The 144,179-nt window shown below is 44.9% G+C and overlaps 1 protein-coding gene and 1 pseudogene across 2 annotated transcripts; one reads left to right on the top strand and one right to left on the bottom strand.

Annotated features, from left to right (window-relative positions):
* Window positions 1-35,673: 35,673 nt before the first annotated feature.
* Window positions 35,674-112,617, bottom strand: LOC143936147 (opsin-5-like). Of its 2 annotated transcripts, none has more exons than XM_077460519.1 (6): window positions 112,461-112,617; window positions 58,726-58,813; window positions 55,296-55,458; window positions 53,620-53,747; window positions 45,996-46,330; window positions 35,674-36,329 (listed from the first exon to the last, which is right to left on the bottom strand). In XM_077460519.1, exons 2-6 carry the CDS (start codon window positions 58,811-58,813, stop codon window positions 35,781-35,783), a joined length of 1,263 nt encoding a protein of 420 aa, XP_077316645.1. In that variant the 5' UTR covers window positions 112,461-112,617; the 3' UTR covers window positions 35,674-35,780. The 2 variants fall into 2 exon arrangements, with proteins under 2 accessions (XP_077316645.1, XP_077316646.1); XM_077460520.1 differs by lacking the exon at window positions 112,461-112,617 and adding an exon at window positions 70,368-70,513.
* A 23,482-nt stretch (window positions 112,618-136,099) lies between these two features.
* Window positions 136,100-139,934, top strand: LOC143934816 (ras-specific guanine nucleotide-releasing factor RalGPS1 pseudogene; annotated as a pseudogene).
* Window positions 139,935-144,179: the final 4,245 nt, after the last annotated feature.

The following is a 144,179-nucleotide window of genomic DNA, read 5'->3' as shown; positions in this document are numbered from 1 at the left end:
CATCTCGTAGTTGAATCGGAGCATGCATGAGTTTTTGCGCATCCGAATTGCATACACACGATCGGAATTTCCGATAGATTTTTCCATGGGAAAAATTGAGAACCTGCTCTCAGTCTTTTGCTGGTGGAAATTCGGCCAGCAAAATTCCGATGGAGCATACACACAGTTCCGACAGAAAGCTCTCATCGGTCTTTTGCTGGCCGAAATTCCGACCGTGTGTACGCAGCATAAGAACGAAAAGTTACAATGTTTTTAGTTATCTACCACCACTGACAACGTTGTAAAAAACTTGACAGGCTGCCCAGGTTTTTTTCTTTTGGTAGCTGAGTGAGCAGAGAACTAAATTCTGCACTTGTTACATGAATGAATGTAGGAATCAGGAAATTCTGCATAGAGATCGTGAGGGGGTTGAATCGAGATCACGATTTTTTTTAAATGATTAATCGTGTAACCGTGCAGTTCTAGTGGGTACAGCTGTCTGCTCATTCTATCCATTGGATGTTGCCCAAATGCTGCAAGTGCTGATGATATCTGGCAGACATCAGCAATAGTTCTTGTGTATAATTAATTCATAGTCACCCACAATCTGGTCTACACGATGAAGGAACACCCATGTTTCTAACCGGGAAGAGAAGCCGCGCGCCGCTATTTTTAGAGCTCAATCAGACTTCGCCCTTTTCAGGCTCTTGGCAGGCGATTCTGACCTCTGTCAAGCGCCCTGCAGACACTGGACTCATACTGTTTGATCAAGCTGCATGGCTCAGTTCAAACTTTACTTATGTGAGGGGGGCTGATCACTATCTGCAGTGCGTAGACCACGGCGTTATATTATTTTCAAGGTCCACGGCTGAGCACGTCCATAATGACCCATACCTGAGGACTGCAGTTATTGCGTCACTGGAAAGCCATGGTCCTATAACAACAGCCAAGACCCAATCAGTGTAATTCCTGGTCATGTGATTACTGGAACAGCTGAGCACAGCGGCTCTATTAACCACTTGACTTCCAGAAGATTTTCCCCTGTTCCTGACCAGGCCGTTTTTTTTTTTGCGATACGGCACTGCATTACTTTAACTGGCCATGTGCGACACTGTACTCAAATAAAATTTGTTTTCCCCAAATAGAGCTTTATTTTGTTGTTATTTCATCACCACTGCGTTTTTTTTATTTTTCATGCTATGAACAAAAGAAAAAAAAAAGACAGACAATTTTGAAAAATAAATAAAAAATGTACTTTTGCTATAGGAAAAACATGAGACCCCCTTTATGGGTGGGACTTTGAAAGTGACCAAGAACAATACTTGTATCATATGAAACAGAAGTTTATTACAAAATGATCTATTCAATAAAACGACTTGAGTCATAAAGGACAAAAGTATACATTAACATTTGTATGGATTATGATACATATACAGACACATGTAGGCTTATTAGATGAACCCAATCCAACAAGCCTACTACATGTGTGAACCTTATCATCCAATAAGCCTACGTGTGTCTGTATATGTATCGTATTCCATACAAATGTTAACCCTTTAATGTTCTGCTCCACCGTTTGGTAGCGCACATTTTGAGTCATGCTAACTCATTGAAAAATGTGGACTTTAAAGGGTTAATGTATACCAGGGTTGCCAACCTCCCGCAGCATTTTTTACTGACAAAACATAGAAAATTTACTGGCGGAGCACATTTTTTACTGGCAACCTGAGAAATTACAGAACTCCTATTGAAAACTATATTTGAACAGTATAAGCATGATATGGAAACACTGCCAATACCTATAACATAGTAATTTTCTTGATTTACACTTAAAAAGTCAACACAGCATGAAATTATTGAACCCTGATATTTACTGGCAGTTGTAAAAAAGTCACAGATTTGCAAGCACCTGAATGGGATGATAAGGGACTATATACAAGACTTTAGGAATGAAAACGGTATAATTAGCAGTAATCAGCATGGATTCATGAAGAATCATTCTTGCCAAACCAATCTACTAACCTTCTATGAGGAGGCGAGTTGCCATCTAGATAAAGGAAGACCTGTAGACGTGGTGTATCTGGATTTTGCAAAAGCAATTGACACAGTTCCCCATAAACGTTTACTGTACAAAATAAGGTCCGTTGGCATGGACCATAGGGTGAGTACACGAATTGAAAACTGGCTAGAAGGGCGAGTTCAGAGGGTGGTGATAAATGAGGAGTACTCGGAATGGTCAGGGCCGGGTGGGTAGTGGGGTCCTCAGGGTTCTGTGCTGGGACCAATTTTATTTAATTTGTTCATAAACGACCTGGAGGATGGGATAAACAGTTCAATCTCTGTATTTGCGATTGATACTAAGCTAAGGAGGGCAATAACTTCTCCGCAGGATGTGGAAACCTTGCAAAAAGATCTGAACAAATTAATGGGGTGGGCAGCTACATGGCAAATGAGGCTTAATGTATAAAAATGTAAAATAATGCATTTGGGTGGCAAAAATATGAATACGATCTATGCACTGGGGGGGGGGGGGGAGAACCTCTGGGGGAATCTAGAATGGAAAAGGACCTGAGGGTCCTAGTAGATAAGAAATGGCATGCATTGCCAAGCTGCTACTAACAAAGCAAACAGAATATTGGCATGCATTAAAAAGGGCATCAACTCCAGAGATAAAATGGCAATTCTCCCACTCTACAAGACTCTGGTCTGGTCGCACCTAGAGTATGCTGTCCAGTTCTGGGCACTAGTCTTCAGGAAGAATGTACTGGAAATGGTGTGAGTACAAAGAAGGGCAATAAAGCTAATAAAGGGTCTGGAGGATATTGGTTATGAGGAAAGGTTGCGAGCACTGAACTTATTCTCTCTGGAGAAGAGATGCTTGAGAGGGGATATGATTTCAATTTACAAACACCGTACTGGTGACCCCACAGTAGGGATAAAACATTCTTTGGTGTAAGAGAGTTTAACACTCATGGCCACTCAAAATTAGAAGAAAAGAGATTTAACCTTAAACTACGTAGAGGGTTCTTTACTGTAAGAGCGGCAAGGATGTGGAATTTCCTTCCACAGGCGGTGGTCTCAGCGGGGAGCATCGATAGTTTCAAGAAACTATTAGATAAGCACCTGAATGACCACAACATACAGGGATATACAATGTAATGCTGACATATAATCACACACATAGGGTGGACTTAATGGACTTGTGTCTTTTTTCAACCTCACCTACTATGTAACTATGATGGTCACTGATAGGCACTGATGAGGTTGCACTGATGGGCACTTATATTCTGCACTGATGTGCACTGATGAAGCAGCACTGATGAGGCTGCACTGATGGCCACTGATATGCTGGACTGATGGTCACTAATACGCTGCACTGATGAGGCAGTACTGATGGACACTAAGAGGCAGCACTGATGTCCATTGATAGGCAACACTGATGGGCACAGTTGGGGCTGCACTGATCATCAGGACACTGATGATCAGTGCCCTGATTATCAGTGTAGAGATGTCCCCTGTCACACTTGCCGGTTACTGACTCTCCACTCCTTATGCTGTGATAGTGCGTGAGGATAGGAATGTTGATAACCAGCAAGTGTGTTTACATCGTGATCAGCTGTGATTGGACACAGCTGTTCACATGGTAAAGGGCCGCTGTAATTGGCCTGATTACCCTGATCTGTGATCAGCCGTGCCCGAAGGACACATCGATCACAGCGCACACCACAGGGGGAACGCAGGGGGTGTAGTTCTGGCAGAACATCCATGGATGCCCTCGTAGAACTGGTCGACTGTGCTGTAGCCATCTTTTGGCTATAGCACGGTCGAGAAGAGGTTAAAGTGACATTATACCTTCAGATTTTTAAGCAATTTCAGCAGCTAATTCAATTACTTGCTGAGTATGCAGCTTCTCTTTTAGGGCCAGTCCACACTGGGCATTCCTATCCAGTGCATTTTGACAGTCCATTCATTTGAAAAAGCACCAGACCACGCACAAAGTAATGCTTGCACTACTTTTAAAAATGCACCCCACCAAGCTTTAGTGCCTTCAAACACACTGCATTCATAATCTGCATTTGGGGTGCTGCTACCAATTCATTGGCATCCAAGTGCAGTGTTTTAAAATGCAGTTGGGTAGACACACATGGAATACACCTTTCCTGCACCACAATCTGATGTGAACTGGTTCATGCCTATGATCCCATGTTAGCTGGTGCTATAATCACGTCTCCAGGTTTCCAGTTTCAGAGTGGCTCCTTTTTCTTGCCGCGTCCCATGGAGCTGGCATAGTGGTCTGGGCATCAGGAAACTGCACAGCCAAGATGTTGCAAAACATCAGGTTAGTGAGCAAGTATTGTTCATCGAAGGTGCATGATCCACTAACCAATAAAAATTGACCTGGGCCACCCTGTAACACCACACCCTTCCCACACTCCCGCCACCGCTACACTTACCTTCCAAGAAGGTAAGTGTAGCGGTGGCGGGGAGCTGTGGGGAGGATGTTGTCAGTTATTTTACCTTTTCATATTTTGAGGACCAGAAATTCAGGGAAGCAGCACTGAGAAAGCAGGAGCCAGCAGCATTGTAAACTGCGGTAAGAATTTCAACATATAGTTTATTGGGGAATGTTTATTTTATCATGCTAAACTGACAATTGAAAGTGGGCAGGATCCTCTCTCATTCTCTGAAATCATATGACGTCGCCCAACTCATCGCGTTCACGCGCCCACGGGCAGACTGTTTCCCTGGGACACGGCGCAAACCCGATCTCGATGATGCGGCTCTTTACCCATGTGATCACCTGTGTCCAATCACAGCCGATCACATGTAAACCTGGACATGCTGGTAATTGGCTCTCCTCGCCTCACACTGAGAATATGAGGAGAGGAAAGCCGATTAGCGGCATCTCCACACAGGGGAGACTGTACAGGTAATCTGGGCACTGATAATTAGTGCAGCCCCAACAATGCCCAGCAGCGCTGCCTTCAGTGCCCAGCAGTGCTGACTATCAGCACCCAGAATTGATGCCAATCTGTGCCCCAAATTAATGCCAATCTGTACCCAGAAGTGATGCCAATCTGTACCCAGAAGTGATGCCAATCTGTGCCCATTAGTCATGCCAACATGGGCTTCCTTTTAGTGCCTGTCAGTGCCTGCTCACCAGTGCTGCCCATCAGTGCCACCTATCAGTGCTGCCTATCATTGCCCATAAGTGTCCCCTATCAGTGCCCATCAGTTCCACCTGGAAGTGCTCATAAGTGCCGCATGTCAATGCCTCCTAATTAGTGCTACCTCGTCAATGCCGCCCCATCAGTGCCCAGCAGTGCAGCCTATCAGTGCCACCTCATCAGTGCCTATCAGTGCAGCCTCATCAGTGTACATCAGTGCAGCCTCATCAGTGTACATCAGTGCAGCCTCATCAGTGTACATCAGTGCAGCGTCATCAGTGTACATCAGTGGAGAGGAAAAATTACGAAACTAAGAAAACCTTTTTTTCCAAATTTGCTATCTTTTTTTTTTTTATTTGTTTAGCAAAAAATGAAAAACCCAGCTGTGATTAAATACCACCAAAAGAAAGCTCTATTTGTGTGAAAAAAAAAGATAAAAATGTCATATGGTTACAGTGTTGCATGGCAGCACAATTGTCATTCAAAGTGCAACAGCGCCAAAAGCCGAAAATTGGCCTGGGCAGGAAGGGGGTGAAAGTCCTGGTATTGAAGGTATCCCGGTATCTCTCTGGTCTGTCTGTTTGTAACATTTTAACATTTATGGCTGACCTTGGCTTGTTTATTGACATTTCCTTCACCATGTTTCTTTTTCTCATGGCTGCAGGTTTCATCAGTACTTACATGGAAGACAGCAACACAGATATGATCTCTCCAGAGCTAAAGGTAGGTCTTATTGTTGATTTTGGATGGGATTGCATTGTGTGTAAGGGCTAGCTGATATCCAAGAAACATAAATGAGGAGCTTAGTCAGAGAACGGTGCAGTTCCTATCACTTTTTCAGGTGGTGCATCTGAAAACTAAAACCAGGAGCAGATAAATAGTTTTCCACGTTGCGTATTTACTATTGCATTTATGTCTATGGCTTTCCTTTATGTGCTGGAGATTTGGGAATTGTAATTGAAATATTTATACTGAATGCACGACCAGACTTGTCACAATTCTCAAGAAAACCAATCTGTACCGGCATTGCTCCCAACATTTTGAAATGGAAATGAGGGACACCTACTAGAAAACGTATGTAGGCATAGGACATGCCCCCTGCCATACCCCCTTAACCACTTGCCGACCGCCGCACGCCGATGTACGTCGGCAGAATGGCACGGGCAGGCATAAGCACATACATGTACGTGATTTGCCTCCCGCGGGTCGGGGGCCCGATCGGGCCCCCGCCCGGTGCCTGCGGCGGTCGGTTTTCGTTCGGGAGCGATCCCGGACGAGGGGACGGCCATTCATTCATGGCCACCCCCTCGCGATCGCTCCCGACGAATGGAAATCCCCGGTGACATCACTTCCTCTCCTGTAATGTAAACACAGGAGAGGAAGTGATGTATTCTCTCCTCCGTGTCGGTATTTTTCGTTCCGACACGGAGGAGAGCGGATCAGTGAGTTGCACCAACACATCCCACACACAGTAGAACATGCCAGGCACACTCACACCCCCCCTTTACCCCCCGATCACCCCCCCAATTACCCCTGCCCCCCAGTCACAGTGACACCAATGTCATTTTTTTTTTTTTTTTTTTTTTTTTGCATTGGTGTCATTTGTGACTGTAATAACTGTTAGGGCAGTTAGGGTTAGCCCCCTTTAGTTCTAATGTACCCCCCTAACCCCCCCAATAAAGGTTTAACCCCGTGATCACCCCCCGTCGCCAGTGTCACTAAGGCTGGGTTCACATTGCAGCGGTTTATGAGAACGAATGTGATTCGCACCGCACTGCAGTGCAAATCACATCCGATCTCTGTGCGATTCGAGTTCAGCCATTCGCCGCACCCGCCGCACCCGCCGCACCCGCCGCAAATTCGCACGGGACCCTTTTTTTGGCCCGCAGCAGAATCGGATCGCATGGGTGTTCACACCATGCGATCCGAGTTTGCAGATCGCACTGCGATATGCGAACTGATCTGGGGGTGTCAGTAACATTTCACTGACACTCCCAGCAGTTCGCATAGGGCAGTGTGAACTGCCGCCGGGAGGCATGCGATGCGGGAACCCGCCGCGGATTCGCGGCGTTTCCGCATCGCTCCAGTGTGAACCCAGCCTAATAAGCGATCATTTTTCTGATCGCCGTATTAGTGTCACAGGTGACGCTAGTTAGGCAGGTAGGTATTTAGGTTCGCCGCAGCTTTTTATAGCGCTAGGGACCCCCATATACTACCGCATAAAGCCCCCTGATTGCCCCCTAGTTAACCCTTTCACCAGTGATCACCATATAACTGTTACAGGTGACGCTGGTTGGTTAGTTATTTTTTTATAGTTTCAGGGCACCCGCCATTTATTACCTAATAAAGGTTTAACCCCCTGATCACCCGGCAGGTGTCATTTGTGACTAATAACTGTTAGGGCAGTTAGGGTTAGCCCCCTTTAGTTCTAAGGTACCCCCCTAACCCCCCCAATAAAGGTTTAACCCCGTGATCACCCCCCGTCGCCAGTGTCACTAAGGCTGGGTTCACATTGCAGCGGTTTATGAGAACGGATGTGATTCGCACCGCACTGCAGTGCAAATCACATCCGATCTCTGTGCGATTCGAGTTCAGCTATACAGATAGTATGGCTGAATTCGTGTCGCACCCGCCGCACCCGCCGCAAACTCGCACGGGACCCTTTTTTTGGTCCGCAGCAGAATCGGATCGCATGGGTGTTCACACCATGCGATCCAAGTTTTCAGATCGCACTGCGATATGCGAACTGATCTGGGGGTGTCATTAACATTTCACTGACACTCCCAGCAGTTCGCATAGGGCAGTGTGAACTGCCGCCGGGAGGCATGCGATGCGGGAACCCGCCGCGCATTCGTGGCGTTCCCGCATCGCTCCAGTGTGAACCCAGCCTAATAAGCGATCGTTTTTCTGATCGCTGTATTAGTGTCACAGGTGACGCTAGTTAGGCAGGTAGGTATTTAGGTTCGCCGCAGCTTTTTATAGCGCCAGGGACCCCCATATACTACCGCATAAAGCCCCCTGATTGCCCCCTAGTTAACCCTTTCACCAGTGATCACCATATAACTGTTACAGGTGACGCTGGTTGGTTAGTTATTTTTTTATAGTTTCAGGGCACCCGCCATTTATTACCTAGTCTCACTAGTGTACCCCTAAATTTAGGGGTGTCTACTTTCTAAAATGGGGTCATTTGGGGGGGGGGGTTTGTGCCATCTTGGCATTTTATGGCCTTCAAAACTGTAACGCCCTTAGAAAGCCTGAAGGCGGTGCTTGGTTTTTGGGGCCCCGTACGCGGCTAGGCTCCCAAAAAGTCCCACATATGTGGTATCCCCGTACTCAGGAGAAGCAGCAGAATTTATTTTGGGGTGTCATTTCACATATGCCCATGGCATGCGTGAGCAATATATCATTTAGTGACAACTTTGTGAAAAAAAAAAAAAGTTTGTAATTTTCCCGCAACTTGTGGCAAAATATAAAATATTCCATGGACTCAACATGCCTCTCAGCAAATAGCTTGGGGTGTCTACTTTCTAAAATGGGGTCATTTGTGGGGGTTTTGTGCCATCTTGGCATTTTATGGCCTTCAAAACTGTAATAGGTAGTGAGAAGTGAACTCAAAAAATTACGCCCTTAGAAAGCCTGAAGGCGGTGCTTGGTTTTCGGGGCCCCGTACGCGGCTAGGCTCCCAAAAAGTCCCACATATGTGGTATCCCCGTACTCAGGAGAAGCAGCAGAATTTATTTTGGGGTGTCATTTCACATATGCCCATGGCATGCATGAGCAATATATCATTTAGTGACAACTTTGTGAAAAAAAAAAAAAAAAAAAAAAAGTTTGTAATTTTCCCGCAACTTGTGGCAAAATATAAAATATTCCATGGACTCAACATGCCTCTCAGCAAATAGCTTGGGGTGTCTACTTTCTAAAATGGGGTCATTTGTGGGGGTTTTGTGCCATCTTGGCATTTTATGGCCTTCAAAACTGTAATAGGTAGTGAGGCGTGAAATCAAAAATTTACGCCCTTAGAAAGCCTGAAGGCGGTGCTTGGTTTTCGGGGCCCTGTACGCGGCTAGGCTCCCAAAAAGTCCCACATATGTGGTATCCCCGTACTCAGGAGAAGCAGCAGAATTTATTTTGGGGTGTCATTTCACATACGCCCATAGCATGTGTGAGCAATATATCATTTAGTGACAACTTTGTGTAAAAAAAAAAAAAAAATTTTTTTTTTGTCATTATTCAATCGCTTGAGGCAAAAAAATAAAATATTCAATGGGCTCAACATGCCTCTTATCAATTTCCTTAGGGGGTCTACTTTCCAAAATGGGGTCATTTGGGGGGGTTTTGTACTGCCCTGTCATTTTAGCACCTCAAGAAATGAGATAGGCAGTCGTAAACTAAAAGCTGCGTAAATTCCAGAAAACGTACCTTAGTTTGTAGATGTGACAACTTTTGCGCAAACCAATAAATATACAATTATTGACTTTTTTTTTACCAAAGACATGTGGCTGAATACATTTTGGCCTAAATGTATGACTAAAATTGAGTTTATTGGATTTTTCTAATAACAAAAAGTAGAAAATATCATTTTTTTTCAAAATTTGCGGTCTTTTTACGTTTATATCGCAAAAAATAAAAATCGCAGAGGCAATCAAATACCATCAAAAGAAAGCTCTATTTGTGGGAAGAAAAGGACGCAAATTTTGTTTGGGTACAACATTGCATGACCGCGCAATTACCAGTTAAAGCAGCGCAGTGCCAAAGTGTAAAAAGACCTCTGGTCATTTACCAGCAAAATGGTCCGGTCTGAAAGTGGTTAAGAGAGAATTAACCAAAAAAAATTTTTTTAAAATCCACAAGTGCTTTTTTTAACCACTACTATTCCTGTATATTAAAAAAGAAGTAAAAAATCTGCGCTTAGTAAAAACAAATAAGTCAGCAGCTTAACACTGTAACCAGGATACTGGGCACAACGAAAACAAAAGAAATAAAGTGCAGCGCTTGGCCACTAGATATGAATGTGGCTTAATAAAAATAAAACAAACAAACTTGTGAAATCAAAATATAAATGTTGTGAAAAACAATGGATTCACAGTTTGTTTTTGATTCTATTGGACACTTGATTTTCATAAATATTTTTGATTCTATTGGACACTTGAGTTTCAGAAGTATCTTAGACTAATGTTTTTCACAATATTTATATTAATGTTTTTCACATTTATATTTTGATTTCACAAGTTTGTTTGTTTTATTTTTATTAAGCCACATTCATATCTAGTGGCCAAGTGCTTATTTCTTCTATTCCTGTATATTGGCTTTAAAAATTTACAAATGCAGTAGTTTAGAATTTGGATGAAAGGTTTAGCCCTGGGAAACACTTCTCGAAAGATAAAAAGTGCATTTTATATACAACTATATAGATCAGACCAAAATGAAGGACAAATGAGGAGGAATGAGGGAAAGAGGGACAGTCCCTCAAAATCAGGAACAGTTGGGAGCTATGAGTACCGGATCATCCAGCGCCCAGGGCAAGGATGCAGCATTCCTACCCCTCCCCCATTATTAATACATGCCGTAGAATGGGCGCACCACCATGCATCCATTTTTTGTCCCCTTTGCTTCACTGCGCCCAGGGCAACCGTCCCTCCTGCCCACTTGCCCCAGCCCTGTGTACAGTCTAATCATTAATACATTATGCATCATGAGGAGGTCATTTTATATTGAAACTTCCACCTCCCTTCATCTATCAGGGAGATGTTCTGCGACCCGAGCCCAGGTTCACACTAGTGCGAACACAGACATCACATGTGATTCGCACCCACACTGCGGTGCCGATCGCATTTGATTTCTGTGCAATGCAAGTTCTCGCATTGGATTCGCACAAAAATAGTGCAGGGACTTTTTTTGTCTCTCATTGGAATCGGATCGCATTGGTGTACTCACCTATGAGATCTGATTCCTGTGTGAGTTCATAGTTCGCACTGCGATCTGTGAATCGTTCTGGGGGTGTCATGTATTGACAATGTATTGACATCCGCAGTGGTTCACAGAGGGCAGTGTGAACTGCCTGCGGGAGAAGTGCAATGTGGGAACTGGCGCTGTAATCGCGCTGGTTCCCGAAATCGCACATATGTGAACGTAGGCTGAGAGAACTGAGCACAATAGTAACTGATAACTCTCAGCACAGGGAAGTATCAGATCGCATGACTTCCAATTTTTTCCCCCATAAGATTCTTATTAGAGAATTAGGGCTCATGCACACTGGATGTTTTTACAGCTGCTGTTAGGGGGCGTCAGCTTTTTAAAATATTTTTTTGTTTTACTGCCTCTAAACGCCCCTCCATGTTAGCCTATGTGTCCATGCACACATAAACTTTCAGGAGCGTTTAGGAGCAGTAGAAAAAAAACGCCAGCCTGTCCAGGAGCAGCAGAGGCTATTGAGCTGTAAAAATGCAAAACGCCCAAAAAAATTCAGCTAAACGCTGTAACAAGCTTTTAGCCGCTTTTGGTGTTTTTAGGGGTTTTTACATTATAGGGAGTGTTTTTACTGAGTGTTTTTACACTAATGGCAAAAAACGTGCATAAACGCTAGTCAAAAATGCGTCTAAAAGCGCATTTTTACAGCTGCTTTTTCCTGGCAGCAGCAACGTTTTTTAAACATCCTGTGTGCATGAGCCCTTAGGCTCGGTTCACACAGGGGGCGACACGAGGCGACACGACTTGCCGTGCCGCGACCTGACAAGTCGCCCCCGTTCTGTACTACGGAACCGTTCTAAGAGGAGCGACTCGAGTCGCTCCGACTTAGAAAAAAGGTTCCTGTACTACTTTTGGGGCGACCTCGGGCGAGTTGCATTGACTTCTATACAGAAGTCATTTGCAAGTCGCCGCTGAGGTCTCGCGGCAGGTCGCGGCGCGGCAAGTCGTGACGCCTCGTGTCGCCCCCTGTGTGAACCGAGCCTTAGTACAAAAATGAAAAATACAAACTTAACAGAGAAACAAAACAAAAGCCCTTCCTAATACCTTCAAAGGCAGAAGAGTCCTCAAGACTGTCAATGGGCCGTCACCAGCCAACCAAGTCCAGGCATTATAGAGAGGTCCAAACTGTTACATGTGCTTAGTAATAACAGTACAGAACCCAAATTAGCTAACATAATACAAAGTAATAACAGAGACCACCTCAGGATCATGAATAGGATAAGCAATTGAATATAAATTGCTGGAGCACTCACTGGGCAATTTTATGGGCAATTTTACGACCCCCCATCCTGACTGTCCACCTAAATTCTACAATCACAGTGGCACAGGGCTGTACACATGCCATGGATGCTGCAATTTTAACTGGACTAGCAGAGTTTGACAGGTGGCAAAATGGGAGTGCTTGGCTTGCACTTACAGTGCGTTTTTTATAAATACAAAAATTGCTTGGTAGCCACTGCTATACCATCCTCTGAAAAGCAAGCCACCACTGATAGCTTTTCAGAGGGTAGTAGTAGGCACTTCCGCCCATGTAAAAGAGTCCCAAGAACAAATACTGTAAAAAAAAAAAAAATGCTTTCAATCAGTGGTGGCCCATCCATTAGGGCTGCAGGGGCGCCGTTCCCCCTAATCCATGCACCCAGCCCCTGATCTACATGCAGGGCGCCAGACGCATGGATTCCAATGTTTTTTGTTTTTGTTTTTTTTTAGCACATGATTAAGGCCTGAGGCTATAATTGGCTTCAAAAAAGGGTGGGCTCAGGGCGCCCTGAACCCACTGAGTTGTGTAATAATAGCGAATTAATATTCGCTATTGTCTTCCTGTTTCTTGTCCCGGCCATTCAGGAAGTGGGTCCTTCGACACGATTGGCCGGGAGACTTAGAGCAGACCAGGGAGATGAGGATGGCTATGAGCAGAGAAAGAACCACAGGAGCAAGTTCGGCAGCGAGAAGCCCAAGGAGCAGAGGTCCCTGAGGCTGAGCATCAATGCCCGAGAGAGGAGGAGGATACACAACAAATGATGCCTTGGGCGGCCTCCGGTCCGTCTTCCCCATGCCCACAGCCCATCCATCTGGAAAAGATCCAAGATTGCTACCGGCCTGTTCAGCCGGGAGGAGAATCCCCGGCTCTTCTGCTGGAGCAGCTAGAGCGAAGGAGCCTCCTTATGGTAAGGCCTCTGATCGCCGCCACCGGGGGGCAGTGGGTGGTAGCGGCAGTGCAAGTAAGGGGGGAGGTTTGTTTGCCGCCCCCCCAAATATTGAGCACCAGCCGCCACTGCTTTTAATAGTACATCATTGAGGTTATTTACAGAGGTGCCTTGACACAGCAGTGTGACCTCAAATGTATTTTCTGATGTATGAAACAAAAATCAGTTTTTGCCTAAAATGCAGATCGGTTTATTTATGTCTTTGTGTTGAGCTGGCTCAATTTTTGGGAAATATTTGTATTATCCATCACTGAGTTCTCCCAGGAATAGTTCCCAACTCCATCCTTCTTTGTCCCCGTACACACGGTCGGACATTTCGACAACCAAATCCGTCGGATTTTGTCCGTCGGATTTTGTCCGTTTGATCTTGTCCGAAACTGTTGCATACACACGGTCGGACAAAGTTGACGAAAAATCCGATCTTTCAGAACGCGATGATGTAATTTCGTTACGATGGGACTACGTTCAGGCTAGTAGCCAATAGCTTTGATGTAGGAATTTGATCTGAGCATGCGTGGCACTTTGTCCAATCGGAATTCTCTACACATGATCGGAGTATTTCCTATCGGACCAGTTTGTCGGAAAATATTTCCAGCAAGTTTGAAAATTTGGTCCGATGGATATTCCGACGGAAACAGTCCGATGCATACCACACACAGTTGGATTATCCAACAACACGGTCCGATAGGACACATTCCGACGGATTCTCCGACCGTGTGTACAAGGGCTATGAGTTTTCAATAAGTCTGACAGCTTTGAGGTGTTCATGGGCCTCTGGTTAGAGATAAATGGACTCAATGAATCCTTTAGAATCCTTTGTAACTTGTTAATTGTAACGTGTGAGGCACAGGACGATGTAGACACTTTCTTTGTAAGTTGCTTTTGATTTTCTGATAGGTTGTACTTTTGCAATTCAGGTAAGAAGAGATTTTGAAACATTGTTACTGTGAATTATTTGTCAAACACAGAAAACCACAAACACTGGAGGCCGTTACTTCTTTTGTTCATGACATTTTTTATTGTAAATTAATAGCCATACACAGTGGTGTAACTAGAACCTTCAGGGCCCCGATGCAAGAAACCATGAAGGGCCCCCCTGAACCCCAGCCAGGGCCCTTCCCTCCGAGTATGGTGGTGGAACTTCAGGGCGTGGTCACAGGTATGACCTTTGTGAGCCCTGTAGTTCCACCACTGGTATCAGTAGTTTTTTTTTATAATTTTTTTTTTAGTCGATCTGTGAAGTGAGTAAATGTCTAATTTGAAGTTATGACCAGAAAGCATTGATAGCTTCTCGTGAAGGCAATTTCCCCTTGTGAAAAAAATGCTGGGCCTGGACATCGCGGTTTGGCCAACCTAATCGTAAAAAGGAATGCGACATACCTGGGGGGGCAGGGTTGAAGCGAAGGGGTGTAAGTGGACCCCTCCTCACCCCTCCGTGTGGGTGCTTACACCAACGATGAAATGCTTGGATTGGGAACCCGATGAGTGGGTGTGACTTAACATTAGTGGGTACCTCCTCTGGCTGAAGCCAAGGGTAAAGAGGTTTGGGAACTTTCAAGAGCCACCACAGCTTTGATGGACTCATGAACTTTATCCTGGCTAAGAGACTGGTCCTAGAGTAACCCTGAAGGTCCAGGAAACCAAATTCTCCTTTGTGTTTTGGAGCATTTAGACATGTATATTTAATTCTGGGGGGCAATGAATTGTGTACATTCCTTCTTGTATAAAGAAAAAAATGTTGGAGGGACCCGAAAAGGAACAGTTTGCAAGATATAGAGGATACGAGGGAAGAGCGACATATTAATTAAAGCAGTCCTTCTGAACCACAATATATTTAAAGACTGCCACAATCGCATCAAGTCAGGGACCCAACCAGCGTAAGGGACGCTTGCAGAGCAGCCTTGTGTGTCAAGCCAGGTCCCGAGCCGGTTAGCAGGGGTGAAGCTTGAGGTGTATCTGGAGTGCCAAGCTAGGGACCCAGAAGATAAGTGGGGGGGTGACGCTTGAGGGGATACCAACGCAAACCTTGGAGGAGCTCAAGAGATTCATAGTCAGTGAATCAGTGGGTTTAGTGAGACACCAGGAGCTCAGGATTGAAGAATTACAAGGAGCAGTTGCAGTGGAGCTGAAAGAACTGATACGTTTGCGTTAATAACTGTCAAAGGACTGTTAACATAGGAGGCAGCAATCCTGCGCGGGCAGAAGTGGTGCCTTGCTGGGGCCTTTCCCTGTACGGCTGTTCTCCTATTGAAGTCTTGGAGTCTGCCAATTGAGTTTGCAACTATCTAAGGGTGTCCTGGCCCTAACCCTCTTTCCCCCAAAATATATAAAAAGGACTGTCAAAAGAAGTAAAACCTTTTTTACATCCAAGAAGTGTCTGGCGCCCAATGACTTTCACCATCTTTGCACCCTGTATGCCTCACAACCCACCACATATTGAAGGATGTCAGCTATCCTTGGCCTTGAAGGTTCTCATTAGACCAAAAGAGGTAAAAGACCTTGCTACAAGAGTAATTGTAAGGGTAGCGCTAGGGTAGGATGCTAGGGTAGGATGCTAGGGTAGGATGCTAGATAAATGTTGTTTTTTGCTTCTTCTGTTATCAGTGATTGTTTGTACTGGTTTTCTCATGGTTTCAAAGGCTGGAAGTTCGATTGTTTCCCCCTGCCTCTGGGAGAAGCTTTCAGAGCTTGGAGTGAAAAATAAAAAAAAACTGACTTGAGTACTATGCCCTGGCCAATCCCTAGGGAGGTGCACCCAGAAGGTGTTCTGGGAGGTGGTAAATAGCCTGGAGCCCAGAGGACTATTCTTTTCCTGACTGGAAATTTGTGGGAGCTTCAGGTTGGCTGCTTGACTCTAAAGCACCTATGGACTGAGTTGCTGTTATGCTGCATCTCGACTTTGGCAGGTCTGGAGACCTGGGACTAACCTGGAGCTGAATGTATAATTCTTTACAAGGGGTTAGGTCTGGAAGGAGAGTTTTACTCACTGAACTGTGTCTGGAGGAAACTGGAAAGAGGCATCTGTCCTGGGGTCTTGTAAATGACGACCCTGATTGACCCCCTTTTGACTGTGCAGCATTCTAGAATTCCACTGGTCACCTTTTGATGCATAGTTGTGCAGGGTAACCAGATGCCTCATGGTCCCTAGCTATGTGTCCTTAGACTGTTCTGAAGCCACCCCATGGTCCCCAGCTGTGATGCATTAGACTGCTCTGAAGCCACATCATAATCCCCAGCTGTGAGGCCTTAGACTGTTCTGATGCCATTTCATGGTTTCCAGCTGTTAGGCCTTGGACTGTTCTGAAACAACCTCTTGGTTCCCAGCTATGAGGCTTTAGACTGTTCTGAAGTCACCCCATAGTCCCCATCTGTGAGGCTTTAGACTGTTCTGAAGCCACCTCATGGTCCTCAGCTGTGAGTCCTTAGACTGTTCTGATGCCATTTCATGGTTTCCAGCTGTGAGACCTTGGACTGTTCTGAATCCACTTCATGGTCCCCAGCTGTGAGGCCTTAGATTGTTCTGAATCCACCTCATGGTCCCCAGCTGTGAATGTTCAGACTGTGCTACCTGTAGAAGGAGGAGTGTCCTCTGACTAATGTTTCTGAATGGTTTGGAGTATCACATGCCCCAATCCCTATCATATTACAAATTCTGCAAGCAATAAATTACATAAAGACAAACCCCGTAGAGCAGCCTTTTTTCAACCTTTTTCCCAAAAGAAACCCATGCAATAATTTTCAGGCCTCAGGAAGCCCATGCTAAGAGTAGTCCCTTGGTGGTCATAGGTAAAATGTCCTTTCCATTAGTGGTGGCCAGTGGAAAGAATGCTGCTTACATTGGGGGTCAGAATGCCACCCTTATAATGATGGCTCTAGCTCTGCCGGACCTGCAGCTATGCAGACACCATTACATGGGAGGTCAGCCCACTGCAGCTCAACGAACCCCTAGACATCTCTGGAAGAATCCTAGTGTTTCACAGAACCCTGGTTGAGAATGACTACCCTAAACTGTTTATTGGAACTGGAATGAATGGACTGTTGCTTGGGAGACGGGGGGCCTCTGTACTGTTTGAGAAATAACCAGTACATTGAATGTGTAGTTGCCCCCACACTGAAAGTTGTCTGCTCTCTCTGAAATCGAAGTGGAAGAGTTTACTTGATAAATAAATTAACTACTTTATTAGGGAACATAGTTATGTATAACATATATGTTCAATGTTTTTCTTTCAGAACCTTTGGATGTTTTCCTACCAGGGATTTACTATGTTTGACAAATGTTCTTTTCACAGAAGTCTAATCACAATCCTCCAATTATAAGCCACACATAGACACTTTCCGCATGCTGAAATAACGTTATATATACTTGACTTTTATTGCTTTACAATCACACAATAAATTGTAAGGCCTCCCGTTACCCCTTCACCGGGGTGTTTGTTTCAAATATAATAACACCGTATATTTTATAGCTCAGTCTGAGGTCTCTTATGTAATCTATCTGGTGTTCCTTCAGACATTACACACTTTTCCAGTGAACATGTTACACTGAGGTGAAAACGATTTTATGATTAACAGGAATAAATGTCCCAACTTCAGGTAAAAACTTCTCAACTGCCTTCTGCACTGTTTGTGTTCTGAATAAGTCTAGTTGTGTCAGGACGTTTTTGTTTTTTTGCGCAGCCAAAGTTTGGTCAACTTTATGCTGAGCTCTTTTCGGTAACAGGTCCACTTGTACGCATTTAATACAGAGGAGTGAACAAAGGCTGCATGATTCCAGATTAAAGTGGTTGTAAACCTCTGAAATGAAAAATGAACAAAGTATGTCCCACTATAGCATGTACTTGCCTTGAATCAAAGCACTTAGTATAATTTCTGTCTGCTCTTTCCTTCTTCTACAACCTGCGTACATCACTTATGACATTTCACGCTGACAACACACAATCCCGAGACACCCCCCCCCCCCAACAGGTGATTGACAGCCTCAGCCATGCATGTTTCTTTATGAGCGTTGGGACCCTTGTTCGAACCTACGAATGCTGCTGTGTCTGGCGATATCTCTTCCTGCTGTAGACTACTGGGATCCTGGACAGCTCCCTGGACAATTCCTTGAATCATCTTGCCTTGTCTCAAGCTAATATCTTGCTTTTGCCTCTCCTGCTGCCATCCGTATCTTCACTACCACTCATTACTGACCTTGGCTTGTTCCTCGACTACGCTTCTGCTAAATCCCAACCTGCGACCATTTATTACTGACATTTGGCTTGATCCTCAACTACACTTTTGCTTGATCCCAACCTGGAACCACTTATTACCAACCTTTGGCTTGTTTACGTGACTATGCTTTTGCTTATCCCTACCTGCTATATCTGCTACTGGACCCCGGCTTGCTTACCTCCTGGTGGGGTGATCCTGAGGACTGTGACCTGGTAGTAACATGTAGCAAAGCCCATCATCAGGAGCTCTGGTGAACACAGGTTAGTACCAGGAGCATAATCTACCAGGAAGCAAACAAGGCGTTTGCCTTGGGTGGCATTTTTCAGGGGGGGCAGCACCGCCCCCAGGCAGAAGAGCAAAGGCGGCTCTTTAATTAGGCCTCATAGCTTACTAGCCGCTCAATTGCTATTACAAGCATTGAGAGGGGTGTACCCCCTGCGTTCTGTGGATCTTGGCGTTTTGAATGCTTTTAAGGGCAGAGGAGGGTCTTATAAATCCCAGATCTCTCTATAAAGAGTACCAGTTACATGCCTATTGCTGTCACAAAGATGTTTACATTCCTTGTGACAGCAATAAAAGTGATAAAAAAAAAAAAGGAACAGTGTAAAAATAAAATAAATTTAAAATGTAAAATGTATGTGGTTTGTCGCTGTTTCATGGGCGTGCATAATTTTAGGCTGGGTTCACACTGATGCCGGCTGCGGCTCAAAGCAGGGGTCTGGTATGTCCCTGTTCTCCATTTCAGGGGTGAACCAGGGCCTCATTTTTGCCTAAATTTGGTCCTGAAACTGAGCTAAAGATGCACAGGACTCCTGCGCAAGCCGCTCTGCAGCCGCCATGGAGATATGTGAACCAGTTCCATAGGCAGGCAGTCACAACTCCCGCCCGGAGAAAAGTCCGCTCATTTTGAGTGTGGCTCCAGGTAGCCAGGACCAGCGAAGGAGGCGTCGCTGGCCCTGTCACCTGGTATGGACTTAAAGGGGAGTCCCTACGCCGAAAAAACGGCGTGGGGTCCCCCCTAGATCCATATCAGACCCTTATCCAAGCACGCTACCCGGCCGGCCAGGAAAGGGGGTGGGGATGAGCGCCCCCCCCTACTGAGCCGTACCAGGCTGCGTGCCCTCAACATGGGGGGTGCCTTGGGGAAGGGGGGGCCAAAGCACCTTGTCCCCATGTTGATGAGGACAAGGGCCTCTTCCCGACAACCCTGGCTGCCCCCGCCCATTATGATGTCACAGTCCCAGCATCCTCTGGGACTATGACATCATAATAGGCAGGGACATCATTCCTCCGTGTGTGTGTGGGCGAGTCCGTTCATTTCAAAAGTACTGCGGATAGTCCGGTGGACTTAGTCCACCGAACCTAGTCTGCCGCAAAAGTACCGTGTGTGGGCAGGTAGATCGTTCGGACAGTCTGCCAGACTAAGTCTGCCGGATAGTCTGATACGTGTGTACGCGGCATAAGGAGGGGCTGGCCAATGTAACACACATTATGTATGCATTCAGCTCTCAATGAAGTGGAGAGGGTTACCTGTCCAAAACATCTCCTCCCCCCCAAACATAAAAAATTTTCACTGGGTCATCAGAGGGGAGGGGGAATCGGATAAGTGTACCCCTTATACTTTTGTCTTTAAACACTACTTAAAATAAATGTTTTTTTTTTTTGTTTAATTTGTGTTTATTAAAGAATGAAGTATAAGGAGATAGTGACAGACAGCGTATTGCATACAATATACCATACATAGTGACACCAGAGTTACAGAAGACATAGGACGGGACTTGTAACAGTAAGTCGCTAACAACGCAATACTAAGAGGAAACTTCTGAGGATAAGTGAAGCCCGCCCATGCTGTACGGCAGAAATATTCCCCAACCAAAGATTGGGATAGCAAATGCATAACCATGCAACCCCTGATGTACCATCCAAAGCGCAGTAAACCAAGTCACTAAGAAAAAGAAGAGAGAAGGAAAAGGAAAAAGAAAAAGACTACAGTAAAAGAGGGTAGAGAGGGGGAAGTCAAAGAGAGAAAAGGGAGAAGGGGAGGGAGGAAGGAGGAGAAAAGATAGGGATCTGCCCGGTCCTGTCTCCGACCAAAAAATAAATAACACACAGAAAATCACATGAACTTAACCAGTTTGTGCCATAATTTCCGCATAATCTGAGGTATATTTAAAGGCTACCCAGCAGGACCAAATCCGTTTCCCCAAGTCTGCCTTTCTCCGGAGGGAGTACGTAAGGTCCTCCAGTTGATATGTGCGGTCAACCTCCACAAGCCATTGACGTAGAGATGGGATCGTGGGTTGCTTCCAATGACGTGGAATAAGCGCTTTTGCAGCGTTAAGCAAGTGTGGGGTCACAGACTTTTTATAGGGTCCTGCTGGGGAGCCTGTGCAGTGAAACAGTATGACCCATGGATCATTTGGAATCTCATAACCCAGAATAATTTTCAACCAATATAAAATTGTTAACCAGTAAGGCCTGATAAAGGGGCAGTACCACCAAATATGGGCGTGTGAGGCACATTCTCCACATCCTCTCCAACAGAGAGGTGATGTTTGCGGGAAGAGTTTATGTAGGATAACCGGGGTATAATGCCATCTCGTCAACAACTTATAGTTCACTTCTGCCGTCCTAGAAGCCGTAGAAGATAAGTGAGCCATGGACAATATAGTAGATTTTTGTGCCTCCAAAACCGTGCTGTGCAGATCTTGCTCCCAATTGGACAAAAAGGTGGGGTTGCCTTTAATCAAAAGAAGCTGTAGGGTGTGATAAAAAAAGGACAAGGGCCGCTCCATCGGTTGGTCTTTTAGAAAAGCAGATTCAATTGGTGTTAGGTCAGCTAGGGAGCGAAGAGGCTTCGGGAGGGAGTGTACAAAGTCCACCAGTTGCCGGTAAGTCCAGTGATCCATGGGAGTCACCTGCAAAGGGGGTATAAGGTGAGACAAGGGTGAAATGCCAGCTTGATTGGCGACATGGTGTAACAGGGGTGAATTGTCCAGTTTCCAAGAATATATTCTAGGGTCAATGTTTCCCGGAGGGAAGTAATTATGGCCGGTCAAAGGCATGATGGGGGAGTTGGAAAGCCACTTGTGTTTTTTACATATCAAGTCCCAGTTCTGTAGGGTAGAGTGGGTGAGGAGGGAGGTGTTGGGTGCCCGCGACCTATATTTCCGAGGGATCCAAATTTGGGTGTATAGATCTGTGCCGCTGAGTGCCTGGTCAAGGGCAACCCAAAGTTTTGAGTGTTTGTGGTATTTCCAATCCGATATCCTGCATAGGACAGCTGCCAAAAAATACAGTTTAATGTTCGGTAGAGCCAAACCCCCCAGCCGTTTGGGCCTAAATAAGAGGGCTCTGGACAATCTCGGACGCCTTCTGTTCCAAACGTATTTGACAATCAGGGACTCCATAAGCGCGAAAAAACTCGCCGGGATACCCACTGGGACCATCTGGAGGAGGAACAACACCCTGGGCAGGACATTCATCTTAATCACCCCGATCTTACCTAGCCACAAATGAGCAACCTGGGACCAGCGTCGTAGATCTGATCTAATGGCGTTAATAAGGGGAAGGTAATTAGCACTAAAAAGGGCCTGGGGCTTGGATGTGAGATATATGCCTAAATACTTCATTTTGTGGGCTTGCCATTTAAATGGGAAGGAGGCTTTGAGAAGATGAACAATTTCCACGGGGACGGTGACATTTAAAATTTCCGATTTGGACATGTTAATTTTAAAATTAGATATAAGGCCGAATTGTGAGAAGGCAGACATCAAATTAGGGAGGGTAATCAGGGGTTGTTGGATGTAAAACAGAATGTCATCTGCTACTTAAAATAAATGTTATACTTATGTTAGCCAAGAATGTTTGTGTCTAATTTGCTTGCAATGTTTATGTGCAAAAGTCTAAGCCCTTGTACACACGGTCGGACATTCCGACAACCAAATCCGTCGGATTTTGTCCATCGGATTTTGGCCGACGGATTTTGTCCGAAACTGTTGTATACACACGGTCGGACGAAGCTGTCGGAAAATCCGATCGTTCATAACATGATGACGTTATTTCGTTACGACGGGACTACGTTCAGGCTAGTAGCCAACAGCTTTGATGTAGGAATTTGTAGCATGCGTGGCACTTTGTCCGATCGGAATTCTCTACACATGATCGGAGTATGTCCAATCATAGCATTTTGTCAGAAAATTTTACCAACAAGTTGGAAAACTTGGTCCGTCGGATACTCCGACGGAAACAGTCCGATGGAGACCACACACAGTCGGAATATCCGACAAAACGGTCCGATCAGACAAATTCCGTCGGAATCTCCGACCATGTGTACAAGGGCATAGGCATGTCTCAAACCATAACATACACAACTCATGAACTTACAAAGTTCAACGTTGAAAAAGTGAAGGCAATATCAGACATTAGTATGTCAAAACAGTGTTGATATTGCCTTCATCAGATGGGGTGATATCACCCCTGTAAAAGCCAAGTTTTGAAGATGCACACAAATTGGGAGTCAAAATGTGGATTTCCCTCCTGATCCCATGCCGAATGTCAATATATGCTAGCTCCCATCATGGTGGATCTATCAACGTATTTCGGGTGCAAACCCTTCCTCTCATCTACTTTAGTTTGTGAGGAAGGAATTGCACCCCCAAAACACGTACCTTGATATCCCATGATGTCAGATAGCACATGTTGACACACTGTGTGCATCTTCAAAATTTGGCTTTTAAATTACGTTAAAACTTGAACTAAAAGAAAAAAAGTCTACGACAAAACGGTACAATTTTTGTGTGTTTTAGATTCTGCCTAAAACATCAATGATGTTCTTCATTTTTTTGTTGAACATCATTGTTGTTTTCCTTTTTTCATTGATTGCACACCATGATCTCCCCGATGAGGACGTGTGCAATGACACTTGTGAAATGATATTCTTCTTCCACAACATCCACATTACCTAAAAAAAAAAAAAAAAAAAAAACTTGTTTTATAAATATGCAGGCATACAACTATTACCTGAAGCTGTGGTCTCAGACACTCAACTGTTGTGGTCACTATTTCAACCACGTCATGAACCTCTCCTCCCTCCACATCCTCAGGTTGTGGTGTGGTGACTTCCCCTTCTTTAGGAGGTTGGGGGTCCCTGAAGTCCTCTGATGTCCCGAGTCTTTTCTCCCCTATGTGAATAAAAAAAAAAAGGTATACTTAGCACACAGATATTTGAGGCAAGAAATAGGAATATGAAACATTGCTTGAAGTGTCGTACAAATGTTTGTTTTGGCAAAGTTCCAAGCTGAAGACATGCTTTTTTCCCTTTCTTCAAGTTGGAATACTTACCTTTTTTGGTAAAGGAGGCACCCCTAGTATCCACTGGAGCACCTGTGTGTTCTTGTATCCAACACTAGTGCTCCTGCGTCCAGATATGTAAACAGCTGCTGAGTGTCCTCTCCTTACATTGAATAATCAAGTTTGCATTTCATTCTGGTTACAAACCCATCTAGACAACAAACTTTTTTAATACAAATAGGCCTGAACAAATGTAGTTAACCTGCACCTGCAAAAAACATAGTATTAGTGAGCAAACAAACAATGTTTACTACGAGCAATTACTATGCCCATGAACCTGAAACTTGCCATTTTAAACTGTACAACAGTAAAGAAAATCACATGGAGCAGCACAAAAGTAATAATAATAACAGGAACACACAACAAAATACTTACTTTTTTGCAGCACTATCTTGATTCTTCTGTACCGATCCTGCTCCCTCAATTTGAGGTCTGACCATCGTTTCCTCAGTTGCTCCTTGGATTGCCGTATCCCAAAATTCTTCTGCAGACTTTTCACAACTTTAGTCATGATTTTGCCCTTTCTCACATTTGGCTTTCTGTACTGTCCATATTTCCCGTCATAGTTGGCCCTCCTCAAGATGTCCACCATCTCACTAAAGGACATAGTTGATGCCTTAAATCTCCTGGATCATGACGTTTGTGGCTCCGGGCTTTCATCGTTGCTGCTCTCCTCTGCATGCACCTGCTCTCTGTCTCTGCCATGAGGTCTCCCACTGCGCTGAAAGAGAAGGGGCGGGGAATATACTAGAAAGAAGGTCAGGGGCGGGCTGAGTTTCACGCATGAGCAGTGTATATAAAGCGTAACATGCGTGCATCGTACATACGATCTGTGAGTAGAGGATGGAGTAGTGGAAGCGCCGATCGTGCTAACGAAGGTACAATTTTAACTTGGGGCATCAGTGGCCTATACTGCTTATAGATTGAGGCCTATAATGGGACAAGATTAGGAGAGTTTAGACATTAAGGTTTGTCTTGTGTTGTGACTTGCAGAGAAAATGGATAGATTCAATGATCATTACTTTATTGATAAATAGAGAGCTGCCCTGTCTGTGGCAGGTGAAACACCCTTTTTATAATAATAAAATAAAGAGGAAGGCAGCGCTGGATCAATTGCGGGAATTGATGAAGCCGATGATTCCCACGGCAACCCCCTATTTGAAGTGCAAAATTGATGACCTGAGGAGCACATATAATAGGGAGCGCAAGAAGGTACAGGATCATGAGATCAGGAGCAGTAGCAGATGACCTTTATGCCCCCAGGCTGTGGTACTACGACAGACTGCGGTTTTTGTCAGACCAGACTGAAATCAGGCCATCACTCTAAACCCTTCTTTCCACTCTTTCTTCCACCTCAGATGAGGCTCCAGAAGTCCAACCTGGGCCTTCCAGAAAGGCCCAGGAAGATGTGGAGGAGCCCAGCTTGAGCCAGGTATAGCATTGTTCAACATATTGCTTGCCAAAAAAAGAATGATGTTAACTAGATGTTATCATTGATCACTAATTTCAGAATTAACAAAGTGGTTAACATATCAATAGACAGTAGTAGCCAAAAATTAGTGGGACAAGAATGACAAATGCTGGGGTCAGAAGGATAGTCTTTTCTATTTGTTAACATTCAATTTGCAACAGTCATGAGCTCTAAATTGTGTGTGATTGATGACCAAAAACCTAAAACTCATACTTGCCAAAAGTCCAGATTTTCCCGGGACAATCCCGATTTTGGGACCCTCGCCGCGATTGCAGATCGTCCCGATTAAATTCCCGGGATTTTGCTTTTTGTCCTGGGAAAATCGGGAATGTTTTAGCAAAAACAGCCAGTGGGCTACAAAAAGATGGCCACCGTTGCTGCCATGAGGACTAATTCCCTTGTGTTTAGTGGAGAGGAGAGGGGCCTCCCCTCTCCACTGAACACATGAGAAACCTATGCAGAAGCTCACTGTGCAGCTCCGTCACTCATACAGCTGTTGGCTGGGCTTTACCGCACATGCACGACTTCACTGCCCGTAATCTCGCATGCACGGGAGCTATACGCAGTCCAGGAAAATGATGGTCTTAGGCAGGCGGGCAGAGGCGGGGAGATGGTTAGAATGTCAGCACCAGCCCACAAACCATGTCCATGGTCAAGAACAATTATGGACTTGAGCGGGTGGGCAGAGGCGGAGAGTTGGTGGGAGGGGCTGCATTTGATGGGCAAAGTGGCAGATGGGCACAGTGGCTGCATTTGATGGGAAAAGTGGCAGATGGGCACAGTGGATGCATTTGATGGGCAACGTAGCAGATGGGTACAGTGGCTGCGTTTGATGGGCAAAGTGGCAGATGGGCACAGAGGCTGCATTTGATGGGAAAAGTGGCAGATGGGCACAGTGGATGTGTTTGATGGGCAATGTGGCAGATGGGCACAGTGGCTGCGTTTAATGGGCAAAGTGGCAGATGGGCACAGTGAATGCATTTGATGGGCACATTGGCTGCGTTTGATGGGCACAGTGGCTGTGTTTGATGGGCACAGTGGATGCGTTTGATGGCAGAAGAATGTACATAGACAGTGCTAAGGAGGACTGATGGGGACGCCACATGTAAGGAGGAGTGATGGGAACACTACATGTAAGGAGGACTGATGGGGAAACCACATTTAAGGAGGACTGATGGGGACACCAGATGAAGGGAGGACTGATGGGGACGCCACATGTAAGGAGGGCTGATGGGAACACCACATGTAAGGAGGACTGATGGGGACACCAGATGAAAGGAGGACTGATGGGGACACCACATGTAAGAAGGACTGATGGGGACACCACATGTAAGAAGGACTGATGAGGAAACCACATGTAAGGAGGACTGATGGGGACACAGATGTAAGGAGGACTGATGGGGACACCACATGTATGGAGGACTGATGGGGAGACAGATGTAAGGAGGACTGATGGGGACACCAGATGTAAGGAGGACTCTGCTGATGGGGACACAGATGTAAGGAGGGCTCCGCTGATGGGGACAACAGATGTAAGGAGGGACTCCGATGATGGGAAACACAGATGTAAGGAGGGCTCCGCCGATGGGGACACCAGATGCAAGGAGGGGCTCCGCTGCTGGGGACACAGATGTAAGGAGGGGCTCTGCTGATGGGGACAGAGATGTAAGGAGGACTCTGCTGCTGGGAACACAGATGTAAGGAGGGGCTCTGCTGCTGGGGACACAGATGTGAGGAAGGCTCCACTGATGGGGACACCAGATGTAAGGAGGACTGATGGGGACACCACGGGCATTTAAGGAAGACTGATGGGGACAACAGATGTAAGGAGGACTGATGGGGACACCATATGTAAGGAGGACTGATGGGGACACCACATGTACGGAGGACTGATGGAGATACCACATGTAAGGAGGACTGATGGGGACACCAGATGTAAGGAGGTCTGATGGGGACACCAGATGTAAGGGGGACTCTGCTGATGGGGACACCTGATATAAGGAGGACTCTGCTGATGGGGACACAGATGTAAAGAGGGCTCCGCTGATGGGGACACCAGATGTAAGGAGGGACTCCTCTGATGGGAACACAAATGTAAGGAGGACTCCGCCGATGGGGACACCAGATGTATGGAGGAACTCCGCTGCTAGGGACACAGCTGTAAGGAGGGGCTCTGCCGATGAGAACACAGATGTAAGGAGGGCTCCGCTGATGGAGACACCAGATGTAAGGATGGACTCCGCTGCTGGTGACACAGATGTAAGGAGGGGCTCTGCTGATGGAGACATAGATGTAAGGAGGACTCCACTGCTGGGAACACAGATGTAAGGAGGGGCTTCGCTGCTGGGGACACAGATGTGAGGAAGGCTCCACTGATGGGGGCACCTGATGCAAGAATGGACTCTGCTGGGGGAACCTGATGTAAGGACGGACTCTGCTGGGGGCAACTGATGTAAGGACGGACTCTGCTGGGGGCACCTGATGTAAGGCCGGACTCTGCTGGGGGCATCAGATGTAAGGCTGGACTCTGCTGGGGGCACCTGATGTAAGGCCGGACTCTGCTGGGGGCACCAGATGTAAGGCCGGACTCTGCTGGGGGCACCAGATGTAAGGCCGGACTCTGCTGGGGGCACCAGATGTAAGGCCGGACTCTGCTGGGGGCACCTGATGTAAGGCCAGACTCTGCTGGGGGCACCTGATGTAAGGCCGGACTCTGCTGGGGGCACCTGATGTAAGGCCGGACTCTGCTGAGGCACCTGATGTAAGGACAGACTCTGCTGGGGCACCTGATGTAAGGACAGACTCCGCTGAGGCCACCTGATGTAAGGACAGACTCCGCTGAGGCCACCTGATGTAAGGACGGACTCTGCTGGGGGCACCTGATGGCATTTGGTGACAGGCAACGGTGGCAGGTGACACGCTCAGGGCTCCCACTGATTCTACATTATGGTGAGTTGAATGATTTAATTTTATATTACAATGTAATAATAGAAATAATGTGCTTCACTTCTATCATCCTGACACCATAACAACCATGGTGTGGGGATTGAATTGCTAACATCACTAGCCTGACCGACCGTATTGTGCTTCCTATTAAATGGACTCCTCAGGATACCAATTTTACCTGTCAAATAATTGATGTCTGCCCTGGGGTACAAAGGCTTTGCCAATTTCAACAGTTTATCCACCATTGCCTTCCTCTTTATTTTGTTATGACCCCTAATAAATGTCTAGATTTTTTCACAAATACTTGGCTATGTGTCTTAGTTCAAAAGGGACAGTTTGTTTGTAAGTAGGCAGGTACATTTTAAAAAGACAATGTCAAATTAACAAGGGACACCAACACCAACCAATCTCCTTGAGCTTAAAAAATATAAGATAATAATGGTGTTGTGGTAACTTGACACACAAAACGAAAAAAAATATTATGGAGATCACTATACAAAAAAAGGAAAAAAAAAAGGAGATCACTACAAAAAAAAATAGAAACATTATTCTGGCAAAAAAAAACAATTAAACGTTATTCAGGAGATCACAAGAAATAATAAAGAAATCATTTTGTCAGAACTCTGCGTGAATATCAGCAGCAAAACAACTTCATTATTCTAGCATTCTAAAGAAGAAGGGAATGCGCTGCATTAAAAGATTAAAAAATGTGCAGCTTGATGAATGTGCTATCTCCATTATGAACACTAGTTTTACCAGACCGAGCGCTTCCATCTTGTAACTGATCCAGAGCATGCGTGGAATTTGTTGTGTCGGAATTGTCTACACGCACTCGGAATTTACGACAACGGATTTTGTTGTTAGAAAATTTGAGATCCAGCTCTCAAATATCTGTTGTCGGAAATTCCGACTGGAAATGTCCGATGGAGCCTACACACAGTCGGAACTTCCAAGAATAAGCTCACATCGAACATTTGTTTTCGGAAATTCCGTTCGTGTGTACGTGGCATAATATCCCTTTCACACTAAGCCACAGGCAGCGTTAGCGGTAAAACGCTACTAGTTTTAGCAGCGCTTTACCAACGTTTTAGCAGCGCTATTCAGACACTAGTGGGACACTTTTAATCCCCACTAGCATCCGAAGAAAGGGTTAAATGCGCCCGTGTAGCGCCGCTGCTGAAATGATTTACAGGCGCTTCGGCAGTGGTGTCCATTTATTTCAATTGGCAGGGGCGCCAAAGATGCTGCTTGCAGGACTTTTTTTTAACATCCTGCCCCAGGCTTTCAAACTGCGGCTGCAGGGGAGGCATTTTTCAGGAGCTTTACAGGCACTATTTTTATCCCTTTTAGAGCCTGAAAAGCGACTAAAGCACAATCACTAGGCAGCATAAAGCATGGCCTGCCTATGATACAAGCAAATACAGCTTCCCCAAGGACATATATCATTACAAACTACACATGCACATATGGCTATGTGATCATATATCCAAAACAACATGTTCAAGAGAACCAGTCATGACTTAGCTTATGCAACATTAAAAATATTCATTTTTAAACATTTATTACTGTACAGGCTTACCTAAAAAGATTTATATTTGTCCCCTTTTCGGCATGACACAGAGGTCAGTGTGTCTTTTCACACATTCGCACAGCCAGTTCAGAAGAGGGGCCCGGGCACCCGCTGAGCAGAAGATCAGGCTGTACTGTCTTGTTGCAGACACTGATCCTCTTCTGCCTCACCTTGCAGCACTGCCAGCTTCTCCTCTTCTTTCTCCGTCTGTCTGCACTGCATGGGTATTGGTTCCAGCACATGCGCCCCATCCATCTGCTGTCCGGTCCCTTCTGTGTGCCCCTTTCCCACGTAGCGCTGCCAGCTTCCCTCCTCTCCTCTTCTGCTAGCAGCTGCCGTGGGCACACAGGAGGGTGTTTCAGGATGGAGAGTGGTGAAAGGCCAGTAATAATTTAATACCGGCCCCTTCCATTTCTTGATAGTCACCAATCACTCATGTGTCCATTCTTTATTGAAGCATAGTAAACTGTGTTTACTATGTTTCAGTTTGTGAATGCGCAAGGAAGCCTCGGAGTGCTTACTATTCATTCATCTGTGCAGCTGAGGCTACAGAGAATGGGACTGATAAATCTATGTCCTCGGTCACTTTTGGCCAGGGGAAGGGGGCCCTGACAGGTAGGCTGTAGGGAGCCCTGTGATTTCTAACAGCAGCCCTGCTCACTGGTACTGAGTGTACCTAACCATATCAAATCACACAGCCCTTTAGAAGGTTATAAACAACTCATGCACTCCTAATATACAGTATGTATTTTTTGCAATTTAGCCTCAGAGTGCATCTTATCTTAACACATTTGAACAGAAAGGGGTTGATTTACTAAAACTGGAGTGCAAACTCTGGTGCAGTTGTACATAGAAACCAATCAGCTTCCAGTGGGTGAAAGCTTAAATTGAACAAGCTGAAGTTAGAAGCCGATTGGTTACCATGCACAGCTGCGCTAGTGTTTATGTTGCCTACAAGAGACATACAGATTAAATTATTAAACACTCTTGCGTGATCTTAATCCCATCATGTAAATGCAAAAAACACATATACGATATTACCAAAATTCTGGAAGAATGGTCAAACATTCCCATAGACACACTGCTAAACCTTGTGAACAGCCTTCCCAGAATAGTTGAAGCTGTTATAGCTGCAAAGGGTGGGCCAACTCAATATTGAACCCTACGGACTAAGACTGGGATGTCATTAAAGTTCATGTGCGATGTAAAGGAATGGCGTCCCAATACTTTTGATAATATAGCGCGTGCAGTGTTCCGTTTCTTAATCTGCGCTGCCATCTTGTGGACAATTTGGAAAATCGCAAGCACTTTTTTTTTTATCCCCTTCCTTATTCATTTCTGTTTGATGTTTCTCTCTCGCCTACATGCAATGACTAATGCCTCAGCTAAATACAATTTTAATTGCTGCCTAGGAAAAGATTTCACTCTAGGTTGACAAACTACTTAATTTTCAATATACTAATTGCAATGAAGGTCATATTGACATTTTTTTTATATAGACACACATTCAAGACAAAAGTACAGTTGATAAAACTTAATAAAGTATGAAATGGGGTAAACTCAGGGGGAGATTTACTAAAATTGGTGCACACAGAACCTGGTGTAGCTGTGCATAGTAACCAATCAGCTTTCAGATTTTTTTGTCAGAGGTTAATTGAACAAGCTGAAGTTAGAAGCTGATTGGGTATTAGGCATGGTCAGAATCTGAGTGCTCTGGTTTTAGTAAATCCCCCCCCCCCCCCCCCCCCCCCTTGGTGCTATCCTCAGGCTCAGTGATGAGCATCTATAAACATCAAGATTGCTTCTTATTGCTGGCAGTGGATGTACAATGGTTTATTGTGCAATCTGCAACAGAACCAAGTGGCAATCATTTGTTTAACATCATGTGTTCACCACTTCAGACTCTTAGCTGAATCATAGAACAGCAGCAGTAGTTTTCACAATGATACTTGGCATTTAGAACAAGTTAGGAAACAAAAACTTTCCTAAAACATGTTAAAAAAAATGAAAAAGAACCCTCCAGATTAAAGCACAATGTTATATCTGTAAAAGTATAAACACACAAAAAACTGTGTGCAGCAACCCATGTTCTGGACACAAGGAAATACAAAAATAATCAATCAAAAAGGTGTGCATAACCGATATCTTTGTAGTGATCAATACAAAGTTATATCTGTACAAAAAAATAAAAATTATTCATATTAAACCTTAATAAGCATTCTCCATCACATAAATGGTGAAACAACAATTGCATACAGGCATACCCCACTTTTAAGTACACAATGGGGTTTATTTACTAAAGCTAGAAAGTGCAAAATCAGGCTCACTTCTGCATAGAAATCAATCAGCTTCTAACCCCAGCTTGTTGAATTAAGCTTTGGTAATAAAACATGGAAGCTCATTGGTTTCTGTACAGGCGTGAGCCTGATTTTGCACTTTCTAGCTTTAGTAAATAAACCCCATTGCGTACTTAAAAGTGGGGTATGCCTGTAATAGATTTGTTCATAACAAAAAGCGTTAGCTTCAAAGAAAAATATATAAAGGTCCAAATGTGCAATTTTAAAAATTATGAGAATCTACGTGTAAGAATCTCAAAAAACACCTCACAGACAAGTGTGCCAGTTCCCTCACCAAACGGTAATGATTTCCAAATGATAAGAGATCAACAGCGCAGAAATCAGCCCAATGGAGGGGGGGGGGGCGCACCCCTCAGGGAACCATCTCCTCCACAGTCCTTCACTGGGGATCTAAAAGCAGCACCTCAGAGAAATAATGGGGAGGAGAAAGAACAAGGGACCAGAGAGTAGTAAGCTAAAACCACATTTATTAAAAGCACAGGTAAAACACCCCACACCAGGGATCAACCGCAGATCAGAGGAGACATCTTCAGGGGATGTCTTTATCCCCTGAAGACATCTGTTGCAGCAGATAAAACAAGTGTAGGCGAGGCCAGTGGCTTATGATGCTGTAAACCCGCTGTAGATCCCTGGTGTGGGGGGTTTGTTTTGTGTGTGTTACTCTGTAACATTTGTCAGTATATCTCCTTTTAATGAATATGGTTTTAGCATACTACTTTATGGTCCTTTGTTCTTTCTCCTGCCCATTATTTCTCTGAGGTGCTGCCTTTGGATAACCAGTGAAAGACCATGGGAGGTGGTGGAGTCTGTGGTACCCTGAGTGGTGGGATGTGTGGTGGTGTCACAAGTGATGGCTCCAACGGATCATTTTTCTGAAATGTTACCCATTTTTATATGCACAGATCTATTATGTGATTGTTGTTTCACCACTAAAGTGATACACATTGTTTATTAAGGTTTAATAAGATTTTTTTTTTTTTTTTTAACATATATAACTTATAACTTGTATATACTTATGTATTGATCACTACAGAGATATTGGTTCTGTGCACCTTTTATATTACTTTAATCTGTAGCGATTCAAACAGAGATATTGGTTCTGTGCATATTTTATATTACTTTAATCTGTAGCGATTCAACAATCTGTAACAAGCACTTCAATGACTATTCCTTTCAGGCCCGCTATTTCTTTCAGAAGATATTAAGAAACCAAAGTAAGAGGAGAGTGGCCTGGATTGTGCATGAAGGTGTTTTAATACAAAAATATAAAAACAGCAAATGCTTTTTATACTAAAGATAAAGGAAGCCAGCCTCGGGTGCAGTGAGTGGATAAGCAGATGACTGGCTACCCAGTGTGCTGAATAAAGCTGCAGTGAATCTAATCCTGGCCATACACTATACGAAAAATCGGGCGAAATTCGGTCATTAGACCGTTCGTTCGTTCGTTTTTTTCGGCCAGTTAATGGGCACAAAATCGATAATCGTTTGGACGTTTTTGAGCCGAAAAAATGAAGGACAAGTTTGGAAATGTTCTGCCGAACGAACGATAAATTGAAAGGTTAATGTTTCCCGTCCGACCTGTCAGCACTAGGTATATGTAAAAAAACAAACATAAAATGTATTTATTTATGTCCACTGAAGGATTTATCAGTCATTACATGATGGCACCATCGTTTGCGCTCGCAGCCAAACGTACACTTTTCAAAATCGGGTTCGCCCGATTTTTTGTATAGTGTATGGCCAGCATTAGCCCAACAGCACTAGATCCCGGTAAGTATCCAGCCTCAACCTGGGGAGACAACCTCACACCTGGATTAGGTTAATGAAGAGGAAACTGCCAGAATTAAAGTGTATCTACAGACAAAATGTTATTATTCTCACTTTTTTTTATTGGATAGAGAAGCCTTAGAAACTCTGTCAGGTTTTTGTTGGCGCCTTTGTCCAAGCTGACTTGAATTGTCACCTGAACAGAAACAGGGGGAAATATTACAATGTGGACAGTTGTTCTGGTGACAACTGTCTTCCAAGAGAGCTCTCACTTCCTGTTGTGATTTGAAAGAAGATGTAAAGGAAAAACTCACCGGGGGGGGGGGGGGGGGGGTATAATTTCCTATGTTTTTGGCTTTAGTAGTACTTTAAAGTATAATTAAAGTTCTTTTTCCAGTTTTGGACAGAGTGGAGAGGGATTAAAACACCTATTAGATTTGTATTGCTGTCTGTGCCCCCCGTTAGGGAGATTCAAAAAAATTAATTACCAATTACTTACAAAGACTAAGATATGACAAGCTTTCATCAGTGAAAAAGCTGGAATCAAATGAACAACTTTCTGATTCTGGGATGTGTGGTGACATCACAAGTGATAGCTCCAACGTACGCGTTTCGTCACAACTGAACAGGAATGGGGGAAATATTACAATGTGGACAGTAGTTCTGGTGAGAGGGATTAAAACACCTGTTGTTGCTGTCTGTGCTCCCCGTTAAGGAGATTCACCCTCTCTATTTGTCCTGTTTACCATTATCGTTGAAAAGTAAAGTAAAAGAAAATCCCAAATTTTGGGTTGTCCCCAGAAAAGATATAGAGGGGAAATTTTCCAATGGGGACGCTCGTTCTGGTGACCTGGGGGTCCCCAAGATATTCCTTGCAGGGATTTCTTCTCACTTCCTGTTTGGCTTTGGGACAGGAAGTGAAGGGAAATCAATGGGAAAAATCTGGCAGAGGTTATAAACCTCCCTTACTCTGTCCAAAATTTAAAAAAAAAATTTGCTATTAGTTTTACTTTTAAAAAAACACTTGCGGAAATAGAGGGGAAAACATCCCAAAGGGGACACTATTTCTGGTGACCTGGGTGGGGGGGGGGGCAATGGATTCCTATTATTTGAAGTGATTTCTTCTCACTTCCTGCTTTGCTGTGGGACAGGAAGTGAAGGGACACAGGTGTCAAGAAAATAAATCTGACAGGGGTTATAACCCTCCCTTACTCTATCCAAAAATGGAAAAAACACGTTTTGCCTATAACTCTCCAATGAAGGGATGGAAATCTGAAATACATCCCCAGTAAATACTTACCATTAGGTTGGGTTACTGTGAAACTGCAGCTTTGTTTAGCAGTGAGAGCTCCGTGGGTGGCAGATACCTATTTATCCACATGCAATCTATGCATCTATGTTGGCATCATCTTCAGGGGCTATGTGATATCCAGTGCACTCTTCTCCTGGTTCTGGTATCTCTGACTATCATTCTGCAGTACTCCCTTTATGCCATGTCAAAAACATCTTCCCCAAAACCAAGCAGGCCTGTTGCCTGAAAAACTCCCTGAACCCAACAGCAGACCCCAAGAATAACCAATCCAAAACACAATACAGTTCCCCTGTAAACATTCCCTGGTGGCCTCACGCTGTCATCGGGTGAAGGGACCATGGAAGAAGAATTTTTCATCACAACTTCTATAACGTTTGAATTGTTTTTAATGACTCAACACCAAAACAAACAGGCCTGATCCTGGAAGGCCAGAAACATCAGAAAGGTGTCATGTGACCAGTGTCAGCAAATCACAAAAAGCCTTTCATACAATCTGGTGGCAGAGACTCTGTTGTGATCTCCACAGTTTCCTGGGTGGATTTAGTTCTGGAGGAATGTACCACGAGATGGACTGAGGAAGCTGATACGGCATTAGCTGGTTGAGTCTTGCCCTCAGTGAGGCTGGCCTGGTGGCTCATGTCCATCTGTCCCAAACTGCAGCATTGTGGGTAATTACCAAAGCACTCAATTGTTTTATCGCAGCAGCGGCTCTCCATGAAGGGGCTCCTGACATCCTGGTGTATACATGGCGCCTTCTTCACTGGGGTTCGGCAGATGCCACAGACCATGGTGCACACGGCTTGAAACACGGACAGGTCTTTAGTTACGACATTCAAAAAGTTTGGCTTCAGTAGCAGATACACTATGGGGTTGTAAAGGGTAGAAGACTTGGCGAACACAGCAGCGAGGGCAAATGCTATCACCGGGACCCGCCTGGCATCACCAAAGGTCGCCCACATTGCCACAATAGCGTAAGGAGTCCATGCGAGGAGAAAGCCGATACAGACTGCCACACTGAGCTGAAAAATACAAAAAGAGATTACTTATACTGATTACAAAGTTGTTGTTTTTTCAAATTTTATAAATTTTTATTGAAAACTGTGGCATGTACTAGAAGTATACTTGCTTTGTTCTTTTTTATAACATGTTTTCAATTTGATTCTTTTGTAAACATTTTGTAAAACGCTAATAAAGACGAAATGCAAAAAAAATAAATAAATACAATCTCATAATCACAATGCTGCGGCAAAAGCGGTATATAGTGTATATTAGCAATATTTGCCAGCAAGAATAGCAAATCCTAGTCATTAAAAATATGAAACAGTGATAAGCTTCATACACACGATCAGACTTTGTACAAAAGTCCACGGGAAAGTTTGTATAAACGGCGGTGGCCCTGGACTTGTTAAGCATACACACTATAGGACTTTTTGTGCCAACTTTCACCAAATCACGTGGTTTTTCTGCTCTTTACCACCACCTTTGATCAACTTCTGTATTGTTGTCTGATCTTTTGCATTGGTTCTGAGCATGCGTATTTTTAAAATCCGATGGTTTTCTGTACACACGATCGGACTTTGCTCCATCGGACTTATGTTGTCGAAAAGTTTGTCCGTTCGCACAGCCAACAAAATTCCAATGAAAACCGAAAAAGTTTGTCCGATGGAGCATACACACAGCCGGGTGTTGCCTTAAAACAGCTAGTTTTCATGTATGTTGTCAAAAAGTCAGATCGTGTGTACGGGCCTATAGAGAAACACAATAGGAACATTCACCAATGACAGGCTCAACAGGCTCAAGAGTCCACTTGATTGGCAATACCGATCACCATGTTATATTATATTTGTGGATGAAAGGAATGGTCCATCCAAACCTACAATTAAAAATGATGTATGGGAAGCAGATATTATCTATGGATCAACAATTCATTTTCCTAGGCAAACCAATTGGTTCTATGGACTGGTAAAGGGTCCTCTAGACACTCCTTAATCCAATGAACACCCCATTCTGTGAATGCTTGTGATCCCTCTTTTTATAGAAGCAGGGGGCCCAGGAGATGAGAGCATGAGACTTCCATCATCTTGTGATGTAACACCCCCCATATGGAAGTACTATACTGTACGTTTAACAAGAGAATATAATGGGCACACTCAGAATCTGGTGCAGCTGTGCATGGTAGCCAATCAGCTTCTAAATTAAATTTTTTCAATTAACCACTTTGTATCTGGGCCAATTCTGACACTTCTCTCGTACAATAAAAAATCTACCTTTTTTTTGCTTTTAAAATTGCGTCTGCCCATGGAATGGCGACAAATGACGGTGCTTAAAATTGTCCATTGGTAAACACCTTTACAGGTTACCAGTTTAGAGTTGCACAGGAGGTCTGGTGCTAGAATTATTGCTTTCACTCTGATGTTAGCGACAATACCTCACATTTGTGGTGCGATCGCCGTTTACATATGCGTTCGGGAGTAATGTATGCGTTCGCATTAGTGCGTAAGCACGGTGGGATGGGGGCACTTTAAAAAAAAAATTTATTTATCGTATATATTTTTTTCTTTTTACAATTTTTTTGTTTTTGGATTAACTGGGATGCCTCCTGGATGTATACACAGTTGCAGATGGAAAGTCCAGCTGACCAGTGGTAGGAAGCACTGTCTCTGATCAAGGAAGGAGAGCCGCGCAAATAGAAGTGACATCAGAATGGTAAGGGACATATTTGGGGGTATGCCCAGTCGCTCTTTCTTCAAGAGCGACTGGGCAGGGAGCGACGAAAGAGGAGGAACCCCCTAGGGGTGGGACTTTAAAGGCACTACCAGGGAGCGACTGGGCATCCCCCGAAACACATCCCACCCGCTCTGATGTCTCTTCCGGTTGGCAAAGTTCCACGCTGTCCTTCCTGCTCTCCTTCCTGGATCAGAGACACAGTGCTTTCCACCGCTGGCCAGCTGGACTTTCCATCTGCAGTTGTCTATACATCCAGGAGGCACCCTGCTAGACACTATGCACTTATTGATATGCTTGCTTTTCACATCCATCTTATAAAGTTAGCCCTTCTTCTCACTAAAATGTTTGAATTACTGCACTTAGAAGAGCCTTCTTCTCTGCCAAAATCTGACTTGTATCCTAGTGCCGACTTCTGGGAAAATTAGTGAGCCAATCACCAAGACCAGGTTGCGGCCTTGCGGATTTGAGCCATGGAAGCTTGGTGATGCACTGCCCATGAAGCACTAACAGCCCTGGTGCACTTTGACCTGAAAAGGTGGAACCTTCCTCTTCAAACCATAAGCTTGAATAAATTACCTGCTGAATCCATTTGGCAATGGATTTTGATGCTGCCTGTCCTTTCCTAGGACCTTCTGGCAACACGAACAAAACATCTGTTTTTCTAATCTGAGCAGTCGCCTTCAAATAGAACTTGACCTCACTACATCCAAAGAGTGTAGTGTCTTTTCTTCCTTAGAAAAAGGTTCCGGAAAAAATTAAGGTAAAACAATATCCTGGTTTAGGGTGAAAACCTGAAACCACCTTTGGCAGTAAGCTAGGATGAGGACGCAATACCACTCTATCCTTGTGAACGATTAAATATGGCTCTTTATAAGAAAGAGCCACCAGCTCCGATACCCTTCTTGCCGAAGAAATGGCTACCAGAAAAACTTTTCCTTGTTAAAAGGACCAAAGGAACCTGTCGTATCGGCTTAAAAAGCTGTTTCTGTAACTAAATTCAAGTTCCAAGGGTTCAGGGGTGCTTTAACCGGAGGATTAAGCCACATTACCCCCTGTATAAAGCTTCTGATCAAAGAATGTGGAAACAACACTGACAAGGCCGAGAACTGGCCCTTGATAGTACTCAAGGCCAGCTTCATCTCTAGCCCCATTTGCAGAAAGGCAGGAATTCTACCTTTGACATACTTCCTAGGATGCCAACCCCTATTTTCACACCAAGAAACATATTTCTTCCAGACTCTATAATAAATTACTCTGGAAGCTAGCTTCCTTGCATTAATCAAGGTAACTATCACTGAGCCTGAAAGCTCATGATTCTTTAGAATGTAGGATTCAATAGCCAAACCATTAAATTTAGCGTTTGTAAAGTAGGATGGAAGACCGGTCTGGATGTGGTGGTAGGGTCCATGGGTTTCCTACCGCCAACTTTACTATTTCTGCATACCAAGATCTTCTGGGCCACCCTGGGGCCACAAGAACTACTGACTTTCTTTCCTGCTTGATCCTGCGAAGAAGTCGAGGTAGCAGCAGAATAGGAGGGAGCGCATAAATCAGTGAGAACTGGCCCCACAAAGTCACCAACACATCTGTTCCACATGCAAGTGGATCCCTTGTTCTTGACACAAAGTTGTCGACTTTGTTGTTGAACCTGGATGCAAACAGATCTACATCCGGGATCCCCCATTGTTGGCATATAGCCAAGAAGATGTCAGGGTGAAGTGACCATTCCCCCGGGAACAACTTCTGGCGACTTAGGTAGTCTTACAATTCAACACTGCCACAAATTTGTGGCAAGTTATCCTCACTATCTGGGTACTGGAATTATTGTTTATATTTTTTTATATTACTAATGGCAGTGATTCTGAAACTTATAATGATACTGAGATAGTGTGGCGGACACTAACTGCCACTGGGGGGGGGGGGCTGACTAACTGCCACTGACATCTCCAGTGACACTAATATCAGTGCTAATACCTTTACACTGTCACTGTACTAATGACACTGGCTTGAAAGGGTTTAAATGTGAGCGTAACTGTGTACAGTGTGCTGCTTTTACAAATAGATCCCTAAGTGTCTCTTCCTTGCTTTGCAGGGATAAGAAACAGAGAGAGATCGTTCTTTCTGTAGCTCTCTGTTGATTGTCAATGCAGAGCTCTGGGCGATGATTGGATACAGCGATCAGCGGGTCTCAGGCGTGAATCAATGGCCAAGACTTGCCAACAGGCTCCAGCTGAGAACAATCAGGTGCTGGTGGGAGGGCGCCCTAAACCCAGAAGCAGACAACAACGTACGGATATGTCGCTTTGCCCATGCGGGCCACCTATCCGCAGTACATTGCTGGAGGTCTTGCAAATGGTTAAAACTGATTTACTTAAAAACAAAACCTCTTGCCTCCAGTTCTGTCTGTGCAACGGAAATCTGTACTCCATTATAGGACAGGTAAGGCCATAACGGGGAAGTCCATAAAAGATACAAATCTCTCCAAACCATCGCTCGGTATTATAACATACGTATGGGTGATGGAAAACTGCTGGAAAACACAGAGATACCAGCAGTCAATTTCAGGTGAATGTGCTACTTTAAATAGAAGGAATAACATTAAAATAAAATGTAATTTGTGGAAACACGACAGACACAAGCGACTGCTCACTGCAACAAATTAAATTAAATTGTTTTGTTGTGGCGGCGAACAGCGCAAAACGAAGATAGTTTGTCTTTTCACATTATCTTTTGCTGAAATGCTGTAAATTTAATGAGAGGGCCGTATTACACCAAACAGTTATAAAAAGACAGTTCCCACTATTGAATCCTCAGTGTGGATTTCATAAATAGACATGAAAGGGTCCCTTTTTTATTCGGCTGCGAATGCGTCAGATAGGAAAGAAGAAACAGATAAACCACTTAGATCGTGTAAAGCCGCCAATTTATTTTTTCTAGAATAGAACGCTGATATAGGGGGTGGAGTACTTGGTATGAACTCAGCATTTTGATTAGCGTAGTAAACTATAGAAAGGGAAATCAATTTTAGTGCAATGCACCGGAACGAGGCCAGATAATTATTACCAGCCGTCTGCACACTGTTACAGGTTTATAATATAACAGGGGTCAAACTTTCTAAACAAAGGGCCAGTTTACTGTCCTTCAGACTTTAGGGGGGCTGTGGCCATTGGGAGTAGAAAATTTCTCAGCATCAGTGGGAGTAAACAAAGCCCCATCAATGGTGTCATTGGGAGGAATTGTGCGCCATCAATGGTGTCATTGGGAGGAATTGTGCCCCAACATTGGTGTCATTGGGCCCCATTGTTGGTGTCACTGGGAGGAATTGTGCCTTATCATTGGAGTCATTGGGAGGAATTGTGCCCCATCATTGGTGTCATTGGGCCCCATTGTTGGGGTCACTGGGAAGAATTGTGTCCCATGAATGATGTCATTGAGAGGAATTGTGCCCAAGCATTGGTGTCATTTGGCCCCATTGTTGGTATCACTGGGAGGCATTGTGTCCCATCATTGGTGTCATTGGGCTCCATTGTTGGTGTCACTAGGAAGAATTGTGCCCCATCATTATGTGCCCCACATTAATGCGGAGGTAACTTCTGGACATTTAAAATGTATCTCACTGTCAGGACCCAAGTCTCAACCTGCAACCTCTGCTGTATCTAGCTACGTTTCTTGATGCTGAGCCACCTGGACAGCTCCCTGGACAATCCCTCAGATAAACTTGCATTGTCCCTCGTTTTCTCGTGAACCTTGAACTATTTGTTCCTCCCATGAAATTCCTATTGAAGCCATGCCTTTGCACTTCCTGTTTGCCAGATTATTGTGCTCTCTCCAGCCAATAGCTAGCCCTTGTCACTCCTGTTGCTGTTCGTATATTCGCTACCATTCATTACTGACCTTTGGCTCGTTCCTCCACTACTCTTCTGTCTGAATAAACAAAACAAAAGTGTACTATAACAGTATAACAGTAAACCTAGGTCAGACTTTGAAGGCATAGGAAACAACAAAGAGGTATGAAAATAAACACTATTTATTGAAAAATACACAACATGAATAGATCGGAACAGCCAAATTAAAAATCATGTATATTGATACATAATGTGCAGTGAGCCCTTGTGTATCTACGCATTTCACCATTAGGCTTCTTCAAGATACAGTCAAGGTTCTACAGATAGCAAATAAAGAGAATTGACCCCACTGTCTTACAAAAAAGATAAGTCTCACTTATAAGTATCCGGAAACTGGTTCAGAGGGTACCATCCCACTGGAAACTGGTTCTACTACACCATTGTCAGGATCTATGCACAGGTAGGTCAGGCCAGCCCAATCTGCTAGTAAGAGAAGAGTATAAAAAGCCAGACGGTTCCAGGGACAGGGGCAGAATAATGCACAAAGAGTGGACTCAGTGCCAAAAAGGGGAACCGAATATCATATATATAAAATCAATGTTGACAACCACCGGGAAAATAGTCCAGATATGAGACTGAGAGATTGTCCACAATGTTTAGCAAAGTTTTAATATTAAGACAATTATGTGTGGCCCCTGGGAGACAGCCTTATGCTAGTCACTCTTCTGTATGATGCCCTTCAGATGCTACTCGGTACTGACCCTTGGCTTGTACATTGACTATGCTTCTGCTTGTTCCTAATCTTCTTCATCCGCTACCCGCCTCCTGCTTGCTATCTACTTGCTTCGGCAATCCTGAGCACCACAACCTGGCATTGGCACACAGCAAAGCCCATCTCCACCATCAGGAGCTCTGGTGAAGACCGGCTGGTGCTTAAAACCTCACGCCTTGGGTGAGCATATATCATCTGCTAGGTAATCTGTTTGTGTGTTCATCTAGCTGGATGATGGTGAATCTCCAAACTGCCACAGCCACTGGCCACCTAGCCTGACTCTAGACCGTGATATTCGCTGTTCAGATATGTTTTGCTTCACCAATGGCTGAGCAATGCCCAAATCTGTCACCATACACTGTTATATTATTTTGCTGGAATTGCATGTTCTGCTAAAAGCAGATAATTTACCTTTGGAATGCAGCGAACTGCATTCTTTTGCTTTCTATATATTGAGGGGACTGTCCCAGTTTCTTGCACCTACTATACAACATCCCCTCCTCCTTTACAACATTGTGTTTACTACTGAATGTAAAGTGTTTTCCATCGTTGGGTGGTTTATAACTAATTTTTCGACCACCCCATAGCAGATATACTGCTACAGGGTGTCATTCAGTGCGTAATCATGTATTTATATATATATATATATATATAAATGCTATGCTGTGATTACTTACAGCAGATGCTGATTCGTGGATGCCGGAAATGGATGTCCAGCGGCACCCGCAAAGCAGGGAATAAAATCTATCACATCCCTTAGTAGCAGCAACAAACATAGTACACACACAAAACTGGCTAGGCACAACCCTTTGATTGCTTTAGAAGTTTAACCCCTTCCTAGACAGTGCCATTAGTATTGCAGTGCATATTTTTAGCACAGATCACTGTATTAGTGTCACTGGTTCCCAAAAAGTGTCAGCAAGTGTCAGATTGTCCGCCGGAATATTGCAGTCCCCCTATAAGTCCCTGATCGCCACCATTACTAGTATGAAAAAAAAATTACAGTATATATCACATAGTTTGTAGACACAATAAATGCTTATTGGGATATTGTTTACTAAAGATATGTAGCAGAATACATATCGGGGTTGATTTACTAAAGGCAAATAGACTGTGCACTGTGCAAGTGCAGAGTAAATGAGCAAAAGTTTTGCTGACTTCCATCATCCAATCATGTGCCAGCAAAAATGTGGATTTTTTTTATTTTCCTTACACATGATTGAGTAGTCTTTGCAAAGTGCAGCTTTACCTCATTTACTAAGCTGTGGAACAACTGCACTTTGAAAAGCACACAGGCCTTTTGACTTTAGTAAATCAACCATATTGTCCTAAATTTATGAAGAAATTAGATTTTGTTTTAATTTTTTTCTTGGATATGTTTTATAGCAGAAAGTGAAAAAATATAGTTTTTTTCCCCAAATTGTCGGCCTATTTTTGTTTACATCGCAAAAAATAAAAAATACAGAGGTGATCAAATACCATCAAAAGAAAGCTCTATTTGTGTGGGGGAAAAATGACATAAATTTGATTTGGGTACAGCGTTGCATGACCGTGCAATTGTTAGTTAACCACTTGGGATCCGCGCTATTGCAAAATGACGGCAATAGCGCGGACCCACATTTTCGGGACTACGTCTATTGACGTAGTCCCGGTTACGAGCGGCCTGCGCGCCCCCTGAGGGGCGCGCGCGGCGCGCTCTGTGATCGGCGAGTCCGTGAGACTCGCCTGATCACCGATCCGTGTAAGGGGTCGATCCCGACCCCTTATCACGTGATCAGCTGTCAGCCAATGACAGCTGATCATGTGATAAAACGGAGCCGGTAATCGGCTAGTATTCCTCCTCGCGCTGACAGCGCGAGGAGAAAAAAAAAAAGCCGATCGCCGGCGGCCGTGTTCGGGACATCAGTCCCGATCACGGCCAGCAATTTAAACGGACACCTGCCCCCTGCCAGTGCCCACCTGCCACCCGCAGTGCCATCCTGAAATAAAGTAAGTGCCCCCCTGTCAGTGCCACCCAGCAGTGCCCATAGTGCCCACAGTGCCACCTAGCAGTGCCCACAGTGCCACCCACAGTGCCACCCAGCAGTGCCACCCACAGTGCCACCCACAGTGCCACCCACAGTGCCACCCAAAATCTGCCTCAGGTGCTGCACCCCAGTGCCGCCCATCAGTGCCCAGCAGTGCCGCCCATCAGTGCCCAGCAGTGCCGCCCATCAGTGCCCAGCAGTGCCACCTATCAGAGCCACCTATCAGTGCCACCTATCAGTGCCCATCAGTCCCATCTATGTGGTACCTATCAGTGCCCATCCGTGCCACCCATCCGTGCCACTTATCCGTGCCACCCATCCGTGCCATCTTATCTGTGCCCATCTTTGCCCATCAGTGCCGCCTTATCTGTGCCCATCGGTGCCGCCTTATCTGTGCCTATTAGTGCCGCCTTAACTATGCCTATCAGTGCCCACCAGTGCAGCCTATCAGTGCCCACCAATGCAGCCCATCAGTGCCCACCAATGCAGCCCATCAGTGCCCACCAATGCAGCCTATCAGTGCCGCCTAATCAGCGCACTTCAATGAAGGAGAAAAATGACCCGTTTGCAAAATTTTATAACAAACTATTAAAACATGATTTTTTTTTTTTTTTTTTTGCATCTTTTTTTGTTTGTTTAGCAAAAAATAAAACTCCGAGCTGTGACTAAATACCACCAAAAGAAAGCTCTATTTGTGGGAAAAAAATGATAAAAATTTCATTTGGGTACAGTGTTGTATGCCCGCGCAATTGTCACTCAAAGTGCATCAGCGCTGAAAGCTGAAAATTGGTCTGGGACTGAGGGGGGTTTAAGTGCCCAGTAAGCAAGTGGTTAAAGTAACGCAGTGCTGTATGGCAAAAAAATGGCCTGGTCATGAAGAGGGGGGTAATTCTTCCAGAGGTTACGTGGATAACCTGTGACATTTTACATGCCCAACTGCAGCCTTCACTAAATCCATTGGGGTTGATTTACTAAAGGCAAATTGCAGTTTGCAGTTGGTCCAGAGCTTAGTAAATAAGGTAAGGCTTCACTTTGCCAAGACTACCCAATTACATGCAAGGAAAATAAAAATAAAAACATAAATTTTGCTTGCACGTGATTGGATGGGGTTCTGCTCATTTACTATGTTTTGGAGCAACTGCTCTATGCAAAGTTCACAGTCTATTTGCCTTTAGTAAACCAACCCCATTATGTCTACGTCTGTTTCTACTCCTCCGGGATGAAATCACCGTAACTTGGAGAGCTTTACATAATTATTTTACATGTATATAAAGTGAATAACACCCCAGGTGTTTGTGTCCCAGGCAATCTCACCTTTATGATAAGGCTGTGAACATTGCTCCCTTTGTTCTGCGGTGACAGGTGCTGTTTCACGGCTCTCCTCGCCCCTTTCACAGTGAGCAGGATGAGGGTGTAGGAGATGAGGATCAGTGTGCAGGGTAGGATATAGCATAAGACGAACAGGGACACCACATAGGACATGGCTCGGTGCTCCCGGTTGGAGGCCTTCCAGTCTATACAGCAGGCAGTACCATAGGGCTCCGGCCCGTAACTCCCCCACTCTGCCAATGGGGCCGTGGCGAATACAAAGGCATACACCCAGACGCACAGCAGCAAAATCCGTGAGTGGGTAGAAGAAAATTTATTTCCTGCAAAGCAATTATAGATCAGCCATAAACATAAACGATTTAGCCTCCATCTCAGTTACGCTTTCTAAAACTTGGTATGAATGGGACATTGGTGAACACTGACTATATGGAGGAAGGGAAGCATAGTAGACATGTGCAATTTGTTTAGTCCCGAATTTGTTTTTTAATGAATTTTGACAATTCGTTAATTCCGAAATTTCTGAATTTTTCAATTTATGAAATTTAGAATTTCAGAATTTCAATTTTCCAAACTTTTGAAAATTCAAAATTTAGAAAATTCAAAATTTCGGAAATTGGAAAATTCAAAATTTCAGAAATTTGAAAATAGGAAAAATCGAATATTGGAAATTTCAGAAATTTGAAAATTCAAAAATTTGGAAATTTGAAAATCCAAAAATAAGAACGAAAATCTGAAAATTCAAAAGAATGAAAATCTGAAAAGTCAAAATTCCAAAAATCTGAAATAATAACTAACTAATGATAAATATTAAATGATAGGTATTGGAATTTCATTTCAAATTTGGCTGTTAGTGAATGTTGCGAATACAAATTTTATCCAAAGTTACAAATTATCTAAAATAACAAATGCCGTATCTAAACGAATGGAAGGTAACGATCTAATAATAATAAATAACAATAATAATAAAACCTTGTTATTATTATTTATTATTAATTTGTTCCATTCCATTTGTTTAGATGCGGCATTCGTTATTTCGGATAATTCGTAACTTCAGATAAATTAGTATTTTGTTACATTCACAAACAGCCAAATTTGAAAGCAAATTCCAATACCTATAATTTAATAGTTACGGTAGTTATGAATACAAAAAAAGAAACAGCACTCAATGCCTCATCCGTAAATTTGTGAAGAAATAAAGGAAAATAATTTCAAAAAAGGAAAACCTGTGGTCGGACTTTAAAGGCACAACAAACAGTAGAAACATACAAAAATATTAGCATTTATTGAAATATATATATAATACAAACAACAGGGACATGAAAGAGACAAATCGGTAAAAATCATATATACAAAAAACAATCTATAATGTTTGTATTTTATATATATAGTTCAATAAATGCTAATATTTTTGTATATATCTACTGTTTGTTGTGCCTTTAAAGTCCGACCACAGGTTTTCCTTTTTTAGAATGAATTTTCTTTATTTCTTAATAGTCAGTTATTATTAGTTATAATTTCAAATTATTATTATTATTAAAAAAATTATTTTTTTCAGATTTTCGAATCTTCCGATTTTCAAATTTTTGAATTTTGAAATTCGGAAATTCAAAAAATTTGGAAATTCGAAATTCAGAAATTTGAGAATTTGGAAATCCAAAATTTTGAAAAAAAATGAATGAAATGTAACTAAAATGAACACATTTTTGTCAGTGCACATGTCTAAAGCATAGCACTACAGGATCACAAACTGACCTATCTGATATGAAAAGCCTGGGTCCACTGAATCCAACACATACAAGCATTAAACCTACCGAAGTAGCTGTAAAAGGAGGATCGGGTTATGAAAAGTACTGCTTTGTATGCCTTAAAAGGTACAGTCCAGGCAGAAAGAAAAGGATATCAAACTTTGCAAGAAAAATTACAACATAGCAGGATAATCTGCCTTGTCCATTCAGCTAAAATTTGTAGACTCATTTCCTCTACTATGGGGTTGATTTAAGGCAAATAGAAATAGACTGAGCAATTTGCATTTGCAGTTGCTGCAGAGCTTAGTAATATATAACAAGCATGTTATACTTACCTTGCTCTGTGTAATGGTTTTGTACAGAGCGGCCCCAGTCATCCTTTTCTTGGGTCCCTCTTCAGTGCTGCTGGTTTCTCCTGCTGAGTGCCTCCCACGGGGGGCACCCGAGCTGAGCTGCAGCTCTGTGTGTTATTTCAGACACAGCTAGGTCCCGGCCCCTCTATCTCCTCGCAGCCAGTGAGATAATGAGGAGACAGAAGGCGGTGGAACAAGCACGCCCCAGTGCCCCCAGAGCAAGCAGCTTGCTATTGGGGGCACTGGCTGAAGTGGAGGAGCCAGGAGCCCCAGCAGGGGGACCTGAAAAGAGGAGGATCGGGGCTGATCTGTGCAAAGCCATTACAAAGCAGGTATAACATGTTTGTTATTAAAAAAAAAATGACCCTTTAGGCTTCATGTACATGGGACGTTTTTACAACTTCTCCTGAACGATTTAACTTGACAAATCGTAACCCAGGTTTAAAACGTCTGTTTTGCCGCGTTTACATGCCACGTTTAGCAGTGTTTTGCCGCGTTTGCTTTTAGAAGTTTTTAAATATATATATATATATATATATATATATATATATATATATATATATATATATATATATATATATATATATATATATATATATATATATATATATATTTATATTTATTTTTTTTAATAGCCAAAAATGAAAAACGCCTGTAAATGAAACCTGGCTAAACGCGAGTTACAAGCTGTTACAGGCATTTGGCATTTTAAATGCCTCTGAACATCCGTCTTGTACGCATTTTTTTTGCATTCCAAAAAATGCCTCTAAACTCCACTGCCTAGAAATGACTATAAATGGCCCTGTGTACATAGAAGAGAGTTCAAGGGCAACTGAAGAAAATGCCCAACTACTCCTAAACGTCCGTTTACCAGCAGTGTACATGAGGCCTAAATGTCTCTTGAAAGGCAGATTGTTATTTTTTTTTTAAATAACAAACTTACCTGCTCTGTGCAGTGGTTTGGCACAGAGCAGCCCTGATCCTCCTCTTCTTGGGTGCCCCACCGATGCTCCTGGCCCCTCCGTCTTGCCAAGTTACAGCAAGCAGCTAGCTACAGGCACCTGAACAGGCTCACTCCCAAACCGATGCTCTGTGTGTCCATCCACACATGGAATGCTGCTCAGCTCTTCCCCAGCTCTCTCCTCATTGGGTCTCTGGCTGTGATTGACAGTAGTGTGAGCCAATGGCTCCTGCTGTTGTCTAAGCTAATGAGGAGGAAGAGACCTGGGAGAGCCGAGGCTATCGTGCACAGAGCTGGATTGAGATGGGGATCAGTTAAGCATGGGGGGGGGGGGGGGGGGGGTGCTGCACACACAAGGTTTTTTACCTTCATGCATTCTATGGATGAAGGTAAAAACTTTGAGTCTTTACAACCATTTTATATGAAGCTTCACTTTGCAAAGAATACCCAATCACATACAAGGAAAAAAAAAACAGCATTTTTGCTTGCACATGATTGGATGATGGAGGTCAGCAGAGTTTCCCCTTATTTACTAAGCTCTGAAGCAACTGCCCTTTGTCTAAATCAGTCCCAATGTGTTGGTGTAAAGGAGTCTGACTCCAATCATCACATATTCTGGACTGCAGCTTGGCATGAAGCAACCTGCAATCTTCTGCTTTTTTATATATATTGAGGGGACTGTTGGGTAAGTTGCAGTTTCTTGCACCTACTAAACAACATGCTGAACTGATGTGACAGCCTAGACTTTGCTGACCTGTGGACAATTTGAGGTCAAGAATCAATACCCTGGCTGCTCACAAGTCTCTCTCTGAAGTCTAACAAAATCTAAAAAGGCTGAGAGGGAAATGATAAAAGTAGGAAGTAAGCTTTGTCAATGCTCCACATTACAGTACTCTCTCCACAGGGAACGCTGACCACACTTCTACAACCCTGCAAAAAAACAACTAGCAAGTTAAAGTATAATTCATTATTTAAAACTGAAGCCGCGTACACACGTGGCGGACTGTCTGGCCAACTTAGTCCGTCAGACAATCCGACGGACAGTCCGTCATACTTTCGAATGAACGGACTTGCCCACACACGGCAATTTTGGAGCGGACTAATACGGCGGACTAAGTCCGCCATACTATCCGCCCTACTTTTGAAATGAACGGACTCGCCCACACACGCGGAGGAAAGTCCGCTCATTTCGAACGCGTGTCCATGTAGGCGGGGCCCGCGAAGGAGACGTCGCTGGCCCCGCCGCCTGGTATGGACTTAAAGGGGAACCCCAACGCCGAATAAAATCGGCGTGGGGGTCCCCCCAAGTCCACAACAGACCCTTGTCCGAGCACGCTACCCGGCCGGCCAGGAAAGGGGGGCGAGCGAGTGCCCCCCCCTCCTGAGCCGTGCCAGGCCGCGTGCCCTCAACATGGGGGGATGCCTTGGGGAAGGGGGGCCGCGCGGCCCCCCCACCCCAAAGCACCTTGTCCCCATGTTGATGAGGACAAGGGCCTCTTCCCGACAACCCTGGCCGTTGGTTGTCCGGGTCTGCGGGCAGGGGGCTTATCGGAATCCGGCCCCCCACCCTATGTGAATAAGTATGGGGTACAATGTACCCCTACCCATTCACCTGTGAAAAAAAGTACAAAAAAAACACAACACAGGGTTAAAATATTTTATTGCACAGCTCCTGGGGTCTTCCGTCTTCGGGGGTCTTCTCGCCGGACTCCTCCGCTATCTTCTTGTAGCTCTTTTGCTAGCGGAGGAGTCCGGCTTTCTTCCTCGCCGCCGGCCTCTTCTCCCGACTTCGGGGGTCTTGTCCCCCCCTCCGGTCTTCTGTCGCTGCCGCCGCCTTCCGTTCTTCTTCTTCTTCTTCTTCTTCTCCAGGAGATGTTGCCTCGACGATCTCTCTGGCCGGAATGCCAGGGAAGCGCTCCGCTGCCACTTATATAGGGACAATGGGGCGGTGTCACATGGCTTTATGTCACATGGGTTGGTCACATGGTGACCCCGCCCCCTTACGATGTCATAGTCCCCATGTGACATCAACCCATGTGACATAAAGCCATGTGACACCGCCCCATTGTCCCTATATAAGTGGCCGCGCAGTGCGTCCCTGGCATTCCGAGGCAACATCTCCTGGAGAAGAAGAAGAAGAAGAAGAAGAACGGAAGGCGACGACGACGGCGGCGACAGAAGACCGGGCCACCGCCTGTAAAAGAGCTATAAGAAGGCGCGGTGGCCCGGCAGAAGAACCGAAGAGGGGGACAAGACCCCCGAAGTCGGGAGAAGAGGCCGGCGGCGAGGAAGAAAGCCGGACTCCTCCGCTAGCAAAAGAGCTACAAGAAGATAGCGGAGGAGTCCGGCGAGAAGACCCCCGAAGACGGAAGACCCCCGGAGCTGTGCAATAAAATATTTTAACCCTGTGTTGTGTTTTTTTTGTACTTTAATTTCACAGGTGAATGGGTAGGGGTACATTGTACCCCATACTCATTCACATAGGGTGGGGGGCCGGTATCCGGGGGCCCCCTTATTAAAGGGGGCTCCCGGATTCCGATAAGCCCCCCGCCCGCAGACCCCGACAACCAACGGCCAGGGTTGTCGGGAAGAGGCCCTTGTCCTCATCAACATGGGGATAAGGTGCTTTGGGGTGGGGGGGGCCGCGCGGCCCCCTCTTCCCCAAGGCACCCCCCATGTTGAGGGCACGCGGCCTGGTACGGCTCAGGAGGGGGGGCGCTCGCTCGCCCCCCTTTCCTGGCCGGCCGGGTAGCGTGCTCGGACAAGGGTCTGTTGTGGACTTGGGGGGGACCCCCACGCCGATTTTTTTCGGCGTTGGGGTTCCCCTTTAAGTCCATACCAGGCGGCGGGGCCAGCGACGTCTCCTTCGCGGGCCCCGCCTACCTGGATACCCGCTCGAAATGAGCGGACTTTTCCCCCGGGCGTAAAAAGTCCGCTCATTTTAAAAGTACGGCGGACTGGCACACACACGGGCGGATTGTCCGCCGAAATGCGAGTCCAGTGGACAGTATTTCCAACATTCCGAAATACTTAGTCCGCCAGACTGCACGCTGAAAAAGTCCGCTGAAGCCCACACACGAGCGGACTGTCCGCTGAAATGTGTTTCGGCGGACTAAGTAGGCCAGACAGTCCGCCCGTGTGTACGCGGCTTAACAAAAACACATTAACAACTATCAATATTAGATATAATGGGTGAAAGGAATTGTACACCTTAAAGACCACCCTGGTTTATGCAGGAAGACCACCGGGACCCTTGGATCCGTGAGAGACCAAATGAGACACGGGAAACAGGTTTGAGTGTGTGTTCATATGATCTCTGACTTCTATTGAATACAACGGTAGTATATATACCAGTAAAGATACATGTCTAAGGGTTATTCAAACTCAGTACTTATTTATCAAGAGTTAAGCCTTGTACGCACGGTCGGAGAATCCGTCGGAATGCGTCTTATCGGACCGCGTCGTCGGATAATCCGACTGTGTGTGGTATGCATCGGACTGATTCCGTCCGAATCTCCGTCGGACCCAATTTTCCAACATGTTGGAAATATTTTCCGACCAACTGGTTTGATCGGACATACTCTGATCATGTGTAGAGAGCATGCTCAGATCAAATTCCTACATCAAAGCTATTGGCTACTAGTCCCATCGTAACGAAATTACGTCATCACGTTCTGAATGATCGGATTTTTCGACAACTTAGTCCGACCGTGTGTATGCAACAGTTTCGGACAAGATCCGACGGGCAAAATCCGACGAACAAAATCCGGATTTGGTTGGCAGAACGTCCGACTGTGTGTACAGGGGCTTAAGCTGCTTGACTAGAAAACAAGAAATAGCTAATGACTTGCTGACACAAATTCGGCTTATTCACAATATCTCATAAGGGTGTGGTTCTATGCAAACTTTTAAGCTAATTAAGGTAAAACACACACATGAAAAGTTTACTTCTACTTTATGTGAATGGAAGAGAATCTAAGATAGAGTCAGTTGTTTATACATTCTATTACAATGGGATAGTAACAATAGCTGTTGATGAAAAGTGTGGTACTTGAAATGCCAAAATGCCCAGGGATTTCTTGTTGCTTACAGGCATTCCTGCAGAGCACTATTTCATTCAAGGATTAAAAATCACCTTATGGTTGGAAATCTGTGATTCTGGGAAGCCATGTGCTTATGCAGGCTCAGTATACCCAACCCTACCCACTGTAGACACCTTTGAGATGTAAAAATGCAAGGAAGCTGCAGGAAGACAATCATGTGACCTGAACCCGTAGTCCCATCAAAAACCAAATTTGGGGTAAGCTGAGCTTTCTTGTTTAGGCACAATTTCCCGAACATCACTAACACCTCTCTTTTAGCTTGTGGCCTGGATTACATTTTGCATAGGTTGTTTTTTCCCCTCACAGAGGGTAAGATCAACCCGGTGCCTAATTCTGAACGATGGACCCATAACTAAAGGCTAATATGCTCACATCTTTTCATCTTTACCTTTTTGATGTTGATGTGTGGTGTGAATAGGACATTCAGAAGAATACAATTAAACTCACCATATGCCGGATAGCAGACTTTCATACAGCAGACAGAGCTCAGAACTGTCAGATTAGTCAGGCTGCAAAGGCCAAAGAAGACCCCACAGAAGGCGTAATATTTGCAGGTCACTTTATCAAACAGCCACCTGCAGGGAGAGAGGCTTTGGTTATTCTTCTGTATTTTATTCTAAACCACTTGATGAGCTCTTCTATCACTCAGGTACTCGGTCATATCCCTGCGCTGAGTTCCGCATCCTGCACACCTCCTGTGGCCATTATGAGCGTTTCCCACCATCCATGCTCACCTGCTGTGCCCATTATGAGGGGTTCCGACCATTCCTGCACTGAGTTCCTGGACATGCATACCTTCTGAAGCCATTATGAGAGGTTCCCACCATTTCTGTACACCTGCTGTGCCCATTATAATGAGCTCCCACCATCCCTCCCCTACGTTCCTGGGTCTGCACACCTGGTGTGTTCATAGGCAGGAGCTCCTAATATCCAGGTGTGGGCAACTGCGGCCCTCCATCTGCTGCCTAACTACATGTCTCTGCCTCTGGGAATTATGCTCAGGGCTCCCCTTAGAAATCATGGGGCCCCGTCCCAGAGAAAGGGACTGATGTCATAGATTCCTCAATTCCTTTCTCTGCAGCATCAGCTGCACAGATGAATAGGAAGCACTCTGAGGTTTCCTGTTCATTTACAAACTGAAGCATAGTAAAGAGTTTATTATGCTGCAATTATAAATGGACACAGGAGTGATAGCTCACTGTGTTTATTCAGGAAGGAAATAAGCCGGTAAATGTGACATAATTACTGGCAACCCCCCCCCCCCCATCCTGAAACTGATTCCCCTGTGTTCCCGCAGCAACTGGCGGAAGAGGAGAGTAAGGAAGCCGATAGCGCTGCGTGGGAGGGAGGCACACAAGGGAGCCCAGAAAGCACAGGGGTGTTGGTGCAGATACCGATCCCCTGCAGCACAGCCAAAGGGAGGGAGAGGAAGATGCTGGCAGCATTGCATGGAGAGCCACAAGAGGAGGCAGTACAACCGGCCCTCCTGCTCGAGAGGAGCCCGGGCCCTTATTTAAACTCATGGTGCCCGTGGCTGTACTACCTTATCAGGTGTCCTGGTCATGTTTGTAACGGTCAATTTTCCCATCCTGCCTCTGTCTCTGCTTGTAACTTTCAGTCGTGCAATGCCTCATAGGACACCTAGTTCCGCAACATCTGGATGGGGTGTAGTTGCCCACTCCTGACAATATCCCTGCATTGGGTTACTAGGGCTGCACACCTGCTGTACCTATTATGATGAGCTTCCACCATCTCTGCTGGGTATTTTTATGTTACATTATGTAAAATACTACAGGAGGGGGTCCTCCCCAAGCAGCTTGCAATCACCTTTACTCTATCCTGCACAGCTTTGTTTGGCCACCAGGACTGGGGAAAAAAAGCTCCAACCCCTATGCTAGACAGCACTGGGACAACCATATGTCACTAGAGATGGGCAGCGAGTCACATGCTCACCCATACATGCTCACCCATACCTGGGACAGTTCGATATTTCACTCCTGGCAGTCAAAAGGTTTGGAGCGAATAAATGTAAGGACAACCCTTTTATTTGGGATTTCTGGCTTTGGATGATGGTCATGTGCTTCCACCACATTGGTATTGACCATTTCTTCACTGGCACTTACCTGTGAGCAAAGAGCGAGGGGATAGCCAGAGGGAAGAGAGTGGCCGTCATTCCCAGGTCACTGATCGCCAGGTTGACGATGAAGAATTCGGCTGGCTTCAGAATAGAACGCTTGCGATATGCCACCAGCAGCAGCATGGAGTTTCCCGACAGAGAAAAGATTCCTGTTAAGGGGAGAGTGCAAACTATTACACTGCCATGGGCACAATGCACCCAGAGACCAACCCCACTCTTCAATTACACACCAGACAATGAGAGGAACAGAGATACCAGTTACCTTGGGCATGTATCCTGATAAGTAATTCCTATTAATAAAACTTTACAGCTTTTATTTCATCTTTTTTCCACCATGTGCTCAAAGGCACCAGATTACTAAATTTAAATTACATCAATAGAAATCAAATCAAAAATGAAACTCCAATGTAATTTCAAAATTACAAAAGTCTATTCAGTGCAAACCATATACTGTACATTATGTGAAAGGACCTGTGATTGGGCATTTCTACTCCTCAGCATGTCACAGCTGTCAATGGGGAGGGGGGCAGAGGCAGAACACGGCACCTGCCTACTCCCAATCATAACAAAGCAGGTTGACCACTAGGTAAGAGCGGAATGTTTTTTGTGGAACTGATGCAGCTTTGAACATTACGCCGATGAGGAATTTCACTTATTAGCGCAAAACTCCCTGTAAAAAAAATAAAAATAAAAAAATGCAGGACACCATCACGATAAAAAATGTCTTTGAAATCGCCCCCGAAGTCGGGACAGTACAGCTGTACTCGCACAATTTCATTCCCACTGTCATTGTGAGCCTGGGCTTAAGCCCCATACACACTATCAGATTTTCTGCTGATTTTTTCTTCAGATTTACCAAAAACCATATAATATGAGCTCATACCTTAGGAGTTTCAAAGTGTATGCAATCAGGCATGCCCTTGCACTGTGGTTTTGGCAAATCCGAAGGCAAAAATCAGCAGAAAATCTGATATGGGGCTTTAGTGTCCGATTTGTTGGCAGCAATTTCACAGTCCCGCTAAAAATCACTGATCGCCATGGATCAATCACTAGTAAAAAAATAAATAAATAAAATGCCATAAAAATATCCCATAGTTTGTAGACGCTATAACTTTTGCGCAAACCAATCAATAAACGCTTATTGGGATTTTTGTTTACCACAAATATGTAGCAGAATACAATATGGCCTAAATTGATGAAGAAATTCGATTTTTAAATTTTTTTTAATTGGATGTGTTTTATAGCATAAAGTAAAAAATAATGTTTTTGTTTTTTTTTCCAAAATTGTCGCTCTTTTTTTGTTTTTTAATGCAAAAAATAAAAACCGCAGAGGTGATCAAATACCACCAAAAAAAACTGTATTTGTGGGGGAAAAAAGAAAAAAAAAAGGACTGTGTACAGCATCACATGACTGCGCAATTGTCAGTTAAAATAGCGCAGTACCGTATGGAAAAAAATGGCTTGGTCATGAAGGGGGAGGTATTAAAATCTTCCGGGGCAGAAGTGGTTAATTCGATAACAGTGTTATCATTTTTTTTATATTGATTCATTGACATTCGTTACTATGTCCATTTCAGAGATTTGTATACGACCGAAAAAACTAATCATAACGAAACGCACGTCTACCCCCAGCACAATTCATGCGTTCGAGGTCTGGGAAAGTCAGAAGGCAATTAACCTATTTAGTTTTTACCTGTTTGGATTGCGGAATGAAAGCAGAGAGATCATAAGAACCCCATGCAAGCCTTGATGGTCCTAAACCTCAGACCTGCCATGCCCGAGCCATTTTCTTCATTGGTGCATTGTTACCGTCTACTGCCTAAAACATGCAAAAATTATGTGTGCCCGCTTACTGCTCAACCCTCACATCCTCAGATACATAGAGAGGTATGGACTCCAGAGAGAGAGAGAGATATAATTTTGCCCTGTACAAATCATTAGTAAGAACTCATCTGGAATATGCAGTTCAGTTTTGGGTACCAGTTCTCAAAAAGGATATCAGGGAACTGGAGAAAGTGCAGAGAAGGGCAACCAAACTGAAAAGAGGCATGAAGGAGCTCATCTATGAGGAAAGATTAGAGGAACTGAATTTATTCGCTCTTGAGAAGAGGATATTAAGGGGGGATATGATCACCATGTATACCGTATTTATCGGCGTATAACACGCGCCGGCGTATAATACGCACCCCAAGTTTAGGAGGGAATTTTAAGGAAAAAAACTTTTAGGAGGGAAGTTTAAGGGAAAAAAAAAAACTTACATTTATATGCCCATCAGTGTCATCTGCAGCCTTGTCCACCATTGCAGCCTTGTCCACCATTGCAGTCTTATGCAGCCTTGTCCACCATTGCAGCCTTATGCAGCCTTGTCCACCATTGCAGCCTTATGCAGCCTTGTCCACCATTGCAACCTTATGCAGCCTTGTCCATCAGTGCAGTCTTGTCCCCCATTGCAGCCTTATGCAGTCTTGTCCCCCATTGCAGCCTTATGCAGTCTTGTCCCCCATTGCAGCCGTGTCTATTTTATTTTTTTTAAATGCCGCCGCCGAGATACAGAGCCGGATGTGTATCTCGGCGGCGTGCAGTAGTTCTCGGCGGGCCTTCGGCTCTTCTCGGGCAGCTTTCGGCCGCCTTTGGCCGTTCTCGGAAGCTTTCGGCCACCGAGAAGAGCCGAAGGTGGCCCGAAAGCTTCCGAGAACGGCCCGAAAGCTGCCGAGAACGGCCGAAAGCTGCCAAGAAGAGCCGAAGGCGGCCGAAAGTCGCCTTGAAGAGCCGAAGGCGGCTGAAAGCTGCCCAGAGGCTCAGAATTTCGGGGGATTGGCGTATAACACGCACCCACGATTTTCCCCTGCTTTTAAGGGGAAAAAAGTGCGTGTTATACGCCGATAAATACGGTAAATATATAAGAGGTCCATATAGTAAACTTGGTGTTGAGTTATTTACTTTACAGTCAAAACAGAGGACAAGGGGGCACTCTTTACGCCTAGAGGAAAAGAGATTTCATCTCCAAATACGGAAAGGTTTCTTCACAGTAAGAGTTGTGAAAATGTGGAATAGAGGTGGTTCTGGCCAGCTCAGTATATTACTTTAAGAAAGGCCTGGATTCTTTCCTAAATGTACGGAATATAATTGGGGCCTAACATTTATAGGTAAAGTTGATCCAGGGAAAATTCGATTGCATATGGGGGGATCAGGAAGGATTTTTTTCTCCTGCTGTAGCAAATTGGATCGTGCTTTGCTGGGGTTTTTGGCCTTCCTCTGGATCAACTGTAGGTATAGGATTGGGTATATAGGACTGTTTGATATTATTTTTTATTTATTTATATATTTTTATGGTTGAACTAGATGGACTTGTGTCTTTTTTCAACCTGACTAACTATGTAACTATGTAACATAATGCTAAATAGCAGAACAGTTACCAAACAGGGTGTAGACCACTCCTAAGATGATGTCATTGGTCTTCGATATGGAAGAGTGAAATTCCGTCGTGTTTGAGCCATTTCCCATCTGCAGAAAAAAAGATACAATGGTTATTGAAACAAGATGTAAAGCTCAGATGCTGCCCCTGGACTGCGCTTGTTCAACCACCACCTACCGGCCCTTTAAGGGTCCTAAAAGCTGGGAGGAGGGCATGTGACTGCTGTGATTGTCTGTCACAGAGGTCACATGATCAGAAAGCTCCAGATGGCTAGTATGCATCGGGGGCTTTCCAGTAGCTGATGCCTACCGTGCTGGTAGCGCGTAGGGAGCACACTCTCAGCGTGGTAAGTGCTTTACACAGGGCCTCATAAATGTGTGCGGCCAGCGTGAAGAGGTTAACAAATGAAGCAAATCTAACTTAATGTAGAACTACAGTATAAGCAAAACTTTATTTTTTTTTCATTTTGGATAGTGTAAGGGCCATAACCCCTTTCAGTTTATTTTTTACCATCTGTGTCCCATTGCCGAGATTTCCCTTTACTTCCTGTCCCATAGCCACAACAGGAAGTTCGAAGAAATTCCTGCAAATTAAAGGGTTATGAAACCTTGTTTTTTTTTGTTTGTTTTTTTAATAACAAACATGTCATACTTAACTCATCTGTGCAGTTGGTTTTGCACAGAGTGGCCCCGATCCTCCTCTTCTGGGGTCCCTCAGCGGTGCTCCTAGCCCCTCCTCTTCTTGAGTGCTACGGAGAGCCGCTCTCCCTCAGGGGCACTCATGCTCTTCGTGTCCTGCTGCTGCATCCATCGACACAGACACCAGGACTCCCCCCCCCCCCCCGGCGCCTGCATCATTGGATTTGATTGACAGCAGCGGGAGCCAATGGTTGCTCTGCTATCAATCTATCCAATCAAGACACGCGTCACTGACTAGAGCTGGCGTGCTCGTCCCCATGGCGAGAAAGGACGGGTTCGGGTAAGTAAAACGGTGGCTGCTACATGACGCTGATGCACTTTGAATGACAATTGCGTGGCCATATAACACTGTACCCAAATTACATTTTTATCATTTTTTTCCCACATTTAGAGCTTTCTTTTGGTGGTATTTAATTACAGCTGGGAGTTTTATTTTTTGCTAAACAAACAAAAAAAGATGCAAAATAAAAAAAATCATGTTTCATAGTTTGCTATAAAATTTTGCAAACAGGTCATTTTTCTCCTTCATTGAAATGCGCTGATGAGGCGGCACTGGTGGGCACTGATAGGCTGCACTGGTGGGCACTGATAGGCACAGTTAAGACGGCACTAATAGGCACAGATAAGGTGGCACCGATAGGCACAGATAAGGCAGTACTGATGGGCACAGATAAGGCGGCACTGATGGGCAAAAATGGGCACAGATGGGTGGCACAGATGGGTGGCATTAAGGGGCACTGATAGGTACCACTGATAGATGGGACTGATGGGCACTGATAGGTGGCACTGATAGGTGGCTCTGATAGGTAGCACTGCAGGGCACTGATGGGCGGCACTGATGGGTACTGATGGGCACTGGTAGATGACACTGATGGGCACGGATATGTGGCACTGGGGTGCAGCACTGTTGTAGAGGCAGATTATGGGCACTAATAGGTGGCACTGTGGGCACTGATAGGTGGCACTGTGGGCACTGATGGGTGGCACTGTTGGCACTGATGGGTGGCACTGATGGGGGGCACTTTTTTATTATCTAGGTGGCACTGGCAGGGGGCAGGTGGGCACTGATAAGCTGGCCGTGATCGGGACTGATGTCCCGATCACGGCCGCCGGTGATCAGCTTTTTTTTCTCTCCTTGCGCTGGAGGAAAAATAGCCGATTACCGGCTCTGTTGTGTCACATTATCAGCTGTCATTGGCTGACAGCTGATCACATGGTAAGGGGTCGGGATCGACCCCTTGCTCCGATCCGTGATCAGGCGAGTCTCATAGACTCGCTAATCACAGAGCGCGCAGGCCGCTCGTGCACGGGACGTCAATAGACGTAGTCCCGGCAAAGCAGGTCCGCGCTGTAGCCGTCATTCGGCTATAGCGCAGGTCTCTAGTGGTTAATGCATAGAATGCATTAAGGTGAAAAAACACGAGTGTTTAAAACCCCTTTAAGGGAATTCCTTGGGGCCCCCCAGGTCACTGGAACAAGTGTCCCCCATTGGAAGATTTCCCCTCTATTACTTTTATGGGAACAACCCAAAATAGGGATTTTTCTTTTACTTTCAACAATAATGGAAAACAGGACAAATAGAGAGGGCGAATCTCCCTAATGGGGGGCATAGACAGCAATAAAAGCCTGACAGGGGTTCTAACCCCTCTCCGCACTCCATCCAAAATTAAAAAAATAAAAGTTTTGCCTTTAGTTGTACTTTAAGCACTTCCTGACCACCCACAGTGCGTTTACTGCGACGGGGGGTCCGCTCTGTGCCAGATCACATACCTAATCGGACACTTACAGGTTATTTGTGTGAGGAAAAAAGGACAAAAAATGTATTTGGGTACAGCGTCACACAACCGCAAAACTTTCAGTTAAAATAACGCAGTGCCGTATCGCAAAAAATGGCCTGGTCATGGAGAGAGGGGGGGTAAACCTTCCGGAGATCAAGTGGTTAATTTTTATTACTTCCAACCATAAAGGATCATTTGGAAAATGATAAATTAACTCATCCTAAAGTGAACCTGAACTAATGAAAGCAACAGTTGAACTCTGGGAATTACACAAAAACAATTACCTTTGCAGTGGTCACAACATTCACTTTCATTTTATAACATCAGCATTGTAATAATAATACAAACAATATTTAATATTGACAGTCCAATTGAAGCTTACTTGAAAATCTCCTGCCATGTTGTGAATGTTACCTTTCTGCTGCTTGTCTCCTTCTACAACCTCCTGGATTCCCAGCATGCTTTGCAGCTTCTCCTCCATTTCTAAGAACCACTTATCCCATGGTACCTTGCTGCCTGCAAGTAGTGTTTGCTGTACTGACTCCGCCTACTGAAGCTCTTCCTCTCAGCACCCCCCCCCCCCCCCCCCCAAAAATCAAAAGGCAGGCTCTGTGTAATGTGTGACACACAGACAGTAGTGCCTCCTCACAGGGCATAATGATTACATGTCACAGAATGTGTGGGGATCTTCACAAAAGTTAGTTTACACACTTCAAGATGGTTCAGATAGGAGGAGTCGGCTAGAAATAATTGAAATACAATATGGAAATGAATATAGGATTTTGTTAGGTCTATGGGTAGAGGAATCCCTTGCTCTGGCAAGATCCTTCACTCTCCTTTTCTCTAAGGCCCCTTTTACATTGGGGCGGTGCGGGCGTTAGTGGTAAAGCGCCACTATTTTTAGCGCCGCTTTACCATGGTTTTAGCGGCGGTATGTGACCGCTAGGGGTCGATAAAGGGTTAAAACCGCTGGCTGCGCTGCCCCATTGATTTCAATGGGTAGGAGGGGTTTAGCAGGTTTAGCAGGACTTTTTTCACCGCCCTGCCAGCACACCGCTCCAGTGTGAAAGCCCCCCGACTTTCACACTGGAGTTAAAGGGGCCGGTTTTTTTCAGGCGCTACACAGGCGCTATTTTTAGCGCTGTAGCGCCTGAAAACTGCCTCGGTGTGAAAGGGGCCTAACACTCTGGGTTGAGGTTGGGCCCTCTCTGTCCTGATACACAATGCAGGGCTGCTATTAGAAATCACCAGGCCCCCTGTACAGTCATCCTGGCTGCCCCCCCCCCCTTCGAATATATGAAAACAACATTTTCACTAGAAATATACTAAAATCATTCTTAAGCCCCGTGCACACGATCGGAAATTCCGCCAGCAAAAGTCTGATGTGAAGTTTTGGTCAGAAATTGCGATCGCGTGTATGCTCCATCGAACGTTTGCTGGCGGAATTTCCGCCAGCAAAAGATTGAGAGCAGGTTCTCTATTTTTCTGACGGAAAAAAGTTTCAATCAGAAAATCCAATCACATATGTTTGAAAAAATGATGTCTCATAAGTCAAAAGTTGGCCTCTTACCAGATATGGTGGACCCCTATTATGTCGCGTACACACAATCGGAAATTTGGACAGCAAAAGACCGATGAGAGCTTTTTTATCAGAAAATCGAATGTTTTCTAATGTTTTAAAATTATTTAACAAATTTGAAAAAAAAATTTTTTTAACAAATTTTTTTTTTTTTTTTTTTTTTTACGGGACAGGGAAGCCGGCAGCTTCCACGTGGAGGACTGATTCCCTCTGCTGTTCTGGTCCCCCTGTGTGCTTGTGCCCCCTACAGGAGGACTGGTGTTCCCCCCTATCAGCGGCTCCCTGTACATAATGCAGGGCTATTGGCCCTACACTGTATGTGATATCAGTGTGCAAACGCCAGTAAATCCTTAGGGCCTAGTACACAAAATCAGAAAATTGTACGAAATATACCAATTTCGAATCGATCGTAATCGGATTGTTAGTACAGAGCTTTTTAAGCTGTTTTCACGACAGTTCGTTCAAAATTTTCCAGAGGGACAAACGCACAAAAAAAAATAATAATATGATACCAGAACAAACGATTTTCGTTCAATTAATCGTTTTTGCCCAAAAATACAATACAAATATGTTACATCACTTCCAAATTTTTATTCTGTCATACAAGAATTTTCATAATTTTAGTAACCTCTTTATTTTTAGTAACCTCTTTACTAGCATGCAAAAAACAAAAACAAACGATCATTCATCCGATTAAACTCATCGTGTGGGCCAGGCTTTAGAAAAGAGGCTTTTGAGGAATGGACAGATGCTGGAAGTCTGGAGGTGGAGGTATGGCCCTTAGATCAGGGGTCTCAAACTGGCAGCCTTCCATCTGTTTCGAAAGTGCAAGTCCCATCATGCCTCTGCCTGTGGGAGTCATGTTTGAAACTATCAGCCTTTTGCATTGCCACATGGGGACTTGTAGATTCTCAACAGCTGGAGGGCCGCCAATTTGAGACCCCTGCCTTAGACTTAAAGAGAAACTCCACTTTTGTTGAGAAAAAAGCTGCCCCCTCTGGATGATCTCTGTACATTGCAGGGGGTTCTAACAAACTGTGTTGCAGATTCCTACCTTTTGTTATTCTGAACGAAATAGCTGTTTGTTTCTTTGTGTCCATGTGCAATGTGAATGGGAGTGATTTTATAATTATCAATCAGCTGCTGCACCTGCAGGGTTCTAATTTGGAAGGCTGCAGGGTCTGCATCCCTTTAGACGTGATTTCCCTTTGGGAGTAGCTCACCAAAAATGGGATTTTTAATGCAGGGGATGCCCAAAATCTGACTTGAATCTTAGTGTAGACTTCTGGGAGAATCAGTGGGCCAATCACACAAGCCAGAAATTACATTTCTGGGCACGTTCTCTATACCATCTGTGTATATAACGCCTCCAGGTTGCCATGTTGCATTATACAGTAAATTACAGCGCTGCAGATTGAAAAGGAAAGGTCATTTTTAACTGGTTCCCATTGGGCCTATAGACGACCGGGCGGGGCATTCACTGTTCTGGGTGGATCCTCCCGGAACGCGACTTGCACACACCCCACGGGCCATGCTTCAGCGTGATCTGTCACCCGGGCATGGCGGATGACTGATCAGTGTACCCGCTGTCGGTACCATCATATTGCTTATTGCAGCAGATCACATGACAGTTGTACTTAATGGATGACTTCATTCATGCCATCCATTGTGTACTTCTTGTGTTAGTCTCTATGATTAGTCACAGTGATCACATGGTACAGACAGGGCCAATCACAGCTAAGCACAATAGTAAACACTGAAGGAATCTATTTCATTTAGTAACAATGGTTGCCTATAACAGGGAAATTCACTGGTATAACCAATCATAATGTGTTAAAAAAAACATGATCAAATCCCCAGATTAGTACAGTGTTACAGTAATCAGTGGCTATTTGTAGCTCTGATCCGTGTATAAATGATAATGGTCCCAAAATAGTGTCAAAAGTGTCCGATGTGTCGCCCATAATGTCGCAGTCCCAATAAAAATCGCAGATCGATTCCTTGTGTTAAAAAAATAAAAATAAATAAATAAATAAAAAACCGCAGATCGCCGCCATTACTAGTAAAAAAAATAATAATAATAATAAAATGCCATAAATCTATCCCCTATTTTGTAGACACTATAACTTTTACGCGAACACATACAGTATCAGCCTAAACTGAGAAATTAATTTGTTTTTGTTTTTTTATATTTTTTAGGGATATTTATTATAGCAAAAAGTAAAAAATATTGCTTTTTTTTTTTCAAAATAGACAACCTTTTTTTGTTTATAGCGCAAAAAATAAAAATCGCTGAGTTGATCAAATACCACCAAAATAAAGCTCTATTTGTGGGTAAAAAAAGAACATCAATTTTTTTAGGGTACAATGTCACACCACCATGCAATTGTCAGCTAAAATGATGCTGTGCCGAATTGCAATAAAAGCTCTGGTTAGGAAGGGGGTAAAATCTTCCAGGGCTGAAAAAAAAAAACTTAAAAAAAGAAAGAAAAAAAATAGAAAAAAAAATGTGTAATTTTTTCTGTTTATTTTTTATTTTTTTACGTACTGTCACCAGTGTCCCTGATCACCACCACACCAGTTATATGATGACACTGTACTGCAAATTGCAAAGAAAATATTATGAATTTCCTAATTTTCCAAAAAATTTGGACAAACAATTACAACTTAAAAAAACGAATCGTGCCTCTTACTATATACCTTGGACTGTCTACTTTGCAAAAAAAAAAAAAACTTGCAGCAACAGTCAATAGTAGTATAAATACTTGTAGATGGTTGCAGAACAGTCATAAAAGCATATAGCTAAATAAGATACTGGTATAAATAATGTTCTGCAACCATCTACAAGTATTTATCCCTTTCATGACTAAGCCTACTTTTGGCATTTGGTGTTTACAAGTTAAAATCCATATTTTTTGCTAGAAAATTACTTGGAACCCCCAAACAGTATATATATTTTTTTAGCAGAGACTCTTGAGAATAAAACGGCGATTGTTGCAATATTTTATGTCACACGGTATTTGCGCAGCAGTGTTTTACACATTTTTTTGCATAATGTGAAAGATAATGTTACGCCGAGTAAATAGATACCAAACATGTCACACTTTATAATTGTACGCACTCGTGGATTGACGACAAAGTACGGTACCTAAAAATCTCAATAGGCGACGCTTTAAACATTTTTACGGTTACCAGGTTTGCGTTACAGAGGAGGTCTAGTGCTAGAATTATTGCTCTCGCTCTGATGATCGCGGCGATACCTCACATGTGTGATTTGAACACCGTTTACATATGCGGGCGCGACTTCCATATGAGTTTTCTTTGCTTCGCGAGCTCGCGGGGACGGCGGGCGCTTTAAAAAAAAAAAGTTTTATTATTTATTTTATTTATATTAAAATGACTAAATTGTTTTTTAAAAAAAATAATAAATTTGATCACTTTTATTGCTGTCACAAGGAATGTAAACATCCCTTGTGACAGTAATAGGTGGTGACAGGTCCTCTTTATGGAGGGATCGGGGGTCTAAAAGACCCCCCACCCCTCCTTTACACTTCAAAGTATTAGGATTGCCGAAAACGGCGATTCTGAATACCGTATATTTTTTGAAAACCGGCGCCATTGGCAGCCGAGTAAACGGGAAGTGACGTCGCTTCCGTGTTTACGATTAGGTTACTGGAACGAAGCCGATTACGGCTTCATTCCAGTTCCTCCCCAGCAGCCGGAGGCGCCGGATCTTGAATCGGTGCTCCCGATCAAGCAGGAGCACCGGTAACAGCGGCGGGAGGAGGCGGGAGGGGGGGACGTCCCCTCCCGCTCCTCCGGCATAACAGCCGAGCGGCTTTTAGCCGCTTCGGTTGTTATGGCTGAATAGCCAATCGCCCGCTGAAAAAAACGGTACCTGCAGGTGCGGGCATCATCCCGGTATAACCCCCGGAAGCCGAGTACGCACATCAGCGTACGCTCGGCGGGAAGGGGTTATACTACTATTGACTGTTGCTGCAACTTTTTATATTTGACTCTTAGTGCAATAAATTCATCATGTTACTTATCTAAAGACTAATAAGTTTTCATGCAATTTCCATAGTGCGCTGATTTTGTTTTTAATTTTCAGATATACACTCTATTACCAAAAATATTGGGGCGCCTGCCTTTTCACGCACATGAACTTTAATGGCATCCCAGTCTTAGTCCGTAGGGTTCAATATTGAGTTGGCCCACCCTTTGCAGCTATAACAGCTTCAACTCTTCTGGGAAAGTTGTCCACAAGGTTTAGGAGTGTGTCTATGGGAATGTGTGACCATTCTTCCAGAAGCACATTTGTGAGGTCAGGCACTGATTTTGGATGAGAACGCCTGGCTCGCAGTCTCCACTCTAATTTTTCCCAAAGGTGTTCTATCGGGTTGAGGTCAGGCCAGTCGACTTCCTCCACCCCAAACTCGCTCATTCATGTCTTTATGGACCTTGCTTTGTGCACTGGTGCGCTCATTATTGTAACTCTAAAGTGATTAGCTAACGAAACACGTCAGCGTGATGTCAGCACGGACGTGACGTTTCCTGGGACCATAGCCTGAGGGTGACTGCAGCTGGTGACGCGATGGTAAAGTGATCCCTGAAGACTAGGCTGCAGACAGTGACACCACGGTTAACAGCGCGGTGACATGAGGGGAGTGGACTGATCCATAACACAGAGCAGGGCGGGAGTTGGCGACACAGTGGAAGCGATGAGATCTCCCCAGTACTCTGGCTAATTTATATAGGATCCCAGCAGCAGTTGATAACATTGTACAACCTCTTCTCTCTTCCCTCCCTTCTCCTTCCCAGCAAACCGATGAATACACACTAGTACCTCAGCCTAGTGTGGGTGACTTCCCCTGATTGGCACCGGACACATATCTGGCCAGTGTTTTACCAAATTTAAATAATAGGAGGAAACACCTATTCAGCCGATCACTCTATATCCAATCAGGCAGGCCCTTGCACTACATAATTGATGGCAGATCTAAAGGAGATTGTACAATCAGATTGTAAAATGTATGGCCATCTTTATACACCTAAAATTACTAGTTGCCCTTTCAGTGCCATTAATTGTTAACGGCACACCAAACACAGAAGCAAACACGCATTTTGCCAAGTGAAAAAAAAAAACGAGGGGAAAATGCTGCAAAATGCACAGTACAAAAACATGCAACCCGCAAAATGCCAAAATGTCCCATAATAAGCCACATATAGCGCAGCCCATTGCAATCAGCAGGCTGCCCTATGCGTGTCACAGGAAAAACGTGACACAAAATTGTGCTCTCCCACTATGCTAGATGTGAATGGGGCCTGAAAGTGAAATTGGTGCGGTAGCACAAGAACAATGAGGCTCCATTCACATCTGTGTGTTTCCTTGCTGTAAAAAAAAAAAAAAGTTCTGGAGTTTCTCTGGGGCGATTTTTGCATGTAGGGAAGCCCATTCAGGTGGATGGGTTGCCCTGTGTGTGATGAGTGAAAATGCCCTAAAACACCTCCCCCCCACCCATCACAAAAAAAAAAAAAACACGTGGGAATGCGAGTTCCTGCTATGCAGAGTTGTGAATGGGGCTTGACAGCTGACTGTTTCTGTCCACTCCCTCCTATATACTTGTATAAAGATGGCCATACACTATGCAATCTGATTGTATCTTGTGTATTTAGTGAGAAGGGTGATCACTGATTGATTGCATTTCATTTAAAAAAAACGTGCAGCTGGGAGTGGGTGGGTGGATGATGCAGGGTGTGTGCTAATGAGGTCAGCTGGGCTACTTCTTCCTGCCTGTGTCATGACCTACAATCTATCAAAAATATGTCTAAATACATTTTTAAACATGAATTAATTCATGTTTAAAAATATATTTAAAAATGTATTTAGAGATATTTTTGATCTATTGTTTTTTTTTTTTTTTTTTTTTAATAGTAGCAGCTTTGGATATTGTATTTTTGCCGTGAGCGCTGAGGGAGAGCTATCCACTATTAGATTATTTCTCAATCTTTGCCATGACCTACAGTCTGTTCAGGAAGTAAGACAGAAGCAATAGATACGTTTGGAAACATGGATGGAGGACGGTAAGGTACGTGTCTGTACATTTCATTTTGGAAAGCTTTGATATTTTTGCAAAACAAAAAGTACATGAATGCTATATTGATACATGAGGGGGGGGGGGGGGGGTGGAATTTAGAAAAAGGGAAGGTGAACTTATCCTTTAATGAGCTTAGCCCTGTCTCCTTATGACGGGGACACATTGAATGGACTGCCAAGGACTGCATAATGATCATTGAATCTGCTAGCCAGCACCTGACATCCTGCATGATTGTATATTGCGACAAACATTTACCCTTACAAATCTCCATTGGCGACGTTTAAAATATTCTACAGGTTACATGTTTTGAGTTACAGAGGAGGTCTAGTGCTAGAATTATTGCTCTCATTCTACCGATCACGGTGATACCTCACATGTGTGCTTTGAACATTGTTTTCATATGCGGGCTCTACTCACGTATGTGTTCGCTTCTGCACATGAGCTCGTCTGGGACGGGGCGTGCTTATAATAAAAAATGTTTCTTATTTATTTTACCTTTTATATTTTTTATTTTTACACTGTTCTTTTAAAAAAAAATTGTGTCACTTTTATTCCTTTTACAAGGAATGTAAACATCCCTTGTAATAGAAAAAAAAGCATGACAGGACCTCTTCAATATGAGATCTGGGGTCAAAAAGACCTCAGATCTCATATGTACACTAAAATACAAGAAACAAAAAAAATTATAATTCACTTCCTCCCTGCAATGATAAGGAGACGGGTGGGGGCCATCTTCCCTTCACTTCGTCTCCATGTCACACAAGGGAGAAGATCCGATCGCCTCTGCCGACGGGCCCGGTAAGCGGCAGAGGGCACTGGAGCAAGGCGGGGCCGCCGATAAAAGTGATCTCGCGGCAAATCCGCCACAGAGTCCACTTTTATCTTGAAATGGATACCGGGGTTATAGCAGCTAGCTGCAGCCATAACGATATTGTCTTTATGGACCTTGCTTTGTGCACAGTCAGGCTCGGTTCACACCAGATGCGGCACGACTTGCCGCGCCGCGACCTGACGCAGTACTACGGAACCGTTCTAGTAGGAGCGACTCGAGTCGCTCCGACTTAGAAAAAAGGTTCCTGTACTACTTTTGCGGCGACCTCAGGCGACTTGCATTGACTTCTATACAGAAGTCATTTTGCAAGTCGCCGCTGAGGTCGCGGCAGGTCGCGGCGCTGCAAGTCGTGCCGCGTCCTGTGTGAACCGAGCCTCATGTTGGAACAGGAAGGGGCCATCCCCAAACTGTTTTCACAAAGTTGACACCTTAAGAGTACCTGGAACTAAGGGGTCAAGCCCAACCCCTGAAAAACAACCCCCCACACCATAACCCCCCCCCCCCCCTCCACCAAATGATTTGGACCAGTGCACAAAGCAAGGTCCATAAAGACACAGATGAGTGGACAGGTTGCTGCTGTTGACCTCTCCTCTGAAAAGTGCTTGTTGCCTGGCCGTCATGCTAATTGAAGGTTTTCAGTACTTTCTGATGTCCTTACCTTGAACAAATACAGTAGACAGATCAGGAATTTTCACTTTCCAATCTAACTGCCTAATCAACCAGCCTTTTCGGAAGAATACATCAGCGACGGCAGAATAGATGCTTCCCTTTATTGAAAGGTAATGATAAAAAATGAAAGCATCTCCTCCCCTGAGCGTTCCGTCTTGGAATGACGAGGGCTGTGCTATTTTGTATTATACCGAGGGCAGAGGTGGAGTTCCCTCACTTTAGGATTCAATGATTTCCGACTGCTGCACTCTCAATATTCCATTTATTTTCCATCACTCCAATAACACTACACAATAGCACACAGGCGCAGAGAATCTGCAGAACTAATAACATATTGATCATGATTTACAGCTGCCAAACAGCCTCAAGACTTCACCGTGATCCAGTGGACATTATGTGTGTACCAAGTTCCAGTCTAAAATGATCCCGGGTCACCGTACCCCCTGCAAAATATCTGCTAAAAATATAATTAAAATACTCATCACATGGCCGGCGTAATGACAGATGATTGGGGGGGGGGGGGCAGCAATGTGAGACACAATTCTATTTCAGGAATATGAGTGATGGAGGCTTCACATGACCAGAATACTGAACAGTGTGTAAGTGTATCGCAAAGCACAAACTACAATACAGTGCTGTGCTACCAACATCATCACGCTTATATACAACCAAAACAAAGGAGGGAAATGACCATACAGTGAAAATAAATAAATAAATAATTAACAAAAAAAGTATTTAACAAACTGTCCATTTATAAGAAAAGTCATTCGAAAAAAATTTTAACCACTTGCCTACCGGTGCACTTTCGCCCCCCTTCCTGCCCAGGCCAATTTTCAGCTTTCAGTGGTGTCACAATTTGAATGACAATTGCGCGGTCATGCAACACTGTACCCATATGACGATTTTATTATTTTAAAAGACAGATAGAGCTTGCTTTTGGTAGTATTTATTCACCACTGGGTTTTTGCTAAGCAAATGAAGAAAGAAAATTTTGAAAAGAACAAACAAACATTTTTCTTAGTTTCTGATGAAGCGGTACTGATGAGGCTGCACTGATAGGCAATGATGAGGTGGCACTGATAGGTACTTATGTGCCCTGATGAGTCGGCACTGATGAGGCTGTACTGAAAAAGACACTGATGAGGCAGCACTGTTAGGTACTTATGTGCCCTAATGAGGCGGCACTGATGTAGCTGCACTGATAGGTACGGATGTGCACTGATGAGGCTGCACTGATAGGCACTGATGGGCTTTACTGAAAAGTACTGATGAGGCTGCACTGATAGGCACTGATGTGCACTAATGATGCGGCACTGATGGGCTTTACTGATAAGTACTGATGAGGCTGCACTGATGTGCACTGATGGCCACTAATGAGGTTGCACTGATGGGCACTAAGAGGCGGCACTGATGGGCATTGATGAGCTGCACCGAGTTGCAGCACTGATGGTCATTGATAAGCTGCACTGATGGGGCTGCACTGATGAGGCTGCACTGATGGGCACTGATAAGCTGCATTGAGATGCGGCACTGATGAGGCTGTGCTGATTGGCAATGAGGCTTTACTGATAAGTACTGCTGAGGCTGCACTGATTTGCACTGATGAGGTGGCACTGATAAGGTTGCACTGATGGGCATTGATGAGCTGCACTGATGTGGTTGCACTGTTAGGAACTGATGAGGTTGCACTGATGGCCACTGATGAGGCTGTGCTGATTGGCACTGATGTGCACTAATGAGGCGGCATTGATGAGGCTTTACTGATAAGTACTGCTGAGGCTGCACTGATGAGATGGCACTGATGAGGTTGCACTGATGGGCATTGATAAGCTGCATTGTTAGGCACTGATGAGGTTGCACTGATGAGCACTGATAAGTTGCACTGATACACGGCACTGATGGCCACAGATAAGCTGCACTGATTGGCACTGATGAGGCTGCAGTGATTATCAGTGTAAACTGTGCGCTGACAGCTTTGCTGGGTTTTGCCTTTTCTTTCCTGAGACAGCATGTGAGGAAAGGAGAGCCATTGGACACATCTGATCACATGGTAAAATGCCGATGTGAGTGACCCTATACCTCGATCTGTGATCAGTTAAGGATACAGGGGGAGCGTGATTCTTGGGAAGACGTCCATGGACACCTTCCCAGAACGAGAGGGCCGAAACTGTAGCCGTCTTTTGGCTATAGCGCGGTAATGATGTGGTTAAACCAAAAGTGTCTATAATTATTCAGTGCTTATTCCTTCAAAACACAGTTTCTTCTCTGAAGTCGTGATCCGTGATGAACTACAATACACCTCCACCTGAATCCACCATGTGCTCACACCCAAACTATGCACTCACCGGCATCTCATAGGAGGAGGGAGAAGGCAGGAAAAAGTAATTGCGTATTTAGGGTGTAGGGCCTTTTTAACTTGCCCCAGCCTGTGACTGGACAGTGAGGGGAGAAGGAGCACAGTGGTAGGGTCATGTGTGTGCGCATTGGGCAGACCTCTGCAGAGAAACCACTGCTTCCAGAAACGGTCCTTTTCTGCAGTATTCTGGGTGTGGACAGGCTTTTCTACTCCGGCTCGGGCTGCTTTCTAAAGAAAAAAGAAACTGTAAGCCCTTGTACACACGGTCGGACATTCTGACAACCAAATCCGTTGGATTTTGTCTGACGGATTTTGTCCGAAACTGTTGCATACACACAAAGTTGTCGGAAAATCCGATTGTACATAACCTGATGATGTTATTTCGTTATGACAGGACTACGTTCAGGCTAGTAGCCGATAGCTTTGGTCTAGGAATTTGATCTGAGCATGCGTGGCACTTTGTCCGTCGGAGTAGGCTACACATAATCGGAGTATGTCCGATCGGAGCATTTTGTCGGAAAATTTTACAGACAAGTTGGAAAACTTGGTCCGTTGGATACTCCGATGGAATCAGTCCGATGAAGACCACACACAGTCGGATTATCCGACAAAACGGTCCGATAGGACACATTCCGTCGGAATGTCCGACCGTGTGTACAAGGGCTAAGACTTTACACAACTTTTGATGGCTCTGGAATGTATGAAGATGATTTCATCTGAAAAGTTCAGTTGGGCTTTAAAAACAAGTTAGATAAAAGGCAGCTTCCATGTTCATATCTTGAAGGATTCTTGTTAAAAGGTCAGAGGAATGACACCAAGCTTTATACAAAAAACATTTCCACATGGATGTGAGAAGACATCAGGAGATACTCATGGGGTACCATGTGCTCTGCTGTCCGCTGACACCCTGATGCACCCACAATGCGGCCTCTGCATCACCGACCAGACCCTCATTGCGAGTGGCGGCCTGATAATGTCACTTCTCTGCATGTTATATAATCCTCGTGCAGCAGAATATATCACTGTGAATAACACTTCTACAAAGCCAGGGGGAGTGGAAAAAAATTCACTGTGAGACTTACAAAGCTTTACACAAACGTGAGAACTCATCCTGGATGACAATAAAGCATTACTGTACACTGCTGAACCCACTGCAGAATCCACCCAATATGGAGAGTTTAGTAAATACTGAAGAGGTGAAGCCTATAGGGGGTTGATTTACGAATGGAAAAAGGACTGTGCACTTTGCAAAGTTAATAGTAAATGAGGTAAAGCTTCAGCCTGCGAAAAGTACCCAATCACACACAAGAAAAATAAAAAAATGCATTTTTGCTTGCACATGGTTGGATGATGGAAGTCAGCAGAGCTTCTGCTCATTTACCAAGCTCTGGAGCAACTGCACTTTGGAAAGCACACAGGCTATTTGCCTTTAGTAAATCACCCCACAGTGTCTGTGTATGAAGAGATCTGTAAGGCTGCCACCGATGGCCTAGACATGTGCGCCGTCAAATTTGTTTTGTTTTGTTTCGTTCCGTTCCGTTCCGTTCCATTTCGTATTAACTGTTAATTCGTATTTTGGAATTCGTGTCTGAAATTCAATTTGGAAATCTTGATCTCTTCATGGGGCTAATTCTATGTCTCTCCCTCACCCAGCATTTATGAGGGGTAAGAGGAGGGACCGGCAGGACTGGGTAGAGGGATGCTGGACGTTGTGCATAACATTGTACTTATATAGCTGTCCCAAAATGCAATATGGTCTCAGAGAGAATGCCACTTTTGTTTATGTTCTTGGTTTATTTTTCTTATTTTTCAGTTTTAATGACATTTCCTATGTCTCAGCGGTCTACAAACCGGGTCAATTTGTACTTTGTATTTCCAGTATTCCTTTAGACGTAAAAACCAATACTGCTGTACGACTGTATTTTCTGTCTATGTTTGGTTTGTACCATATATGTTTTGCAATAAAAACGTGTTTGATTTAAAAAAAAAAAATTCAATTTGGATTCGTACGAAATACGAATTTTCGCTAGGTTAGTTAACTTTTCGTAACAAAAGTAACATAACATCCAATTTAAAAAGCGAAAAATACCTTTCTCAATATGGCAGTCATCGACTCATTATGCTCATTATGAGGGGCTCCCACCATCCCTGTGCCGACTTCCTCCTGGGGCTGTACCCCTGCTGTGCTCATTATGAGGGGCTCCCATCATCCCCGTGCTGTGCTCATTACGAGGGGCTCCCACCATCCCCATGCTGTGCTCATTACGAGGGGCTCCCACCATCCCTGTGCTGTGCTCATTACGAGGGGCTCCCACCATCCCTGTGCTGTGCTCATTACGAGGGGCTCCCACCATCCCTGTGCTGTGCTCATTACAAGGGGATCCCCCCATCCCTGTGCTGTGCTCATTACGAGGGGCTCCCACCATCCCTGTGCTGTGCTCATTACGAGGGGCTCCCACCATCCCTGTGCTGTGCTGACTTCCTGGGTTTTTAACTTCATCATAACAAATAATCGTAATTATTATGACAATAATAAAACTATATTAACGAGCACTCTTATTTTGTCCGATTCTGACTCTCCCATCGACTACAAGTACCAGTCTCCCACTCCCATATTAAAAAAGGTAATTTTCCCAACCCTCACTCAGCAGCCGAAGAAAACCTCTGATTGGTGAACAAAACACCAATAACGTTTCCATTGCAACGGAATTTGGATCCGAAATGCGTCAACGAAATTTTGTATATGATTCGGAAGTATAGAAATTCGGATTTCGGATGCTTCCGCAATGTACGAATTTTAGATATGTACAAAACGAACCGCACATGTCTAGTCGTTACACTAATTCAGTTTTTTTTTCTGATTTCACAAAAATAGAGCTTTCTTTTGGTGGTATTTGATCACCTCTGTGATTTTTATTTTTGTGCTATAAAAAAAAATAAAAAAGATTTTGTAAAAAAAAAAAAAAAAAAACTTGGTATGTGATCCGGCGCAGAGCATGCATGGTGGGTGGACCACAAGTGACCCTGTTGGTCTCTTCTGCCATAAAGACTTCCTCCTCTATGTCAGCTGTCATGGGCACTGAGCCACGCATGTGCAACTCAGCGTACATTTTTGGGCCCCCCCCCCCCGACCTGTGCCACGATATGACTCCCATGCAGATAAGTCTGCCATAATGTGCCATTCTGCAGATGTGTGCCACTGCCCCACCTCCTTCATGGTTTTTGGATACACCTCCACACTGGTTACCACCACCCAATGTGGTCTGCCTCCTAGCTCGTCTTAGTTTCTGCTCTTCCTTGACACCAGCTTACAGAACAAGCTTTCCTACTGTAAGTTTGATTTCAACTGGCATTTGAGAGCTTAGTAAAAAAACATATATATATATATATAATTTCATGACATCAGAAGAAATACAAAGTGGCCTATAAGATGTTTTCCTATTGTCAATGCTCCAGCTGTGTCAGGAGATGCTGCAGACACTGCAGGTGCTGCGCACATTGCGATGAGAAACCGTGGAATTTGAAGAGCTGTCACAGCAGAGTGCCGTCTGCACAGCGGCTGTAGCTGCAACCAAGGTCTGATAGTTCTCTTTGTTTACCTCAATCTGTATGTGGGCAGGATTAAATCAGGTCTGCTTTTCATTTGCATTCAAAAAACTTTAAGCTGCTTTATCGATCAAACTCTCACCAGAATACAGTAATTCTGACCACTTAAAAGCTGAAGTTTAATCTCCTGATATTTTGCCTTTTCTTAGTCGCACGTTTTCCCCTCGTCAACATTCTAATTACATTTTTAAATAAAACCTATTTTTTTACATGGGTGAAGATTGAAGTGACTGAAAACCAATGAGGAGTTCACAGTGTGCAGCAACAGAGGTCCAGGAACATTATGTGCTGAAGCCAGGATCCAGGACCATGGTGCTGCAGTGGAGGTCTGGGATCAGGATGTGCTTGAGGTCTAGGACAATGGAATGCTGCAAAAAAAGTAAAGGACTTATGCTGTGCTACAGTAGACCATGGTCTTCTCCAGAAGAGGTCAAAGACCCAGATGTGCTGCTGCTAAGGTGTAGGAAAATGTTGTGCTGCAACAGGGGTTCTGGACTATGGTGTTATGGTGTGCTGCAGCAGAGATCCAGGACCATGAGGTGCTGCAGTTGAAGTCCAGGACACTGGTATGCTGCAACGAAAGTAGAGGACTTATGGTGTGCTGCAGTAGACCATGGTTTTCTACAGAAGAGGTCAGAGACCTGGTGTGCTGCAACAGAGGTCCGGGACCATGGTGTGCTGCAGTGGAGGTTCAAGACCATGGTGTGCTGCAGCAGGTGTCCAGGACCATGGTGTTCTGCAGTTGAGGTCCACGGCCATGTTGTGCTACAGAAGAGGTCAGAGACCATGGTGTGCTGTTGCAGAGGTGTAAGACCATAATAGGCTGCAGTTAGGGTTGTCACCTCATCCCTTTAAAACCAAACACATATTAAAAGAGAAGTATGGGAATCGGCGGTTACTGCACATTCATACTAACCTAGGTGGATGCAGCATCACTCGGATGCTGCATCTGTCCCCCGATGCCTCTTCACTGAGAACCAAGAGATCAAACATTGCCCATGGCTCGGTTCTCTCAGCTCCCAAGCAGATAGCTGCTGCCTGTCCATCAGCAGCTCTCCTGCTCTGCTTCTCCGTGCTTAGTGGAGCGCTGAGCTGTTGAGGGGCAGGGAGTGGCCGTCTCAGTGTCTCAGAGGCTCGCTGAGAGGCTGAGACGGCTATCAGTCCAGGCACCTGGCAGGTCCCGACTTCCAGAGTCGGGATGACGGGGTGCCTGGACTGATCTTGGTGAAAACGAGTCACAGGAGTGCAAAACTAATTGCACTCCTGTGACCCATAGGCGAAGCCCAGCCAAACGAGCTCAGGCTGGACATCTCCTTTAGGTACACAGGTTCTGTGGTTGGTTAAGGTGGCATATAAACTCATTCGGTGCCTTATCTGTATTAAATTAGCCTCAGAACCTGTGTAATTCATATGTGTTTGGGTTTTAAAGGGATGAGGTGGCAACCTTAGCTGCAGCGGAGTTCCAGGACTACAGTATGCTGCAGCGGAGGTCCAGGGCTACGTTATGCTGCAGCGGAGGTCCAGGTCTATGGTATGCTGCAGCGGAGGTCCAGGACTACGGTATGCTGCAGCGGAGGTCCAGGACTACGGTATGCTGCAGCGGAGGTCCAGGACTACGGTATGCTGCAGCAGAGGTCCAGGACTACGGTATGCTGCAGCAGAGGTCCAGGACTACGGTATGCTGCAGCAGAGGTCCAGGACTACGGTATGCTGCAGCGGAGGTCCAGGACTATCGTATGCTGCAGCGGAGTTCCAGGACTGCGGTATGCTGCAGCGGAGGTCCAGGACTACGGTATGCTGCAGCAGAGGTCCAGGACTACGGTATGCTGCAGCAGAGGTCCAGGACTACGGTATGCTGCAGCAGAGGTCCAGGACTACGGTATGCTGCAGCGGAGGTCCAGGACTACGGTATGCTGCAGCGGAGGTCCAGGACTACGGTATGCTGCAGCGGAGGTCCAGGACTACGGTATGCTGCAGCGGAGGTCCAGGACTACGGTATGCTGCAGCGGAGGTCCAGGACTACGGTATGCTGCAGCGGAGGTCCAGGACTACGTTATGCTGCAGCGGAGGTCCAGGACTACGGTATGCTGCAGCGGAGGTCCAGGACTACGGTATGCTGCAGCGGAGTTCCAGGACTACGGTATGCTGCAGCGGAGTTCCAGGACTACGGTATGCTGCAGCGGAGTTCCAGGACTACGGTATGCTGCAGCGGAGTTCCAGGACTACGGTATGCTGCAGCGGAGTTCCAGGACTACGGTATGCTGCAGCGGAGTTCCAGGGCTACGTTATGCTGCAGCGGAGGTCCAGGACTACGGTATGCTGCAGCGGAGGTCCAGTACTACGGTATGCTGCAGCGGAGGTCCAGGACTACGTTATGCTGCAACGGAGGTCCAGGACTACGTTATGCTGCAACGGAGGTCCAGGGCTACATTATGCTGCAGCGGAGGTCCAGGACTACGGTATGCTGCAGCGGAGGTCCAGGACTATAGTATGCTGCAGCGGAGGCCCGGGACCAGGCTGTGCTGTTTTCCAGGTCTATTCTGATCTCAAAAATAGCAGTACAAATGTTTTATCAGGTCAGAGTTCCATTTATGTATCTCCGATGTACCAAAACCCATGACACAGATGAACCAGCACAGCAGATCCCACCCATAGATATGAACACAGACAGACATTCTTTTTGTGAAACATGAACTATACAGAACTCCATTTACTATTCTTCTCCGTTATCTAACATTTTGGACCTAAGGAAATTCTGCGGAGGGAGCCTAATAACTTATAAAACTTGCAGATACAGATCTTGTCTTACTTAACATCTTGCTAACACTTTGTGAAGTAGTTCTGCTTGGGCCCTGAAGAACGGGGCACAGTGTCCTGAAAATCTGGATATTAGTGCAAATAAATAAAAGTATCACGGGAGGTCCTCACTCCTCAGTTGTTCCAGATAGAGATCTGGAAATATAGTATAAAAGGGTTCATGTGCTTGTACCAGACCTGTAACTGTCAGTATGGAGCCGCTGACCTTTATGAACAGCGGGGTGAAGGTTTAACACACAAAGGCAACCTGCTACAGTGTACTTTTTTTTTTTTTTTTTGCTCCCCCTCCAACTGTGCTGTTGTGAAGAACAGGGGAACCCACTGAGCTGATTATTTGTGTCGTCTAATTCATCACACCTGAGGGCTGCCAGGACACGGCTGTGCAGACAAAGCAATCAGAGAGCCTATTCAGGTGAGACCAGGCTTGTGCCGAGACTCCTACTTAATTCCAATCACGACATGCCTTCCAACGACAGCTGCCCTGCTGATCTGACGTTACAAAAAAAATTGTTTTAAAAAAAAAAAAAAAAAACACCGTCTGATCTGACGTTCTGGTAGTGCGATGATTCTATTACAACAGAAAACTAACCAAGCACAGCACAACAGACACTAATCACTTAGGCAATGAGCGGAGAGGCGGAATCATTTGCTCATTTTCATGTATTACAAGTACATTAAGACCCCTTTCACACTGAGTCGCCCCGGGCGTCAGCGGTAAAGCGGTGCTATTTTTAGCGCCGCTTTACCGTCATTTTAACAGCGCTATTCAGCCGATAGCAAGGCAGTTTTAACCCCCGCTAGCGGGTGAAAAGGGGTTAAAACCGCCCGCAAAACGCCGCGTTTTGCCGGCGGTATAGCTGCGGCGCTGCCCCATTGTTTTCAATGGGGAGGAGCAGTGGAGGGCCCTAGGGGGCGTGGCTACAGGACCATCAATTGCACTGACGTGAGACGCCGCTCAACTGAGAAGTTACACTGCCACCGAAAGCAGCGACCTAGGAGTGGGTGAGAGATTACGCTTGAGCGCACACTTCTGGTCTGCAGAGGCCGCAGTACACCACTGAACCATTGGCTTTTGTTTGTTGTGTGTTACACTTAAGTTTTTTTTCTACTATGTGAAATGGGAGTGCAATCATTGGAGTGTTGGTGTGATTAAATAAACTGGTTGTAACGTTATCTCGCTATGTGGAGCACTTATTTACTTTCTTTACATATGGAGTCACCTTGTTGAGTTAACACGTGGATCAAGTGGATGGTCGCCTTTAACCCCTGGTGTGGGTTTAATAGCGTAGAAGCCGAAACGCGAGCGTGGGAGGCATTGCAAGTCGGTGAGTGTGCTCTTCAGAGGGAAAGGTGTCACAAGCACGTGGTGTGGTGGAAGATTCAAGAATTTATTAAGATAGTGTCTGGATCATACTACCAATTTAGGACTGTTTTGATTTATCTTTTGCATTTTGTCACTTATCACTGGGTGTTTATGCTTTTTTTTAATCACATTATTTTTTGTGATTTACTACACAAGCGCTACTAGTTTTACTTATTGATATTTAATCTATAGGTTTAAATTGCAGTTTACACAAGATTCCTCCATACATTGTACAATTCACTCGACTGCCATCGAGAACACAATGTAAAATCAAATCGTGCATTGCAATCTGCTTATATCTAACAGACTAGTCATTGTCTTATCCAGCCAAGTTCAGTTTCTATGCCAAACGCTGCAAACTAGCTCTCTTTCTATAGGGAAACTCTGATAGGGGGACACAAGTGTGAAGGGGCTCTGATGGGGGACACAAGTGTGGAGGGGGCTCCAATGAGGGGCACAAGTGTAGAAGGGGCTTTGATGGGAACACAAGTGTGGAGGGGGCTCTGATGGGGGGACACAAGTGTGGAGGGTGCTCTGATGGGGGACACAAGTGTGTGGAGCGGGCTCTGATGGGGATACAAGTGTTGGGGGAGGACTCTGATAGGGACACAAATGTGGGGGGGGGGGGCTCTGATGTGGGACACACATGTGGGGGTGCTGTTTGGGACATGGGCAGGAAGGACAGGTGGCTCTGAGCGTGTGGCAGGAGTTCTGATGGAGACACAAATGTGTGGGGGATGGCTGTGATGGGAACAGAAATGTGCAAGGGGGGGTGTTAATGGGGACACAAGCATGTAGGGAGAGTCTGATGAGGGCACAATTGTGTGGGGAGTTTCTGCTGGAGACACAAATGGGCAGGGAGGCTCTGACAGGAACACAGATGTAAGGCTCCATGCACACTTAATGTTTAGCCATGGTGCACGAGGCTCTGGCATTTAGGTGCGGGCGGAGGATACAGGTGCACCATCCAGCCTTTTTTTTAATTCTCTCTATTCCATGGCTGAAGATTCATTTATTTTTATTTTTTTAGGCCTGCGAATATCTGTAAAGTATACAATGTGGCCCTCGAAGTAAAAAGTTTGGAGACCCCCCTGATCTAAACCATTCCATTGAATCTCTGGCTGTATGTGTAGGGTCTTTGTCCTGCTGGAAGGTGAACCTCCGTCTCAAGTCTTTTGCAGACTCGAATGTCACGTACACACGACATGTGGGCTTCAGACTTTTTTCTTCAAAATTTCAGACGGACCTAGAAATAGAACATGTTTTAAATCTGTCCGAAGGAATCAATTTCTATTGGGAAAACAGTTTGTCTGTATGCTGTTCCGATGGACCAAATATGACGCAAGGGCAGCTACTGGCTATTGTGTGGGCAAGTCCGTTCGGTCCGTCGGGAAGACCGTCGGACCTTTTCTGCCAGAAAGTCCGGTCGTGTGTATGCGGCATTACAGGTTTTCTTCTAAGATTGCCCTGTATTTGGGTCCATCCATCTTCCCATCAACTCTGACCAGTTTCCCTGCCCCTGCTGAAGAAAAGCACCCCAACAAAATTATGCTGCCACCACCACGTTTCACAGTGGGGATGGTGTGTTCAGGGTGATGTGCAGTGATAGTTTTCCGCCACACACAGCATTTTGCGTTTAGGCCAGAAAGTACAATTTTGGTATCTGACCAGAGCACCTTCTTCCACATGTTTGTTGTGTTCCCCACATGGCTTCTTGCAAACTACAAACAGGACTTCTTATGACTTTCTTTCAACAATGACTTTCTTCTTGCCACTCTTCCATAAAGGCCAGATTTGTGGAGAGCACGACTAATAGTTGTCATGTGGACAGATTCTACCACCTGAGCTGTGGATCTCTGCAGCTCCTCCAGAGTTACCTCTGATGAATGCTCTCCTTGTTCGGCCTGTCAGTTTAGATGGACAGCCATGTCTTGGTAGGTTTGCAGTTGTGCCATACTCTTTCCATTTTCAGATGATTGAACAGAGCTCCGTGAGATGTTCAAAGCTTGGGAGATTTTTTTTTATAACCTAACCCTGCTTTAACCACTTCAGTTCCGGACCAATAAACACCTTAAGGACCAGAGGTCTTTTTGCAATTTCGCACTGCGCTGCTTTAACTGGTAATTGCGCGGTCATGCAATATTGCACCCAAACGAAATTTGCGTCCTTTTCTTCCCACAAATAGAGCTTTCTTTTGGTGGTATTTGATTGCCTCTGCGATTTTTTTTTTTGCGATATAAATGAAAAAAGAGCGAAAATTTTGAAAAAAAAAGATATTTTCTTCTTTTTGTTATAAGAAAAATCGAATAAACTAAATTTTAGTCATACATTGAGGGCAAAATTTATTCAGCCACATGTCTTTAGTAAAAAAAATGTCAATAAGCGTATATTTTTTGGTTTGCGCAAAAGTTATAGCGTCTACAAACTAGAGTACATTTTCTGGAATTTACACAGCTTTTAATTTATGACTGCCGATCTCATTTCTTGAGGTGCTAAAATGGCAGGGCAGTACAAATCCCCCCCAAATGACCCCATTTTGGAAAGTAGACACCCCAAGGAAATTGCTGATGGGTATGTTGAGCCCATTGAATATTTATTTTTTTTGTCCTAAGGGATTGAATAATGACAAAAAAAAAAAAAAAATTTTTTTACAAAAAGTTGTCACTAAATGATATATTGCTCACACATGCCATGGTTATATGTGAAATGACACCCCAAAATACATTCTGCTGCTTCTCCCGAGTACGGGGATACCACATGTGTGGGACTTTTTGGGAGTCTAGTCGCGCACGGCACCCCGAAAACCAATCACCACCTTCAGGATTTCTAAGGGTGCAAATTTTTGATTTAACTCCTCACTACCTATCACAGTTTCGAAGGCCATAAAATGCCAAAATAGCACAAAACCCCCCCAAATGACCCCATTTTGGAAAGTAGACACCCCAAGCTATTTACTGAGAGGCATGTTGAGTCCATGGAATATTTTATATTTTGCCAAAAGTTGCGGGAATATTACAAACTTTTTTTTTTTTGCACAAAGTTGTCACTAAATGATATATTGCTCACACATGCTATGGGCAGAAGTCAAATTACACCCCAAAATAAATTCTGCTGCTTCTCCCGAGTACGGGGATACCACATGTGGGGGACTTTTTGGGAGCCTAGTTAACTAGCTACCTAGCGACACTAGCGACACTGATGCAGCGTTCAGAAAAATTATCGCTTAGTGACACTGGCAAAAGGGGGTGAAAGGGTTAACTAGCGGAAATCAGGGGGTTAAAACCATTATTGGGTAGTATATCGGGGTACCTAGCGCTATAAAAACCTGGCGGTGAACCTAAAAAAATAACTAGCTACCTAGCGACTGTAGCGACACTAATGCAGCGATCAGAAAAACGATCGCTTAGTGACACTGGCAAAAGGGGGTGAAAGGGTTAACTAGCGGCAATCAGGGGGTTAAAAACATTATTGGGTAGTATATCGGGGTACCTAGCGATATAAAAACCTGGCGGTGAACCTAAAAAAATAAATAGCTACCTAGCGACACATGCAGCGATCAGAAAAATGATCGCTTAGTGACACTGGCAAAAGGGGGTGAAAGGGTTAACTAGCGGCAATCAGGGGGTTAAAAACATTATTGGGTAGTATATCGGGGTACCTAGCGCTATAAAAACCTGGCGGTGAACCTAAAAAAATAACTAGCTACCTAGCGACTGTAGCGACACTAATGCAGCGATCAGAAAAACGATCGCTTAGTGACACTGGCAAAAGGGGGTGAAAGGGTTAACTAGCGGCAATCAGGGGGTTAAAAACATTATTGGGTAGTATATCGGGGTACCTAGCGATATAAAAACCTGGCGGTGAACCTAAAAAAATAACTAGCTACCTAGCGACACATGCAGCGATCAGAAAAATGATCGCTTAGTGACACTGGCAAAAGGGGGTGAAAGGGTTAACTCTAGGGGCAATCAGGGGGTTAAATCTTTATTGGGGGGTGATAGGGGGCTACCCTGGACCTAACACTAACTGTCCTGACAGTTTTTACTGTCACAACTGACACTGAATGCATTGATCAGTAAAGAAATGATCAATGCAATCAGTGACACTGTGACTGGGGGGGGAGGGGGGGCGGGGGGGGATCGGGGGGCGATCGGGGGGGGGATCGGGGGGGGTTTGTGTGCCTGTGTGTACCTACATGTCAGTGTAGTGTTCGTGCAGACTTACTTTTACTCTTCTCCTCGTAGTCCGGTCAAAAAGACCGCCCCGAGGAGAATGACATCACTTCCTCCTTCCTGTGTAAACAATACACAGGGGAGGAAGCTTCTCATTGGCCAGGAGCGATCCAGAGGGGGTGGCCGAAAACGAACGGCCATCCCCTCATCACGGAGCGCTCCTGGACCGAATCGGACCGCCGTAACCAGCGGGAGGGGGTCCGATGGGACCCCCCACCCGCTGGAAGGCAATCACGTAGATGTACGTGATTATGCCTGCCTGTGCCATTGTGCTGACGTACAATGGCAATACGGCGGTCCTCAAGTGGTTAAACTTCTTCACAACTTTATCCCTGCCCTGTCTGGTGTGTTCCTTGGCCTTTATGATGCGGTTTGTTCACTAATGTTCTCTAACAAACCTCTGAGGGCTTCACAGAACATCTGTATTTATATTGAGATTAAACTACGCACATGTGGATTCTATTTACTAATTAGGTGACTTCTGAAGACAATTGATACCACTGGATTTTAGTTAGGGGTATCAGAGTAATGGGGGCTGAATACAAATGCCCCCCCCCCCCCACACACACACACACACTTTTCACATATTTATTTGTAAAAAAAATTGAAAATCATTTATCATTTTCCTTCCACTTCACAATTATGACACTTTGTGTTGGTTTATAACATAAAATCCCAATAAAATACATTGACATTCTTGGTTGTAACACGACAATATCAAGGGATATGAATACTTTTATAAGGCGCTGTAAGTAGTTCCCAGGAAAAACATAAACTGGGATCTATTTGCTTATAATTAAGGGAAGATGATAGTCTTCTCTTTCCAGGCAGAAATCACAGTACCAGTTATATAATCGTATGTCCTTGAGACAGTCATCCAATCCTGAGTCCGTTCATATGGTATATCTCTTATAGCAGCAGAAATAATCAGGCTAGCGGGAAGTCATCATATTTCTCAGTCAGTAATTGCAAGCTGAAAAGGAGTTGCTCATTCGTGCAAAGCACAGATAGTAAATAGCGGCCAGCGGGCACTGATAGTTTGCAAGGTAGGAAAGCTCCCATAAGCAGACTCCTATAGGCAAAGTGGCATATTTTGCATCACGACAGGGAATTTTTGATATGATACCACCGCACATCAATCCAACCCACACGCCTGGCTCACCATTCTTCAAAGTGACTCTCCTTGCCTCTCACATTTGCCCATGCTGCCAGAATCCTCATGCCTCCTCCATTATTAGCTAGGATTTCATATAGATAGATCCAAACATTGGCTGATGCCTCTATCGCCAGGACTCCGGGATGCCAAGGGACATTGCCATGATGATGTCACAGCATGCTGAGGTCAGCACATTTGACTTAGACAGCATACAGTGGCTTACTAACAGCTACACTTTCGCTAACTCCAGGGCCGTCTTTAATATAGATTGGACCCTGGGCAAAAAATTTCTTGGGGCCCCCCCCATGCAATTTCCCTCTCCACCTGCTCTGAGACATACAATAAATAGCAGCTAGACTTAAAATCAGTTTTCTGTATCAGATCAGGCAGCAATTGAGATTGGTTGCCAGCAGTTACAGCATATCATTACTGCTTACTGACTAGTGTCTAGAGGTTACAGCACACATTACGACTCACTGATTAGTTGCTAGAGGTTACAGCACATCACCTCCTCACAGCAGGGGAGCATCATATACATAGGAATGCTGCCTTTATTTGCATATCAATGCCGCCGGCCGCAGCTATTTACTCAGTATTGTCACCGCTATTTAGATACGAATACCAGCTATTTACATGTAAACACAGGATCTGCAGGTGAGTCATCTGCACACAACAATAGGGCAGAGCTGGGCAGCATTAGTACAAGCACTTTACACTGAGATATTGGGACACAGCACAGGAATAAAACTTTAAGGAACAAGGGAATTTAAACCTGGATAGTTGGCAAGTATGAGGCAGCTGTTTTGGGCCCCACAACAATGACAGGGCCCAGGAATGTGTGTCCGACTACAAGGTAGTCAATGGGTTAGGATACCACAACTGTACGCCCCAAGTGCCTTCCAAATGCTGGAAAAATTGAGAGCATCTGGCCAAAATAAATACAACAAGATTGGGATGTTTTGCTGGTGGCCAAATGAGGAATACGCCATATTGCACATAAAAACGCAGATGACGCTGTCAGGAGCTATGTAGGACACCAGAAACAAAAACGGAAATCCTGGAGTACGCAGGACTGGAAGTCACGTCACACCTGAGGGGGCGCAGTGTGGGAAGCGTGGCTACGTTTCAGAGTATAACTGCTCCTTTTTCAAGCCTGTCCCACACCAGGCGGAATACATGCTCTTATCAGTATGCATCTTGTGAGTTGCCACATGTGATTTTTAATCAAGTCTTTTCCTATGTACTGCACTTAGTTGGCGCACTCTGCCGCTTCCTCTACATACTGCAGAGATTACTTCAGTGCCACGGATATCCTTGGACCTATGGACCTTTTAGTATAATCATACACCCCCACAGCACATTCATGTGCACGATTATGTTGTAGTTTATCTGTATCCCCAGTGACGTCGCTATGGGAGTGCGGGCCGCACCCGGGTGACACCCGTCAGAGGGCGACACCAGGCCCCGACTGACACTGGGAGGGGCACCGCGGCTCCCTCTTTCCCTCTTGGGATATCTGCTATCCCCTCCAGCTCCACGCGATGTGTGGGGAAGAGGGAGTAAGGCAGAGACACTGAAAGACGGGGTGCCCGGGTCCGGTCGTCCGTCCCACGCACCCCCACAATTGCAGCTCCCTTTGGCTGCAGCCTGCAGGAACCAGAGTATAGCCGCTTCTTTCTCGGCTCACTTACACAGGCCGGGAGGAAGAGTGGGGGAGGAGGTACAAACAAATATATGAAAAAATGTGTCCAAAGAAAAAATGGAACAAACAGCATGGAAACAAGTGAAGAGTTCTCCGAATTTTCCAAAGTATCTGTGTGTGATACGATGAAGTGAAGACAGTCCTACACCTTCTCCAAGGAATAATCACACAATCACCGCGTGAACCCTCCACCGCATAAAATGGGGGCTTACCAGATTTAATAGATCCTACTCAAAATTATATTTGGAGGATCATATATGCTTGTAGATATACATAGGCTGTTTTTTGGGGTGTTGTCCTTTTCAAGTGTGGCTATTTCCTCTGCGGTATGTCTCCATCCACATAAATCATCATAGGTAGTGGGATAGATATAAAGGAAGAAAGCAGGGACCACAATAGTGTAACTCCGTTTTTCGTTTCAAGTAATTTAATAAAAAATTATCAAACTCACGTGTACAAAGAACATAAGCGCTTTTTCAATAAAATCTCAGGCTGCAGTGAAGTCCCTGGGACTTCACTGCAGCCTGAGATTTTATTGAAAAAGCGCTTATGTTCTTTGTACACGTGAGTTTGATAATTTTTTATTAAATTACTTGAAACGAAAAACGGAGTTACACTATTGTGGTCCCTGCTTTCTTCCTTTATATCTATCCCACTACCTATGATGATTTATGTGGATGGAGACATACCGCAGAGGAAATAGCCACACTTGAAAAGGACAACACCCCAAAAAACAGCCTATGTATATCTACAAGCATATATGATCCTCCAAATATAATTTTGAGTAGGATCTATTAAATCTGGTAAGCCCCCATTTTATGCGGTGGAGGGTTCACGCGGTGATTGTGTGATTATTCCTTGGAGAAGGTGTAGGACTGTCTTCACTTCATCGTATCACACACAGATACTTTGGAAAATTCGGAGAACTCTTCACTTGTTTCCATGCTGTTTGTTCCATTTTTTCTTTGGACACATTTTTTCATATATTTGTTTGGACATTCTAGCTTTGCACATACAGCAATGAATGTTTAAATGTGTGTTTTTTTATTTCTTTGCATAGTCTAATACATGTATTGACTACATTGGTCACATTGTAATGTGTTAAAAACAAATAAGCGCTACACTGTTTTTCACAAAATTTATTATGTCACATTTGCACACCTAGATGTTGTGTTAGCTGCTGTTTGTATACTGGTTACACATTTGAATAGCGCAGTGTTTTTGCTCTTTTTGGGGGAGGAGGTATACCTGCCCTATGAGGTCTGTAATAACAGGAGTCTTGCATGGTGTTTGGGAAAGGGGGGGGGGGGTTGGGGGGCATGGGTAGGTAACAATTGTGCCGCCAGAAGTGATTTGGGGGGGGGGGGGGGTGGTTAGAGGATATGTGCTAGGAGGGTGCTTTGTTTTTGGTTAGAGAGGACTTCCCAAGCACAATTCCTCTCCCCCAACACATTGTGTTGCAATACATTTTTCTGTGCATTTTCAAGCAATAGGTCCCGATAGGATCAAAGTATAAACAATTATTGAGTTTTTTTATCTTTACTTTCAGTTGTGTTTACATGCATTCATATGTGGTGCATCAAATGCAGATTTAACCTGACGCAGGTGTACACAACATTCCGGTGTGAGAGGGGGATATATTATTTTCCATATACCCCTGCGGTGATCTGCATTGATCCGGTGTGGAAAAAAGGCAGGTCACTGCAGATGGTGCGAACACTCATACCCTCCATAGGAAATGGTCACAAAAAAGTCTCCAATGAAAGACATGGGGTACCAATAAGCAAATCCTGTCAGACTGACAGATTTCTCCCTGACAATGCCAAAGGAACAACATGTGAGCTGAGAGTGCTGTATACTCTATTATCACATTACTGTATCCCTCGGTCAGACCTGCCAGTGTATAGGCATTGTGACAGAGAGAGATTCTGCCGCCAGAGGCGTAACTAGAACATTCAGGGCCCCGGTGCAAGAAACCATGATGGGCCCCCCTTCCATCTGACCTCCGGGCTTCCAATTTTGGGAGGGTGTCCATGGACATCCTCCCAAAACCGTGCTTCCCGCATGCCCCCCGGGACATCCATTCAGCTCAATCACAGCAGCCCTTTACCATGTGATCAGCTGATCACATATAAATAGACTTGCTGGTTATACGCAGCCCTTTCCTCCCACGCTGTGTCTGTGTTAGGAAAAGACTGTCAAGAATGTCAGTAAATTGTTTACACTGATAATCAGTGCCCCAATCATCAGTGCCATCTACCAGTGCTCATCAATGCTGCCTATCAGTGCCCATCAATTCTGCCTACAAAAGTGTTACCTATCAGTGCTCATTAATGCCACCTATTAGTGCCCATCATTTCTGCCTATAAGCACCACCTATTAGTGCTCATTAACCAGTTCCCGACTGGCGCACGACGATGTACGTTGGCAGAATGGCACAGACTGGCATACAGGTACAGTACCGACCAAAAGTTTTGACACACCTTCTCATTCAAAGAGTTTTCTTTATTTTCATGACTATGAAAATTGTAGATTCACACTGAAGGCATCAAAACTATGAATTAACACATGTGGAATTATATACTTAACAAAAAAGTGTGAAACAACTGAAAATATGTCTTATATTCTAGGGTCTTCAAAGTAGCCACCTTTTGCTTTGATTACTGCTTCACACACTCTTGGCATTCTGTTGATGAGCTTCAAGAGGTAGTCACCTGAAATGGTTTTCACTTCACAGGTGTGCCCTGTCAGGTTTAATAAGTGGGATTTCAAGCCTTATAAATGGGGTTGGGACCATCAGTTGTGTTGTGCAGGAGGTGGATACAGTACACAGCTAAAAGTCCTACTGAATAGACTGTTAGAATTTGTATTATGGCAAGAAAAAAGCAGCTAAGTAAAGAAAAACGAGTGGCCATCATTACTTTAGGAAATTAAGGTCAGTCAGTCCGAACAATTGGGAAAACTTTGAAAGTGTCCCCAAGTGCAGTGGCAAAAACCATCAAGCGCTACAATGAAATTGGCTCATATGAGGACCGCCCCAGGAAAGGAAGACCAAGAGTCACCAGAGTTCTAGCAGCAGACACATCTCTAGAACAACTGTTAAGAGGAGACGGTGTGAATCAGGCCTTCATGGTAAAATAGCTGCTAGGAAACCACTTCTGAGGACAGGCAACAAGCAGAAGAGACTTGTTTGGGCTAAAGAACACAAGGAATGGACATTAGACCAGTGGAAATCTGTGCTTTGGTCTGACGAGTCCAAGTTTGAGATCTTTGGTTCCAACGACCAGGAAGCTGCCTGACGACGCTTGAATGCGAATTGCGTAGGAGTTGTGGGAGACATACTATCTTTGAACACAAGCCAGGAACAGGTTGGTCCAGTGGAGGGAGAACATCACCACCAGCGGAACATCATTGGCTTGCCCGATTCTAAACGGTTTTCTCATTGCTGGAAAGGCTTGGTGTCGGCCAATAGACACATTGAAATGTGAGTGCAATATGTTTTTATTAATTTTCCATTAAAGTTGAAACAGTTTTACACTATATTGGTTCTATTTAATTTTGTATGAATATACGGACATTGAGGAATTGCTAACGGGAGAAGTGCATTGAGGATTGGTTAGCCGTTGAATGAACCGAAGGCTTACTGGTTGGTGACGTCTGGTGAGTGGCCATTCTATCCGTGGTCATTAGTGCCTTTTATGAGTGCCCATTAGTGCCTTATATCAGTACTTTCTATCAGTGCTTATTAGTGCCTTCTATCAGTGCCCATCAGTGCTCATCAAGTGCGACTGTTGCGACCCTGGTAATTCCGCCACTGTCTGTCGCTATAAGTTTATAGGAAAAGGTGACCCAGGAATCTCAGTAAGGGTTAATGCAAAGTTCAGAACTAGCATCTGATAGTTCTGAATCAGAACATTCAATCCCGGTTTCAGGTTTTGCTAGACGCCTGCAGCCTGGCTCACTACACATGTGTGCAGGGTCATTATATAGTTACGTTTGAGGCACAGTAACTGGAAGGAGGATTTCAAGGTGGTCCGGTGCCGTCTCGGGTTTGGAGAGGCCCAGCAACTCAAAATGCAACTGGGGGAGGACTCTTCAGAAGAGGGCCACGCACGAGGCTGGCTGCTCGGTAAGAGCCTCGAAGGTAAGCTGAAAGGACACCAAGTAAATTCACATTCTTACGGTATCGTCGGACTGGCTGCAAGATACTGGTACTGTAAGAAAGTTCCTAATTTCATCCTTCAGTTACATCTAAGTTCTTTGCTCATTTAAAGTTCTACAACCAAGCAGAATTGCTCAAGGCTCTCATTTTAGAGACAGTTTCCAGTTTGGAGACAGAAGGTCTCATCCGGGTTCAGGGGGCCCCCAGCCAGAAGCCACGAGACAGAGGTCCCATCGAGGTGTCAGAGGGCCCAGCCAGAAGCCACGAGATAGCAGGTGCCGGTCCTAGGATTCAGGTCAGCTCCTATCAGGTGTGTCAGGAGAACCCCAATCCTTAGGCCAGAGATGGGCCACTCAGCAAGGCACTGCAACTGAAGGCTAGAGAGCCAGGTGTTCTGAGAGAGCTGAATGACACAGTCAAAGGACTGGTAAGAGGAGCAGCCATACTGCCAACATGTAAGTCAAGTGGCTTGGTATTTTTGTTAAGTTAGGTTATGTGGAAGTATCCCCTGTGTGGGCAACTGATGTATAGGCGATAGGTGAACTTTCCTTTATTCAATAAAAATGGGCTGCCACGCCCTAAAACTACAGTTTGGACTGGCTCAACTCATTGTAAATGTACCTGCTACTTGTGTTTAATTCCCCAATCTCATAGCATATACAGACATACCATGATCAGGAAAAATTATCTTCATGTCACTGGATGCATTGCTTGTTCCAGGTCAGTGACTTGCTGAGCAATGAAGCAAGCAGAAGGATGAATCTGTACCTTTAAATATCAATCCAGAGCGGCAGCTTCTATCTTGCTATAATGATGTGTGTGGGGGCCCAGAATTAGGAAATAACACCCAAGCACATTAAATCCCCATCCGTTTCCGAGTCTTGGGACTGGCTAGTGCGAGGCACAGTAACTGGAAGGAGGATTTCAAGGTGGTCCGGTGCCGTCTCGGGTTTGGAGAGGCCCAGCAACTCAAAATGCAACCGGGGGAGGACTCTTCAGAAGAGGGCCACGCACGAGGCTGGCTGCTCGGTAAGAGCCTGGAAGCTAAGCTGAAAGGACACCAAGTAAATTCACATTCTTACGGTATCGTCGGACCGGCTTCAAGATACTGGTACTGTAAGAAAGTTCATAATTTCATCCTTCAGTTACATCTAAGTTCTTTGCTCATTTAAAGTTCTATAACTAAGTCTGTGGCAGAGACTTTGCTCATTTAAAGTTCTACAACCAAGTCTGTGGCAGAGGCTTTGTTAAGCTTGAATCACCTGTCGGCTGCTAAATCCACAAACAGGGATTTATCCGGTAGTTGAAATATCCAGTTGCGAATGGCTAGTCCCTGGATCATCTAGAGAGAGACATTTCAAGTGTCAGCAGTTCCAAAAGTACCTGAGATTTCCTACCCATACCCTCTATTCCCAACTGTAGAGACTGTGTTCTGTTCAACGTTTTATGCAAATAAAAATTCCTCAAAAGGGATTCAAGTCTCGGTCTCTGCAGTTTATTGGGCCATCAACCTCGGGAACCCCAAGACAAGAACGAGGTGCAGAAGGTAAACGGTAAGCCCAGCAAAACCAGCCGCTCCTTCGGGGGTCAGTGCTTCACAGGTAACATGTATTTAACTGTACAGCTCTGCAATGCATTTTAAAGCATGAACACCCAACGTACAATTACAGTAGCTGCCAATGCACTTGCACTGCAGTGCGCCACAATGCACAAAAAAAGGACTGCCGTCCTATATTCAAGGTACACTGCCAACCCATTCAAAACAAATGGCCTGCCATATGATGTCATTGGTGGCATATGTGACAAAACGCGTAGGACGGAGCTGGGATACATGCCTACCACGCATACGTGGCCATCTTGGAATGTGGAAGTCCTTTCATGTAATTGAAGTGCTGCACACTCTGACTTGCAAGTGCATTTACTTAATAAATATTTACTTTTAAATGGTTCTTCGCTATGGAAGGTGTTTTGTTCTCGTCCCTTACTGCGGTACATGTTTGCGCACCTTGGTGACATTTTTGGAGGGCCATGAAATGCAGGAGTATGTACCTGGAGGCAGACTGTTCTGAGGTGCCATGACCACTCTGCATGGGGGGTCATTTGGCTCTGGTAAGCCCCTGATTTCTCCACAAGGGTGGTGTGTCATGCATGTAACCTGGAAGCAGGAGCCTTTTACTATTTTCATCTGCTGACCTCGGGAGCATCATCCTCTTTTTCACACTCTCTTCATTGGGACTATTTGATAAAATTATTTGGATTAAAGGGTAACTCCACTTTCGTGGGGGAAAAAATTAGCAAATAAAAAAATATCTAAAATTAATATAGCGTTTACAATTGCTACTAAATTGTATTAAAAATTACCTTTCCTTTTCAATCTGCAGCGTTGTAATGTTCTGTAAAATACAATATAGCCACCTGGAGGCTTCCTGTACACAAATGGTGTACAGCACATCCCCTCCGCCTCCCCCCACCCAAATATAATTTCCTGCTTGTGTGATTGGCTCACTGACTTTCCCAGAAGTCTGCACTAAGATACAAGTCAGACATTGGGCATCCCGTGCAACAAAAATGCAATTTTTGGTGAGCTACTCCCAAAGGGAAATCACGCCTAAAGAGAGATTCAGACCCTGCCACTTTCCTCATTAGAACCCTGCAGGTGCAGCAGCTGATTGATAATTATAAAATGACTCCCCTGCACATTCACTTAGCACATGGACACAGAGAAACAAACAGCTATTTCTTCAGAATAATAAAAGGTAGGAATCTGTAACAAAGTTTGTTAAAATCCCTGCAATGTACAGAGATCACCCAGAAGGGGAGGGGTTTTTCTTAACAAAAGTGGAGTTACTCTTTAAAGTGCTTGTACACCCTGTACAACCACTTTTACCTACAGGTAAGCCTATATTAAGGCCTCTACGGTTTAGGAGATATTTATGAAAGACCCGAGCGCAGATGCATGCGCACTATAGAAAGGGCACATCGTGCCGTTTCCATCAGGGGTCATGCTGTGACCGGCGGCTCCCGCGCACAGGCGCAAGAGTGACGTCACGTGACTCCGGGCAGTCACAGACCCGGAGTTTGTGGCCCTGGAACGAAGAGGGGCGAAGATGGACGCTTCCTGCTAGTGGTGACATCGCGGGCTTCGGTTTCAAGTAAGTGACACACAATGGACTACAATGCGATACATAGTAGCCCATTATGTTTTATTTTTGCAGGGAAATAAAGAGCAAATAAAACCCACTAGGGTTTACTTCCTCTTCAAGGTTATTCATTTGCTGTATATACACCCACAATGGACACTTCTGCACGCAATTCAACATTTGCACTATATGCATTATTTGCACAAATATCCCATCTATTTTGCACTTTTTCAGCATATTTACACATGGTTATCATGTTGGCATGAATTTGGTTTATTTATACGAAATCTAATTTTGCATTAGCACTTTAATGTTGGGGTAGATCTCTATTACAGCAATCTTATAAGCTTGCTGCAGCTTACATAGGTACATTGGGAGGTTGTTTCAGTCGTTATAGTTTTTAACCACTTAAATTTTCAGCTTTCAGCACTATCACACTTTCAATGACAATTGCGCGGTCATGCAACGCTGTTCCCAAATTACATTATTGTAAAAAAAATTTGAGACAGCTTTCTTTTGGTGGTATTTAACCACTTCAGCCCCGGACCATTTTGCTGGCCAAAGATCAGACCACTTTTTGCGATTCGGCACTGCGTCGCTTTAAACGACAATTGCGCGGTCGTGCGACGTGGCTCCCAAACAAAATTGACGTCCCTTTTTCCTCACAAATAGAGCTTTCTTTTGGTGGCATTTGATCACCCCTGCAGTTTTTATTTTTTGCACTATAAACAAAAAAAGAGCGACAATTAAAAAAAAAAAAAACTTTTTTTAAAATTTTTTCTATAATAAATATCTCTAAAAATATATTTAAAAAAAAAGTTTTTTACTTAGTTTAGGCCAATACGTATTCTTCTACATATTTTTGCAAAAAAAAATAAAAAAATCGCAATAAGCGTTTATTGATTGGTTTGTTCAAAAGTTATAGCGTTTACAAAATAGGGGATAGTTTTATGGCATTTTTATCAATAATTATTTTTTTTACTAGTAATGGCAGCGATCAGTGATTTATTTATTTATTTTTAATTGTGACTGCGACATTATGGCGCACACATCGGACATTTTTACATGTTCGATGTAAAACATGTGGCACGTCACTGATCTCTGCTCCGATCACAGGGAGCAGAGATGAGTGACACTGTCACTAGGCAGAACGGGGAGATGCTTGTTTACATTAGCATCTCCCCGTTCTTCCTCTCCGTGAGGCGACCGTGGGTATTGAGTCCGTGGGACCCGTGTCCCGACTCACGGAGCTTGCCCGCAGGCCACCTCTTAAAAGGGCAACGCACAAGTATGTTAGTTTGCCTGTACAAGCCCTTCTGCCGATGTATATCGGCGTGAGGCGGTCAGCAAGCGGTTAATCACCACTGGGTTTTCAATTTTTTTGTGTTTTTCTATGTCTCTGTTATAAAATTTTGCAAACAAGTAATTTTTCTCCTTCACTGATGTGCAACGATGAGGCTGCACTGATAGGCAGCACTGATAAGGAGGCAGGGATAGGCGGCACTGATGGGCACTGATTTGCACCTATGGTGCTGCACTGATAATCAGGGCAGAGAGACCCTTATACATGTTCCCTTTCACACTTACTGGTTTCCGGCTCTTCTCTCCTCAAGCTGTGACAGTGCATGAAGAAAGGAATGTTGATAACTTGCAAGTTTGTTTACATGTGATTAGCTGTGGTTGGACACAGCTGATCACATGGTAAAGGGCTGCTGTGATTGGCCCTTTACCGCGATCTGTGATCAGCTGTGTCCATCCTCCCAGAACCACGGTTCTGATGTGGTTCACTTCATAAGACAGGAAGTCTTTCGGCTATAGCACGGTTCTGATGTGGTTCACTTCATATTTAAGCGAAGCACTTTTTGTTTTTTTATTTTTTTAGTCTGTATCTCTGCTCCTGTCACACCGCTCTCAATCCCTCAGCTAGACTCTCTCTAGTTATTTATCAACATGATGACTCCATCACGAGAGAGTAACACCACCATTTGGCTTTGTAATGGCTGCTGCAATTAGTGGGAACTCTGGAATTTTGGAGATGAGATCTCACCGCCAGAGCCTCGAAATACACAAGAAGAAAGAGGTTACTCAGCTTGACAACAACCGCATAAAACTGGAAATGTTATTTTATTCTCAATTTCTTTCCCTTCCTGCTGTGAACTAAAACAAAAAAAAATCCCTCTCTCTCCCTATTCCAGAAGCTGATTTTGGTAAAGATTCAGGGCAGGACTTCAGTCAATTATCTGTCTTTCTACGTCTGGAAAACTTATAGAAGAGATAGAAACTCAGATTTTGATGTCGCGTTTCCATGGTAACAGCACAAGAAGTGAGAAAGAGTGTCAGATGGGGGTTGTAACCCTGCTCCCCTATATCTAATTCTGAAAAAATGTGTTTAGCTAATTGTTTACTTTAAAGCTGAAGGTTAATCTGCTTATATGTTGCCTTCCCCGTTTCCTCCTTCTTCCACAAGTTAATGATATTTTTAAAATGCACCCTTCCGTTTAACAGGGTATAGGTACAGGAACTCCTCTCTTCCAAGTCACTCCTTGGGGTTGATTTACTAAAGGCAAAAAGCAGAGGGCCCCGTGCCACTAGGGGGCCCCATCAGGGTTGCCAGCCTCAGTAAAACCAGGGAAAGTATGTAAAAATCTGTGTTTTTTTTTTACATCTGTCTCTGAAATGTCCCTTACCAACATCCTTTTGGTCTAAAAATCCTTAGATTATAGCTACCCCACCTCTCCAGTTCCTTCTCAGCCAATAGAAACATGTCTGTGTATACTGTGTGCCCCATAATGTCTGATTGCCTGGGGGCCCCATAATCTCCTATTGCCCGGGGGCCCCATGAGTTTTCAGTCCGCCCCTGGCAAGAGCCATTGCTCCAAAGTTTAGGAATAAGCAGAAACTCTGCTGACTTCCATCATCCAATCATGTGAAAGCAAAAATGCTGTTTTTTTATTTTCCTTACACGTGATTGGGTACTCTTTGCAAAGTGAAGCCTTACCTCATTTACAAAGCTCTGAAGCAACTGCACTTGCAGAGGACAACTGCACTTTACAAAGTGCACAGTCTATTTGCCTTTAGTAAATCAACCCCCTTGTCTCCACCCCCCACCCACCTCGGAGGACCATCCCTTGGTTCCATCCCTATCCACCTCAGAGCACTGTCCCTTGGTTCCACCCCCTACCCACCTCGGACCACCGTTCCTTGGTTCCTCCCTCTACCAACCTTGGAGCATTGTTCCTTGGTTCCACCCTCTACCCACTTTGGAGCACCATGCCTTGGTTCCACCCCCCCATCCATCTCGGAGCACCGCCCCTTAAATCCACCCCTGTCAGGTCACCTTGAGGCGAGGTGACAGATGCGCACCGTAGGGATCAGGAGTGCACCGCAAGGTTGTGGACCCTATGGCTGACTGCTGCGGATGGGAGACAGGTCCCACCGGGGTTAGAGCGTAAGATTCCCTGGGGCGCGGAGTCTAAGAGCCAGCAGGTGTTCACCAGAGCCTCGAGTGGTGAGGATGGACTTGGCTGCAACTGGCTCCAGGTCGCGACCCCCAGGGTCCCCTAGCTCACACCCACAGTAGGCAAAAGGAGGATAGGGATGGTGAGGACAAAGCCAAGGTTGGGGCCACAAGCAGACAGGAATAGTCAGGGACACACCAAAAGGTCAGGATCACAAGCAAACAGGGATAGTCAAAGACACGCCAAAGTCGGTAACGGAACAACAGAAGAGCACACGGCAGGTAACAGGAAGCTAACACACAAAGGAATACACAATGGTTGATCAGCAGGGCTGGCCTGCAGTGCACAGTGCTGGCCCAACTGCATAGGTTCCTCAGCAGGCAGGGGGTGCTCCTCGGATCGAAGAGAAGGGACTGGGAGCTCAGGCTGCCTAAAGAACGGAGACTGCTGGCATCTTTTTTCCAAGGCCCTCTCCTGAAAGCGAATATCGATCTGGTTACACAAGGTGATGACACTGTCCAGATCATCAGGAAGGGATTTTCCTGCTAATTCATCCTTCACTCTATCAGAGAGGCCATGTAAAAAGGTTGCAACTAGGGCCTCATTATTCCAGCTCAATTCAGCTGTGAGGATACGGAACTGAAGAGCATACTGTCCCACAGAAGCGGACTCTTGACGAAGACGTAAAAGAGCGCTAGCCGCTGAGGAGACGCGACCTGGTTCCTCGAAGATATTCCAAAAAAGTTTTAAGAAATCAGCCAGGCTAGAAACCACTGGATCATTCAGTTCCCACAGAGGGGCAGCCCAAGCTAGTGCCTCGCCGGACAGGAGGGATATAATATATGCTACTTTCGCCTGATCAGAAAGGAAGTTTTGGGGCTGAAGTTCAAAATGAATTGTGCACTGGCTAAGGAACCCCCTGCAAGCCTTGGAGCCCCCAGAGAAACGGGCCGTAGCTGGTAGTTGTAATGAATGTGTGGCTGCGACTGATGCGATAGGTGCAGCGGCAGATAGCGGTTGAGGTTGTTGAACCGGGGGTCCTAATGAAGCCTGAACCTGTTCAACATGGGATGCCAAATCCTGAAGGAATCGCATCACCTGGGTCTGATGCGATTCTTGGGTCTCAAGTCTGCGAACTAAGCTCTGCAATGGATCATCTGCAGGAAGCGGCACATCAGCCGGGTCCATGGCTGATCAAACTGTCAGGTCAACTTGAGGCGAGGTGACAGATGCACACCGTAGGGATCAGGAGTGCACCGCAAGGTTGTGGACCCTACAGCTAACTGCTGCGGATGGGAGACAGGTCCCACCGGGGTTAGAACGTAAGATTCCATGGGGCGCGGAGTCTAAGAGCCAGCAGGTGTTCACCAGAGCCTCGAGTGGTGAGGATGGACTTGGCTGCAACTGGCTCCAGGTCGCGACCCCCAGGGTCCCCTAGCTCACACCCACAGTAGGCAAAAGGAGGATAGGGATGGTGAGGACAAAGCCAAGGTTGGGGCCACAAGCAGACAGGAATAGTCAGGGACACACCAAAAGGTCAGGATCACAAGCAAACAGGGATAGTCAAAGACACGCCAAAGTCGGTAACGGAACAACAGAAGAGCACACGGCAGGTAACAGGAAGCTAACACACAAAGGAATACACAATGGTTGATCAGCAGGGCTGGCCTGCAGTGCACAGTGCTGGCCCAACTGCATAGGTTCCTCAGCAGGCAGGGGGTGCTCCTCGGATCGAAGAGAAGGGACTGGGAGCTCAGGCTGCCTAAAGAACGGAGACTGCTGGCATCTTTTTTCCAAGGCCCTCTCCTGAAAGCGAATATCGATCTGGTTACACAAGGTGATGACACTGTCCAGATCATCAGGAAGGGATTTTCCTGCTAATTCATCCTTCACTCTATCAGAGAGGCCATGTAAAAAGGTTGCAACTAGGGCCTCATTATTCCAGCTCAATTCAGCTGTGAGGATACGGAACTGAAGAGCATACTGTCCCACAGAAGCGGACTCTTGACGAAGACGTAAAAGAGCGCTAGCCGCTGAGGAGACGCGACCTGGTTCCTCGAAGATATTCCAAAAAAGTTTTAAGAAATCAGCCAGGCTAGAAACCACTGGATCATTCAGTTCCCACAGAGGGGCAGCCCAAGCTAGTGCCTCGCCGGACAGGAGGGATATAATATATGCTACTTTCGCCTGATCAGAAAGGAAGTTTTGGGGCTGAAGTTCAAAATGAATTGTGCACTGGCTAAGGAACCCCCTGCAAGCCTTGGAGCCCCCAGAGAAACGGGCCGTAGCTGGTAGTTGTAATGAATGTGTGGCTGCGACTGATGCGATAGGTGCAGCGGCAGATAGCGGTTGAGGTTGTTGAACCGGGGGTCCTAATGAAGCCTGAACCTGTTCAACATGGGATGCCAAATCCTGAAGGAATCGCATCACCTGGGTCTGATGCGATTCTTGGGTCTCAAGTCTGCGAACTAAGCTCTGCAATGGATCATCTGCAGGAAGCGGCACATCAGCCGGGTCCATGGCTGATCAAACTGTCAGGTCAACTTGAGGCGAGGTGACAGATGCACACCGTAGGGATCAGGAGTGCACCGCAAGGTTGTGGACCCTACAGCTAACTGCTGCGGATGGGAGACAGGTCCCACCGGGGTTAGAACGTAAGATTCCATGGGGCGCGGAGTCTAAGAGCCAGCAGGTGTTCACCAGAGCCTCGAGTGGCAAGGATGGACTTGGCTGCAACTGGCTCCAGGTCGCGACCCCCAGGGTCCCCTAGCTCACAACCACAGTAGGCAACAGGAGGATAGGGATGGTGAGGACAAAGCCAATGTCGGGCCACAAGCAGACAGGAATAGTCAGGGACACACCAAAAGGTCAGGATCACAGGCAAACAGGGATAGTCAAAGACACGCCAAAGTCGGCAACGGAAACAACAGAAGAGCACACGGCAGGTAACAGGAAGATAACACACAAAGGAATACACAATGGTTGATCAGCAGGGCTGGCCTGCAGTGCACAGGTTAATATAGAGCTCTCTGATAGGAGCTAGGGTGGAGTCATGCCAGAGGATGGATTACAAAAGCAGTCAGGTGAGGGTCGGCTGGTCTCTAGAGATGAACACATGGAAACAGGTAAGCAGACCAACTCTATTGCATAACCATGACAACCCCCTACCCACCTCGGAGCATCATTCTTTGGTTCTACCCCCTACCCATCTTGGAGCACTGTCCCTTGGTTCCACTCCCTACCCATTTCGAAGCACCATTATATTTTGCCTTCCCCGTTTCCTCCTTCGCCCACAAGTTAATGACATTTTTAAAATACACCCTTCCATTTTCATTATATACCTTATTATCAGAGTATAGGTACAGGAATTCCCCTCCTCCAACTCACGTCTCCACCCCCTAACCACCCCGTAGCACCGTCCCTTGGTTCCACCCCTACCCACCCCGGAGCACTGTCCCTTGGTTCCACCCCTACCCACCTCAGAGCACCGTCCCTTGATTCCACCTCCTACCCCCCTTGGTTCCTTGGTTCCACCCCCTACCCACCTTGAAGCATAGTTCCTTCGTTCCATCCCCTACCCACTTCAGAGCACCATCCCTTGGTTCCACCCCCTACCCATCTCAGAGCATTGTCCCTTGGTTCCACCCCCTACCCATCTCGGAGCACCGTCCCTTGGTTCCACGTCCTATTCACCTCGGAGCACCATCCCTTGGTTCCACCCCCTGCCCAGCTCGGAAGCATGGTCTGTCCCTTGGTTCCACCCCCTACCCATCTCGAAGCACCGCCCCTTGGTTCCACCCCCTACCCATCTCGGAGCACTGTCCCTTGGTTCCACCCCCTACCCACCTCAGAGCACTGTCCCTTGGTTCCACCCCAAACCCATCTCAGAGCACCGTTTCTTGGTTCCACCCCTTATCTTTCTCGGAGCGCCATCCCTTGGTTCCACCCCTTACCCACCCCCAGTACTGTTCTTTTTAGAGAAAACTGAACCAGGTATTGTTTTTTGGTGCTAAGTAATTTGTATGGAATTTAATAATGATAACAAGAAAAGCAGTAAAATAGATCCCCACCTTCAAGCAACAATAAACCCCCAGCAATAATGCACCCCATGCAAGAAAATCTCATCCAACAAAAACGGATCCACCCCAAGAACAATATACCCCCATCTGCAACAATAGATCTCCCAACAGCCAGCATTAATCGATCCTCCAGCAAACAGCAACAATAGAACCTTGCCTCAACAATAGACCCCCCCCCCCAGCAACAATAGATCCCCAGCATTCATAGACCCTCCAGCAGTCAGCAACAATGGACCCCTCCCTCAACAGTAGATCTCTCCCAGCAACAATTGACACATGTGAGGTATCGCCACTAACATCTGAGCGAGAGCAATAATTCTAGCGCTAGACCTCCTCTGTAACTCTAAACTGGTAAACTGTAAAGTGTGGCATATAGAGATTTTTTAAATACCATAGTTTGCAGCCATTCCGCAAGCGTGCGCAATTTTAAAAGCATGACACGTTGTGAAATCTATTTACTCGGCGTAACATCATCTTTCATATTTTACAAAAACATTGAGTTATATATTGTTTTTTTTTTTTTTATTTGATTAAATTTTAATTTTTTTTCAAAAACATAGTTACGTAGTAAGATTTAATAGACACCAGTCCATCCAGTTCAACCTTAGTGAGTGTCTACAATTGTCCCTATCCCTGTACATTGCACACTCACATCAGTCCCTACCCTCAAGGAGCCCACAATACAAGGTCCCCATTCATATACAAAGGCCAATTTTGGACAGAAGCCAATTAACCTACCTGCATGTCTTTGGAGTGTGGGAGGAAACCGGAGTACCCGGAGGAAACCCGTGCAGGTACAGGGAGAACATGCAAACTCCAGGCAGGTAGTGTCGTGGTTGGGATTCAAACCAGCGACCCTTCTTACTGCTAGGCAAGACCCACCCACTACACCACTGTGCTGCCCATTTGAAAAGCCGCTGTGCAAATATCATGTGACACAAAAAAAATTGCAAGGACTGCCAATTTATTCTCTTGGGTTTCTGCAAAAAAAAAAATGATATATATATGTAAGAAGGCCAGTATGGTGGCCTGAATTTATGGGAGGAGCCCGGGGGGTATTTAACCAGCCCACTCGCCTGTGGTCTTTGTCGGTTTCCTGTGCGCAATACTACGTCACTAGGCCGACTGCTCGAGTTTCGTTGCCATTCGGATAACTTCTCTCTACTAGAAGTCTCGTGGTTTTCGTTCCCGTTTGCGTTTTTTGTACAACGTCTCTGGCTCGACTGCCGCAGGTAAGAGTCTCGATTGACCTTCCTTTACTAAAAACATTTCTATTTTGAGTGTCGTTAAACCCTGAAATCTCGAGTCATTCGTTGTGAAACCGGGTCGTTAGTCACTCAAAACGCACCATTATCGCAGCGCCCTTCATTTCACGGGCCTCATTTCAGTAGAAATTGCTTGAACAAAAAATATTGCACTATTTTCGTAACTTGTTATATTGTCTGCCTCATCACCGTGTTCCACAGACAAATCGTTGCCAGTCACATCACACGGCACAAAGATTCGTGCCTCTGCCACGGCTGGCTCACGTAGGTCATTTCATAATTTCACGAATTTCTGTCACACACTGCGCTCCGATTCGAATCCAGTCGCATCCGCTAAATGCGCCGATTCGTTCCGGTGTGCCCCTAGTTGCTCTGCCTCATTTCGGTACATGCTCCAGAGCCTACTCGTTGCAATCGATCCGGGTCTCTGTCATGGGAATCATTTCACTGTCACCTATTACGTCCTGAATCGAAACCAGTCACATTCTCAACGCACAGGTTCGATCGACGTGTCCCAGTTGCGTTGGCCTCATTTCAGTACATGCTCTAGAGCGCGCTCGTTGGCGGTCGCAGGCTGCGTCCTCTCCGATTCGCATCTCTATCATGGGAAACATTTCATTATCACGTAGTGCGTTCAGTTCGAATCCCTGTGCGTCGATTCGTCTGGACGGCCCCCAGGTATTTTTTCAGCCTCATTTCAGTGCATGCTCCAGAGACCAGTTCGGTTTCCAGTCTCAGTTCGCGGCCGGCCGATCTAGGCCTCTGTCATGACAGAAGTTGTTTGTTTCATTTCACTGTCACGCTCCGCGCTCCGGTTTGAATCCAGTCGCACCTAAACATGCACCGATTCGTTCCGGTTCGCCCCAGGTTATTTCCCACATTTCAGTACATGCTCCAGAGTCCGCTTTTGTTGTCAGTCGTACTGGCGACACGACCATTTCGTGCCTCGGTCATGGCAATCATACTTTATTTCACTGTCACTTACTGCGCTCCGACTCGAATCCAGTAGCATCCGTGATGCATCGATTCGTTTCGGCGTGCCCCAGATGGAACGGCCACATTTCACTTTCTCCACAGGTTGCCTTATTTTACGGTCACAGTTACAGCACTTATTCGTGCTCCCGCATTGGACACGGGTCATCCCACACTTCGTCCTTTACGCAAATGATACGTCGGATTGGGACAGCAGAATACAAAAAAAAAATGATGAATAATGATGGTGATAATGAAAGAATTATGAGGAAAACTGTCTACTCACCGGTGCACCTCGGTCATATTATCCAGCCGTTTACGTCACTCTTCAGTTTACTTGTTAGGCTCCTCACCAGTTGTCATCTGTTGTTTCTCTCTCCAGGTCAGTCAAGTTTAGTAGGTCCACCCTGCACCAGCTTGGACGTTATCTTTCCCAGGTAAAAAAAAAAAAAAAAAAAAACGAGGAGAGAGGGGAAGGCGTGGAAAAATGTGACAGCAACCATGCTGGCATACATATATATGTATGTGAAGGCACGTGACAATATATATATATATATATATATATATATATATGTATACACGTTCGCTCCCGCCTTGGTACTCGGCAACAGGTGGATTCGCTTGGTAAAATAGAGAAACAGTCTTGACTTATGTCACCCTCTATAGGTTCCGGTCGTCCATCCTTCGACCCCAAAGAGATAGGACATCACTCCTAGGGCACGATTCACCTGGAGCCATGTCCCAAGTCGGCAGCGAAGACCTTACCGCCCCCTTGTCTCCTCGCCCGCCTTCAGTGAGCGACAGCGTACAGTCCTTCAGGGGTTGGACTATCCCCAGGCTGACAGCAGAGCTGAGACGCAGGGGCATTCCCTTCCCCGCTACGGCTAGGAAGGCAGAGCTTTTCAGGCTCCTCTCTACCCTGCCAGCTACGGCCGGGCCCAGTACCCCGCCTCAGGCTTCTCTCCAGTCCATCTCAGCGGCTATAGCCCAACTGCATTCTATGGTGTCGTCCTTAACCAATACGGTCACGGACGTCCAGGCCAGAGTGACGCTCCTAGAAACTCACCCAGCCACAACCACCCCTGTTCCAGTTCCAGTCCCGTCACCACTGCCGACAGGTAAGGCAGGGACATGTCCTGTTGTCTGCCCAGCACATCTGGTGCCGGCCGGCATAAGGAAGGACATCTTGGACGGAAAGGATGTCAACCTTGCCTCCCTGCTTATTTCGGTCCACGACCTCGCAGAAAACAAGGCTTACACCTGGGGAGATGTCTCCGTAGTCCTCAAAGCCAAGGACCCCAGGCTGAATCGCAAACTTTCCATCCCAGAGTTTGCCCTAGCCTTTGGGATGCTGAGAGACGTAATTTGCTCAGCATCCCCCGCCAGGAGAGAAGAGCTGGATTTGTACCTCCACACGGTGGTGGACCTAGGGTACAAATATGGAGGCTTCTCCTTTTACGATTATCATCGTTCTTTCTCAGCCAAAGCAGCCGCTAAACTGGCACAGTTCCAGTCACCCACAGACTGGAGCCTTATGGACACCGAATTGTTCTGCCGGCATTTTGTCGTCCTTCGTCCACCCCTGTGTGCCATCTGCCAGTCCTCCACCCACACCGCCTCCTGGTGCGCCAACATGTCGGTTAGCCGCCCGGTAGAGTTCCCCTCCACCTCTGGTGCAGCCCAAGGCCCGTCAGGCCCTGCGCCAAAGACTCAAGTGGACAAGTTTGGACGTTCGGTTCGAACCGTAGGGGGAGCGGCCATCTGCAACAATTATAACTATGGCTCATGCAATTTTAGCCAGTGCCGCCTACTGCACGTCTGTGTCATATGTCACAGAGCGCACCCCAGAAATTTGTGCGAGGTCAAAGCTCACAAGGGCTCATGACTGAGCCGCATAGACGTCCTATGGTTGGGCTTCTACCTCCTTCACTAGCCACCTTCCTCATCGGTGGCTTCACAACAGGCTTTCACACCGGCCTCATCTCCCTGCCCCACACAACCTACGAGTGCAGAAACCTCTGCTCAGCAGCCTCCGATGAGCAGGCCATTGACCAACTGCTGCAAACCGAGGTGGAACGAGGCTTCGTCATAGGTCCCTTCACACAGCCCCCCTTCAATACGTGGAGAGTTAGCCCTATTGGGCTTGTCAAGGGCAAATTTTCAAATAAAAACCATTTGGTGTACGACCTGTCTGCGCCTCATTCTTCCCACATTCCCAGCCTAAATTCCTTGATTCCTTCCGAAGAATTTTCATTAAAATACGCCTCTGTGGACATGGCGATTCAGGCCATCCTTAAAGTAGGCACAGGTGCGTGGCTGTCCAAAGCCGACATATCCGACGCCTTCAAGCTGTTGCCTATCCACCCGTCCCTCTGGTGCTGGCACTGCATTAAATGGAGAGATCAATATTATTTTGCCACTAAGTTAACGTTTGGCTCCAAAAGCAGCCCCTGGCTGTTCGACACATTCGCTCAGTCTCTTGCGTGGATCCTCCTGCACAAGGCTTGTTGTCAGCAAGTTATCCACTACCTGGATGACTTCCTATTGATTGAACAGCCGGGCACACCTCCAAGGGACCTCGACAAATTAAGGACCGTCTTTGGGAACCTCAACGTTCCCATCGCTGAACATAAGGTGGACGGGCCCGCACAATTGATCACCTTCCTCTGAGTCAATCTTGACACCAGCTCCATGCAGGCCAGCCTGCCCCTCGACAAACTGACCCGCATCAGGGCAGTTCTCCGCGAATTCACCCACACCAGGGGATGTACAAGGAGGCAGCTACAGTCGCTATTGGGCATGCTCAACTTTGCCATGCGAATAATTCCACAAGGTCGCTCCTTTATCTCGCGCCTGTTGGTCTACCTTTCTCAGGCACAAGACCCGGATCAAATTCTCAGCCTGGATACCGCAGCCATAGCAGACCTGTCAATGTGGGACGAGTTCCTGTCCACCTGGAATGGTATCTCCCTGTTCATCCCATCTATCTCACCTCTCTCGCCACAGGTAGTGACAGATGCCGCAGCCTCCACAGGGTTTGCGGCAATTTTTGACCACCATTGGTTCGCCGGACCCTGGCCTTCTCAAATACTCGTGATCCCTGGGTTTAGTCAGTCTTCATCCCTTTTCGAGCTATACCCCATTGTAGCAGCCGCCCAGATCTGGGGTCATACCTGGACAGGAAATTGTCAACAAAGGCAGGTCTAAGTCTCTCTCCGTGATGTCCTTCCTACGCAGGCTGGTGCAGCTGTCTCTGCAGCATCAGTTTAATGTATACTGCACGTTTGTCCCAGGAAAGTACAACCTTGCAGCTGACGCACTGTCTCGCTTTAATTTCCTGTCCTTCTTTCAGCAGGTTCCCGGAGCAGATACGGTGTCAGCTCCTATCCCGCATTGGTCTCAGTTGACCCTGGACTAGAGCCGCATCTACATAGAGCCACTTAGCTCATCAACCGATCACTCTCAGACAATACTCTGAGAGCCTACCGGGTAGCCTGGAAAGCGTTTAATACATTTCTGGTTGCCTCCACAGTAGGCACCCCCACAGATGCCAGGCATATACTAGCCTTCACCTCATACTGCCATAGTCAACTGGCCTTGTCCTTCAACACCATCCGCTTATACTTAGCTGGCATACAGCACTTCCTCTCACTTCAGGATCCTACCAAACCATCCATCTTCTCGTCCCACGCGATCCGAGCCATCCTGCGCGGCATCCAGAAGCAACAGCCGCCAATAAAAGTCAAACGGCTCCCCATCACTAGTTCCATCTTCCCCAGTCTGGTCATACAGGCAGCCATTTACCTGGTCTACTATGGCTTCCTACGGCCCAGCGAGTTCACCCATAACAGCCCACACAGTCCAGTCCTTCGCAGACGTCATCTGCTCCGTCACCAGGACCACTTCCTCCTCCACCTCTCGGTAACCAAGACCCAGCAGGCAGGCACCGGCGTAGATATCCACCTCTACAAAACCAACAACGCCTGGTGCCGGTCGCTGTGCTTACGCAGTTACTCCCTCTACTACCCGAGCTCCCGGACTCTAGTCCTCTTTTGCCCTTCCCGGTCAAACCATTAACGAACCGCCAGTTCATTAAACATGTTAGGATTCTCCTCCGCAACTTGCTCCTCAATCCCGGTGAGTACTCCGGCCACTCCTTCCGCATCGGAGCAGCTTCATCCGCATCCCGACACGGGGTCCCGGACCACGTCATCAAAATATTGGGCGGTTGGAAATCGGCCTGCTTCGCTCGATACATCCCTAACCCACAGGCAGATATGTCTCGGGCATTCACCCAACTGGCTCAATAAAGATTAAGCTGGAAACAATAAAACTCTCTTACCCCTACCTAAGTGTTTTTGCCCCCTTATTTTGGTATACCGTCCATTAGACCAGGGCACACTTTCAGGTCCATTTCATATAGGGTATCTCATGATAAGTTTGTATTGTTCAGATACGTATCGGTCATAGGGCTTCGGCCATAAGTAAGAAGGCCAGTATGGTGGCCTGAATTTATGGGAGGAGCCCGGGGGGTATTTAACCAGCCCACTCGCCTGTGGTTTTTGTCGGTTTCCTGTGCGCAATACCCACCCTCCCATTCCCTTTTTTAGGGCATTTCTCTAAACATTTCTCTTCAAACACATTCATTTCTAATCACTGGGTATGCCCCCTTATTTTGGTATACCGTCCATTAGACCAGGGCACACTTTCAGGTCCATTTCATATAGGGTATCTCATGATAAGTTTGTATTGTTCAGATACGTATCGGTCATAGGGCTTCGGCCATAACTATATATATAACGTTTGGGGGTTCTAAGTCGTTTTCTAGCAAAAACAAAAAAAAACCCACTGATTTTACATATATGAGAGAAGTGTCAGAATTGGCCCTGTAGGCAAGTGGTTAATATTCCAATGGCTAAACTAGAACAAGAAATTTTTCTAGTTCACTTGACTATAAGATTCTGCGCTTTTGTCATTCTCATTAGAGGTGAGGACTAATCAGCTACAAGGCTGATGAAAGCCACCTACTACTACAGAACAGCACAGCAGCCGACGTGACTGCCAGTGAGCCGAATCGGTGACATCTGTGGGCTGTAGACCTACAACTGAGGACATATACTCCATTACCTGAAGAGCTGCAGCCTAGGCATAAAACACAGAGGCTGCAGCACTAAACCCTTCAGTCATTAATGACCTCTTATACTTTTTATAGGACAAGAGAACTCAGCTGCCACATCGCTATTCATAGCGGGATAATTGTCAGATTGATGGCATGGCCGAGATGTGACCTGAAAGACTACAGTCGCACAGAAGGTCCTAACAACAGGATTTTTAGATGATCCTACAGACTAATTATTTTAATGACAATGTTATTACGGCATCTGGTTCAAGCAAGGACGTTGTATTAAGAAAAGCAGACTTTCTTTATATAAAAGAGGGATTAGTATTCATATCTTCAGATCTATGATAGAAAGTTCCAAGGAGTTTGTCAGGAATGAAAACAATGGAGATGATATTCTGGTGTTGACTAGGAACATCTTCCTACAAGGACCAAAAGCGGTATTAAACCAAAAAACAAAAATGTAATCTATTGCAAGCTCACAAGTTGTGCAATGTGGTGGCTGCATTTGTTTTCTTTCTTTTTTTTTTTGGCTATTTCACCTGATCTGGCCAGTAACACACCTCCTTTATTAGAGCACCCCCCACTCTGGATGAATGAGCACAGGGGACACCTTAAGGCTGGGTTCACACCATCGCCGCATGCGGCTCCCAGCAGGGGGTCTGGTGCGTCCTGGTTCTACGTTTCAGGCCCGATTTCAGGGCTGAATTCGGACCTGAAACGGACCAAAATACGCACAGAGCTCCTGTGCAAATTCACACCGGAGCCGCAGCGGAGATATGTGAACCGGCTCCATAGAGAGCTGGTTAAAATCTCCTGCTATTGCGAATTGGATGCGGGGAACCCTCATCCAATTTGCAATGGTGCGAACCCAGCGTTAGGCAGCAGCATTTTCAGTCTGGGAGATGGGTGTGTAAGGTCGGCCATAGCCGAATCTCAGCTGATTCTGCAGGAACTGGTCCGAGATTCGAATCGTGCGTGGGCAGGCTGAATGTACCAAGTTGATCGATCAATCAATTTGGGTACAACCAGCCTGCCAGGTTTGCTTGGGATTATCCCTAGTGGCTGCTTCTCTCAGCGAGGACGGCTTCCCCCGCTCGCCCCCCGTACCCCACTGGGAGCAGATAGTTGCTCGGCAAGAGGGGTTGCCCTGTCAGCACTATCTGTGTTAAAGGGGGAATGGTGCAAATTTCTTTCCTGCAACCCGTGGTGCACCATCTATGACCTGCCTTAGGTGTACTAGCAGATTTGGATACACAAATAAATTGAAGCCAGTCACTCAAACTGCAGTTACACAAGCAGTTGCAGCAGCAGATTTGTTTTTTTTGTTTTTTTTAGATAAGGGTTTTACATGAATAAATAAAAGCTGATCATTGTAAGCACCCTTGTCAGTGGTCAATGGTTTGTCTAGCTGATACATTTGTAGAGGAGCTTGTTCTGTTCGAAAACAACAGACTTGCTGGCCAGATCACCAGGTGAAAATAAAAGAATGAAAGCCTAAAAAAGGAAACTAATGCAGCCATCACATCTAAGCATTGGTAAGCTGCACTATAACAAATGCTTGCTTTTGATACCATTTAGCTTCCTGTCTGGTAATCTATTATATCGGCTGTATTTATTTCTTATGCCTTGTACACACGGTCGGAGAATCCATCGGAATGTGTCCTATCGGACCATTTTGTCGGATAATCCGACTGTGTGTGGTATGCATCGGACTGTTTCCGTCGGAATATCCGTCGGACCAAATTTTACAACTTGCTGGAACTATTTTCCGACAAACTGGTCCGATCGGACATACTCCGATCATGTGTAGAGAATTCCGATCGGACAAAGTGCCACGCATGCTCAGATCAAATTCCTACATCAAAGCTATTGGCTACTAGCCTGAACGTAGTCCCGTCGTAATGAAATAACGTCATCACGTTCTGAACGATTGGATTTTCTGACAACTTTGTCCGACCGTGTGTATGCAACAGTTTCGGACAAGATGTCCGACGGACAGAATCCGTCGGATTTGGTTGTCGGAATCTCCGACCGTGTGTACAAGGGCTTACAGGTACTTATATAGCACCATTCATTTTACACATCAATCCCTACCCTCACCGAGCTTACAATCTAAGGTCCCTATCTCACATTCATATACTGAGATATGATTTGAGATAGGATGCAATTAGCCTACCAGCATGTCTTTGGAGTGTAGGAGGAAACCCAGGCAAGTCATGCAAACTCCATGCAGGTGTCCTGGTTGGGATTTGAGCCAACCACGCTCGGACGTTTTAAACGTGGGTTAGTATCTGTCGAGTTAAATTGTTCAGGAGAGGTTGTAAAAATGTCCCATGTACATGAAGCCTTATGCTGCCAAGTGCTAACCACTCAGCCACTGTGCAACTGTATTTCTTACCTTCAAATGCTGATATCCCAAAAAACACTTACTTTGTTTTGTTTTTTTTGTGTAAAAATAACAGAAGTAGGATTTCTTTTATATAAAGGTGTCTCATATATTGTATTCCTTGTCTGTTAAAAGCCAAATATAACTGTTCTTGCAGAATACGGCACAAAACACGTGCAGTTTTAGCGTCTTCTGAGCGTCAATTGCAAGACAGTATCAGAAAAACAATGAACCAAAAGAAACTCACAAGGATTAGGAAGACTAACCTTTAAGCCGGGGTGCAGTTGGGCAGCCTCACAAGTTGACCTCCATGGGGAAAGTTGGGCATGAAGGTTGCAGCATGTTGTATACAGATCAGTCAGCGGTGTGTGTGTGCTCGGGTCTCTGAGTCTGCACAGAGCTCTGACACTTCACAGTAGTCCTTCAGGAATGTTCTGATCTCTGGTGTCCGCTGGATGAATTGCAGCAAGATCAAAATTGCTGGCTTGGGTTTGTAGGATCGGAAGAGGATGTCACAGAGTCACCACACACTGCGCAGAATGAGGAGAAGAGGAGAGAGATGGGAGGAGAAGAGAATGTGGGATAGAGGAAGGAGGAGAAAAGAGAGCAAGGGATTAGGAAGAAAAAAAAGAGAGAAAAAGATAGATAAGGAAGGAGAAGAAGGGAAAAATAGAGGGAAGGGAGGAGAAGAGAAGAGAGTGGGAGATAGAGAGAGAGAAAGGTAGAAAAGGAAATAGAAAAAGAAAGATAAGTAAGGAAAAGAAGGGAAAATAGAGATAAGGGAAGAGAGTAAGAGACAGAGAGAGAAGAAGGTAGAAAAGAGAGAAAAAAAGAAAGATAAGGAAGGAGAAGAAGGGAAAAATAGAGAGAAGAGAGGAGAAGAGAAGGGAGTGGGAGATAGAGAGAGAGGAAGGTAGAAAAAGAGAGAGAGAGAGAGAGAGAGAGAGAGAGAGAGAGAGAGATAAAAAAGATAGATAAGGAAGGAGAAGAAGGGAAAAATAGAGAGAAGAAAGAAGAAGGGAAAAATAGAGAGAAGGGAGGAGAAGAGAATGGAATGGGGAGGTAGAGAGAGAGGGAGGTGAAAAAGAGACAGCAAAATAATGATAAGGAAGGAGAAGGAGAGAAAGAGAGTGAAGCCAGGAGAAGAGGAGAAAGATGGAAGGAGAATAAAATGAGAGATAGAGAAAGAGATAGAAAGAGACAGAAAGAAAGATAAGGAAGAAGAAGGGAAAGAGAAGGGAGTGATAGAGGAAGAAAGAGAAAAGAGAGAGAAGGTAGAAAAAGAAAGAAAAGCGAAAAAGAGAGAGAGAAGGGGTAAGATGAGAGGAGAAAAGAATGAGAAATAGAGGATGGAAGAGAGAGAAGGTAGAGAAAGAGAGAAAAATATAAGGGAGAGGAGAGCGAGAAGGGAGGAGGAGAGAGAGAGAGAGAGGAAGGAGGAGAAAAGAGAGATAAAGTAGTGAAAGAGAGAGGAAAAAAAAGAGAAGAGAATGAGAGATAGAGGAAGGAAGAGAAAAGAGACAGAAAGAAGGTACAGAAAGAGAGAAAAGGAAAGAATGATAAGGGAGGAGAAGGAGGGGAGAGAGGAGGGGGGAGAGATAGAAAAGGGAGGAGAAGAGAGAGAAATGAAGGAGGAGAAAAGATAGAGAATGAAATAGAAGAAACTGAAGCTATGTAAAGAAAGAGAGAAGGGAGGGTAGAATAGAGAGGAAAGGGTGAAAGAGTGAAAAGATAGGAAGAAGACAGAGAGAGGAAGGTAGAGAAAAGGAAGGAAGAAGAGAGATCGAAGGTAGGTAAAGAGAAAGAAGGGATAAAGAAGAGAGAGAGAGGAAGGAGGAGAAAAGAGAGAGAATGAGATAGAAGAAATATAAAGTAGGTAAAGAGAGAGAGGAGAAGAGATAGAAGGTAGGTAAAGATATAGAAGGGAGGATGAAGAGAAAGAGAGAAGAGAGCAAGAAAGAGAAAACAGGGAGAGAGATGGGAAGAAAGAGAAAGGAGGCTCGAAGAAGACAGAGAAAAGGCAGGAAAATAGAGAGTCAGATGAGAGGAGAAGACAGGGAGAAAGAATGAGAACTTGAGAAGGGATAATAAATAGAGATGTTAGATAAACAGAGCGATAGGGTAGGAAACAGAAAGAAATAGGAGGAAAGTGAGAGAAAGGAGTAGCAGAGAGAGTGAGTTGGGAAGAGAAGAGAGAGAATGCAAGAGAAATTAGGAAAAAAGAGAGAGGGAGATGAGTGTGTGGAAAAAAAAGAGCAAACGCAAAGATGATGCTTCGAGCAGAATTTCATTCAGAGTTACAGATATTCATACCTTTCTGCTCCACAATCACTGTCCAAATCTTGCCGCCACAACCTCCGCAACATCTCCAAAATATGCCCTTCCTAACCAATGACATAACAAAGCTCCTAATTCACTCGCTGGTCATCTCCCTTCTTGACTACTGCAACTCCCCCCTCATTGGATTACCTCTACATGGGCTATCACCCCTTCAATCCATCATGAATGCTGCTGACAGACTCATCCACCTTACCAATCCCTCCATGTCTGCTACCCCTCCCTGCCAATCCCTTCTCTGGCTTCTGCTCACCCAATGAATTCAACTCAGAATATTAAGATTAATTTACACAGCCATCCACAACTCGGCCCCCAGCTACATCACTAGCCTGGTCTCAAAATACCAACCAGATCGTCCTCTTCACTCCTCCTAAGGCCTCCTGCTCTCATCCTATGGAACTCCCTACCTTAACCTGTCTGAGTATCTTCTACTCTGTTCGTTTTTAGATAATCCCTGAAAACCCTCCTCTTCAGAGAAGCCTGATCTACCCCCACCTAACAACTGCATTTTCATTTCCTCCACCAGTTCACACCCCCCCCCCCCCCCCAGTTATTACCTTTTGTATCACTTGACCCTCCCTTCTAGATTGTAAGCTCTAATGATCAGGGCCCTCTGATTCCTGTTTTGAATTGTATTGTAACTGTGCTGTCTGGCCTCATGTTGTAAAGCGCTGCACAAACTGTTGGCACTATATAAATCCTGTATAATAATAATAATTCTGCATGTGAGATGAACCTAAAAGGGAGCTCTATTTCATTTTTTTTTCTTTTAAACATCCATGTGAATATGATCAGCTTATTATGTGTAAGAGCTGAATCACACATTTGCATTGCGGTGTTATGGTAACACATATTAATTTTGGATGGTCAACTCAGCACGCCACAACATATGCAATGCATGTTGGGAGAAAATACTGTATGTAAAATGAAATGGCAAACCACAAGAATGGCAACTTTGTCTCTAATTATATTAGGCATGTACATTGGGGCAGACATATTTGTTCAGTACCACTGTAGGCTGTTTAGTAGCACTGTACAGTGATTGCGCTTTATTGTTACTCTGTGTTGCTTTATGTGACTGAGTTTGTAATGTAAGCAGGTATCAGAGTGGATAAGCAAAGCAATGGCAGTTGCCTGATCATAGTAAATGGATAGAGCAAATGTCATCCACAAGCCTGCAAGTTTATCTGTGATCTGGGGGGTATTTGATTGGGAAGGTCCCCTGGGGCTGGCCAACATAAGGGAACAGGCACAAATTCTATTATTTCTCTAATTTACTCAAAGGGGGTATATAGGAAGTCGATTAAAAGTCCATATATCATAAGGATAAGTAGGCGTCTATACACTGAGGGCTACCACCAATGTAGGAATAGAAGCCGAATTCCAGCACAGCTGAAAGTAAACAAGGGAAGAGGTGCCTCTAAGTGTAGGAAAAAAAGCAATTTATTATAAAACATCCAAATGGCAACCAACATGTAAATGGAGTATAACAGGCACATCTGTGTATAAAAGATATCCCCAGAGATGAGGGTGGTGAGCCGTCAAATTCCTCACTATGGTGGATGATCCTAAAACAAGGCTTGGTGTTCAGAAGGCAGAGCGGCGGGGGGGGAGCAATGACATCACCAAAGTGTGATGCGTTTCTGGGCACGTGCGCTGTGTGTTATGGCAGCCACACTCCTTTTTCAAGCACCCCCTGGGGCTGGCCTCCTCCCCTGCTCCCATCTATGCCCTTGGGAACATGTGCCAATGCAAAAACAGTTCAGCCAGGAGCAGTTATTTATTTTTATTTTTTTATGGTTAAAGAGGAGTTCCGCCCCCCCCCCCCCCAACCCCCACACCATAAAAATAAAAATACTGAAGCTGCTGACTTTTAATATCAGGACACTTACCTGTCCAGGGAGCCCACGATGTTGGCACCACAGCCCATTTTCCAATCAGCTCTCCGGTGCCGATGGCACCGTTCGTAGTAAGGGAACCTGGCAGCGGAAATTTTAGGCTCCGCTTTCTAACTGGTGATGGAGGAAGGAGGAGGGGGGCAGTCTCCCGGAAGTGGGTGATGGGTACCTGTCATAAACCCCTTTCCGACCGTATACTGCATATATACAACGACAAGGCAGCCCCTGTACGTCATCCTGCACTTCCGGTCTGGGGTGCCGCTGGCAACCCGCTCCATATGTTGTCAGCCATGACCCGCCGATCGTTTGGGACACAGGCAGAATTTTGATCTGCCTATGTAAACAAGGCAGATCGCCGTTCTGCAAGAAGGTAAGTATGTGTTCCTGGAAAGCAGGAACATGGATCTCTGCCTTCCCATAGTACAAGCCCCTCCCCCACAGTTGGTAAGCACTCCCTAGGGCCTAGGCACACATTTAATGCTTTTATTGTCCCTGATGTTTAACCCTTTCCCTGCCAGTGTCATTTGTACAGTAACAGTGCATATTTTTAGCACTGATCACTGTATTAGTGTCACTGGTCCCCAAAAAGTGTCCAATTTGTCCCCTGTAATGTCGCAGTCTTCCTGTAAGTCACTGTTCGCCACTATTACTATTAATTGCTAGTCAAAGTAAATAAATAAATACAAATTTTATAAATCTATCCCATAGTTTGTACATACTATAACTTTTGCGCAAACCAATCAATATACGCTTATTGGGATTTTTTTTTTTGCCAAAAGTATGTAGCAGAATACATATTGGCCTAAACTGATTTTTTTTCGATTTTTAAAAAAAAATTTTTTTAATTGTCTTTATTTTTTTTGCAGCAAAAAAAATAAAAAACAACAGAGGTGATCAAATACCACCAAAAGAAATCTCTATTTGTAGGGGAAAAAAAGACATACATTTTATTTGGGTACAGTGTCGCACGACCACGCAATTGTCAATTAAAATAATGCAGTGCCGTATTGCAGAAGAGGGCCTGGTCATAAGGCATTTTTGCTGTAGCACACTTTACAGCAAGAATTAGAAAACAATGAGTCCCCCCAAAATACATACCAGAACCAGAGTCTGATATGGATTTTAAGGAATTACCTCATGCAAAAAAAAAAAAAAGGTGTCACATCCCAGGGCAAACACTGCTTGTCCCCATGTTGAGGAGGACAAGCACTTTTTGCCCACAACCCTTGCCTGGTGGTCATGGAGTTATACAGATTGGCAGCCCTTTATTAAGGGGGACCCCAGATAGCGGCACTTTGCATCAACGAGTATGGGGTAGAAATGAAGGAAAACAAATCTCTTACAAATAAAAAAAAATAAAAAAATTCTCAAAATGTCCTCCAAATTCATTGGTCACAATGCCTGATGCTACTCACTGATTTGCTGAAACAAAACACGATGATGCAGCTTACACAACCCATCACAGCAGTAATCCTAGCTGAATGACAGCGCCCTGAGCTGTCACAAACAGACATAAATTTCCTAGCAATATTATCGGCTAACCTTCAAAAGAAACAAATTGTCCCTGTCTAACAAGTCACTTTAAAAACTGTGGGTTTAGTTGCACACATTTGCAAATATATGTGGAAGTCTACATCCTTCCTGCCCAGGCTAGATTTCAGCTTTCAGCGCTGTCACACTTTGAATGACAATTGCACGGCCATGCAACACTGTAACCATAACCGGTTTTCAATTATCACAGTTTTTTTTTTTTTTTTTTTTGCTAAACCAATGAAAATTTTTTTTTAGTTTTTTTGTTTTTGTTATAAAAGCTTGCAAATAAGTAATATTTATCCTTCACTGATGTGCACTGATAGGCTGCATTGATGGGCACTGATGAGGCTGCACTGATGTTCACCGATAGGCTACATTGATGGGCACTGATGAGGCTGCACTGATAAGCAGCACTGATTGGCACTGATGGGGCTGTACTGATAACCGGCAAGTTTGTTCACATGTGATCAGCTGTGATTGAACACAGCTGTACACATGGTAAAGGTCCACTGTGATTGGCCCTTTACCGTGCGAACACAGGGCACACAGAGGACATGGTTCTGGGCTCTGGGAGGATGTCCATGGACGTCCTCCCAGACGAGAGATCCGCGCTGCTGTACCCCTCTTTCGGGTCTAGCGCAGTCATGAAGTGCTTAAAAGGTGCAAGGACACATTAGATGCCAAGCAAGAGCACAATAGCAGCTGAAGGCATCCAATGTGTCCCCACACCAAATCCAGGGAAAAGATGGCAACCATCCTAATTTATAACTAGCCACTGCAGTAGCTGTCATTAGTTATGTAAGGAAAGGAGCGGGGATAGTGGGGACATAATTGACCAGATATGGCCAGCGAAATCACTGCTATACCTGCCCCTTTGCTTAAATGTAAACCTTTTTTTTTTTTTTTTTTTTTTAATAATATACATGCCATACTTACCTGCTCTGTGCAATGGTTTTGCACAGAGGAACACAATCTGCCACTTCTAGGGTTCTCCGTTGTTTCTCCTGTCTCCTCCCCACCTTCAAGTGTCCCCATAGTGAGCCACTTGCTATGGGGGCACTTGAGGGGGCTTGATTCAGAGCCTAGCTCTGTGTGTCTGTAGACACATACAGCATGGCTTGGCCCCGCCCCTGATCTTTCCTCAGACTGTGATTGACAGCAGCGGGAGCCAATGGCTCCATGTTCAGCGAGGAAAGAGAGAGCGTAGGAAAGCCGCTGCCCTCAGGCACAGAGCTGTATCAAGATTGGGTTACATGGGGGGAGGTTAGGTACATGGAGGGGGGGCTGGACACAGAAAATGTTCTACCTTAACACAGAGAATGCATTAATGTAAAAAAACTTCTGCTTTTACAACCACTTTAAAAGGAGGGCTGATTCTCTGTGATGTCACTGGTTCCTTAGGAACCACTGACAGCAGGAAGCTATCATATATATATATATATATATATATATATATATATATATATATATATATATATATATATAGAAACAGTAGAAATATTGCTTCTACTGATGCATGACTCCCACTGAAAAGGAGGTTGGACAGGTAAAGTTTGGTCAGAACTGTCAGCTCATCCCTAGTTAGTACCACAGAACACCTTCACTCATCATCTCCAAAACATAGTTGTAGGTGTTCTGTAGTCAACAAATTCAGAGAAAAAAAGCACAGGACGTAAACTAAATAACTCAACATCAAGTTCACTATATGGACCCCTTATATATTTATACATGGCGATCATATCCCCCCTTAATCTCATCTTCTCAAGAGTGAATAAATTCAGTTCCTCTAATCATTCCTCATAGCTGAGCTCCTCCATGCCTCTTATCAGTTTGGTTACTGTTTACAAAAGAAAAGGTGTTATCATTCAGTAGCATAAAACCTGTAAGTAACTGTCAGACTTTCACATACCTGGCCGATGAGCCTAATGAAACAGAGGAAGGCCTCCCTTACGTGTCAGACTCGTGGCCCCTGGTAGTATGAACAGGAGGCACGGGAGTGCAGAGTGGTACAAGAGCCTGGCAGGTAGTAGCAGAAGAGACAGCTCTAGATCCAGGTGCAGATGAGCTGGAGACCACTAGACAGCAGACAGGTAGGCAGGTACACCGGCAGAAGATGCTGAGCAGGAGCAGAGCAGCCAGGTCGGGTCACAGGCAGGGTTGGCAACAGGCAGGCAACAAGGTACAGAGGAGCAGATGAGTTCATAGTCAAAGGCAGGCCGAGGTCAGGTGCACAGGTGCAGGCAGAAGACAAAGGATAATCTAAAGGGCAAGCCGGGTAGTCAGGTGTTCAAACAGATAACAGGAGCGGGGTCATAGGGAGCTGCAGATCAGACAGTACCGACCCAAGGTGCACTGTCAGCTTAAATAGACCAGCTGGCACCAAGCGCCGCGCCCGCACACACGCGCCCGCACACCTGCTGGCGCAGGAGCACAAGCGCCGGCGCACACCAGAGCAGCCAGCACGGGAACTTCTCCGACAGTAACCCATTATGGGGTAAGGTAGCTGAGGCATAATTTACATGAATCCTTAACACGTTAGGGATTACTTAACCCCTGCCGGGCCCTTTAAGGGGTTTGGAATGCTGGAAGGCGGGGTGGGGCTTATGGTCATGTGACTGCCGTGATTGGCTGTCACGGTGATTACATGATCAGAAAGTTCCCAATCACAAGCAGTGAACAGGAGCTTTCTGTTAGCCACTGGTAACCCTGCCGGGAGCGCGCTCCTGGCACAGTTCTATCGGCGCTATCGTGGCCGCTCGGCGCTAAGAGAGGCCGCATATTTGTGTGCTTTCCGCGCAAAGAGGTTAAACGTGTTCTCCAAAGAACAGGTCCTTTGAAGAAAAAACCCAATAAGAACAAAACCCTTGTCCATGTATATATCAACATAGAATTATCATCAACCTACTTGACTCCGTAGACCTCTTCAAAACCTTTCCCTAATTTATCTGGTGATGAGGTCGCACTGGACCAGCAATTGCTTAGAAGCTATATCAGCTTCTGAAAAGAAGTGATGGAAAGTGAAAAGAATAGAGGAAAAGGAAACATCAAATCTGGTAAAGAGGGAGAAAGAACAAAGCAGAAAAAAAAAGAGGGGGTAAAAAGGACTAAATACAAATCATTCACCCGCTATGCGTTTTACAAAAAGGATCCCTCTGTCCAGTTTAGGAGGGTCCGGAAAGGTTTTTTTTCCCATGTTTTCTAAAAATAGGTCAATTTATCCCGGAGATTAGCCACCATGCGTTCATTGATCATGATCCACGTCAATTTGACCTTTAAAATGTCAAAAGGGAATTGTGGAGGATTTCCAAGATCATGCAATAAAAATCCTAGCTGCGGTGAATATAAATGCAATCAAGCGTCTCATGTGTCCCGGTATGCCCTTCACCGGCCTTCCCAGAAGGGCCTGCTGCGGGGTCTTGGTTAGATTTACTTGGGTGAGGGAATAGATGGAAGTTATGTGTGGATCAAAAACTGCCTCAATTTGCTGCATGTCCACCAGATATGGAGGACTGTTCTCTCCTGACCGCAACCATGAAAACAACCGGAGGAGGCCCCCCCCCCCCTGGGACAGACGTCCCCAGATGGGCTGGTACTAGATACCACCGCAGGAAAACCTTATAATTTGCCTCTATCAGAGACATATCGATGTAAGATTTTGAGTTAAATTGGGCTAATTTCCCCAATTCCGCTGCTTCCAAGAGACAGTACAGTTTCAATGAAATTCAATATAAGAGAGTTGAGAAAGCATATAATCTAATAGGGTGGGGCAAGTGGTACAAAATTAATAACTAATGGCTGCTTTCGCTTTGAAGAAACCAAGACTGTCACACTGCAAATCACCTGTGAAAGGCTTTAGACAAGGGATCTCAAACTGGCGGCCCTCCAGCTGTTGCAAAACTACAAGTCCGATGAGGCATTGCAAGGCCGACAGTTACAAGCGTGACTCCCACAGGCAGAGGCATGATGGGACATGATGGGACCTCTAGTTTCGCAGCAGCTGGAGGGCCACCAGTTTGAGACCCCTGCTTTAGACGGAGGTTTCTGTTCTTTGGTTTACTGTTGCTTCCTCCTGCCACTTCTCAAGCAGGGATTTGAAATTGAAATGTTTTTATTTATTTTGCGAACAAGAAAACCTATGTACAGACACATTTCTTGATGTTTGTTTTGCCTGTTTTAGTCACTCCTGTGTACAAGATCTACGTCCATGCTGGCCTCTAATACTCGGAGTAGAACATAAACTCAGCATGAAGGGCTCACCAACAGCGACCACAGTAATCTTTCATGAATTGTTGGGTTGTTTCCTTTTTTTGCACTTCAAGAAAAACAAAAACAAAAAAAAACATACAGCTGGGAAAATTCATTTGCTTTGTTTGAAACCTGTCATTGTTGTAGATTACTGAGGCAAATAAACAATACACAAATAAACAATAGACAATACAACAGGGGAACTTTATAACATATGACAAATGACAGCTGGAAATGTGATAGGCTGCAGATTTTGTAAATTTGCCCACTTACAAAGAAATGAAAGGTCTATCTTTTTTTATCATAGGATTAAATATAACAATTACTAATAATAAAATAGCACAGGTCAAACACAGTGCCTTAGATTATTAATAAAGCAGCGCTACTGTCAAAGTTCATGAAATAAATACACATTATTATTATTATTATTATTATACAGGTTTTATATAGCGCCAACAGTTTGCGCAGCGCTTTACAACATGAAGGCAGACATTACAGTTACATTACAATTTGGTACAAGAGGAATCAGAGGGCCCTGCTCGCTAGAGCTTACAATCTAAAAAGGAAGGGTCAATTGATACAAAAGGTAATAGCTGTGGGAGGGATGAGCTGATGGAGGAAGTAAAACAATGTTAGTTGGAAGCAGAATAAGCTTCTTTGAAGAGAAGGGTTTTCATAGATCGCCTAAAGATGGATAGATTAGGGACAGTCGGCCAGATTGAGGTAGGAAGTTCCAAAGGATGGGAGAAGCTCTGGATAAATCCTGGAGGTGAGCATGGGAGGAGGTGACAAGGGAGCTAGAGAGCAGGAGGTCTTGGGATGACCGAAGAGAGCGGCTGAGGAGTAATAACAATTGAGTGTTGGAGGGACAGTCCCAGAAACCTCCCTCAGAGGAAGTCCTAATGACGAAACTAGTCAGGGCGTGGCTTAACGACCGGAAATGATGCGTACGTTCCACGAGAGACAGGAAGACACACCAGGAAGTGAGCGCTAATTGCTGCTTCCATTATAGTGTGAACTTCTGTCTCCTGAGTGATACGAGGAACACGCGATTTTACGCCAAGGAATGGCTGATGTTACAAATTGAAGCTGTATGAAGAAATGTTTAAATAAAAAGACAAAAACGGATTTACACTATGGAGTCTCTTTTCTTGTCCTGAGAACCGGTGGACTTTGCTGTGACACCTGCTGCCCTGTTAAGGAAATCTGTGGTTTATCTATCCATGCTCGGCCCTGTCATCCTTTTGGTGAGTTTGAACCCCCGAAGGGGTGTGTGACACACAGACTGCAGTGGGGTGTTTTTTTTATAAACAGCATAGCAACATCTTTTTTCCTTCCACCTGAGGTTTCTGGGACTGTCTCTCCAACACTCAATTGTTATTATTCCTCATGTGCATTTATTTCACATGAAAGCTGTTCATGAACTTTGTGACAGTAGCGCTGCATTAATAATAATATAAGGCACTGTGTTTGACCTGTGCTTTTTTATTATTAGTAATTCTTATACGTGTTTTGTGTGCATTTGCATTTTAAGCAGCAGCTTTTTTCTTTTACAAATATTTTATTGAAAGTCAAGCATAACATATCAATACAGTCATGTGACTGAGACATCAGACAGAAAAAAGAGGAAAAAAAAAAAAGGAGTGTCTCAATGAGGGGAGGGTACATAGGTGTTATAATGTTCCACAAGACAATAAAGGTAGTAAAAAAAAAAAAAAAAAGAAAAGGCCCAGTATAAACAAATAATCACAATGTAGATTCGATTGTGTCTCAAAAAGGCCATATGTAGTGCAAGCGACAGCTTTTTTCATTAATATCATTGTTTTTATTGATGGTGTTATAATTACTATAGATTTAGGCCCCTTTCACACTGACGTCCCGTTCAGGCCCGCCTGTCAGTTTTTCAGGCGGACCTGAACGGGTGCTCCATAGAGCTCTATGGAGCGTCGGATGTCAGCGGTGACATGTCCGCTGACATCCGACCCGCTCCGATCCGAAAAAGTGTGACGGAGGAAAAAGCTATTTTTCCATCTGTCTGCGGATCGGATCGGTTGACGACGGGCACTGCGGTCCGTCGTCATCCGATCTCCCATAGGGGAGAGCGGCGCTGTGACAGGTCTGTCCCTGCGCAGTATGCAGAGACGGACCTGTCATCTCCCTGCTCAGCGGGGATCGGCGGAGTGATCCCCACTGAGCAAACGGATATCCACGGGGCGGATCAGAACTGATCCGCCCCGTGTGAAAGGACCCTTAATCTGTCTGAAGCCTGATATATAATTCTAGCACTGAGTAAAGCTGGCCATACACCTATAGATTATCTGCAGATTTTATATGGTTAGATGGAAAACGTGCAACGGATTTCTCCACGTTCGCTACACTGTGTGGATGGAGGAATCTTCCACTCTTTCCATCTAACCATAGAAAATCTGCAGATAATCTATAGGTGTATGGCCAGCTTTAGTGGAAGGAGGCCAACAAATTCACTTATAATATATACTTATAGGATTATTTTAAACAATAGAGACAGAATATACAAATGTGTGAAACAATCAGCGCCACCCTAAATTAATCAAGTGCAAAGTTGCAGCCGCAATACACTTTAAAAGTGAAATCACTACACTTAAAAAAAAAAAAATATATATATATAATTAATAATAATAATAATAATAATAATAATAATAATAATAATAATAATAAATATATATATATATACCAAAAGATGCACATACACATACAGTGCAGCGCTACTACAGTGATAGTTCAATGCAATAAAATAAAAATTATAAATGATAAAAATTCGAATTCATAAATCATTTAAAATAAATGTCCCATAAATCAATATCAATCTTGATAGTAGTGCTCCAGTGTTATTATCATATCACCATGTTTCTCCATAATTCTTATTGCTTGTGCAAACCACCACCAGCTATTTAATCTGCTCACCTCAATGAAGAGTCAGGAAGACTCAAATGATCTCTTTACTTTCACTCCCCAAACGTCTTTTCTTTCTCTCAGGACTCAGCTGTTCAATTTCTCCCTTTCACAATCTCCACTCCACCCAATGTATCTCTCACAGATAAGGTGGTTGATCTCCCAGATTGTTCAGCTGTTCCTCCACTTCAAGGGACTCGTGTATCATGTAATCAAAAACACAGCCGACATAGTGCTCTCTGCTATAAAAATGTAATTTAAAACCCCGCTAAAAGAGGACACTTACTAGATATAAAAACAAAAACCTCTTGTTATATGTATTGAGTGCGTCCGCTCACTCGCTTGTTATATGTATTGAGAGCGTCCGCTCGCACACCACCATGACTGCACAAAGTCAAAGGCTTGGATCCTCTCCTCTGCACACGTATCGACCTCTGAATTGTCTTCCTCAGCAGTGATTTGCACAAACAATAAGAATTATTGAGAAGCACAGTGATATGATAGTAACACTGGAGCACTACAATCAAGATTGATATTGATTTATGGGACATTTATTATGAATTTTTTATGAATTTGAATTTTATTGCATGTATACATTGCACTAAGTATAGCATTGAATTATCACTGTTGTAGCGCTGTACTGTGTGCGTGTGTGTATGTGTGTCTTTTGGTACACATACACATATATTTATATATAGATAGAGACAGAATATTAACCAAAAATCCAGAAGAAACACATGATACAAATGTTATAAATGGAGTTGCAGTTCAGTGAATAAAATAAGTATTTGATCCCCTACCAACCGACATTAATTGTGGCCCCCAATGACTGGCTACGGTATGTGGTACACAGATAAGTCCTATCAATGTAAGAAGGTTCTCCTAACAACAACTTGTTATGTGTATAAGACACCTGTCCACAGAACCTCTTTCTTCCATTCAAACCTCACCATCATGGGCAAGACCAAAGAGCTGTCAATGGACATCAGGGACAAGATTGGAGATCTGCACAAGGCTGGAATGGCCTACAAGACCATCTGCAAGAAGCTTGGTGAGAAGGTTACAACTGGTTTGGACCAATACACAAAGCAAGGTCCATAAAGAAATGGATGAGCCAGTTTGGGGTGGAGGATCTTGGCTGGCCTGCACAGAGTCCTGACCTCAACCCAATAGAAAACCTTTGGGATTAATTTGAGCAGAGACTGCAAGCCAGCCCTTCTCATCCAACATCAGCGCCTGACCTCACAAATATGCTTGTGGAAGAATGGTCAAACATTCCCACACTCTTAAACCTTGTGGACAGCCTTCCCAGAAGAGCTGAAGCTGTTATAGCTGCAAAGGGTGGGCCAACTCAATATTGAACCCTACGGACTAAGACTGTAATGTCATTAAAGTTCATGTGCGCGTAAAGGCAGGTGTCCCAATACTTTTGACAATATAGTGTATCTGTAAGTAGGATTTTTTCTCAATGACCACAAGTGTAAGGAGCATTCTTCCCACTGACCATCAAACTAATGTATCATGAGATTTAGATATAGTCATTTTTAGCAGGGGTTCCCTGAGACTGGAAAGTTATATCAAGGGTTCCTCTGTGTTGAGAAGGTAGAGAAAGGCTGCTCCAGCCTCTGCAAAATATAAAGAAGAACAATTTTGCAAAACATTGGGGGAGATTTACTAAAACTGGAGGAATCTGAATCTGGTGCAGCTGTGCATGGTAACCAATCAGCTTCTAACTTCAGCTTGCTCAATTAAGCTTTAGCAATAAAACCTGCAGACTGATTGGTTTCTGTGTGGAATTTCACCAGATTTTTTACTCTCTAGCTTTAGTAAGTAACCTCCATTCTTTTACTGGACAGAATATACTTTTTCCTCCAGCAACCCGACTGATCCAGATTGATGAGAATAACGTGTGTCCTTCAACTACTCTGGTAGAGGAACCTGACATGACAAGACCAATCTCTTGCAATCAAGAGAAGAGTGATCCAATTATGCACCGGTTTTGCTGCCCCGTGCAGTTCAGGGAAACCCAAAGAAAATATTTGAAAAACAAGAAACAGAGGGCGCACCAACCTAGCGGATTACCTTTATGATAACCTTATTGTTTAATAAAACAACATCAGCAATAAGACACATCAAAATCCATATGTACTTGAAGCAGCCTGGTCACCTAGATAAGTCCCAAAGCGCGAGAAGATCGTCCAAACAGCTCACGCGTTTTGAGGCTAGCTCAGGGCTCTGAGGAAGAGGGGATCCCCCTCGAAACGCGTCAGCCATTTAGGCATCGTCTCACGCTTTGATACTTGTCTAGGTGACCAGGCTGCTTCAAGTACATATGGACTTTGATGTGCCTTATCGCCAATGTAATTTGTGAGTACACATCTGTCTTTTTGTGTCAGGGCTGTCGGCTAGACGTGCACACTGAAATATTTCGTTTTGGAATTTCGTTTTTTCGTCTGAAAAATGTATTTATTTAGTTACTCCCGAAATTTGTTTTTATTTATTTAGTTTTGTTTAAAAACGCATTCATCCGAATATCCGAAATAATTAAAGTCGAATCTGTCATTGAAGGCGTATAGTGTCTGTCGAATGTTCTAAGAAGATTCAACAGAGCAGCTAAACTGTACGTCGCTGCAATCGTACATTCACTACAAGCTATGGTAGATTTCTAATGTTGTATGACACTAGTAATAATTATATTTATTAATTATTATTACTAGTCAACCAACATTAGAATTCTTCTATAGCCTATGGGCGGAGCATTTGACCATAAATGTCCACTCGCAGTGACTGCTTCGTCGAATCTTCATGCCAAATTTTTTCTCTCCTTGTCGAATAATCTTGGACTAATAGAGTTAGGTTAGGAACGTTCAAACTTTTTTGCTATTGTCTCTATAACGTTGAATCTTTTCTCTCTATGTCGAATCTTTTCTCTCTATGTAGAATAATCCTGGACTAATAGAGCTAAGGTTAGGCACATTCGACCACCGGTTCGATGGACACAGATTGCTATTGTCAGCTTCATGTCGAATTTCCTATCTATATCAAACTGTTGTCACAACGAAAACGAAAATAAAGCATTTGTTTATGTTGGATCTTTCGGTTTTCGGATTCTGCACGTTCGTTAACTTTGTTAAAACGATAGCAAACATACCTGAAATGCGGACGAAAATGCATTCGGACGAAAACGAATGCACATGTCTACTGTCGGCTAATTGCCAGCTCCTATCTCTCCACAGTTACTCAGCTGTTGATCATATCCTGCTCATCAGTCCTACCTACTTAAAGCTGTCCAGCCCAGAGGATCTCTGTCTTCGCCTTGATCAACCTCACAGAGATGCTCAACTTCATTCCTGTTAAAGACTTCCTTGGCTGACATCCCTTCTGGCTCCAGATCCTGCTTGCTGTTTTACTACGCTCATCTCCGCCTCCCTGATGTTTGGCTTGTCTGACTATCCATTGTGGTTACTGAACTATGTTTTTACTGTGTTTGTTCTATTTTCTGTTATAATTAACCAGTTCCCGACCAGCACACGACGATGTACGTCGACAGAATGGCACGGGCAGGCATTTTGGCGTACAGGTACGTCCAATCTTCAATGCCCCCCTGCCATCGGGAGCGCACTGGCGGCGGCGTGCTCCCGCGCTGGTCGGGACCCCTGTGAGTCCAGTCGCGGGACCCGCGGACTCGATCGCCTCGGGCATACCCGTGATCGTCTCACGGGATGGCTGAATGGAGGAAATGCCGTGTAAACAGCATTTCTCCATTCTGCCTAGCAACTAGTGACGCTGATCTCTGCTCCATGTGATTGGAGCAGAGATCAGTGTTCACTAAATGAAAGCCCAACCCCCCCCACAGTTAGTAACACACCCCTAGGAACACTTAACCCCTACACTGCCACCCACTGGTTAACCCCTTCACTGCCAGTGTCATTTACACAGGAATCACTGCATTTATATAGCAGTGATTACTGTATAAATGACAATGGTCCCAAAAATGGGTCAAAAATGTCCGATGGGTCCCCCACAATGTCGCAGTCATAATAAAAATCGCTGATCGCCGCCATTACTAGTAAAAAAAAAAAATAATAAAAAATTATTAATAAAAATGCTATAAAACTATCCCTATTTTGTAAACGCTATAACTTTTGCGCAAACCAATCAATAATCGCTTATTGCGATTTTTTTTACCAAAAATATGTAGAAGAATACGTATCGGCCTAAACTGAGGGAAAAAAATGTTTTTTTTATATATTTTGGGGGGATATTTATTATAACAAAAAGTAAAAAATAATGCGTTTTTTTCAAAATTGTTGCTCTATTTTTGTTTATAGCACAAAAAATAAAAACCGCAGGGGTGATCAAATACCACCAAAAGAAAGCTCTATTTGTGGGGAAAAAAGGACATCAATTTTGTTTGGGAGCCACGTCGCACGGCTGCGCAATTGTCAGTTAAAGCGACGCAGTGCCGAATCGCAAAAAGTGGTCTGGTCTTTGACCAGCAAAATGGTCCAGTCTGTAAGTGGTTAAACAAGTGTGATTTAACTGTACTTCTGTCTCGGTCTGATTTCATGGTTTCTGAAATTTTGTTACACAATAAAGTTATCATAATGGTAATGCACTAGGTTGATGCGCCCTCTGTTTCTTGTTTTTGCAGTATTAAAAAATCCTAAATGCCCAGCAAACATCCCCTTTTCTTTGTAAAAAAAGTAACAGACACACAAGGGCCCCATCAGTGAAGCAGCGGTCATAATAATCACTGACATAGATAAAGCAACAATTAATACCCTTGTCCCTTGCACTTTATCAATCCAGAAAGCGATTCCAGTACTGCCAGGACTGTCCGTCCTGCTCACTGTCTCGGGATTATTCTACATAATGTCAGCTTTATCTACTGCTGCCTAATTACACTCCACTGCCCATGACATGCATGCCACAGAAAATGTACGATCCACTTGTGCACATAATACATAAAACTGTGGATGGAGCCGTTAATTGAATCCTGTAATAATCGCAGCTTGCAGATGATTTTCCAGCACATGCTTGTCGTTAAGGAAGAAGGGTCGATATATCTTCAGAGCAAGAGGCGAGTTTTCTAAGTCAAACACATAGATTTCTGCACGTAATTACGAGCAGCGGGACTTCGGCAATAACAACACAATGCCAATTGTGTGTCAGACCAGTGTAAAAGGGTTAATTTATCTGTTTGCCCCAGGTAGGGGGGAGTGTAATGAAGTATCTGACCACAGGAAGCCACTTCAAACAGTCTTCATCCTGTATAGTGGGCTGTCAATTGCTGATTCACATGGGGGAGAGGAGGTGCAAAGTGGGTATAGGGGTGCTCTGTGTGTGTGAACATAAAAAGAGTCATTAACCACCTAAGGACTGAGCCTCTTTCTGAGATTTGTTGTTTACAAGTTAAAAACAGTTTTTTTTTGCTAGAAAATTACTTAGAACCCCCAAACATTATAAAAAAAATTCTAACACCCTAGAGAATAAAATAGCGGTGGTTGCAATACTTTCTGTCACACATTTGCGTAGCAGTCTTACAAGCACACTTTTTTTGGGAATATACACTTTTTTTAATTAAAAAATAAGAGAACAGTAAAGTTAGCCAAATTTCTTTTTTTATATTGTGAAAGATAATATGCCGATTTAATAGATACTCAGCATGTCACGCTTCAAAATTGCGCTCGCTCGTGAAAAGGCGACAAACTTTTACCCTTAAAAATCTCCATAGGCGACGTTTAAAAAATTCTACAGGTTGCATGTTTTAAAAAAATAAAATTTGTGTCACTTGTATTCCTATTTAAAGAAATGTAAACATCCCTTGTAATAGAAAAAAAGCATGAGAGTACCTCTTAAATATGTGATCTGGGGGTCAAAATGACCTCAGATCTCAGATTTACACTAAAATGCAATAAAAAATAAATAAACAAATAAATCAAAATGTAATTTGAAGAAGAAGAAAAAAAAGGCCCTTTAAGAGCTATGGGCAGAAGCGATGTCTTTTTGGGGATGTCTGTACCAGCTTTGCACAGAGAGTGACATTTTTGCCCTTTCTTCTTTGCAAAATAGCTCAAGCTCTGTCAGATTGGATGTAAAGCATCTGTGAAAACAAATTTTCCAGTCTTGCCACAGATTCTCAATTGGATTTAGGTCTGGACTTTGACTGGGCCATTCTAACACATTCTAGCCATTCTAACACATGAATATTAGACATGTGCAGAGTAAAATATTTCGTTTCGGAATTTCGTTTTCGTCTGAAAACTTAATTTATTTAGTTACTCTCAAAATTCGTTTTTATTTATTTCGTTTTTCGTTCAAAAATTGCATTCGTCCGAAAATCCACATGAATTACGGTCGAATCTGTCTTTGAAGGCTTATGGTGTCTGTCGAATGTATAAAGAAGATTCGACGGAGCTAGTATATAGCATACTTTAGAACCCTATTAAAGTCTATGGGACTCCAACGTTCAAAATCTAAAGTGCTCATTTTAAAGGCTAATTTGCAAGTTACTGTCCTAAAAAGTGTTTGGGGACCTGGGTCCTGCCCCAGGGGACATGGATCAATGCAAAAAAAAGTTTTAAAAACGGCCGTTTTTTCGGGAGCAGTGATTTTAATAATGATTAAAGTGAAACAATAAAAGTGTAATATTCCTTTAAATTTCGTAGGGGGGGTTGTCTATAGTATGCCTGTGAAGGGGCGCATGTTTCCCGTGCTTAGAACTGTCCCTGCACAAAGTGTCATTTATGCAGGAAAAAAAGTCCTTTAAAATCACTCGCAGCTATTATGAATTGTCGGCTCCGTAATACAGAGAACACTCATTGAAAGTCATTGATAAAAAAATAAAAAAATAAATAAATAAAAAAGCGTGGGGGTCCCCCAAATTCAATTACCAGGCCCTTCAGGTCTGGTATGGATATTAAGGGGAACCCTGCCTCAAATTTAAGAAAAAATTTGACGTGGGGTTCCCCCTAAATATCCATAACCAGACCCTTCAGGTCTGGTATGGATATTAAGGGGAACCCCGCGTCAAATTAAAAAAAAATTGACGTGGGGTTCCCCCTAAAAATCCATACCAGACCCTTTATCCGAGCACGCAACCTGGCAGGCCGCAGGAAAAGAGGGGGGGACGAGAGAGCGCCCCCCCCTCCCTCCTGAACCGTACCAGGCCACATGCCCTCAACATTGGGAGGATGCTTTGGGGGTCTGTGACCCCTCAAAGCACCTTGTCCCCATGTTGATGAGGACAAGGGCCTCATCCCCACAACCCTGGCCGGTGGTTGTGGAGGTCTGCGGGCGGGGGGCTTATCAGAATCTGGAAGCCCCCTTTAACAAGGGGACCCCCAGATCCCGCTCCCCCCCCTGTTTGAAATGGTAAGGGGGTACAAAAGTACCCCTACCATTTCACAAAGAAAGTGTAAAAAATGGTTAAATAAAACAAACACACTTTTGAAAAATTCCTTTATTAAAAATAAAAAAATAAAAAAAAGATTCCAGCGGCGGTAATCCACTCTTGCTATCCAGCGACGGACGATGTCTCATCTCATCCAGCGCAGCGATCCATCCTTCTGTCTCCGTGGAGGAGACACTGCAAGGATTCCGGCGGCTGACGTTTCTTATATACGGAGGGCGGGGCCACCCGTCACCTGACCCGCCCCCCTCTGACGCAAGGGGAAACCCGGGGTTCCCCGTGACGTATAGGTGACCCCGCCCCCCTCTGATGTAACGGAAACCTGCCTGTGTTACATCAGAGGGGTGCGGGGTCACCCATACGTCACAGGGAACCCCGGGTTTCCCCTTGCGTCAGAGGGGGGCGGGGTCAGGTGACGGGTGGCCCCGCCCTCCGTATATAAGAAACGTCAGCCGCCGGAATGCCTGCAGTGTCTCCTACACGGAGACAGAAGGATGGATTCGCTGCGCTGGATGAGATGAGCCATCGCTGGAGAGATGACCGTCCGTCGCTGGATAGCAAGAGTGGATTACCGCCGCTGGAATCTTTTTTTTATTTTTTTATTTTTAATAAAGGAATTTTTCAAAAGTGTGTTTGTTTTATTTAACCATTTTTTACACTTTCTTTGTGAAATGGTAGGGGTACTTTTGTACCCCCTTACCATTTCAAACAGGGGGGGGGCCGGGATCTGGGGGTCCCCTTGTTAAAGGGGGCTTCCAGATTCTGATAAGCCCCCCGCCCGCAGACCTCCACAACCACCGGCCAGGGTTGTGGGGATGAGGCCCTTGTCTTCATCAACATGGGGACAAGGTGCTTTGAGGGGTCACAGACCCCCAAAGCATCCTCCCAATGTTGAGGGCATGTGGCCTGGTACGGTTCAGGAGGGAGGGGGGGCCGCTCTCTCGTCCCCCCCTCTTTTCCTGCGGCCTGCCAGGTTGCGTGCTCGGATAAAGGGTCTGGTATGGATTTTTAGGGGGAACCCCACGTCAATTTTTTTTTAAATTTGACGCGGGGTTCCCCTTAATATCCATACCAGACCTGAAGGGTCTGGTTATGGATATTTAGGGGGAACCCCACGTCAAATTTTTTCTTAAATTTGAGGCAGGGTTCCCCTTAATATCCATACCAGACCTGAAGGGCCTGGTAATTGAATTTGGGGGACCCCCACGCTTTTTTTATTTATTTATTTATTAATTTTTTTATCAATGACTTTCAATGAGTGTTCTCTGTATTACGGAGCCGACAATTCATTATAGCTGCGAGTGATTTTAAAGGACTTTTTTTCCTGCATAAATGACACTTTGTGCAGGGACAATTCTAAGCACGGGAAACATGCGCCCCTTCACAGGCATACTATAGACAACCCCCCCCCCCTACGAAATTTAAAGGAATATTACACTTTTATTGTTTCACTTTAATCATTATTAAAATCACTGCTCCCGAAAAAACGGCCGTTTTTAAAACTTTTTTTTGCATTGATGTCCCCTGGGGCAGGACCCGGGTCCCCAAACACTTTTTAGGACAGTATCTTGCAGAATCTTTTCTCTCTGTCAAATCTTTTTTCTCTGTCGAATATTTTCTCTATATAATCTTGGACTAATAGAGGTAAGGTTAGGCACATTCGAACACAGGTTCTATAGACACAGATTGTTGTCAGAGTCATGTCGAATCTCCTATTCTATATCGAACTGTTGTAACAATGAAAACGAAAATAAAGCATTTATTTATGTCGGATCTTTCGTTTTTCGGATTTTGTGCTTTCGTTATCGTTTGTCAAAACGAAAACGAAAATAGCTGAAATTCGGACGAAAATGCATTCGGACGAAAACGAATGCACATGTCTAATGAATATGCTTCAGTTCTTTTTTCATTGTAGCTGTGGCTGTATCTTTAGGGTCATGGTCCTGCTGGAAGGTGAACCTCTGCTCCAGTCTCGAGTCATTTGCAGACTCTAACAGGTTTTCTGTCAGGGCTGGGCTCTCAGCCCTTCCTTCTCTGTGCTCAGGTCGCTCAGCTGTCGGTTAATTGTCAGTACTCATTGTTTCACAGTGGTTCACCTGTTGATCATCTCCTACTCATCAGTCAAGCCCACAGCCAGGCCCTTCTGACTATTTAAACTGCCTGGTTCATTTCTTCAATACCTCTGCCTTGGTCAACATACAGTTGTGCGCATATGTTTACATACCCTGGCATAATTTATGATTTCCTGGCCATTTTTCAGAGAATATGAATAGCACAAAAACATTTATTTCACTCATGGTTAGTGTTTGGCTGAAGCCATTTATTATCAATCAACTTTGTTTACACTTTTTAAATCATAATGGCAACAGAAACTACCCAAATGACCCTTATCAAACGTTTACATACCCTGGTGATTTTGGCCTGATAACATGCACACAAGTTGACACAAAGGGGTTTGAATGGCTATTAAAGGTAACCATCCTTGCCTGTGATCAGTTTGCTTGTAATTAGTGTGTGTGTGTATAAAAGGTCAATGAGTTTCTGGACTCCTGACAGACCCTTGCGTCTTTCATCCAGGGCTGCACTGACATTTCTGGATTCTGAGTCATGGGGAAAGCAAAAGAATTGTCAGAGGATCTCAACTGTATAAAACAGGAAAGGGATATAAAAATATATCCAAGGAAATGAGAATGCCAATCAGCAGTGTTCAAACTCTAATCAAGAAGTGAAAAATTAGGGAGTCTGTTGAAAACAAACCACCGTCAGGTAAACCAACTAAAATTTCAGCCACAACTGCAAGGAAAATTGTTCGGGATGCAAAGAAAAACCCACAAATAATTTCAGGTGAAATACAGGACTCTCTTAAAACATGTGGTGTGGCTGTTTCAAGATGCACAAAAAGGAGGCACTTGAAGAAAGATGGGCTGCATGATCAAGTCGCCAGAAGAAAGCCATTACTACGCCATTTCCGCAAAGTATCCTGCTTACTTAATAGGCCAAACAGCAGAGAGACAAGCCTCAAACCTTCTGGCACAAAGTCATTTGGAGAGATGAGACCAAAATTGAGCTTTTTTTGGCCACAACCATAAACACTACATTTGGAGATGACTCAACAAGGCCTATGATGAAAGGTACACCATTCCTACTGTGAAACACAGAGGTGGATTGCTGATGTTTTGGGGATGTGTGAATTACAAAGGCGCAGGAAATTTGGTCAAAATTAATGGCAAGGTGGATGGCAGAGTGCGCATGGCGCGACACTTCGACACTGTTCCGACACAGGCCCTGCCCACCCCGGAGAGGCAGCGAGCTGGTGGGGCTCGCATGGCGCTGTGCCGGCGCCTGAAAGAGAGGAGAGAGAGGAGCGAAGGAAGCCACGGCGGGGAGGGCGAGCATCATTCGGCTGAGGAGGAGTAGAGGTATTTGGAAATGACTGGCAGGATCAACAGAGGATGATGATAATGATGCTCCTGCGTCCATGGAGATGAGATGATTAACAGTCTACGCTCACTTTGAGAAGGGAGCAAGCACTAATGGTGCTGGAAGAATGGACCTAATAAACGGACAGTCAAGCAATGCTGCTCTCACTGCTAATGTTTCAGAAAAAAGCAGTAGCTCAGAATCCCTGAGTCATAAAGACTATGCTGCTCTAAAGAAAAGCTTTGATGCTGTCGTGTTTGACATCCTCATCATGGCCACTCCAGAGGAATATACCGGTCAGATAACACTAATGGATATTTTGGTTTTTAAAGTCATTCAGCCAGAGGAATTATCAGGTTGTGGATGGAGCAAAAAGGAAAAGTACAGTTCTGCACCAAATTCCATGGCCTAGATGATTTAACCGAGTGAGTTTTTGGGTAGTGAGAGAGATTCTTCATGCGCAAACACTAAAGATTCGTGCTGAAGTCTTGAGCCATTACATTAAAACTGCCAAGAAAGTCTGAACAACCTTCATGCGTTAATGGCCGTGGTATCTGGGTTACAAAGTCCTCCCATCTTCCGACTAACAAAGACAGGGGCAGTTTTGAGTTGGAAAGACAAGACAACTTTTGAGAAACTGAAGTATGTAGTTAGCAAGGAAGATAATTACAAACACCTAAAGCCGCGTACACACGTAGCCGTCTGTCCGACGTACTTAGTCTGGCGGACTTCCGCCAGACTTTCTGTCGGAATTTCCGAACGGGCTACTTGCCCACACACGGCACTTTTTCAGCGGACTAATACGGCGACTAAGTCCGCCGTACTAAGTCCGCCGTACTTTCGAAATGAACGGACTCGCCCACACACGCGGAGGAAAGTCCACTCATTTCGAGCGCGTCTCCAGGTAGGCGGGGCCCACGAAGGAGACGTCGCTGGCCCCGCCGCCTGGTATGGACTTAAAGGGGAACCCCAACGCCGAAAAAAATCGGCGTGGGGGTCCCCCCCAAGTCCACAACAGACCCTTGTCCGAGCACACTACCCGGCCGGCCAGGAAGGGGGGGCGAGCGAGCGCCCCCCCCCTCCTAAACCGTACCAGGCCGCGTGCCCTCAACATGGGGGGTGCCTTGGGGAAGGGGGGGCCGCACGGCCCCCCCCACCCCAAAGCACCTTGTCCCCATGTTGATGAGGACAAGGGCCTCTTCCCGACAACCCTGGCCGTTGGTTGTCGGGGTCTGCGGGCGGGGGGCTTATCGGAATCCGGGAGCCCCCTTTAATAAGGGGGCCCCCGGATACCGGCCCCCCACCCTATGTGAATGAGTATGGGGTACAATGTACCCCTACCCATTCACCTGTAAAATAAAAGTACAAAAAAAAAAACACAACACACAAGATAAAATATTGCACAGCTACGGGGGTCTTCCGTCTTCGGGGGTCTTCTCGCCGGACTCCTCTGCTATCTTCTTGTAGCTCTTTTGCTAGTGGAGGAGTCCGGCTTTCTTCCTCACCGCCGGCCTCTTCTTCCGACTTCGGGGGTCTTGTCCCCCTCTTCGGTTCTTCTGCCGAGCCACCGCTCCTTCTTATAGCTCTTTTACAGGCGGTGGCCCGGTCTTCTGTCGCCGCCATCGCCGCCGCCTTCCGTTCTTCTTCTTCTTCTTCTCCAGGAGATGTTGACTCGACGATCTCTCCGGCCGCAATGCCAGGGAAGCGCTGCGCTGCCACTTATATAGGGACAAGGGGCGGTGTCACATGGCTTTATGTCACATGGGTTGGTCACGGTCATGGTTGATGTCACATGGGGACTGTGACATCGTAAGGGGGCGGGGTCACCATGTGACACCAACCCATGTGACATAAAGCCATGTGACACAGCCCCTTGTCCCTATATAACTGGCCGCGCAGCGCGTCCCTGGCATTGCGGCCGGAGAGATCGTCGAGTCAACATCTCCTGGAGAAGAAGAAGAAGAAGAAGAAGAACGGAAGGCGGCGGCGGCGGCGACAGAAGACCGGGCCACCTCCTCTAAAAGAGCTATAAGAAGGCGCGGTGGCCTGGCAGAAGAACCGAAGAGGGGGACAAGACCCCCGAAGTCGGAAGAAGAGGCCGGCGGCGAGGAAGAAAGCCGGACTCCTCCGCTAGCAAAAGAGCTAGAAGAAGATAGCGGAGGAGTCCGGCGAGAAGACGGAAGACCCCCGGAGCTGTGCAATAAAGTATTTTATCTCGTGTGTTGTGTTTTTTTTGTACTTTATTTTACAGGTGAATGGGTAGGGGTACATTGTACCCCATACTCATTCACATAGGGTGGGGGGCCGGTATCCGGGGGCCCCCTTATTAAAGGGGGCTCCTGGATTCCGATAAGCCCCCCGCCCGCAGACCCCGACAACCAACGGCCAGGGTTGTCGGGAAGAGGCCCTTGTCCTCATCAACATGGGGACAAGGTGCTTTGGGGTGGGGGGGCGGCCCCCCTTCCCCAAGGCACCCCCCCATGTTGAGGGCACGCGGCCTGGTACGGCTCAGGAGGGGGGGCGCTAGCTCGCCCCCCTTTCCTGGCCGGCCGGGTAGCGTGCTCGGATAAGGGTCTGTTGTGGACTTTGGGGGACCCCAACACCGATTTTTTTCGGAGTTGGGGTTCCCCTTTATATCCATACCAGGCGGCGGGGCCAGCGACGTCTCCTTCGCGGGCCCCGCCTACCTGAAGACCCGCTCGAAATGAGCGGACTTTTCTCCGGGCGGGAAAAGTCCGCTCATTTCAAAAGTACGGCGGACTGGCACACACACGGCCGGATTGTCCGCCGAAATGCGAGTACGGCGGGCAGATTGGTGTGCAACACGGCATTCTAAGTCCGCCGTCCTTTCGGGTCCAAAAAGTATGCCGGAGGCTACACACGGGGGGATTGTTTGGCGGATTTGAGTTTGCCGGACTTTTCCACCGGATTGTTTGATCGTGTGTACGCGGCATAAGGATAATCTCTGACCTGCAGCAGTCCTGTGAATGTGATATTCCCAGATTGCCTCATGTACAGAAATACCTGAACTGAAGTGCGATACATTGAGGAGCATCAAAAGTTTGTGGAGAATGACAATTATAAATTATCCTTGAAAATTGAGCCTGGGAGCAGCACTCCGTGCACTACAGCATCTTGTGAGGATCTAGTTGGTTCTGAAACAGGAGCTTCACCTCAAAGTTCTCGAAAAAGTATTGCAGTGGAAGGTGTTTTATTACCAGCAATGCCTCCATCTCTTCGTAATCTTATCCCTCATGGGTACCGCAAATGACACAGTTTGGGATACAACTTCATCCATAAAATGAACACAGCAGAGTTTAAAAGTGTAACATTTCCAAACACAGGACCATATTAGATGACAGTGTAATGCAGCCCCATACACCTTCCCGAGGGCAGGCAGAAAGCTCTACTCTTTCTAGTGGCATATCCATAGGGAGCAGTGATGGCTCTGAGCTCAGTGAAGATATGTCATGGCCAGCCCAGCATCTGAAAGGAACAGATTGTACCATTCTCTGGGGCCAGTGTGACGTGAGTCATGGAATAGATTCAGTGGAACTGGCAATGCATTTATATCCTGCACCAGTCACCATACAAGGGGTCTTACGACGGAAGACTTTATTAAAAGAGGGCAAAAAGCCAACAGTGGCATCGTGGACCAAATACTGGGCAGTACTGTGTGGTACACAGCTACTATGCAGCAAAATCCATAAAAGCCACAGAAAGGAAGCATTTCAAGTCCACATCTAAAAAAAATGTATCAGTTGTTAGCTGGATGGTGACGATGGCTGATGACCCCGATCATCTTGATCTCTTTTTACTCACAGACTCTGAAAAAGGAAACTCTTACAAGTTTCAGGCTGGGAACCGTTCAAATGTTATGCTGTGGTTCAAACATCTCAGTGCAGCCTGCCAAAGCAACAGACAGCAGGTTCCTGCCAGCTTGATGACCTTGGAGTAACCTATCCAGCATTTTTATCACGGATTTGTCTCAACTGTACATCAAACCCTCAGGGGCTTGCCACCTGCGGGCAGCAGCACCTTAAAGCAATGAACAACCCAGATCCAGGTTTCAGCACTGATAGCAAAGAGGGCAAGGAACGTGATCCACCTCTTTGCAATACATCTATAACAATCCTTTGCAGGAGAAAACATGATCTTGTAGACATGGACAGGAGCAGTCATGGACCTCATTTTGAGATTGCCTAATTGTCAAATTGTCAAACTCACTGTTACGGGGAAAACCAAAAGCATGAGAAAACCTGGTCGGACCATACAAATAACTAGCCATTAAAGTGTACCTGTACAAAATTTAGCCATTTATGTTGTCAGTCAATATTCATGGTGGAGCGAGGAAACGGTAGGCTGCCTCTTTGTGTCCACTCCATAAAAATGGTCACCTGTATTTATGTGGTGACTACATTAGAAGAATTTTGTTAACATGGAAAATGGGCTGTAGCCCAAGCCTGATGCCTAGCTGAGTCACACAAAATCAGCAGTATTATCTATTTTTAAATTGCTTTATTTCTCTTTGGTTTTAATCGTATCTTCTTTTACTGGTAAATAAGAACCACGCTAAGCTTTATTTGCATCTAAATGCACCACGTAACAATATCCCAATGCAATTGCAGGAAAAAAGCTTTTTGCAAACCCTATTGTTCTGATAGTCATTGCACAAAAATTGGAAGTTTCTCCTCCCCAGCATATAATAGCTGGAAATTAGTGAGAGGTGAGCTGTGTCTGTGCTTGCTCTACCACTGGCAATGATCTTCAGGAACAACATCATATCCTGGGTGTCTGGTATAAAGATCAGCAGATTATTTTTTATTAGCATCCTTGTGGCTTCAAAAACTGGACAAACTGTTAATAGAGATTTTGTTAGCTCTGCCGTTAGAAACTGTATTTGCTTCAGTCTCTCTATTTTCCCTCTTTATGATCTAGAGAAGGTTAAGGGATCCTGTTTACTGTCAGGGGGAAATGATTTGTAGAAGACAGGGATGGGTCTCTGTCCCAAAGAAGATTGCTGTAACAGTCCAGGGCTTACTACACATGCAGAAGACTCGATGGAAAAAGCCAGGAAAATGTCCAGGAGGCACACAGGAAGTGACCTCAACCTGATAGAAAAAGGTGGGAAAATGCCCAGGAGGCGCACAGGAAGTGACCTCAAACTTCCCTATATAAGACCAGCCCAGACACTGCCATATTGCTGGATTATCTTCAGTCCCCCTTGTTTCTGTGCTATTATGTGATCTGTCTGAACTTGTTTTGACCTGGAAACCTATTTGACTACTCTTGATTGCTGCTTGCCATTGACCTCGGATGTGTACCTTGACCATTCTACTTCTTTTCCCCTTTTTGTACTCAGCTGCCAGATTGGAACCAACCCCAGCTTGGATCTCGAACCATTCTTCTTCTGATTAACCCTTTTATACTTCATTGCCAAACTGGACTTGACCTTGGCTTGGGTCTTGGACTAGGCTTGCACAGTGCTCTGCACCCCTGGCACCCATGCCACTCGCTGTTCACCAAGTCTCTGTCTCCATCTCCAGAGGCTTCAAGGACCCAAGGTGCAAGGGAGGCCTCCCCACTACTTCAGTCTCACATCAGTTACATGGCCCTCTTGACAATTGCCTATGCAGAAAAAAGAAAGGCCATCTTTTGATTCAGAACAACAGAACAGTTTTTGCCCATAGGGTAGCCCCCAAAAGCCCAGTCCTCTCAGGATCATTCCAATGATAGTCACATGAGACCTTTTCATGCTAGCGAATTCGCACACGCGATCCTGTCAGACAAAAGGTCCTATGGCTGAACTGCATGTCTGCAAAGACCTTGACTTCTGCACTTAAGATGCAAGCAGGGAGGCATCAGTAGGTGAGTGTAGCTGACACAATTTTCCTAATTCTAAAATGCACAATCTTTTCAGGTCTGGCAAAATTCTGCATCAGCACAAGATTTGTAAAAATAAGAGATGATGAACATAAATGAGGTAAAGCAGTTCTCTAGAATACACTGCCAGACCAGGGTTAACCTCGCCTTATGTTGCAGATATTTAATAGGACTTCCAAAACAAGAAACACAGTAGGGAAGGTAGTGTTCATAATAAGTTATTGATTTCCATCTCTCATTTTTCTGCTGACTCCTGGAAAATAAAAACAAGGCTCCAATTGGGTGATGAAGGCCACCCTTACATTTTATGTCTTATACTGAGAAGACTTGGAGTAATACAAAACACGATAAACACCAACACAGTGATTTACATTTCACTGTTTTGTGACAGATTGTATTTTTTAAATGTTCAGAAATTGATTTAATCTTGCTTTAGGGTTGCAAATGCTCTTTGTGCTATATAAATGAAAGGAGTCCACCTGTCCATTAATTTAGTGAATGAACATTGCTTATTTTAGTACAGAAGGTACATTCCTGAGTGATAAGGCTCAATTTTCTGGCTTTACATTCTGACTCTTCGTTGATACTGCATTTATCAGTTTACAAAGTGAGCATATTGCTTTTGATTGTATATGTGTAAATAATTGTAGATTTCTTTTTTTTTTACCAACCGAACTTGTGACTGAAGCCAACTCAGCTATTACTTTATTGTATTCTTTATTTTTGTCCCTAATTTTTCGTCTTTTTTACGATAAGCTAAAAATGTCCTTGTGCAATGTTCATAATACCTATCGTGCCGGTAACCACAGAAGTTTTGTTCAGGTTCATCTAAGAACCAGCACATGAGGCTGATTTACAGAAACTGGAAAAAAGAGAGTTGAAGTAGTTAAGCGTCAGAAACCATGAAATCAGGCTGAGACAGAAGTACAGTTAAATCACACTTGTTTAATAATAAAAGTAAAAAGAACAAACGTAGTCAAAATATAGCCAAAGTACAATAACCGGAACGGATTGTCAGCCAAGCCAGAAATCAGGGATCAATGTAGTGGAACAGCAAGCAGGATCTGGAGCCAGAAGGGATTTCAGCAAAGCCAGTCTTTAAACAGGAACGCAGGAGATAGTTTCTTGTGATGTGACCAAGGCGAAGGCAGAGCTCCTCTGGACTGGACGGCTTAAGTAGGCAGGACTAAGCAGGATCATCAACAGCTGAGTAACTGTGGAGAGAGATGGGAGGTGGCAATTAGCCGACGGCTGAGCGGCCAGCTCAGAGAAGGAAGGGCTGAGCCCAGCCCTGACAGTTAAGCATGGCAGTTTCCCCCATTCCAGTGGTGGTGAGCCTTGGCACCCCGGATGTTTTGGAGCTGCATTTACCATGATGCTCATGCACTCTGCAGTGTAGTTGAGCATTGTGGAAAGTGCGATTCTGGGGTGTCTTGCGTGCCAAGGTTCGCCATCACTGCCCCATTCAGTTCAGGGATGAAACCTGACATGAGGCTGGCCACTACTCCACTTTTATTCCAGTTTTCATCAATCAGCTTCATTAAAGATCACACTATAACCACATAAAAGCTTGTAATTATCATGCTTATTTTCTTCTACGCATAATACTGGATTGTAGGGCTAGTTTACTGCAGCATGACTGAAATAAAATTTTCCTTGAAAATTACAGTTTCAATTCACTAGACTTTTTATCATACAGATCAGCTGAATTTACTATATTTTTTTATTCTGACATCCATTTTTGTGATATTTTCTATGTAAAGGTCAATTCATGAAGATTGTGTACTTGTTCCTTAAAATTACCGTTGGCTTCTTACTAGGGCTATGGAAATTAAAGATTAATTCCTCGATTAATCGATTAATTTTTTTGATCGATCAAAATTCTTTTGATCGGTACTAACCTCTCCACCGGCTTCCAGGTCTTCAGGGAGTTCCGTCGGAGATCCTGTGATGTCACGGACATTGACGTCATCTGACTCCTCCCCCCTTCCCCGAGTGCCTCCGTCTGCTAACGAAGGGAAGGGGGGAGGAGTCTGGTGACATCTAAGTTCTGATTGAACGTAATGCGTACGGGGTAGGAGCTACGCATGACGTCACCCGCTGCTGCCTTACGGAACTAACACGATTGTCGGCTTTCATGCTGTGTTTTTATCATCTTTATGTGAGTAGTTTGTGTTTGAACACAAAAATTAAATCTTATAGTTAAGCGGTGAGCACTTAGATCTTTTCTTTCTACCCATGACCTGGCGTCCTTGCTGAAATCTAAGGAGACGTGAGAGAAGTTTATGGTCCGTGTTAACCCTTTTGATACCCGCTTGCATGAC

The sequence above is a fragment of the Lithobates pipiens genome, unplaced genomic scaffold, assembly GCF_037356315.1.
Source record: "Lithobates pipiens isolate NorthernLeopardFrog02 unplaced genomic scaffold, aLitPip1_a1.2 Scaffold_28, whole genome shotgun sequence".
Taxonomy (NCBI): Eukaryota; Metazoa; Chordata; class Amphibia; order Anura; family Ranidae; genus Lithobates; species Lithobates pipiens.
This window is presented reverse-complemented; position numbering and strand designations above follow the sequence as displayed.

What these genes read in the sequence shown, in the direction of transcription:
- LOC143936147 (XM_077460519.1), bottom strand. Translation starts at nt 58,813, where the DNA reads ATGGGAAATGGCTCAAACACGACGGAATTTCACTCTTCCATATCGAAG. An exon ending in CCCTCGCTCTTTGCTCACAG is followed by an intron (nt 53,748 to 55,295) that starts GTAAGTGCCAGT and finishes CTCTCCCTGCAG; the next exon opens with GTGGCTGTTTGATAAAGTGA. An exon ending in AGTCTGCTATCCGGCATATG is followed by an intron (nt 46,331 to 53,619) that starts GTGAGTTTAATT and finishes ATTGCTTTGCAG; the next exon opens with GAAATAAATTTTCTTCTACC.